We start from the raw sequence: 144179 nt of genomic DNA on the forward strand, positions 1-144179 counted from the left end.
CTATTATCTAGGTTAGGGGAACAAGGCTTTAGTGGCTTTAGTAGTAATTCTATAGACTATAGTCCTGCTCTCAGGAATTATTTGCTTTGAGAAGCAATGGTATGTATATGTTAACCATCCCCCCCAGTCAGAAGTTATGGTAAACAGCTGTCTTTCATTATCTCTGGCCAAGGCATACCATGCGCTTTGGGATAAATGTGGCGTTAACTGATACAGCTAGATTCAGTAGTCGACCAATAGAGATTATAGCATTATTTGATTAGACCATCCAAAGATAGGATCGTAATGCATTATGGGACCATCCCATTTTATATGTTAAGAACTTAGGCGGGAAGGTTGGGACAATCAGTCATTCTTTCTTCCTTCAGCCTTTCACATCCACACACATGCAAGCATACAAGCCAGAACAATAGGCCTTTATTAATATACATACAGATTACTCAGCAATCAATTTGTTTTTATATTTTGCAACTATTTTTGATGTAATTAAGAACTGTACCTTATTGAATTTTCGAATATTTATGGACATCAATAATGCTTAATTAAACAACCACATCCTTTTAAAATGATTTACTCTGGTCTCCAAAAGACTTTGTTTTTAAACAACAAATCCCATATTTAACATGCAGGGAAGATGGTCATTTGGGTTGTAGTAGACTGCTTTAGTAAAATGGTTCATTTTGTGCCCTTGAAGAAGCTCCCTTCTGCTCAAGAACTGGCAGATCTCTTTGTGGTCCACATTTTTCGCTTGCACGGGATCCCGGAAAATGTGGTATCTGACAGAGGTGTGCAATTTGTTTCAAAGTTTTGGCGAGCTTTCTGTCAGCACGTGGGTTAACCTTGTCCTTTTCTTCGGGTTATCACCCTCAGACTAATGGGCAAACAGAAAGAATGAACCATTCACTTGAGCAGGTCTTATGATGTTACGTTGCTGATGCTCAACATGAGTGGGTCAAATTCCTTCCATTGCGGAGTTTGCACATAACAACCTCAAAAATGCTTCTCCAGGATACATACAGATTACTCAGCAATCAATTTGTTTTTATATTTTGCAACTATTTTTGATGTAATTAAGAACTGTACCTTATTGAATTTTCGAATATTTATGGACATCAATAATGCTTAATTAAACAACCACATCCTTTTAAAATGATTTACTCTGGTCTCCAAAAGACTTTGTTTTTAAACAACAAATCCCATATTTAACATGCAGGGAAGATGGTCATTTGGGTTGTAGTAGACTGGTTTAGTAAAATGGTTCATTTTGTGCCCTTGAAGAAGCTCCCTTCTGCTCAAGAACTGGCAGATCTCTTTGTGGTCCACATTTTTCGCTTGCACGGGATCCCGGAAAATGTGGTATCTGACAGAGGTGTGCAATTTGTTTCAAAGTTTTGGCGAGCTTTCTGTCAGCACGTGGGGTTAACCTTGTCCTTTTCTTCGGGTTATCACCCTCAGACTAATGGGCAAACAGAAAGAATGAACCATTCACTTGAGCAGGTCTTATGATGTTACGTTGCTGATGCTCAACATGAGTGGGTCAAATTCCTTACATTGCGGAGTTTGCACATAACAACCTCAAAAATGCCTCTCCAGGATACATACAGATTACTCAGCAATCAATTTGTTTTTATATTTTGCAACTATTTTTGATGTAATTAAGAACTGTACCTTATTGAATTTTCGAATATTTATGGACATCAATAATGCTTAACCACTTCACCACTGAGGGGTTTTACCCCCTGAGCACCAGAGCAATTTTCACCTTTCAGCGCTCCTTCCATTCATTCGTCTATAACTTTATCATTACTTATCGCAATGAAATGAACTATATCTTGTTTTTTCCGCCACCAATTAGGCTTTCTTTAGGTGGGACATTATGCCAAGAATTATTTTTTTCTAAATGTGTTTTAATGGGAAAATAGGAAAAATGTGGGGAAAAAAATAATTATTTTTCAGTTTTCGGCCATTATAGTTTTTAAATAATGCATGCTACTGTAATTAAAACCCATGAAATGTATTTGCCCTTTTGTCCCGGTTATAAAACCATTTAAATTATGTCCCTATCACAATGTTTGGCGCCAATATTTTATTTGGAAATAAAGGTGCATTTTTTTTCATTTTTGCGTCCATCCCTAATTACAAGCCCATAGTTTATAAAGTAACAGTGTTATACCCTCTTGACATAAATATTTAAAAAGTTCAGTCCCTAAGGTAACTATTTATGTATTTTTTTTAATTGTAAATTTTTTAATTTTTTTTTAATTACAAAAAAAAAAAAAATGGGGAGTGTGGGAGGTAATGAGTTAATTTTATGTGTAAAAGTCATTTATTTGTATGTGAAAAATGTGTAGGGTGTAGTTTACTATTTGGCCACAAGATGGCCACAGTAACTTTTTGTTTTAATGCGACCTCCAAGCTTCCTTCCGGAAGCTTGGAGGAAGTATAATGAGGCTGGACACGTGAGTTTTTTCTCACAATGATCGCGCTGCCCATAGGAGAGCAGCGGATCATTGCGGGGCTTAGATCAACGAACGGGAATGGATTTTCCCGTTCATTGATCTCTGGGCGAGCGGGCGGCGGCGTGTTTACTAGCGTACGTACGTATACGTACGCGCGGGGGTAAAGTGGTTAATTAAACAACCACATCCTTTTAAAATGATTTACTCTGGTCTCCAAAAGACTTTGTTTTTAAACAACAAATCCCATAGTTAACATGCAGGGAAGATGGTCATTTGGGTTGTAGTAGACTGGTTTAGTAAAATGGTTCATTTTGTGCCCTTGAAGAAGCTCCCTTCTGCTCAAGAACTGGCAGATCTCTTTGTGGTCCACATTTTTCGCTTGCACGGGATCCCGGAAAATGTGGTATCTGACAGAGGTGTGCAATTTGTTTCAAAGTTTTGGCGAGCTTTCTGTCAGCACGTGGGGTTAACCTTGTCCTTTTCTTCGGGTTATCACCCTCAGACTAATGGGCAAACAGAAAGAATGAACCATTCACTTGAGCAGGTCTTATGATGTTACGTTGCTGATGCTCAACATGAGTGGGTCAAATTCCTTACATTGCGGAGTTTGCACATAACAACCTCAAAAATGCTTCTCCAGGATTCTCACCTTTCCAGGTGGTTACTGGGAGATCACCTAAATTCTTTCCTTTGCCAGTGGTCTTCTCCGTTTCCTGTATTGGAGAATTGGCAGGAGTCATTGAAAAGAATTTGGGCACTGATGAAAACCAATTTGGAGAGAGCCATCGAGTGTCAGAAAAAGCAGGCTGATAAAAAACGTTCTCCGGGGTGGGATTTTGCACCTGGAGATATGGTGTGGGTCTCCACTCGGCATATAGCCTTGAGACAGCCTTCGGCAAAATTGGGACCTAAATATATTGGGCCATATCCCATTGCTGAAAAGATCAACGATGTGGAGTTCAGGGTGACTCTTCCAGCTACTATGAGGGGTGTAAAATCTTTTCATGTTTCTTTGCTTAAGCCAGCTGTTTATAGTGATTCCTCTCCCCCCCCCCCCCCCCGGTGATAATTGAGGTTGAACTGGAATATGAAATTGAGAAAATCTTGGATTCCCACAGAGTGCAAATTTCTATGCAGTATTTAGTGCAGTGGAAAGGGTATGGTCTTGAGGAGAGATCATGGGTACCAGCTCAGCATCTTCATGCTCAGGAATTGAAGCGACAATTTCATTTATTACATCCTGAAAGACCATCTGGGGCGTGTACGGAGTCTACGCCTCAAGGGGGGGGGGGTAATGTCAGGATGGCAAGCGGCTCCTCTTCGGCGGTGAGCAGCGCGACCGCTGCTCCCGCATCTGACGTCATCACGGCCGCCGTCCCGGCATGTCAGGGTCCACGCGCGGTCCCTAACAGGACAGGGCTCTCAGCGCTTCACAGGGCAAGGGCGGCACGCACGTGCACGAAGCGCCAGCATCTTTATGATCTTAGGAGACAGGTCAGCTGACATGCCGGTCAGCTGACTCCAGACCCGCTGTATTCCTCTGCTGATTGGTTGGGGCATTCCTGGGTGGGCTGTTTGAGCTGCTTTTCCCTATATTAGGCTGGACTTGGCATTTGCTCTTTGTCTGTTGTTGCGAATACTTCGGTGTTAGCGCTCAGACATTAGTCATATCCGTGTGTGTTTAAACTGGCAGGACCCCGGGGATTCGCACTTAGCTAAGGAAAAAACATCATTGTGATTGTATTATTGACCTCTGCTTTGCCTCTTACTACTCTTCTGCCTTGCGATTCTGTACCTTTGCCTATCTGATCTGTTGCCAACCTCTGCCTGTCTTTTGACTCTGATTCTTGCCTCACGATTCTCTACCTTTGCCAATCTGATCTGCTGCTGACCTCTGCCTGTTTACCGACTCTGATCCTTGCCTCTCAATCCTGTACTTTTGCCAATCTGATCTGCTGCTGACCTTTGTCTGTCCGACCTTGATCCTGCCAGTGGGCCCTTGCCACTGGGGGGTAGCACCTATCTGGTGCCAGTGTATATTATCTGTGTAAAGTGTGCACCAATCACCTGTGTTACGCATCTAATAAAATACTGACGTCAGTAAAGTTCTGAGCTGAACACTGCCATTCTTTACACTAGCATAAATATTTCCCAAAGTGCCAGCGTATTATCTGTGAACCCTGCCACATTATGTATATTTTGTGGAGAAACGCTGCTGCATCATGTATATCAATGCAGCCGGATTAAGTGTATTTTGTGTGAACCCTGCGGCATTATGTATATTTTGTGGGGAAACATTGCCGCATCATGTGTACTTTGTGGGAATGCTGCGGCATCATGTGTATTTTGTGGTAATGCTGTGGCATCATGTTTATTTTGTGGAGAAACACTGTCACATGTCACATCATGTGTATTTTGTGGAGAAACACTTCCACATCATGTGTATTTTATGGAGAAACACTGCTGCATCATGTGTATTTTGTGGAGAAACATTTCCGCATCATGTTTATTTTATGGGGAAAACTGCCGCATTATGTGCATTTTGTGGCGACGCTGACACATTATGTGTATTTTGTGGGGAAACACTGTTGCATCATGTGCATTTTTAGTGGGATCGCTGCCGCATCATTGGCTTGATTCACAAAAGGGTGCTAACATAGTTTGCACGCCTAAAAGCTTTGGACATGCAAACTAGGGTGCTAAGTAGTTTGCACCTCCAAAGCTGTTACTGATCGCGCGTTAAGTTGGTGCGTCCGAAACATTGCACCGGTGCTAGCGAAACGTTGCACCGTGCGCGTGTAAAATAGCTTATCAGGCTATTTTGAACATAGACGGTGCGATGTTTCGTGCGCATTGGTGCGCACAAACTTAACGCACGCATCACTAAACTTTGCACGCGCAAAGTTTTTGCGCACATATTAGCACGTGCAAAGGCACTTTGCACGTGCTAAGGGGCTTTTCACTGGCGTGCTAACACTTAGCACCCTTTTGTGAATCAAGCCCCATTTATATTTTGTGGGAGCGCTGCCACATTTTGTGGGAACACTGCAGTATTATATGTATTTTGTGTGATTGCTGCTGCATTGTGTGTATTTTCTGGGGGAACACTGCTGCATCATATGTATATTGCGGGAATTCATGTGCATTTTGTAGGAACACTGCTACATTAGCCTCAATTCACGGAGCTTTATCAAACACTTAAGCAAACGTTTGATAATTTACTTCATGGGTAAAATCTAACTTTGAATTCACTAAGGTGTTATAGATTTATCGAGCGTTTTATTGGTAAAACATTCAGGACCGGGACAAGTTCTACCACCAACAGTGGCTGAGCTGCCCAAGTGCCCCCCCAGCGGCCTCATCTCAGTTATTGTGCCTCTTTACAGGGTGGTGTATATAGTGAGCTGCTCCACAGGACTGCATTTGGCACGCATACAGTACCCATCAGTAGTGGAGATCACTTGAAGTCACATTACTGCCACAAACATGAATCAATTTTATTGGAATTCCTCGTGAAAGACCAATACAAAGTGGTGTACACGTGAGAAGTGGATCGAAAATCATACATGATTCCAAACATTTTTTACAAATAAATAACTGCAAAGGGGGGTGTGCGTAATTATTCGCCCCCCTTTGGTCTGAGTGCAGTCTGTTGCCCATAGACATTGCCTGATGAGTGCTAATGACTAAATAGAGTGCACCTGTGTGTAATCTAATGTCAGTACAAATACAGCTGCTCTGTGAGGGCCTCAGAGGTTGTCTAAGAGAATATTGGGAGCAACAACACCGTGAAGTCCAAAGAACACACAAGACAGGTCACGGATAAAGTTATTGAGACATTTAAAGCAGGCTTAGGCTACAAAAAGATTTCCAAAGCCTTGAACATCTCACGGAGCACTGTTCAAGCGATCAATAAGAAATTGAAAGAGTATGGTACAACTGTAAACCTACCAAGACAAGGCCGTCCACCTAAACTCACAGGCCGAACAAGAAGAGCGCTGAAATGCAGTCAAGAGGCCCATGGTGACTCTGCACAAGCTGCAGAAATCTACAGCTCAGGTGGGGGAATCTTTCCATAGGACAACAATTAGTTGTGCACTGCACAAAGTTGGCCTTTATGGAAGAGTGGCAGGAAGAAAGCCATTGTTAACAGAAAAGCATAAGAAGTCCCGTTTGCAGTTTGCCACAAGCCATGTGGGGGACACAGCAAACATGTGGAAGTAGGTGCTTTGGTCAGATGAGACCAAAATGGAACTTTTTGGCCAACATGTAAAATGCTATGTGTGGTGGAAAACTAACACTGCACATCACTCTGAACACACCATCCCCACTGTCAAATATGGTGGTGGCAGCATCATGCTCTGGGGGTGCTTCTCTTCAGCAGGGACAGGGAAGCTGGTTAGAGTTGATGGGAAGATGTATGGAGCCAAATACAGGGCAATCTTGGAAGAAAACCTCTTGGAGTCTGCAAAAGACTTAAGACTGGGGTGGAGGTTCACCTTCCAGCAGGACAACGGCCCTAAACATAAAGCCAGTAGAGATGTAGCGAACTGTTCACCGGCGAACGGTTCCAGGCGAACTTTGGTAGTTCGTGTTCGCCTGCAGCAGGCGCACTTTTGCGGAAGTTCGATTCCCATAATGCTCTATTGAGCAAAACTTTGGCCCTCTACATCACGGCCAGCAGGCACATTATTGCCAAACACACTGCTCTCACTGCTGGAGGCCCGCCCCCCCTCCCTCCTCCAAGCAAGGTCCTTATACCATTTGACTCACTTGTCTGCCTACACTAATTAGTTAAGGGACAGCTGCTTCCCTCCTCCCCCCTCCCTCCTCCCTCCACCCTCCTCCCATCCTCCCTCCACCCTCCACCCTCCTCCCTCCTTCCACCTCCCTCCTCCCTCCACCCTCCTCCCTCCAGGTAGAAGGGTAGAAGGGAGGAGGGTGGAGGGTGGAGGGAGGAGGGAGGAGGGTGGAGGGAGGAGCGTGGAGGGTGGAGGGAGGAGGGTGGAGGGAGGAGGATGTAGGGAGGAGGGAGGAGGGTGGAGGGTGGAGGGAGGAGGGTGGAGGGTGGAGGGAGGAGGGTGGAGGGTGGAGGGAGGAGGGTGGATGGAGGAGGGTGGATGGAGGAGGGTGGATGGAGGAGGGTGGAGGGAGGAGGGTGGAGGGAGGATGGAGGAGGGTGGAGGGAGGAGGGTGGAGGGTGGTCCAGGTATTAGAACCCTTGAAACATGTTTTCTATCATTATTCCAGCCAGTAGAAATTTTTGTAAATTTTGAAGTTCGCATCCCTATTGAAGTCTATTGCGGTTCGCGAACTTTTTCGCGAACCGAACTTTCCGCGGAGGTTCGCGAACAGGGTTCGCGAACCGAAAATCGGAAGTTCGCGACATCTCTAAAAGCCAGGCCAACAATGGAATGGATTAAAACAAAACATATCCATGTGTTAGAATGGCCCAGTCAAAGTCCAGATCTAAATCCAATCGAGAATCTGTGGCAAGATCTGAAAACTGCTGTTCACAAATGCTGTCCATCTAACCTGACTGAGCTGGAGCTGTTTTGCAAAGAAGAATGGGCAAGGATTTCAGTCTCTAGATGTGCAAAGCTGGTAGAGACATACCCTAAAAGACTGGCAGCTGTAATTGCAGCAAAAGGTGGTTCTACAAAGCATTGACTCAGGGGGCTGAATAATTATGCACACCCCACTTTGCAGTTATCTATTTGTAAAAAATGTTTGGAATCATGTATGATTTTCGTTTCCACTTCTCATGTGTACACCACTTTGTATTGGTCTTTCACGTGGAATTCCAGTTGCATTGAATCATGTTTGTGGCAGTAATGTGACAAAATGTGGAAAACTTCAAGGGGGCCGAATACTTTTGCAAGCCACTGTATACTCCTTTGACATGCATATTTAAAAAGTTCAGACCCTTAGGTAACTATTTATGTTTTTTTTTATTATTGTAATTTTTTTTTAATTATAAATAAATGTATTTGGGTATTTTTTGATGTGGGAGGTAAACAGCTAATTTTAAATGATAAAAAAATGTATTTATTTCATAAAAAGTGGTTGTAGGTGTAGTTTTACTATTAGAAGTAAGAGACGTTTGTGCAATCGATATTAGGTTTATAACTAAGGATAATGTTAATGATATAAGGAGGGTATGTTATAATGTTATTATCCATCGGGTTTTAATAATGTTTGGTGTGTTTTAAAGAATTATGCCAATATGGCAATGGTTGGTTAACTATAACTATATACAAATGCACGGCAATGAGGAAGGGCTATAGGAGTGCTTAGCATGATCTATACTATCAGATTATGCTGCACCCATCAGTCTGAGCTGCTGCAAAATGGCCGCCGCAACTAGGAAGTAATTTGCATATGAGCAGGGCTAAAGCATCTCCATGCAGCTATGATGGCAAGCCTGTGATGAGTCATATGACGAAACCGGTAGGGCGTGGCCTCGTAGCGCTGAGTGGAGATGCGAGAATGGTGGCGGAGAGGACGTCCTGTTGATTTTATTACATGCGCATGACTTGTTACTAAAATGTGAGTGCACTACTTCATTTTAAAACTTTTATTAAACGTTATTACACTATAGTAGCTTTATTCTGAGTTTGTTAAGGGAGAAGGCTCCGCTTTTGGACAGAGGAGGAGAACTGATCTGTATATGCGCAAAAAGCTGGTCTGTCATACGGTCAGCAATCTTATCTGGTGAGCCTGCAGCTGAAACGTGTGTGCACACTGGGAGGGAGGTGTTAGCACATTGAGCACACTGGTGACCAGTCACATTGGTGGAGGCTCACAGTCATCTAATAAAAGGCAGTATTACGCTATGTACCTTTCTTTCTGTCTGAGTTACGTATAGGAAGAAGGCTAAAGGACCGTGAGTGTCATCTGTAAAACGCTGTATATGCTGATCATAATTAATCAGCCATTACATCTGTTGAGCCTGATACCTACTACTGTTGTGGAGGCCTTTAATTGTGGACTTTAAAGTGGACTTTTTTTTGCTGTGCAAAGGAACTGTGCTGTGTCTGGTTTTGGATTTTTAATTCTGGCTAATGTAGAGCGCTGTACTGAACCAATCTATAGTCATTCTTATAATGGCAAGGTTCTCAAACTTGACACAGTTGGTCACTGGGTGACTGGGATTAATATTCAGAAAAGTGGGTGTAATTTACAACAGCCAATCAAAATTGACCTATTGATTTTCAAGGGGAATATTGAAACTGTTTCCATTCTTACACTGTTAATCGCAGAGGCCTCAAACCTGCTACAGTCGGTCATTAAAGGAATACTATCGATTCACATATTTTTTTCAATTGACACAGGAATTGTTTGGGAAGTGCTGCTAAGTACTGGTGTATACATTTTAGTAGCAACTTCTTTGTTTACTGTTATCAAAATACTTTCAATCTTTACTGATGCCAAAACTGACGGCTGACTGAGCCATGAGGAGAGGGGAAATTCCCCTCACACTTGATCAGTTAACTCTATGTGTAACTCTGTGTGTGACAGAGAAGAGAGCTCCCAACAGCTGCAGATCCTGTGTCCTGTGTTTCTGACTGAAGTGTCTGAAGAGAGCAGAGTAAATGTAACAAATTGTCACAGCTTTTTCATACTGTGTTTGCTTTCAGAGTTTGATATGTTTGATATTTGCTTTCTGTAGTCTGATATGCAACTCTGGCTGTGCATTGAAGCAGACTCCCCTTCTGCAATTGATTTGTCCCAATATAGCTAAATTCTACCCTCAATAAATTACAGTTTTTGCCTCTGATATTTATCATGAAAAGTAGGAAAATGTTTACACAGCTACTTAGACATTATTCGCACACTGTCATTTTAGAACACTTGGGTATCGATAGTATTCCTTTAAGTGACTGGCATTTGAATTCACTAAAGAGGCAGAGCCACAAACAGCCAAACAGATTTCTTTGCTGCATAAACTGCTTCCATTCACACACTTTTGATGCCAGGAACCCGAAAGCTCACAAACTTGGTCATTGAGTGACTGTGTGTCAAGGTTACAAAAAATGGGTGGAGTCAAAACAGATTTCCCTGGGAAAATGAAAACTTCAGCCCTTCTTCACTGTTAATGGCAAGGTTCTCAAACTTTGCACAGTTGGTTACTGGGTGACTGGGACTAATATTCAGGAAAATGGATGGAGCCTAAAAAAGCCAATCGAAATTCGCCTGTTGATATTTTGAAGGGTAATATGAAAATTGCTCCCATTTTTGCATTTTTAATGGCACAAGCCTCAAGCCTGGTACAGTTGGTCATTGGGTCACTGGGGTTCAAATTCAGAAAAGGGGCAGAGCCACAAACAGCCAATCAGATTTGTTTCATCTCACTGGGAAAATACAAATTATTGATGCCAAGGACTCCAAAGCTCACAAACTTGGTCATTCAGTGTTTGTGTGTTAGGGTTAAACAAAGTGGGCAGAGCAAACAGTAGCCAAATATATATCTGGGCAACGCCGGGTCATCAGCTAGTATTTAATAATTTTGAGTAACCTTTCGAATAATTTACACAAAGTTTTGCTTAATTTTGTGCCGAATTTTGCAGTTAATAGCAAAGGCCCCATACATGCTACTAAAATTGCTACATATGTTAAGCAGAATAGTGGGTACAAGTCAAAGAAGTTTTTCAAAAAGACTTTGTAGTTTTTGAGAAAATTGATTTTAAAAATGCAAAGAAAAACGTTTTTTTTTTCTGAGTTTAAAAAACATTTTTTTTTTTTTGCATTTTTAATTTTTCTGTACACTGCCAAAGGCGGCATGAAATTATGCAAAAATTATGCAAAATTTTACACTAAATTACAAATGACTATACAAAATCAATTGAATGAACACATCATAATTACGTAAAGACGTAATTGAAAAAATGTAAACACTATTTAGCGTAATCGTAATTAGCTGATTACGATTATGACTACTCCAGAGAACGCTCCACAGCACTGAGCATTGCCGGCGACCTCTCACACCCTGATCACTTTCTTTAGTTGGCTCCCTTCAAGCCGTCAGTCTCGTGCCATCTCCACCAGAACTTTGAGGCACAGGAACTCCTTTTTCCTCTCTGCTGTCAACCTCCTGAACTCCACTCAGGCCATTCCACCACCAGTGCCCATCCCTTCACTTTACACCGCCCCAAAGCTGCAGTTGCTGCTCAGTTGATTTATCCAGTGTAACACTGCACACTGTACCTTGTTTATTTAATTTTAATTTTCTCTCCTGTTTATAACTATTAATTTACACTCCTGTTGGATCGGATTGACTTATCCGGCGTTACACCTGTTTACATAATTTAATTTTCTTTTGCACTTCTGTTATAATTAGTAATTTGCACTCCTGTTTATGCTTGTTCTGTTCTATGTACTTCCTATCTGTACTCTGAGCAATTGTACGCACCAAACCGAATTCTGGGCACAATTCTGGGACCTAGTTGTGCTTGGCAATTAAAATATTTCTGAATTATTGAAATATCAAATATGGAGCATGTTTGTATATAGCACTGGCAGTTTGTGTAGTTGGTAGCAAGGAAGTAGAACACCTATAGCAGTCAGGGATGAGCAGAAACTACGCCAGTGCGAATTTACGCGTCGTAGTTTGCATCTACGCATCATAGTTTGTAGGCGAAGTTGCTGAACTACGCTTACGAATTTACGCGTAGCGAAGTACCACTACGCGTAGCTTACGCTTGCTATGAGTAGTTAACATGTGTATTGCGTAGTGAACTACGTATGCATTACTCGCGTCTATTTTTCCACGTACAATTGTATGCTTACAAGTTTACGCATTGGAAAGGGGAATGTACGCATAGAAGAGTACAAGGGATATGCAGCTAAAGAGGAATTAATGCGTAAAATTTTCTGCATACGGGCATAAGCATCCGTATACACTACGCTTTGCACTACACGTAATTGCGTATTTTAACGCGTATTCTACGAAATGCATACGAAGCGAATATTTGATTTCGAAGCCGTAGTTTGGCGAAGCGTAATTGCGTAAAACTACGCGTAGTTCCAGCGTAGCGAAGTTGGCTGACTACGACCATCCCTGATAGCAGTTTCCTTGATCTTCGCAAATTCTTAGGAAGATTGCTTTTGCAAATTTGATTCAAATCACTGAATAAACAAGGCCAACTTTAGTGGTTTATAGCAAAGCTCACATACATGCTTCAATTCCCAAATTTGCTAGGTACGAGTTGGATGCACAAAATAACGGTAATATTGCTGTGCAGAGACTGGGCACAGCAATAGTACCCTTACTTCTGCAAGCCAATACCTGCAGTACTCGAGTATCATGACCGTTAATATGGTAACAAGTGTTACTGGTGGTAACGCTCATTAGTTACTTGTGTTCCCATCACAATACTCATGCTACTCGAGTAAAGCGGGCCACCCTAATAATGCAACTTGCAGTACTTACTGGCAGAAATGAGGATAATATTGCCATGCCCTATCTGTGCACGGCAATGTTATAACCATTTTGTGCATCTACTCCTAGGTTAGGTGCATTTATTGTTGGCCATCCACAGGCATTCCCTCCCACAAACACTTTTGGAGGAGAAAGGTGTATCTTATGTGTGTCTTATGTAATGAAAATAAGGTAATAATGGATGTGCTTGTTCTATCAATACATATTGTGTAAGAGGAATCAGGGCGCTCTCATAGCAGCAATGCTATGTTGGTGCCCCGTGCAACAGTAATTCGGGGACGTGGTGATCGCCAGACTCCAAATAACATTTCTTTATGAGAAGTGAAAACCCAGAGGGGGAATAGTATTTAATGCCACCAGGGAGTTTAGCGGCAGCAGGGAGAGCCGTCATTCGGCCCACCCTGCTCCCAGATCACCGCCGCCACACTAACACGTACGCTGTGTAAGATACTTATAAAAACCTTGTATATGGAGTCTCCACTCGACTATTCTCTAAATTATAAGCTTGCCAGGGCAGGGCTGCTCCCCTAATATATCTCAACTCTACAGTACATTTTCTATCACATGAACCTGCATTGCTGGATATTATCATACCATGCATCAGCCATCTATACATTTTTTTTTGTGTTGATGAATGTATTGTGTGTGAATTATATATGTATTTATCCTCCCAACCATTGTCTGTAATGTACTATGTACAAAGCCATGAAGATGTCTAAATAATAATAATCATAATTATTTGAATGTATTATTATTCCATCATAAAGAGTTGAGCAAAGTTAAAGTGTATCAGACACAATATAAAATAAAAGTTTTATTCATACCTGGGGCTTCCTACAGCCCTATGCGCACGGATTCTGTATCACCGGTACCAGGTCCCATAACTTTGGCCAGTCGCGGCCAGTCTGCGCAAGAGAAGTGCACCATCTATGTTAGAAGTTATGGGACCCTGTACCGGCGATACAGAAGGCTGAGGACGACGACGTGGGAGGCTGGGAGCGATCCGTGCGGATGGGGCTGGAGGAAGCCCCAGGTATGTATAAAACTTTTATTTTATATCGTCTCTGGTTTCCTTTAAATTGTGTGTGAATGTGTTTACTTAAACTTACCAGGAAGTTAATGCTTAGACTATTAGAGCTCAGTGTGATCCTTGTATCTGTTATCACAGACTTTCTTTACGATACTGTCCTTCAAGAAGACATGTTTGGTACTTTGAAGCTTGTGTCATTGTGTTATTTGCATAATGAGGAAGAGAAGTTATTTCAATGCGTAATGTAAAAAATGTAGGATACAACTGTAAGCATCATAATTATAAATCAGACACAAATTTAATTTCATGGCACAATGTTCCACTTCAGTTTAAAAAAAATCCCTATTAAAAAGAACAATTATATTTGTCCACTTGTTGTCATTTTGTAACTAATTGTGACAACCTCCAATTTTAAGCAATATGAAACAAAAATCTTTCATTTTGCAAAAACGCATACATCGTAATTAATGGACATTGTCACAAAGAAGCTGGTCAGTCACCACTTTCACAGCCTCACCCTGTGCATAGATTTTCCATCATTCAGAACCAATCTATGCACAATCTATAATATAAAAGAATAACCCTAAAATAAGCACTCCTCAAAGCTCACTAATCACAAATTACAGCAATATATGGCTTGCTGCATGTGGATAATGTCACATCAAACATCCCTATAAAATAATTCCATAAAATACATGCGCTTCCAACTCCACCATTAATGTAGTCCAGTATTTAACACAGTCCAATTGTATGCCTTCCAGGGCGTAACAATAGACCCTGCAAGGGATGCCTCCACAGGGGGGCCCAGAAGCCACAGGGAGCCCCGTGGGAGGAAAAGTTTGAGATAATGACAACTAAGGGCATGGAGATAAAACATATTCTGTTCTTGTACCATTGTTATATTGACTGCATGTGTCCACCACACAGCTAAGGAATCATACACACTTTGAAATTTGAAGTTTTAGACTGGCCCTTAATTCAGCAAATCCTCAGAATAGATTCCTAGATTCTTATCACACACAGGCACAGGTTATGGTGTCTGATTATGGACACAGTGGAGTGAGTAAGATTGATGTCTCACTGTCGCTGCCTCATTGAGAGCTTGTTGTCTCATACTGAGTCCAAGATCCTGTAATAACAGTATCAATCAGTGACATTCTGAATGTTTTGCCAAAGTTACAGTGAATACTATATCTTATGTTCAGCATGTCATTGTTGTTCCTCCATATTGCATGTACTTTCTCCTATACGATCCTCATACAATCAAACAAAAACATCTCATTGCACAGGCTGTTTGGTTAATAAATATCTCCTATACCAACACCAGGGGAGACTGTATGCCGGAGTGAGATTCAATAAGGACCACCACACCAAAGACCAAGCCCGCCACCAGCAGGGGCCAAGCTCACCTTCTTAAGTGGCTGTCACACATCCACAGACAGCATATAAAGCTTGTATTACAGGGAATCTCCACTGCTTTCCACATGAACCCACATACAATGTTGAATAAATCTGCACACTGAAGCAACCTCCAATGTGTAAAATCGTCAGATTTATTGGCTATTTAACCTCTTGAGGACCGCAGTGCTAAAGCCCACTAGTGACCAGGCCATTTTTAGTAAAATAGACCACTGCAGCTTTAAGGCCAAGCTGCAGGGCCAGACAACACAGCACAGAAGTGATCCCCCCCCTTTTCTCCCCACCAACAGAGCTCTCTGTTGGTGGGGTCTACTCACTCCCCCCATGTTTATTTTTGTTTATATAGATATTTTTATTATTGTTTTTTTAATAAAAATCCTTGTTTTTTTAAATATTTCCCCTCCCTCCCCACAGCCGGCCAATCATTGCGATCGACTGTCATAGGCTTCTGCCTATGAGAGCCGATCACTCTCCAGTGTCCCAGGGGGACAGCCGTGTCACATGGCTGTCCCCAGTACAGCGCTGCTGCTAATCGCTGCACTGTACAATGTAATTAGATGGTGGTTTCGCCGTCTAACAGTCTCCCGAGCGGCAATGGCCTGCGCGCGACCTCCTGCACTGCGAGCCCAAAGGACTTTACGTCATCGGCGTAACACGGTCGGCAAGCAGTTAAAAGAGTTATACTCACAAACGGAGCTAAAATGACAGCATAAAATGAGGATGTCTCCACGCACACCACAACGCGTTTCATCAAACTATTGATACAAATCTGTTGCTGCAGACTATGCTATGATTTTTGTTTTCGTTTTTATCTCATTTGCATTCTGAGGTACTTATTGATGGAAGCCATCCTAATGCGATTGGACTGTGACTGTTATGTGGTTCTAGGACCTGGTGATCAACAGAAGGCATACAATTGGACTGTGTTAAATACAGGACTACATTAATGGTAGGGTTGGAAGCGCATGTATTTTGTGGAATTATGCACCAATCTATGCTAACTATGGAGAAGCTTCTAGGCTAGGCTTGCTACCAACCAAGAGCCAAGATGGGTAGCCATGTTAGACTGCTGAGGCTTCACAGCTGGCAGGTCAGTGCCGCCCCACAGTAAGCACGGGCCAGTGCTGATCCCATGGTCCCCCGCAATGCCGCAGGCCAATGCTGACCCCTTGGCCCCATGCCAAGCCGCAGGCCAGTGCCGATTCCTTGGCCCCACACTAAGCTGCAGGCCAAGGACCATTTGGGGTGCCCTGAGGACTCGGGGGCCTATTATGTGTGTAGCATCTGATGGCTGCCATGCTCTGACCGCCACTCAGTTGAGGTCTGGCAGCTTGCCTCTGACCCCCAGCTGATTCCAAACACCACTTGATCACGTCACTGCCCTGGATCCCTGCAGCCCATCATGGTCTCTGCTCTGACCACAAAAAGAGTCCTGCCCAGGCCAAGTCCATCCTGCCTTCAGCGACTTACTGCTAAGATTTTCAGCATCCTGACCGACTGCACCAGCCCAGGATGCAACAACCCATGGACAAAAACACAAGCATAGCACAGCCAGTTTCACTAGTTTTCGCCAGCTACCAGTCTGCCGCAGAAGCTACAAGCCTCCCAGCTATCCTGCAGCCAATGTGCCTAGGACAGTTCACAGACTAGGCCAGTCAACCAAACCACTAGCCAGCCAGGTCATCACTACAACTCCAGGAGGACTTTCTGACTCTCTCTTCTTCCTTCTCTCTTCCCTTTCTCTTTGTTGTTCTTTTTTTTCTCTTCCTCTCTGTCTCTTCTCTTTTTCTCTTCGCTCTCCATCTAACCTTTTTTCTCTCTCTGCTCTCTCTCTCACACTACTTCTCTCTCTTTATTTCTTCTCTCTTTCTGTCCTAGGGACACACCACGGGCATCTGAAATTTCTGCAGATCAGTTGAATGCTGCAGGTTAATATGGCAGCTCTGCTCACATAGCGCTCAGACTAGTTCTCTGATCCTTCTTTCATGATGGTTTATGTACTGTAGATATGCCTTCTTTATGTATATTGTACTGTACCTGTAACGCTTACTGTACATGTAGCTGTAACACTTACTGTACCATCACCGACCCTGTATGTGCCAAAAACAATTCCTGTTGTACTTGGCAAAATAAATAGATTCTGATTCTGAAGTAAGTTGTGTCACCCAGCCTCTTTCTTTCCACCAACTTCCACTATACTTCTCACTGGGTAAAGGTTAATCCTGGAGAACTTCATTTTACTGTCTTTTCATTTTACTCTTCACTGAAACTTGCTCCTAGCTTATCTATAATAGCAGCCATAAATGTCCTTTCTCATTCAGTCTGCATTCAACAGTTTCAACATGAACATTGTCCAAGGGGAATTTTTACACTGAAGTACCTAAACAGTGCTTACAGAGTTCTAAGCCGATGGACATCTTGAATATCTGAAGATAATTGGAAGATTTAGGTAAGCTTGCATTGAAATAGCATGTAAGCATGTAATTTTAAGGATTGTACGAATGATATTATGTTAAGGAGATAGATCAGGTTATACATCTCATCTTCATACCGAATAGTAGAGATTAAGGCAACCTGTAAAGCTGTTGTTGCTTTCACAGCACTTTAAGTAAGTAAACATTTTCCTTAATTTGTTCATTGAATTGTTTTGTGAAGTTTTCATTAACTTATAACGTCACACAAGGTCTTCAGTGGATCAGACAATTATTAATTTTAGTGACTTAAGTGACTAAGCAAATATGGCTTGTTCTCTTGTGTACTGTATTCTAGTTATACATCCTAGGCGATGTTATTTATTTGGCTCATTTTTTGTGTTACTAAGCAAATATGGCAATCCAAGAGTTAAATAATATAATAATAATATATAAATAATATGCTTAAGGGCTTAATTTGCTTAAGTTTCCACTAGTACCAGCCATCCATCTCCAAGACAGACACATCTGAATCCCTGTAGCTGTGTTATGCTCAGCTGTGTGGATTCAAACAAGTTGTCCAGAATTGTAAACCAGTGCTTCAGAATTTTTTCATGCACACAAATTCGGAAGCAGCCTATTGATTTTAATAGGCTGAGATTCTGGATTCGTATTCGTGTGTGTGAAATTGGGCACATTCAGCCCTAGTGGAAACAGGTCCTAAGAAAGAGATAGATTTTTAGCCAAAACATTAGAGTATTTTACTGTAACTTATGCATATTTTCACATAAGATACCAGCTATGTTGAGGGTTTAATTATTAATGGACTTCTGTTTCTGAAAATGGCTTTTTGGCGTCAGCAGCTATGTAGCAGTAATGACCAAATGTGGAGATTTTAATATCACCAAACACTCTTTTTAAGAAGATGAAGATTGTTTAATGAATAAATAATGTAAATTTGCAATTATAGAATGTACTGAATTCAGTAAAGCAAGAGGAACATTGTTCACTGCACTGCTGGTGGGCTTTGAGGACAAGGTTGGGAAACATTGCCATCAGATCCTGTCCAGGTGTAGATAGGGTCATGATGTTCAGAGACCATGGACTCCCTCATCTGACAATTTATTGAAAGGACAAAAATCATTGTCAATTTGTGTTCATTCCGGCAGTCAACAATGATGTAAATCTTGGAGTACCTTTTTGCCACTTGCATCGCCTTTAGGCCACTGAGGAAGTGGTTCCAGGCCATGAAATGCGTTGTTGTTTGTATTTTCAACAAATTGTCCTAAATTATCAAACAGTTGTCCTCACTGAAGGTAAGCCAACACCTACTGTACCTACTTTTTCAACAGTTTTTAATTATTTTATATTTTTTGGTGCCTCCACTAACTAGTTACTACTGCTGACCCCTGTCCACTACTGAAAGCACATATAGTAGGCAGGTGGAATGGACTACTGATGCACTTTTTTCTCTGGTCTCCACCTTTTTTTCAGATCTTAGTCTGAAGATCAATCCATGGGAGCTCCACAATACAACATGGTCTCCATACATTAAAGTTGACAATAATCAAGCATTTGTTCACCATTGTTTCCTAAAAATTACTAAAAGGTCCTGGTGCATAAGTATATAATGCAAAGGTCCATATACACAGGTCCTAGGGGGAATAATATTGCTCAAGCCATCATAAACAACATTTTATACATAAGTCCTAAAATTACTAGTTGCAAAAATCCTAGTACACAAGCCCTAAAGTTACTAATTGCAAAGGACCTAATACACAAGCCTGTAATAATACTGTCTATTCCAAGTAAAATTCAAAATGTGCACATCATATAAAATCCACGTGGACCAGCATCTCCCTCTGTGGTTAGGCTCCGCCCAACTAGTTTTGTCACTAATGACTCATCAGGGGCTTGTGATGAAAGTAGTTGGGCAGAGCCTAACCACAGAGGGAGACGCTGGACCACGTGGATTTTATATGATGTGTCCCAGCAGTCATTGCTTCATTGTGATACGCAAGCCCCTTCACCGCGGCAAGGTAACAATCAGGGTTGAGGAAGTGTGGATGCCTGACGGCTGTTGCTTTGCCTACTGCTTACTGTCTATTGCTATGCAGGTGGACCCTTTGGCTGCCCCCCATGGGGTGCTTAGCTGCTGATGCCTATCCGCTCTTGGACTGTGGCCATTGATTGGTTGTGTGAAGGCGCCCTGACTGGATGGTTGTGCGGTTGTGTGTGTGCAGGCCGGCTTAGAATAGGGTTATTAAGCCTGAGCATATGCATGAGGTGATGCACAGTTCTCCAGCTAAGTTTTAATTTAGGTTTTTAAGAAATGTTGCTAATTTTTGCATGCAATTAAGCATAAATGTACAATTTTGATATTTAATAAAATACCTTGATCTATTTGGCAATCACATTGTGAACCCTGGCCTCCTGTATATATAGCAAGCGGAGACGCTGGACCACGTGGATTTTATATGATGTGTCCCAGCGGTCATTGCTTCATTGTGATACGCAAGCCCCTTCACCGCGGCAAGGTAACATCATGAAGGGGAATTGACACTTGTACATGCCTTTTGTGTTGTTGTTGCAGCCGCAGCACAGCCAGAAAAATTAAGCAGGCATGTACATGCACCAGAAAAATTAGTATAGCAGCTGCTGCTAGCAGCGGCCTTAAAAATTCAGGAATCCACCTGGAGTCCTGGACCCTGTCGGTGGTGGCTGAGAAGGCAGTGAAGCAGCCTGCAGGCAGAAATGCTGTGTGGGAACCGACTTAGTCTTGGGGCAGGCAGTCACACGGCGTGCAGGCAGAGATGCTGTGTGTGGGGACTGACTTTCTTTGGGCAGGCCTGACCATGCTTTGCAGACCACGTGGTCCGATGGACCCTTGACCCAACACTGTGTGCCAGAGATGACATCACTTGCCTTGTTTCAACATCACGGTACAGTTTGGGTATCGCCTTTTTTGAGAAATAATTGCGGCATGGTATCTTCCACTGTGGTGTGTGGCTTTGTTTTTGTGTACTGCTTTTCCTTAGTTGGTCATCCCATTGCAGTTTGTGCTTTGTCATCACGTGCCTTCGTAAGGAAGTTGTCCCTGCGAGGGTCTTAGACTTTCCAAGGCTCAATTTTTGGTGGCTACAGATGGCATTGCTCTCATCTAAGGCAGACACCCAAAAAAATGCCCACACTGAGTGTTAAGTGGGGTGCCAGAATAAGAGCAGGAGGAGGAAGTTATGTCACGGTTCCATGCGGAAGCTGAGGAAGATGAGGTGTTGTGTGTTAAATAGTTAACTACGTCCTGACAATCTTGGGGGTTGATGGCACGTGCCTTCTGAACACTGTACTTTGGTCCATGGCCGCACGAAATCACTACAGCACGACCTCGAACAGACCTGCCGGGTGGCCTGCCTCTGCCTGTTTTGTCCATATTGGGGGGGTGAAGAGAAAGGTATGCACTGACTTGACTAATACAATGTGCAGTCACACAGGTGCCGTGAACAGGTATGCAGTGACTAGTATTACAAATGTGCAGCTTTCACACACACAGGTACCGTGAACAGGTGCAGTGACTGGTGGTATATAACACTGTGTGCGCTCACGTAGGTAGGTGCACTGAGCAGGTAGGTATGCAGTGATTGGTATTACAGCTGTCACACACACAGGTAGTCACTGAATGTTCTGGGCCTGGCAGTGGCACAGTAGGAATTACCAAGGGGCCAAGGGCCAGCTGCGACTGACTGACAAGGCTGTATATGCAACAAGTGTCTGTGGGACACACACACAAAAAATAGATCACAAGAACCAGACTAACTCTCAAAAGAGCTGTTGAGGGTTGCTTTTTAGCAATAAGTATCAGCAAGGAGCAAGCTAACAAGCCTAACAAGATCCTAACTAAGCTTTCCCTATGTCTACAGCAGGTTCCTCTCACTTCTCTAATTACTGCAGCCACACAAGTGAGTGAAAAGGCTGATGCTGCCTGCCTTTTATAAGGACGGGGGGGGGGGCTCCAGTAGGGAGTGTAGCCTGATTGGCTACCCTGTGTCTGCTGACTGTGATGTAGAGGGTCAAAGTTGACCCTAATAATGTAGTATAGGGGACGGGTCGAACTTGCATATAGTTTGCGGTTCACTGCGAACGTGAACCACCGACGTTCACGCGAATAAGTTCGCGTGCAAACTGTTCGGGCCATCTCTAGTGATGATAAGCATAAATGGTCTGTTTTCATGAAAAAGCTCAGGATACAGCGTGCTCTGCAAAAGTAATGATTTTTGGGGATCAGATCCAGAGATAATACATTACAAATAAACAGTTGCTTATTCAAATAGCAATGTGTCTAAGGACTTTCTGAATATTTCAACACATTTACTCCATTTGTGTCTGACTGACTACATTCTCCACCACAGATTTAGAGATCAGGATGGAATCGCCAATCTGCCTGGTTGAACACACAGCAAAAGGAAAGTTTGAGGTGAACCCAGAGGCTTTAAACATCCTTTCCAAAATCCAGCAGCCAGTAGTGGTGGTGGCCATTGTTGGTAGTTATGGAACAGGGAAGTCCTACCTGATGAACAAGTTGGCTGGAACTCAGAGAGGTAAGTACTAAGCAGTCAGTTAGTAAAAAAAATAACTGATGCATTTTTACATGTTTAAATACACATTTCCTGTGTATCTAAAGGCTTCAAGCTGGGTTCCCCTATTCAGTCTATGACAAAGGGTATCTGGATGTGGTGTGTCCCTCACCCCATTAAGGAGAAACAGACATTGATACTCTTAGACACAGAAGGGCTGGGGGATGTAGAGAAGGTAAGAACGTGAAATTACTTAATCAAAGTAGTAAATTATTAGGACAATTTTGTGTGTTTGGCTTTGTATATCAGCATTATAGAATATTTCATTTTGTAAGCACTTTTTGAAAGGTAGCATCACTATAGTAGAAGACTATCCTTTTTAAAGGAAACCTGAGCCAAAGCTTGGGTCAAAATGGAAATACTTTGCTCTCTGGGTCCTCATTGCTCCTGTCACCATTCACCGGGACCCTCCAAAAGATCTGGGCCACGCTCCTCTTCAAGCATGAGCATGGCCATGCTGCACCCATGTAAGTATGACCATGCCTGCACAAGTAGCATGGACCTGCTCGTGCATGAAGGCTTCAGCTTGCTGCTCAGGCATGGTCGTACTCGCACAGGTGCAGTACAGCTGCTCTCATACTTGAATAGGAGCATGGCCCCAATCACATTTCTGACAAGCCCTTGTTGGAAATCTTTGGGGGTTCCGCGAGCCGCAATAGGAGACTGGAGTATGTAGTGGAAAGCCTCTACAGGATCCGGATGCTTCCCTCTTCTTAGGTAAGTACAGGTAAAACTCGAAAAATTAGAATATAATGCAAAGTCAATTTATTTCAGTTATTTCATTTAAAAGGTGAAACTAATACATGAAATAGACTGATTACATGCAAAACAAGATATTTCAAGCCTTTATTTGTTATAATTTTGATGATTATGGCTTACAGTTTATGAGAACCCCAAAATCAAAAACTCAGACCATTAGAATATTGTGAAAATGTTCAATATTCTCGGCTCAAAGTGTCTAATCAGTTAATTCATCCAAATCAACTGCAAAGGGCTCCTATTTCATATATTAGTTTCACCGTTTAAGTTGAATTACTGAAATAAATGGACCTTTGCAGAATATTCTAATTTTTCGAGTTTTACCTGTATTTCCGCTTTGACTTGAGCTGTTGCTAGATTACATTTTAAAATTTAAGCCACTTTGTAATCTTCATTAGAAAGACTGCATTTTATTTATTTTCTTGCTTACTTTTTTCTCTTTTTTGTCATGTTTCATCTTCTTTGGATATTACTGTATCCAAAGAAAATGAAACAGAACACAAAAGAGAAAAAAGAAAGCAAGAAAATGCAGTCTTTCTAATGAAGATCACAAAGTGACTTAAATTAATTTCAAAATGTTAAGCTGTCTGCATATCTACTAAATTTCTTAATCCACCAAATATCCTTATTTACACTATTTCTATTTCCACACCTGACCATGTTTTTAGTTACTCTTTTGAACACCTCTACCAAGACTTAAATATCTGGGAACCTCACCAATCCTGAGTGATCCTGAGGAAATAAGTAACATAAGTGACTAACTGCCATTAGACAACAGGCAGAGAGTAAATATACCTGTTACTGACACAATGGGTTTGCCCATGACTCGCAACCACTATGCTGCAGCAGGTGGAGTCAATTCTAATCCATTCCCTTTCATTTTCTTTTTGCTTGCCATTGCAAAATATGTTCTTCAGGCAGTGGTCACTGGCCAAGAAAGCTATCCAGTGCACTGTACATACTAGTGTGTTATGGTGGGGTAGAAGACCCTCTGAAGTGTATGTTAGGGAAGGTAATTGGAAGAAGAGTATGTGTAAAAAGGACACTTACACCCTATTTGAGACGTCTTCCTGTTTGGCACAAAAACACTTAACTGAGCACCACAAATATTAAATTGTGTGGGCCGCACCATCTTTAAGGAAACCAGAGAAGAAGGCTCTTTAAAGTTGTATACATGCCTGGGGCTTTCTCCAGCTCCATCTGCACTAATCGCTCCCATGCCGCCACCCTCAGTCTTCTCTGTCTTCTGTATGGGTCCCGTAAGTCCAGCCAGCTGCGGCAAGTCTGCGCAAGCGGAGTGTGCTCTCCTTGTCTCTTTCCAGTGGAGAATAGTAACAATAACAATAACAATAATATTTATATAGCGCTTTTCTCCCTGGGGACTCAAAGCGCTGTGACCCTGCATTATGCAGTCTCAAAGGCTAGGGAAAAGAGGTGAGTTTTTAGCCTTTTTTTAAAGCTGTCCAGAGAAGGAGCCTCTCGTACTGATTGTGGAAGTGAGTTCCATAGAGTAGGGGCTGCATAGGAAAAGGCCCGAGCACCAAATGTTAAGTGTATCCTGGGAATAACCAGCTTCATCTTGTTGGCAGAGCGGAGGGTGCGTGGAGGGGCATAAAGTTCCAATAGATCCGCTATGTATTTGGGTCCCATGTGGTGTAGAGCCTTGAATGTCAGCAGGCAGATCTTAAAATTGATTCTCCATTTTACTGGCAACCAGTGAAGAGTTTGCAGTACTGGGGTGATGTGTGAGCTGCGGGGGGCATTGACTAGGAGTCTGGCTGCAGCATTCTGTACTAGCTGTAAGGGGCGCAGAACCTTATCTGTAGATCCGATTAACAGGGCGTTGCAGTAGTCTAGGCGGGAGGATACAAATGCGTGAACCAGGGCAGGTAGGTCTTCAGCTGGGATAAGGTGTTTGATTTTCGCTATATTTCTTAGATGGAAGAAGGAAGACTTGACGACAGCTGATACCTGCTGTCTGAGTTTTAGATTTCCATCCAGGATCACCCCAAGGTTTCGCACAGAGTCTTTATACTGTACAGTATCTCCCCAAATTGCTAGTTTGAGGTGGTGAGCGTTTTGAACTTTATCCATCATGTGTGGACCACCTACCACCAACACCTCTGTTTTGTCAGAGTTCAGCCTCAGCCAGCTGGTGTTCATCCAATTTTGTAAATCCACTAGACACGCATTTATGGATGCTGATGGGTCTTGGGTTCCAGGCTTGAAGGACAGATACAGTTGTGTGTCATCTGCATAACAATGGTATCCGCAGGTGTTTTGACCCAAATCAGCAATGCTATTAGTGGGCACAGTTACAATTCTTCATGAAAATGGAATTATTTTTGGGCACTACTAAGAAAATCTTCAGGATGGTCAATGAGGTGCCAATAATTACAAGTTTTATTCAGCTTGGGAGGGGACTAATAAAATGCAGCAGTTATAGCATTTAATTGACCTATTTCTAAACTGCTTGAATCTGCATAAAAATGGAGCAAAATTTGCATCAAATTGGGAATATTAGCATCTCATTGACTTGACTTTGTAAATAATGTCTTATCTATTTGTTGGTGAAGAGGCCATTTTGTACATTGGTTAATATTGGTGGGGGTTTTTTTGGCCTGTTTTTCAAGAAAATAGCTTATAAATATCTTTTTATAAATATCTTTTGCCCACATAACTTTACTTCTTTTTAGAGGGATTACCAACACAACATAAGGATATTTACTCTGGCTGTCCTGTTGAGCAGCACCCTGGTCTACAACAGCAAAGTGTCCTGCGACCCGCATGCTTTGGACAAATTGAAGTATCCTTTTATTACAAGTTTCAAGATAATGCTATGGTTCCAATAAAACACCACTTTTGTTGAAAGTTCAGATCTGAACAGTGCAAGGACCAATGTGAAATTGTGTTTCACCTTGCTTTTATTTATTTATTTTTTTATTTTATTTTTTTGGGAAAGGCATACAAAATGCAATCATTGATTAACTTCACATGGTTCCCAACTGAGATTGTGATTTGGGTGTGTTAAAGTTTTCTGACAATCACTGAGATGAAACAAAACACAATTTCTGAACTTCAATATAGCCACACGAGCAACCCTATCAGGATAGCTAGAAATACAAAATATAACTTTTATTAGACTTCATTAAATACAGTTAATCTTTAACTGCAAGTTGACAGTGTACATATCAGGTAGGGTTCACAATAGAAAGTGGTCCCTTGTGATTGTTATTGAATGTATTAGGGACCACCCTCACTCCTGACTAGAGAGAGAGAATACTATTATCTACAACAGACCTCCCTCCAACCTAACTTGTTTCACCCCCTTAATTGGAGGCATTGGATTGATCCACATGTTGAAAAAAGGTGCATACCTACCGTATGTCCAATTGTGATTGGCCAGTGTTCACCTCCATGTGTTATGAGAACCAACAGATTTTGATTACTATGAACAGAAACCTCTCATACTACATGAAAGTGGCAAAATTGGGCAATCAAAACTGGATGTGTGTACCAGGCCATTATAATTAGCCAGTCACTGACCAATGTTAACACCTCCATGTAATATTTGAGCTATCCTACACCAGTTGCTCATAGTATACAATGTTTGTTAACCCTAACACTACATGGATGTGGTAAAATTGGTCAGTGATTGGCCAATCATAATTGATTGGCCAATCATAATTAAATGCAGCCAAATGGCAATGTTTGGTAACAACGCTCATGTCAGATTTGACATGTGGCGGCATTACTCAGCTGTGAGCAAACATCTCATGTTGGGTCTGAGCATGGCAAGATGCAACTTCATGGTGGGGCATTTGTCCACAGCCTGTGCTGAGCACTAGCAAGCACCCGGCTGGTGGACAGGAGCAGCTGACAGAGTGAAAGGCAGTGGATTTAACACCTTTGGCTGCTCGTGGAAAAGAAGCCTTATACAACTAGTTCCTGTGTCTGAGCTCACATCCGCTAAAGCAGTATGATTAGATTTTGTAGCCCTTCCTTGCACAAGACAGAAGGTTAAATTACTAAAAGAAATTAGTAACAGCATTTAGCTGCTTATATTTCACAGTAAAAAGCAATATGACACTCCATGTAACGTTATGGTACTGTATGCATTCCTGAGAGTGGAAGTGGTCTGATAATGAAGATTTTGCTGCCACAACTAAAACATTGCAACTTATGTTACCTAGGTAACGCACACGTTGCCACTTTAATGCAAGTTATTCAAGTAATTTACTGTATTTTTGTGAATATGGCCCAATATTTAAAGAATATCAGAGGTGAAATAAGCAAACTAGCTTTATTTAGCTGGGGCTTCTTCCAGCCCATAGTGGTCACTCCGGTACTTGCCAAAGCTCTGGTCTTCTCTCTGCTCCTGCAGGCAGGATAAGAAGCATCGGTGACCTCCGGCGGGTCGGCGTTATCTGCAAATACACAACCATGCACGCCCATGCCACTGGGAGCGTACTGCACTAGTGCAGAACTACTGCGCAGGTGCAGTAAGCTCCTGATGACGTGGGCACCCATGCATGTGCAGAAGACGCCGACCTGTTGAGGGTCAGCGATACTTCTGAGCTTGCCAATGCAAGCGGAGAGAAGACCAGAGTTGCGGCGAGGGGCAGAGTGACCACTATGTCAAAAATCTGTGTGGTTCTTGCCTTTTGCATGATCGATAACTCAGTAAAGGACTGGCCTTTAAAGCATTGCTATCATATAAATCTGGCATAGCGGGGTCTGAACCATCCATAACAGTAATTATACAGTAGATTGATGGTATACCTTGGAATGAATCAGAGCAGTCAGTATATGATTTTATATAAAAAAATTGTATTTGCTTATCATACAGCATATACAGTGGGATGTGAAAGTTTGGGCAACCTTGTTAATTGCCATGATTTTCCTGTATAAATTGTTGGTTATTACTTTAAAAAATGTCAGTTAAATATATCATATAGGAGACACACACAGTGATAATTAAGAATTTAAATTAAGTTTATTGGATTTACAGAAAGTGTGCAATAATTGTTTATACAAAATTAGTCATTTTACTGATTCCAAAACCTTTAGAACTAATTATTGGAACTCAAATTGGCTTGGTAAGCTCAGTGACCCCTGACCTACATACACAGGTAAATCCAATTATGAGAAAGACTATTTAAGGGGTTTAATTGCAAGTTTTCCTCCTCTTTTAATTTTCTCTGAAGAGTAGCAACATTAGGGGTCTTAAAACAACTCTCAAATGACCTGAAGACAAAGATTGTTCACCATTATGGTTTAGCAAAAGGATACAGAAAGCTGTCTCAGAGATTTCAGCTGTCTGTCTCCACAGTTAGGAACATATTGAGGAAATGGAAGACCACAGGCTCAGTTCAAGTTAAGGCTCAAAGTAGCAGACCAAGAAAAATCTCGGATAAACAAAAGCGATGAATGGTGAGAACAGTCAGAGTCAACTCACGGACCAGCACCAAAGACCTACAACATTATCTTGCTGCAGATGGAGTCACTGTGCATCATTCAATCATTCGACGCACTTTACAAAAGGAGATGCTGTATATGAGAGTGATGCAGAGGAAGCCTTTTCTCTACTCACAGCACAAACAGAGCCGCTTGAGGTATGCTAAAGCAGATTTGGACAAGCCAGCTTCATTTTGGAATAAGGTGCTGTGGACTGATTAAACTAAAATGGAGTTATCTGGGCATAACAAGGGGCATTATGCATGGAGGAAAAAGACCACAGCATTCCAAGAAAAACACCTGCTACCTACAGTAAAATATGGTGGTGGTTCCATCATGCTGTGGGGCTGTGTGGCCAGAGCAGGGACTGGGAATTTTGTCAAAGTTGAGGGATACATGGATTCTACTCAGTATCAGCAGATTCTGGAGACCAATGTCCAGGAATCAGTGACAATGCTGAAGCTGCGCCGGGGCTGGATCTTTCAACAAGCCAACTACACTAAACACCGCTCAAAATCAGGCATTCATGCAGAGGGAAAAAAAAACAATCTGGAATGGCCAGGTAAATCCCCAGGCCTGAATATAATTGAACATTTGTAGTGTGAGTTAAAGAGCTGTCCATGCTTGGAAGCCATCAAAACTGAATTAACTAGAGGTGTTTGTAAAGAGGAATGGTCCAAAATACCTTCAACCAGAATCCAGACTTTCATTGGAACCTACAGGAAGCATTTAGAGGCTGTAATTTCTGCAGAAGGAGGATCTACTAAATATGGATTTCCTTTCTCTTTTGTGGTGCCCAAATGTATGCACTTGCCTAATTTTATTAAAACGATTATTGCATACTTTCTGTAAATCCAATAAACTTAATTTCATTTCTCAAATATCACTCTGTGTGTCTCTTATATGATATATTTAAGTCACATTTTAAGTCACATTTGTTTTTGTTTTTTACACATAACTCTAGTTTTGTTTTCTTTTCTCCATTTTTTGAAGCACTCTTTTTAATTAGCTAATACATTTTTTTGCCTTCTGCATACAAACAAAATGATTGAAAGGTTAAACTGATAATGCTCATGATGATCATTTTAACCAGTGATGTTTGATGACCCCTTACAGAATGAGAATAAGTGATAGAGATGGTTTGGGAATAATAGAGATGGTTTGTTTTAACTCCTTATCAATTTTGATCAGGTTTTTAGCTGGAATCTCAGAAATGATAAAGGATAGAGAACTTTCCAAACATTTCCCTGACTTTTTCTGGGCAGTGAGAGACTGTGATGTAGAGCTGAAAGTTGAAGGAAGGTCGGTCTCAGAAGGCGAATACCTGAATAGTGTGTTAAGCCCTACAGAACGTATGTATTATGAATACACATAATTTTAACTTTTTAATTACTATACTTTTCATTGCACCTTAAACATTTCAATCTGGGCCAAGGCAACTTAGGACAAAAGTAGAATAATGGCCAAGGACAGATTTACACTTTTTCTGCCTATAGCTATAGGTCAAGTATGTTGTGGCTCCGCTTTCATGTGCAGCAGTGCCCCTCCCATTCCATGTGCAGCCCCCTCTTCCATGTGTATTATCCATGTACAGCAGCCCCTCCCATTCCATGTGCAGCCCCGTCTTCCATGTTCATCAACCATGTATAGCAGCCTCTTTGTTTCATGAAGCTCCCTTAAGCATTAGTTTCCCTTCTTTTATTGGTTGCTCCTAAATTTTCAGCCTCCTCTTTCATATGTAGCAACCTCTATTTCATGTCCAGATGCCCTATTAGGCTGCAGCCACCCAAGGCCCAGGCCGTTGTGGCCTTTCCAGAGATCCAGCCCTGGTAATGTCAGAAGCAATTTCAATGCGTCAGGTGTAAGGATGATTGAAGGATATATGGATGTATTACTTTGGTGATGGATTCCTACTGTATTCCTATAACTTAGAAAGCTTCATCCTGCAGCCCTCTGTAGAATTGGCTAACGTCTGATCCATTATATCCTTTTATGATGCAATCTCTTGTTTTCTACTGTTTGTGTTTTTCTTTTTCATGTGAAAATCCTATATAATACAACCCCTGTGTCTCTGTGTCCTCCTGTGTCCTTGTGTGTGTCCCTGCTTCCAGACTTGATAGTTTGCTGTCTGTGAACCTCATTGCATTGTGGGAAGTAACAGCTTTTTCCAACTGCCAAGCAAGCACTATCTCACCTGCGTGCATATACTTCAGACAGTGGTGGGAGACAGGCGAGCAGGTCGCGTTGGTACGAGCGTTGTAATTCATTATTATCATTTGATGAAAGAATAGCAAAAGGATATAGTTTATGACCTATTGAAGTCTAGACAGGTTTGTACAGAATCCTCATCAATGTGACCCAGCTAGTTTGATGTCCACCCCTCTCAAACTTTCTAAGCAAAGAATTTAAAGAGAACTCTGGGATAAAAAAAATATTAGATCTTTTAATCTGAGGTTGTGTGGTGCCGTTGCAGCAAATCCTTCATATTCTTTTTCCTGTTTCCTGCAAAACACCATACAATTTTTTAACCTTCTTTTCAATTAAAGAACTTCAATCAATGTTTCTGATTGATTGTATTATTTGAAAAAATCTGACCAATATACCACCCATGTGTATTTATTTTCCCCTAATTATGCAACAAAATGATTGCAAACGCTGAAAAACTTGCTTAGGTCTATAGATTAAGAAATTGACCCTACACTATTCAATTTTCATAGAAATGGTTTAGAAAAACCCACCATCTATTCACAAAAAAATGGGAAATTCGATCAGATCTCAAGAACAAATGAAAAAAAAAAAAAGGTTTCGATTTTTCGGTACAGACGATCTTTTTTATCAAATTGCTTTAAAATTGGGTCATTTTATTGTACTGTGTGTGGCCTCCAGATGCTTAAGAGACATCAAAGTGAAAATTCTGAATAAATTACAATTATTTAGCAATTTCATAATCCCACAATGCGAACTCAGAACCTACAAAACTCAGAATTCATTTGGAATTTTGTGCAAACACTAAATTCTTGACCCTCTCCTACATTTCTTGTCCCATTTACAATAGCTGAGAGGACCCCAGAGGATGTAGAGTATAATAATCTCAGGAAACGCCTCTGGAAGAATTTCAAAAGCTGGAAATGTTTCGTGTTTGGCTTGCCAGCTGCAAATGTAGAGCATCTTCATGGACTGGATGAAACGCCTGAGGGTAAACTCAATCCTACGTTTGTGGCACAGTGTCAGCGATTCCGTGATCACGTTGTACTGAATGCCAAGCCTAAACTGGTACAAAAAAAGGATGAAGTGTCTGGACAGAGTAAGTTTATATATTTCTTTATTTTATAACACTATGAGTGCAGCTGCATTTATTTTTAATGAGGGAGGGATACAAAATAAATTAAAACATTGTCTATTAACAAGTAAAGAACAATTCCTCAACCAAGGACTACATTTTTGCTAAATAACTCATGATGACCCACAACCTTATGGACAGGGATGCTCATCCAATATTCAGGTACCTGAACCACCCAGATAAGAGGTTTTGGATGCAATTTTAAAGGCCACTTCCAGTTTTCTATCTGGACATTCGAATCAATCGGATTTCCCGGATAATGGGTTTGGATATCCGATTCTATTCCCCGCCCCTCTTCCCCGGAGCCCCCGCAAACTATGGACCATGTGGGCTGGTATAGCTCAGGGTGCGAAGCCCCACCTGCCGGGGTTCCGCATTCTGTCTATCACATCCTGCATGGGAGTCAAGGGGTTAAAAATGCTCCGGAGGGGGGAACTCACGTAATTTTTTTTTATTTCCCACCCTCTGAACAGAAAAAAAAAGTTAAAAAAAATAGGAGAAGATCCCAAGGATCTTTATACAGCCATATTGCAGCTATACAGCGATCCCTGGCCAAAGCGCTGCGTACTGACCCCCTGGAAACCGTCAGGAAATTCATTGCTCTTTCTTTTGATATATGTAAATTTACACTACCGTTAAGTTTGCTACATGAACTGACATTTACCCTATTTAAATTTATACTTTTTTCCTTTGAAACTTTAAAATCGATTTTCTCAAAAACTAGAAAGTTTTTGAATTTTTTTTCCTCTTGTTCCCACTGTTCTTCTTAAAATATCCTGCACATTTTGTGTTTCTAGCATGTAAGGGGGCTTTGCTATTAACCACTTAACTTAGCGGGTTTTTAACCCCTTGAACACCAGAGCAATTTTCATCTTTCAGCGCTCCTTCCATTCATTCGTCTATAACTTTATCATTACTTATCACGATGAAATGAACTATATCTTGTTTTTTTCCGCCACCAATTAGGCTTTCTTTAGGTGGGACATTTTGCCAAGAATTTTTATTCTAAATATGTTTTAATGGGAAAATAGGAAAAATGTGGGAAAAAATTCATTATTTTTCAGTTTTCGCGCCATTATAGTTTTTAAATAATGCATGCTACTGTAATTAAAACCCATTAAATTTATTTGCCCATTTGTCCCGGTTATAAAACCGTTTAAATTATGTCCCTATAACAATGTTTGGCGGCAATATTTTATTTGGAAATAAAGGTGCATTTTTTCAGTTTTGCGTCCATCCCTAATTACAAGCCCATAGTTTATAAAGTAACAGTGTTGTACCCTCCTGACATAAATATTTAAAAAGTTCAGTCCCTAAGGTAACTATTTATGTATTTTTTTTTAATTGTAAATTTTTTAATTTTTTGTAATTACAAAAAAAAAAAAAATGGGGAGTGTGGGAGGTAATGAGTTAATTTTTTGTGTATAAGTGTATTTGTATGTGAAAAATGCTTTAGGGTGTAGTTTTACTATTTGGCCACAAGATGGCTACAGTAACATTTTGTTTATGCGACCTGCAAGCGTCCGGAAGGACGCTTGCAGGAAGTACAAAGAGGCTGGGAACTTCTTTTTTTTTTTCACAATGATCGCGCTGCTTATCGGAGAAGCAGCAGATCATTGCGGGGCTTAGATCAATGAACGGGAATGGATTTTCCCATTCATTGATCTCTGGGCGAGTGAGCGGCGGTGTGCATGCGAGCGGGAGTACGCGCATAAGCGAGCGGGAGCACAGGCAGCGGCGGGAGCACGGGAAGTACGGATTTCTCCGTCCCTGGTGGCAAAAGGATGGAAAAAGGGACGGAGAAATTCGTACGGGTGGGGGTAAAGTGGTTAATCGCGAGTATAGACTCTTGATCCCGATTGACCTGTGATCACCAGTCGGGTGACAAGTGCGATCATGAGTGTATTCGTAATCGAGAGCCAATCACAGATGCCAATCATGAGCTCATGAACTAAAAAAACAGCTCGTTCCCACTGTTCTTCTTAACATATCCTGCAAATTTGGTGTTTCTAGCATGTAAGGGGGCTTTGCTCTTAACCGCTAAATTCGGCAGGTTTTTAATCACGAATACCAACTCGTGATTTGTGATTACATGCGGTTATTCGACTCGAAACCACACTCGAGTCGGATATCCCTTTCTACTCATGATCACGAGTCAAATTGGAAGTGGGCGGAGTCATGCTTGTGATCACTTGTATTCGTGATCAGGGCTATCCCAGCAACCCTGAATGGGAGACCCTGATCTTCTGCTTTAACCTTCACTTAAGCTATGCACACCCTTTGGATCACTGCCATCTGATTTCTCCATGGAACAGTTTTGTAATGATCCCTGTAATGACACAATGTTTGCTCAATTTCCATTGAGATTAACTCATTCAGCCCCATGGAAAGCTTCTTGGGGGGGCCGTAGCTGAGCAAGAACATTAAGCCAGCTGCAATACATAAGAAGCAGTTCTGTGTCTTGACATTCTGCACAGAGCCATATGATCCACAAAGTAATGCTAGGCAGCTGCCTAGGGACTGGAGAGAGTCAAGTGGCCCGGTGGATGCAAGTCTCCACCAAATCTAACTAAAAAAGACAGGTGACTATCAGCCCTGGGCAAAAAGTTTTATTTTGCCTTGGGCCCAATTTCATTTCAATCCTTTTTTGAGTCTGCCTTGTACATAAGCAAGAGCTTACATTGATAGAGAGAATCAATACTGTTAATCTTGCAAATGTGAAATTGTTTTTCAATCGAACTATGATGGCTTGTTTAAATATCTGGTTGAGCCTCCCAAAATATTCTTGTTGTTTATTCAGGATTGGGCGAGTTGGCAAAAATGTACACTGAATCCATAAACTCTTCTAACTCTATCTGTGTGGAGGATGTAGTAATGTCCCTGTCTGAAAAAGAAAACAATATGGCCCTTCAAGAAGCGACCCAGTACTATGAGGAGAAGATGAAGGAGGCCATGTTGTCCATTGTAACATCTAATGACTTAAAGTACCACAACAGAGAGATCCACGACCAAGCTCAGCAAATATTTTATAGAAGATCCTTCATGGATGAAGATCAGGTGTTCCATGAACAATTTTTGGTGAGAGTTGGTATTGAAGGAGAACAGCAGGAGGTGTTACATAAAAGTATATTCCTATGTAAATCAGCTATTGGAAACCATATTTATTTTGCTTCAGCTATATAAACTTTCTAGATTTGCATCACCTGAAATGATTGTTCACGACCTACTGTAAGTACAGGTGACCCGTTTTGCAAAGGGATCTTGTAACCTAGGTACATACACATGCTCTACTAAACTCAGCCTAAATCCACTGAGTGTACAGGTGACCCACAATCTTGATTAAAGATTTGGAAAAATTGTTGGTTGTAGAGTAGCACCCATCCACTAGAAGAATCAATGACGTGCCTCAGCTCACAGCTCTCGACACCACTGGGGCTGAAATCTGCCGAAATCCACTCGAGCAGGCACCATCAGCATATAAGTAAGCTCTTTATTGATCACATGGATAAAAGCAGTCAAACAACTGCTGTATGACGGCCAAACTGCTGTATGACGGCTCGGCGATCGCAGTAAAGAACGCCATATGTGCAGGAATCCGCCTGCAACCAGGCGGATTCCGCATAAAGCCTCAAAAGTAAGGGAACAGCCCACAGGTACAATGCCCAATAGGCAGATATTTTAGGTAAAGTATACAGCGATGGGAGGGACTAAGCTTACTCTGCAAGTTCCCGAACAGGTCCTCCTATGTGATGGCGTTATCTGATTGGTTATTTTGAAACACTGCACTTTGATTGGTGGGCATTGGATATATATTTTGTGGGAATGGAGATTTTAATGTATTGCAGTTTCTTGACAACTTGATAAAGGGCTGAGAGCCCGAAACAGCGGTCTGTCGTTGTTTGACTGCTTTTATCCATGTGATCAATAAAGAGCTTATTTATATGCTGATGGTGCCTGCTCGAGTGGATTTCTGCTGATTAAAGATTTGGAATGCTGGCTCTTTAAAAGGCATTTTCCCTCAAGCATATCCCCCCTCCCCCATAAAGCTTGAAGCCACTATGTCATATGCCGCACTGTCATCCATCCTCCATTCAACAGACAGAATAGATGCGTTGGGCTGTTGTGTTTCCAGATTATAAACTAGTGGTGATAAGAACTTCATAAAACAAAAATGTTAATTTTTTTCTTTCTATTAGACAAATACATACAAGTTGAGAGATGAGTTTTTTACAAACCTTAAGAAGACTTTGGATGAACGGGAAGCTCCTCCTAAAAAGCATGGTAAGAAGTTAAAGAAGGGTTTAGATGAGGATGAGTATCTTACTCCTCGACAAACAACATACAAGACTGACCTGAAAGAGGAGGAAGAAAAATATATTTGGAAAGATGAAGAAAGTGTAACGGTTAGTGAACTTAGTATATTTTTCTATAAACAACGCATCTGCATTCTCTAAGGGCTCCTTCACATCTAGGGCATTTTTGCCGTTTTTAAGCGCCAACGTTTTTTAAAATCGTCCTAAAAACAATTGTGCAACGAATCCTTATGAAAGAGTTCACATCTGAGCGGTTCGTTTCTGATCCGCTGAACAAAGTGCTGCCTGCACCATTTTAGGGTGATTTTACCAGAATGGAAGGTATAGGAAAAGCGCAAAACACTCACAAAGTCACTTTATGTGGCGATTGCATTCGCGCTTTCATGAATAAATACATTGTATTTATTCATTTCTGACAAAGTGAAAAAAACAAATCGCTCTGCAAAAGCACTTTGAAAAGCGCTTTATACAAAATCACAGCGCGCAGGTAAGCGCCGGGAAGGGGGAAAAACCGTGCAAAAAATGTAAAATCGCTGGCATCAGCGATTTCGAATTTTAGATGTGAACAAAGCCTAAGAGTCACCAATCAAGCTTCATGTTCAGAAGTGTTATGTTAATACTGAATGTTGCTCCAAGCTGAAACATTTATTAGCAATTAGTTTTGCTGTTTAAATCTCGGTTCCCTATTTTGCAAACCCAGTTTAGGCCGGACAACACACTTCAGAATTTCAGGTAGTAGAGAGGGGCAGGAGGAGGTCACTGACATGTGGTCCACACCCTGCTTCACGATACTCTGTTGGTACCTCCTTCTGACTAGGATGGAGGAAGCATTGGAGTCATGTGAAGCACAGAGTAGACCACACCCTTGTGACCTCCCCCTGCCCCTCTCTACTACTTAAAGAGGAACTTCAGCCTAAACAAACATACTGTCATTAAGTTAATTAGTTATGTTAATTAAAATAGATAGGTAATATAATCTCTTACCCACCCTGTTTTAAAAGAACAGGCAAATGTTTGATTTCATGAGGGCAGCCATCTTTTTGGTTTAAAGGAGGTGACAGGGAGCATGAAATACAGTTCCAACTGTCCTGTGTGCTGATAACCCCTCCCAGTTGCTAGGCAACGTGAATAACAACATAGGAAATCCCATCATGCTTTGCACAGCATTAGGGAAAAAAAAGCCCAGGCAGTTTTCTTTGATGGGTGGAGCTTAGCTAAAAATGCAGCTAAAAATGATGCTTTGGTAAGAAAAACAAAGTTCTGATGCTGTGAAACTGTTAAAGAAACACCAAGCCTTTTCAGTTCTGCTGAGTAGATTTTTAGTCCGGAGGTTCACTTTAAGGTTCTGAAGTGTGTTGCACAACGTAAACTGGGTTTTTGAAGTAGGAATCTCAGATTTGAACAGCAAGACTTTTAGCAAATAGCAATAAAAAAACTAATCAAACCTTAGTTGGGTTGCTGTATTTAACCTCCTTGCCGGTCTAATTCCGGCAAGGAGGCAGCGCAGCACTTTTTTTTTTTTTTAAATCATGTAGCGAACCCAGGGCTCGCTACATGATAGCCGCTGAGTAGCTCCGCATCCACTCCGATCGCTTCCGGCGATCGGAGTAAGCAGGAAATCCCGTTGAGAACGGGATTTCCTGCTGGGCTTCCCCGGTCGCCATGGCGACGGGGCGGGATGACGTCACCGACGTCATCGACGTCGGGACGTCATAGGGAATCACGATCCACCCCTCAGCGCTGCCTGGCCCTGATTGACCAGGCTGTGCAGGGGTCTGGGGGGGGGAGGCGGCTCGGCGCGGTGGATTGCAGCGGATCGGGGGCGGCGGCGATCAGAAGTTACAAGCAGCTGGCAAAGTGCTAGCTGCTTGTAACAAAAAAAATGATGCAAATCGGCCCAGCGGGGCCTGAGAAATCCCCTTGCGCAGGTTACCCCGAACTGAGCTCGGGATAACCGGCAAGGAGGTTAAAGAAATATACAGTGAAAAACACTTAGGCCTGGGGCCCCCTAGAGTGCATTCAGCTGTGCTTTGGAATTGTCAATGATCGCCAGTAATTCCAAAAGCATTACTGTAACGATCGGTGTCAGCACACAGAGAGAATCTGATTATTGGTGATCTGCAGTATCACCAAGAATACAGATATATACCTGATTATTGATGATCTGCAGAATCACCAATAATACAAGTATAACTAACCTCTGGACACCTATACAGTGTGAGTGTTTGGTGCAACAGTAATAACTTTGAGTGGGACCACCCGAGGAGCAGGTGGTCCTTGGCAGTATGGGAAATACCTCCCTTTGGGAGTGCAGAGACCTTGCAACAGCCTGAGACATCAAAGGGGATGGAGCCCCAGGCTGAATAGCAAGAAGGCCCTGTGGCTAAGTGACACCTAGAAGGTGGGTGTCACAAGCAGGTCTGGAGACTAACCTCTCAATGGAGAGAGATAGCTCTCAAGGTCGGGCAAGCCAGGTCGGCAACACACGGCAGATAAGGTACAGAGACAGAAGGCTGATTCGGTGACCAGGGGCAGGCAGGGTTGGCAACAGGTAATCAGATATGCGTAGGTACCGAATCAGAAAGCAGAGGGATAGTCAGGAATGCAATAGGTCATACATTCCTGACTATCCCTCTGCTAGGTCTCTACACCCTGGAAATAGCCTGAGGGATAATACGATGGTAACACAGTATCCCTAGTCTTGGGTGTAAGGTCCGTGGTCTCAACACCCTTGAACTAGTCTGAAGTATAATACAATAATAACACAGTATCCCTAGTCTTGGGTGTGAGGTCCGTAGTCTCAACACCCTGGAACTAGTCTGGAGTACAACACAATGATAACACAGAATCCCTAGTCTTGGGTGTGAGGTCTGTGGTCTCAACACCCTGGAACTAGTCTGGAGTATAACACAATAGTAATACAGAAGTAATCTGGCTCAGTGGGAATTCCCAGGTCCTCCTGGTTCTAACACACTGTGGGATCTGACTGTGGTCTGAGTGCTTTCACGTAAGTGTTCGCAACGGCAGGCAACCTGAGACTGACCAGCAATAACTATATATAGAGCGGCGCTCCCCGGCGCCACCCATCGCTGATCAGCCAATAGCCACTTGTTCTGAGATCAGCTGACCAACCTGGTCAGCTGATCCCTCCTTGTTTGTCATAAAGGTTCTGCCTCTCAGCTCGCGCGCACGTATTCCTCAATCTGTATGCACTAACAGGCCCAGCCTCCTCAGATGCATGCTGCTGCGTGCAAACCGCCGCATTGGACGTGGAACCAGCCGCCTCGCTGTCAGTCTGCGCGGCGACTTTGCTGCAATCTATTACAATTACACAAATGAAAGTGGATTGAGGTGAACCCACAGGAGTGATTGCATTTAGGCCAACTTGAAATCACTGGACCCAAAGCATTTTTGAAGTGTTTGTGTCCCAATGCAAAGTATAGCAATGCTGCAGTGATTTTGTGAGTAGAGATCCTGTTTTAAATGAAGTTTTAACTGCCTTTCAGGTTTCTAATCATTCCCGTGCTCCGTGCAAGCCGGATTCTAGCACATAGCCCCTTCCCCTTAAAGAAAAGGTAATTAGTGCATCTCAATTTTGAGATAGAGATGGGACCTTTTCTGCAAGGGGTGGGGCTACGCACTAGAAGTTGATGAACAAGGAGCTCTGGGAGGGATTAGAGACCCAATAGGTAGTTAAAACTTTATTTAAACCCGGGGGTGACCAAGATGGCGGAGTGAGAAGACGTGCTTTCAGAGTCTCCGCTACTAGCCTACTGATATTTTCTCCTGAACAACTCTAATTGCTTTCCGATCACGCTTCTGGCAACGGGCAAGCCTCACACAACCCCTCCGTATGTCACGGGGGAAGAATAAGCAGGAAACCAGCAACTTAGCTGCAGCCAAAGCAGCCCAACGCGGCCTGGAGGCCCCGCCGACGCCTGCTCCTAAAAAACGCAGCAAGGCTATCCAGACAATGGCGGCGCAGGAGGAAGATGAACACCCCTCCTTGCTAGAAGCACTGGCCAAGCTGGATGAAAAGATATCCGCCAAGATCGACCAGGTGCACTCGGACACCGGACTGATCCGGCAGGACCTCACCCGGATACGTACCCGCCTATCTGAGGTAGAGGCGAGAACCACCGCCATCGAAAACACCTCCGCCACCCATTCCTCGGATATCCAATCCCTAAAGAAACAGGTCCGCACTCTTGTGGCCAGAGCGGAGGATGCGGAGAACCGCAACAGGCGAAACAATCTTCGGATTGTTGGTCTCCCGGAGGGCGCCGAGGGCGAAGACACAACGGCCTTCACGGAGGGCCTACTGCGTGAGCTGCTCCCTGACGCTGCTTTTTCACAGCAGTTCGTGGTAGAGCGGGCTCACAGGATCCCTGCTAAGAAGCCCGCACCCGGCGCACGGTCGAGACCCTTCATCTTCCGTCTCCTCAACTTTCGCGACCGAGACTTGGTGCTGCGGGAGGCCCGCCGGGTCGGCGACCTCCATTACGAGAACGGCCTTCTCCTCATCTTCCCGGATTTCACCGCCGAAACACAACGCCTCCGCAAATCCTTTGAGGCGGTGAGGAAATCGCTCCGAGACAAGGGGATAAAGTATGCTACCATCTTCCCGGCCAAACTACGCGTGGAGGATGGCGAGACGGTTCGCATCTTTGCTACTCCAGAGGAGGTTGCCTCGTGGCTGGAGGCCCAACCAGGATAAGTACTATACGCCTACATATTTTTTGTTTTGTTGCTCCTTTCTTTCTTTTTCCGGCCTGATAGATTTCAAGACCCAGGTCCCAGTCTAGCTTACCCGGGCAGGCTGGGCCTCCAGGCTTGACATATGGCCGAGCGCTGGCCGCCATTGTGGGAGATGCCTGCTTTCTTTTTACCTGCACCTACCTCCTAAAGGCTCTGAAATGGGGACTTCTACACCTATGTTACGATATTTTATTTTTTATTCTTGATATCTCCGCCGCCCAATTGGGGCTATGGGGACTGGAACACTCCTTATACGCCCAGTCGGGGCCTCATCTGGCTGCCCCACGCGGTCGCTCTAGGCTGCCAGAAAGAACACATCTATGTAGCTGCAATGTGTCCGATTGCTTGCATATCCTAACCTTATTACGGAACCAACCTATCAATCTGTGTTATGCCTGTAGCTTGTTGCACTATTAAGTATTAGAGCTGTTAGTAGTCAGTATGTGTTATACGGTATGCTATTGTTCGGAGTGAAGCCGAACTGACATCTTGACATGCAAGTTATTTTTGGGGGTTTTAGGGATAAAGTATTCTCATGTTGGGGGGGGGAATACAGGGAGGGTTTACTGGGGAACTATGAGTGCATTGCGTCGTACAGGAATAAATCTGCCAGGGGGTTCGCCCCGACTGTCTCAAATAATTTCTATGCACCTTAGGTATGTCTGATAACCAAAGGCTCTCTCTCCTTACGTGGAACGTGCGAGGTCTAAATGACAAAATAAAACGCTCACTTATCTTTAATTATCTAAAACAACACAAACCCCAGATCTGCTTACTGCAGGAAACACACCTCCAGGGTAGCCGTATCCTTACAGCTAAGAAACCTTGGATCGCGGCGCATTATCATGCTACCTACTCCTCCTATTCCAGGGGTGTATGTATTCTCATCAATAAAAATTTGACATACGAGACTCTTGAGGTTAAGACCGACCCACATGGCAGATTTGTTCTTCTACACGCTAACTTTAATAGAATTGAATATGTAATCGTAAGTGTGTACCTTCCTCCTCCGGCCGACTCTACTGTCCTTTACGAACTCATGCCACTTATAGCCAAATACCCTTCAGCCAAGGTGATAGTAGCTGGGGACTTCAATCTTACAATGCAGCCCTCTGACAGAACCTCCGCGGGGAGCAGATACTCCCCCGATCTCCGTAACTGGGCGGATGCTTTCTCGTTAACCGATGCCTGGAGGTGGAAACACCCCTCGGCACAAGGCTTCACCTGCCAATCCTCAACATATCACACTATGTCTAGACTGGATCACTTTTTTGTGTCTCAGGATGTGCTCCCGTTGCTGGGGGACATTGACCGCCTTCCCTGGGCCATATCAGATCACGCTCCTATTATGCTGTTCCTGGTCACGGGGAATGCGAGGTCCCTCACCACATGGAGGATATCTTCGTACTGGATCCAGGACGAGGAGGTGGGAAGGGAGGTACACACTGCCTGGTCAGAATACTGGCACACAAACAGGGACACATGCTCGAAAGATGTGGTTTGGGACGCCTCTAAGGCATATATCAGGGGGGCTTACAGGTCTTCTATAAAAAAGGTCAGGGACACTCGCAAAGCCGCACTCACACAAGCAATTGACCACGCCAAAACTAAGGAAGCTGTATTCACCAATCGCCCATCCCCAGACGGTTTCAAACAGTGGAAGTCGGCCCAAGGGAAGGTAAACCTAATGGAGGTGGATTTGACCAGGAAATTTCTTCTTAGACAAACGCACCGTATTTTTGAGCAAGGCAACCAATGTGGTAGCCTACTGGCATGGCTAGCTAGAGACCAAACACCCAAAACTAGCATACCACTTATTCTAGATAATACAGGTGTGGCTTATACCACCCCCCCTGATATCAACAAAGTATTCAGAGAATACTATATCAATCTTTACTCCTCCCGAGCCCACTATATGTACGACTCCCCGGTCGCTAGAATCAAAACCAATGATATAACTTCCGACCCATTCCGACCCATTCCCACTCCGCAGGGGAACCCGCCAGGGGTGCCCCCTGTCCCCTCTTTTATTCGCGCTTGCAATAGAGCCTGCAGCTATCCAAATCCGCCTAGCGGAGGAGGTGGTGGGGCTTCGGGTGGGGGGATTGGTCGAGAAGGTGGCACTCTACGCGGACGACATGCTTTTATTCCTAAATGACGCGGGCCCATCTTTAACAGCAGCATTGCAGATTCTCAATACGTTTGGAGTATACTCCGGAATCCGCATCAACTGGGATAAGTCCCTTCTCTTTCCCATAGACCAAGAAGTAATCTCCCAGCCCTCTCATCCCTTGCTTAGTTGGGTGTCTCGCTTTAAATACCTAGGCATCATAATAGACAGGAACTTTACAAACTACGTTGCACTCAATGTTCAACCAGTTTTGGACCACTATGCTCGTAAGGCCCAAGCCTGGAAATCACTTCCGCTTTCAGTCGTGGGACGGGTGAACCTCTTTAAGATGCTATTTCTGCCGAGATTTAACTATGTGCTCAGGCAATCCCCAGTTTGGATCCCACTGGCCTTCTTTCGCAAGGTAGACACCATCACATCCAGCTTTATTTGGGGGGGGGGGTGCTCCGCGTCTCTCGCTTTCCGCCCTGCAGCTTCCTCTAGATGGTGGAGGCTTAGCCCTCCCAAATCTTAGGAAATATTTTCTGGCCTCTCTCCTGGTGACCATTCACTGTTGGTTCTCCCAGGACGAACGCAATACAGCGGTGGTCCTGGAGGCTGCGGTTCTGGGGTCCTTTGAGGCCCTCACAAACCTCCCCTTTAGGGGGGTCAATAGGTACTCCTTAATTACAACCCCTATGAAAACCACTATCAAAGCCTGGGAGGTCAGTAGGGCCGGGCGGCGGGGTCCGTGTACCCTCTCCCCATATACTCCTATTTGGGGCAACCCAAACCTCCCCCACTTCACCAGCATCCCGGACCCTCAGGTCTGGGCGAGCAAAGGAATCAAGCAAGTATCACATCTTGCTCCTTCAGGCACCCTACTCTCATTTGTTCAATTACAATCTAAATATGGTCTACCAAATCATATGCTTTTCCGCTACCATCAAATCTGGCATGCCTGGCAAAAACAGTTCCCTGGTCGTTGGACCTGGGAGTCGGATCGCATAGAGGCCTCTCTTATGAGACAGCACCTAGGGAGACCTTTATCCGAAATATATTCTAGGTTAACTCCCCAGTCCACACCCAGGCTGGCTAAGGCGAGAGACAAGTGGGAGGTGGAGGTGGGGCCCCTGACGGATAGTGAGTGGGAAGGGGTCTTGTCCAGTATGGAGGGGGTTACAATATCAGCTACAGATAAATTCCTACATCTCAAACTGATATATAGAACCTACCGCACCCCTACTCAAATGCATGCATTCTTCCCAGAAAGGTCCGATCTATGTCCTAAGTGTCAGAGGATGGAGGGCGACTTTTTTCATATGGTATGGTCCTGTGACAAGATACAAGCATACTGGTGCATGGTTGCTAAAACTATAACGGAAGTCATGGGTGAAAGGATAGTGGTTGATCCCAAATCCCTTCTCCTGGGTCTCTACACGGATGCCACGCTTTCCAATCATCAGATTATACTGGTCAAGATCCTATGTTTGTATGCTCGGCGAGAACTCTTTTTTAAATGGTTTTCTGACCAACCTCCCTCTAAGAATCCCTGGTTCAAGAGAATCAATAAAGCCATGGTCTGGTACAAACTAACCTACCTTAACAGGAAATGTCCCCTGAAATTTGAAAAAATTTGGCTTCAATGGTCTGAATACATGTCCTCTCACACACCTGATAATGGTTAAATAACTCGAGATTACTGCACAGCAGTGGGTTGACCCCTTGTTCACCTGCAAAACTCCCTTGTCGACGTGATGCACTCAGGGTGGGGTGGGGGGGTGGGATGGGCTAGGGCGAGGGGGGGATGGCTAGGGTGGGGGGGATCAATGTTCTGGTGTCATTCACCAGTGTTGTACTTATTTTATGTTTAAAAACCAATAAAAATTGACTGTTAAAAAAAAAAAAACTTTATTTAAACCCAGATTTAAAAAAAAAATGCAAATTGGATGTACTTTACAATTCCCAACAGCAGATATTACAACGCTTCAAATCACCCAAAAATCACACTGGAAAATGCTGCCAAAATGCTACAGAAAGCACTAGTGCAATGGCAAATGCTCCCTAGTCCAGGGTTACTTTAACACTGGAGTATTGCATTGCATATCCTGCAAAAGTAGGAGTACCATGCATTTGAGGGGAAAAGTCAAATTTCGGGTTACACATGCTATGCAATGCTTTTTGCAACTGAAGTTCCAAAAAGCATTTTTTTGCTAGTTGCTTAAAACGTATGTTATTGAGAGTTGATATTTGATAGTGAAAATATCTACTTGGAGATAACTCTGGAGAAAAGTTAATTGAATATTTGTCAAGGAGAGATAATTTATAAGCTGAAAGCAGATTTGTAAAACTTTTCACAAAATTACCACATCTTTGAGATACTTCACAAACCTGTAGGTGAATACAAACTTAGTTAAAGATAAAAAACCGTTGTAAAAACAAATGGGAAATAATATAGCTTAACCCAACCCTACTCTCACACAGAACCTTCCCTTGGTGTTGTAATGATCTGCTCAGCTGTCTGCACAGACAGACAGCTTTTTGACCATTCTTTAGGTCTGAGTGTTGCAGGTCTCTGGAAAAGAGACCTGTCTCCACTCTGCAAGTTTCAGAGTGGCTCTTCAGGTGAGGAATTTGCATACACTTGTCATGCAAATTGCTTAGCTGCTTCCTTTGATGGCTTGCAGTATAAATGTCATTTCCTCCCAGAATTCCCTGCTGGTCATGATGGTTTGTTCCTGCTAACTTACCTGGAGTCTCAGCCCTCTGCTCATTGCAGGCTATTATTGTTAGCTTAGAGTAGTCTCCCTTTGGGAGTGCTCCTTGCATTCCTATTTAGTGCAGTCAGCTTGGTGTTAATTTGTACTGCCTATTCTGTCTTGTCTTGGCCTTGCGATTGCACTGTCGCCAGCGGTTGGCGGTAGTGAATCGTTCTGTCTGTTTGGATTGCACTCGCCTTAGCGTTACAGGCGGTGGATCTCTCTGTATTTAGTCTTGGAGTTAACCTCAGCTGCGGTTGCTGCTGGTTACTCCTTCTGTCTCTCTTGTTGTACGGATCGCACTCGCTCTTGCAGAAGAGTAGTGGATTCTTTCAGTCCTGTTTCTGTGTACGGATCGCACTCGCTCTTGCGGAAGAGCAGTGGATCCTATCTGACTTGTTCCTGTTGTCTCTTTGTCTGGAGTAAACGCTTGCTGTTGCCTGAGGTAAGGCAACCGATTAGCAAGCGTTTTTGTTATTTGTTTGTTTGTGTTTACTGAGTTCTTTTGTTAGTCAGGGTTAGCGCTTTGTCTCTGTTGCGCTTCTCGTGCAGAGACCGCGCCATTAACGTGTTTTGTCACTGTTGCGCTTTTCGTGCGGCGACCGCGTTTAGCGAGTGCATTTGTTATTTTCCTTGGCGTTCTGATTGTTATGGTTTGCTGTGTCTCTCTTACTACACCTATGCTCTGTCTTTACTCAGTCTTGTGTCGCTATTAGTAATCGCCATTCTGGCGATTGCTTTCCCACTTGGTTTTTGCTGTTGTGTGTTCACCGTCGCCAGGTGGTGACTAGATTGGTGGACATACATACATTCTATCGCTGTGCTTATTCAGTCTTGTGCCACTGTTGGCAATCGCCATCTCTTGTGATTGCTTTCCCACTTGGTCTTCGCTGTTGTGTGTTCACCGTCGCCAGGGGGCGACTAGATTGGTGGACATATATACATTCTGTCTCTGTGTTCACTCTCTTTCACTAGGGGCTATCTTGCCCTGTATTGCTTCCCCTCGTACAATTCCTATCTGGCATCTGTGGCAGTACAGAGGGTTTATTCCTCTGCACTCCACAGCTCCATCTGCCGGTGGGATTTCCCCTCTACAGGTGCATTGCACCGCAGCTGGGTTCTGTTATTCAGACGTTTGTGGAGGATTTCCGCAGTGTCCGCGCACATCTTGTGCTCTGACCACGGAGATATTCCACAATCGTTACAGGTGGTGCCTAAAACTAACCATTCCCCTGGTGACACCTAACCCTAACCACCCCACCGGTGGTGCCTAGCCCTAACCCCCCCCCCCCCCAATGGTGCCTAACCCTAATTCCCCCTATGGTGCCTAACCCTAACCACCCCCCTGATGGTGCCTAACTCTAACCACCCCTCGGGGTTGCCTAAAACTAACCGCCATCTGGGTGGTGCCTAACCCTAACCACTCCCCCTGCAGAAACACCCTTTTTACACATAGAAACAATAATATCTTTGATAACTTAAATCTGTACATACAAACAAAATATAAAACTATAATGTTACAAGCTTCTAAAATGATAAATGATAACATAATTAACTTTAATGTTCTAATGTTGTTAACGATATTCATCGCAGCGCCCTTTTTTCTGCTTTTTTCGCCATATTAACAATAATTGCATTAGAGCCTATGGCGGCGTTCTTTTTGTTCACCCTCAGCCGGCGCCCTTTTTTCCTGCTACCACACACGCATCCAGCATCATTTCAGTATGGAACAGCAGGGCAAGTACATTTCATTTATCTCTGAAACTCCTTCCAAGCTTGAAGGTTGGGTTCCCACTACAACTAATGCACAATGGTGCGTCTACAGTGTATCCTGAGTGGATACACTGTGCCCAGGCCCGGTCCTAGACCATTTGCCGCCTGAGGCAAACTTTATAGAAATCGCCGCCGCCGTCCCCCCCAAGCCGTGGGTGTGGGGGGGCCGCCCGAGCTGGGGTTGATAGCGGGCAGGAAGGGGGTATTGGGCCTAGTGGCGGGGAAGGGGGTCAGACCCCCCCTCCGTCGCCTGGGTCCCCCGTCCTCCGCTCCCCTCCAGCTTGTTACGTCGCTGGCTGGCTGCAGATATAAGAGGCAATGGGCGGGGATCACTCACCTCTGCCTCGTTCCAGCCTGCTCTCCACTGACGTCACTTCCAGCTACGCCACAGGAAGTGACGTCAGTGGAGCGCACGCTGGAACGAGGAAGAGGTGAGTGATCCCCGCCCGTTGCCTCTTATAGCTGCAGCCAGCGACGTAACAAGCTTGAGGGGAGCGGAGGACGGGGGACGCTAGGCCCAATATCCTCTTCCTGCCCACTATCCCCTCCAGCTCGGGCGGCCCTCCACACCCACAGACGGTCGGGTGCCGCCCTCCCAGAAGTGCCGCCTGAGGCAAACGTTTCACCCCGCCTCATGGGCGGGCCGGCCCTGGCTGTGCCCCACCCTGTTCCCACTCACCATTGTGCATTCGTTCTGCATGTGTTCTGCTTCCGCTGTCACTGCTGTTCAGTCCCCACCACTGCTTGGCTCCTGCGCTGCTGCTTCACCATTGCTCAGCTCCACTACTCGGGACACTTGGCCATTCTATAGACCGGAGTCTCGGCAGAAGCAGGCTCCCATTAAATTGCATTAATAATAATGCCTAGCAACAGGAAGGATTCTCATTAGTCCACCACTCAGTGAACCAATGAGAATTCTCCCTGTTGCCAAGTAGCATTCCTATTTTTTTTTTTTGGGGGGGGGGGGGGGGGGGGGGGTTGTAATCCATTGGGAGCCTGCTTCTGCCCTGGTTCCGATCTATATACCGGCCGAGTGTCCCGGCAATGAAACCAAGTCGTCTCAAAACAGAGCAGAGGACCCAAGATGACACAAGACAGGTGAGTAGAGCAGGAATGGCGATAAATATAGTGAGAATGGACACTGTTTGTTCTCCTAGGCTTGCATTGATTCTGGTAGCAACCGCTTCATCTTGCAATTCAGGAAAAATGGTGCAGGTTCCAATTTTGCATTTCTCTTACTGCAACTGATCAAATGGATCCATTGCAGACTGACAAGTGTGCACGGATCCTGTAAATAACATTGGATCCATGCACATGTCAGTTTCTCGAATACGAAAACGGTTAGTTTCTTGTCCTTGTGGGAACAGGGCCAAAATGATGACTTAATCATGAGTTAATACAGATCAGAAGAGAGCTACATAAGGAGAGGTAATTTGAGAGATAAGGTAAGATTAGTCATGTGCAGTGTTGTTGTTGTGTGTAGGATCCATCCGTGCTATGATTAAGGGCGTATAGCGCCCGAAACATGTCAGCATGTGGCGATGGTTTTAGCTTGTTATGTGATTGATTAAATAAACGATTTTGATTCCACCGACATTGTGCGGATTTCACCTTCTACAGTATAGGATCCATTTTGCTTTAAAAATGTTGTTTTGGATTTCAATAAAATATTTGCGAAAATACATTGTATTTGGAAAAATGAAAAAAAAATCTTTATTTTTACCGCAAAAAATCATGAAATCACAAAATCGTTTATTTTAGCATGAAAATTCTCCAACAATGAGAAACATCACAAACTTATTACAAAATGATTTTTAATGGCAATTTCGCTCAAAAGTCGAATTTTACATTATTTTGGCAAAAAATTAATGCAAAAACAATATTGGCATGTTCGCTCATCACTGGTCATGTGATCTGTATTGTGAAATGCGAATCAACAACGCTGAGACTTATTGAGGTAATGGGAATATACTGTAATTCATTTGTGTATTCTAATTCTGTATGTATCTTTTTTTAATTTTTGTTATTTTTTGTTTTAGAACAAGACAGAAGGGCATGTGCGTGAGCTTTCTTATCATTCCCTGCCACGTAAGCATCATTTTTACTTATTTAATAACAGTAAAAAGTTATCAATCCCCTGAACGGTGTTGTTGTGTAAATCACTTGAATTGTACTTTGCACTGGAACTTCACAAAAATAACACAAAAATAATGTTGTGCTATGCAACTTTTATCACCACAAAAATTATTCTTTTGGGTGTTTTCTTTTCTTTCTTTTGTTATGTAGTGCCTGATTCCATGGAACATAGGGGAATATAAAGCATGTTGAAGTGTAACACTCCCAAAATGTATAAATGTTTCTATTGGAATTCTTAGTTGCATTACATGTTAAATATAATATTAAATTTAATGTATAATTGTATGTAGGGTTCAAGCTTCTCAGAGACTTGGGTCTGTGCTCCTCCCCCTTGCAGTCTGTATTGCAGGATAATGGCATCCAAGCAGCAGCATCAGCAGCCCCACTCACCCACCGAGCATAAAAATAGCTGCCAGTTCTTAGCTGCTTCTGGTTGTGTGATCAACATCTCAAGTCAGAATTTTTACCTGCAGAAGCCTTATTTAATACAAAAAGGGTACATTAGAGCATTGCGACTACTATCAGGGGCGTAACTAGAAATCACTGGCCCTCCCTGCAAAACTTTGGATGGGGCCCCCTCCCCCTGCTTTCTGCACAGGTAAACTGAAAATCAATGGTATTCAGTTGGCTAGTGCACACTTGAATGTGTTTTCCCCAGGTAGTTAAAAACAGACAGCAGTGAATCCCTGCATGCATTTTTTCTATCAATTACATTGGCTTCTGTGATAAAAGGTGCGTGTTTTCACATATACAGACACACATGGTGTGCAGAAAACGCATACTGAAATCTGGCAGACGAGTTTGCTCCCAGCCTCAGCTCATTACACTCACTCTGTCCATCTGTGATGGAGAAAAAACTGGCTCTGCAGCCTTCTCCAGCATCACTACAGTACAGAGCACTTGGAAAGGGGTAGAGGTTGGGAGCTGGGCACTGTACACAAGAGCCTGCTGTAGACTAAATAGGGACTGTCTACTACAAATCTTTGCCTACAAAACTTTGTATGATTCCTTATCAGTGGCTAAGCAGATGTAGTCATTAGAACAAATGCGCAGAGAATAGAAAGCTTTTTTTCTCCGTGCCCAGACTCCTCCAGCATCACTACAGAACACAGCACTTGGGGAGGGGTAGAAAGGCTGCAGGTAGAAGCGCTGTACACAAGACCCTGTTGAACACTGAATAGGGACTGTCTACAAATCTTTGTCTGCAAAACTTTGTACGATTTCTTATCAGTGGCTGAGCCGATGCAGTCATTAGAACAATTGTGCAGAAAGTGTCTTTTTCTCCTTGCCCTTAGTTGTCAGTCTCCCAGGACAGGGCCCCCTTTGGCTTCTTGGTCCCCCTGCGGCTGCATCCCTTGCAGGGTCTATTGGTACGCCCCTGACTAGATGCTAGTGAAGGGCTTTTCTACAGGTAGATGTCACTTTCACTTGATTACTAAAGTACAGTAATAGGGCAGGGGTGTTTTACTAAAGCATCTTATATGCCTATTTTTTTTTTTTTAATTGACAGCATATGATGCTTCTCATCTACAAAAACAACCTGACAAGGTCAAGAAACAGAGACCATCACGACCTGCACCTTCCCCTCCTCCGTATCCACACAAAAGTAATGTTACTGGTAAGTCAGAGAGACAAATAAAAGTGTACAAAGGCTAAAGGGAATTTCTCAATGACAAAAGTTCCGTCAGTGTCCTCCTATGCTAAGCCTCCTATTTCTTTCACATGGAGTCTCAGCTACACCTCCTGAAATTGGTCCATGTATGGCAGCAGGGATGTTTCTACTATTTAGACCAAGCACCGTATCACCGTTCTTGAGAGTGCTAGGGGGCCAAACTAGCGACATTAAACACATGTATTGCTGATTGCTGTTAGGCACACTGTGCCTGGGACATTTTGTCAAATTAAACATTTCCATGGGGAATAATCCATATACCGTGTGCAGTTAGCACAGTGGCAGCTGCTAATCAGTGGCTGTTACTGCTGCTGGCATAGTGGCAGCTGCTAATCAGTGGCTGTTACTGCTGCTGGCATAGTGACGGCTGCTAATCAGTGGCTGTTACTGCTGCTGGCATAGTGGCATCTGCTAATCAGAAGCTTTTACTGCTGCTGGCATAGTGTTGGCGGCTAACCAGTGGCTGTTACTGCTGCTGGCATAGTGGCAGCTGCTAATCAGTGGCTGTTACTGCTGCTGGCACAGTGGCAGCTGCTAATCAGTGGCTGTTACTGCTGCTGGCATAGTGGCGGCTGCTATTCAGTGGCTGCTACTGCTACAGTGGTGGCTTATAACCTACAGGCAAGTAAAGGGGGAGTCAGAGTGGGAACACAAGGTGGCCCCTGCATGTGGCACTGTAGTTATAGCCGCATGGAATTAACAACTGCAAAGAGCGACGGGGGGCACCAGAAAAGGTTTGGCAGAAGGCATTTGGCCTTTGGGGTGTATGCAATAAGCTGTGTTAAGTAAAATTATGTGCATAAGGTTTTTACGCACAGTGAGTAGAGCGCAATACATTGCAAGCATTCTGCTCTACTTGTGGTGCAGTAAAGGTGAGTACCCACGCGACAATATTTGGGTCAATATTTACCAACATCGCGAAACATCGATTAACATTATTGTGTCATTCCCTGTGGCAATGGCACGTCGTTAAGTGACAGACGCGTCAGATCGGATGGTTAAGATTCCCAATAACTCCGCTCAAAGTACCGCGATCGCTTACTTTGCATTCGCACCCGTCGTGTAATCGCGTGACGTCGCGAGCAGGAAGACCGTCGTGAAGGGGATGTCGCAGGACCCGTCGGGCGGTGAGTACAAAGCTTAAGATTCAAAGGGGCACTATGGCGAAAAATTTTAAATGTGTGCAAACATATACAAATAAGAAGTACGTTTTGTCCAGATTAAAATGAGCCATAAATTACATTTCTCCTATGTTGCTGTCACTTACAGTAGGAAGTAGAAATCTGACAGAAGTGACAGGTTTTGGACTAGTCCATCTCTTCAAGGGGGAGTCTCAGGGATGTATTTATTTTCAAAAGCACTTAGTGAATGGCAGTTGCTCCGTCCAACTGCCAAAAAACTGTGTAGCAAGCAGGGAAGCTGGCCATCATCATTGTTTAAATCCTTTTTAGGTAATATCTTTATAAAGAATAAAAGCCTTCCTGAGAATCCCCTATGAAGAGATGGACTAGTCCAAAACCTGTCACTTCTGTCATATTTCTACTACCTACTGTAAGTGACAGCAATATAGGAGAAAAGTAATTTATGGCTGATTTTACTCTGGAAAAAAACGTACTTCTTATTTGTCTATGTTTGCACATATTTTAAAATTTTAAATTTTTTTGCCATAGCGCCCCTTTAATGCACATGATTCTGCTTAACACATTTTATTGCATACACCCTATTGTCATATGCAATGTGAGTAAAGAAGACTCAGATTGTCTGGGACTGAGAAGGCTGCTGTGGGTTACTGAAGAAGAGGCGATGATCTGTGAATTGGTGGAAAAGTATTATTTTCCTTTTGTCTTACTAAAAAAAAAAATGTTTCCTTTTGCAATCAAAAAGAAAAGAAAAATGACGCACAGTCAATTTTATTTTCAGCTCTATAAATGCAACACGGTTCCTGAAGTGAGTGTTGGCCACCACCAGGAACTTCTAGCAATGTGTCCATAAATTAATTTACATGGAGGAGATAACAAACACACCACAGTGTAATAAAGATAAGATGCACAATATTTGCAGGCAAAAGGCCAAGACAAGGAACCAGAGAAGGGAGGAACTCAGAGAACCTGCAGCTTCAGGGATGGAATCCTCCAAGGAGTGTCTCTGCCAGTTACAGTGTCTAGTGCTGCTGATATACACATTAATACTGTAGAGAGAAGAGGAAGAATATCCGGCCGGCTTCATAACACAAATCTTTAATGTTACTTCAAGTGCAACACTTCCCAGTCACTTTCACAGCTATGTGGCAAATGGTGGAAGATCAAGCTGTGACAAATTATTATTTAACTAGTAAAACGGCCCGCCTGTAAGAAAAAAATGGGCACTAGGGCATGGCCGCTACCCTCCTTCCCCGCACGTGCACAGAAAGGTCCCGACCACCCATCCCCCATCGCTGTCCAAAGTATTTGCACACAGGGAGAAGTTGCTTGCTTGGCAGTTGGAAAAAGCTGTTATTTCCCACAATGCAATGAGCTTCTCAGACAGCAAACTGTCAAGTCTGGAAGCACAGACACACACACACAGGGACAGGATGCAGAGACACAGGGGTTGTATTACAGTATACAGGATATTTATATAGCGCTGACATCTTCGGCAGCGCTGCACTGAGTATATTGTCTTGTCACTTTTGGCCCCAATTCACTAAGCAGTTTAGACTAGTCTACAGATGCTTTTTAGTCTACTGATGGTTTGGTGTAATGTTTTAGACCTATTTTTACACCTGGTCTAACATTCAGTATTTACACAATTCACAAAGGCAAACAAGAAGTAACCACGCCCACTTTTTCTGACAGAGATTAGACCAGCTGATTTCTTGTCAGTAAAGTAATTCTGTGAGGTATTTTAGATGTGAGGATGGAACCTTTTGAATTAATTATGCAGGACTTTAATTGTATGCAGAGGAGAGCTCAACAGAGGAGAAGGATGTCAGTCATATCTACTCGTTTGTGAATTGCATCTTTTGATCATTTCCCCTGCTTTACCCACCTAATTACCAAATGGTTTATACCAGGTCTAAAAACAGGTCTAAAACATTTGGTAATATTGAATTCCCCTTTGATGCACATGAGCAAACCATCAGTAGACTAAAAACCACCAGTAGACTAGTCTAAACTACTTAGTGAATTGAGGCCAAAGCGGAACTTCAGTGAAAATAATGTACTGAAAAAAGTGCTTATTTTTTACAAAAATTATTTATAAACTAGTTGACCTAAGCCCTTTTAAAAACGGAGTCTAGGTCTGTTTTTGCGCAGTGCGCGCACCTGCCGTTCACTCGCCGCCTGGCTCACTGGCCCCGTCCTGTCTGAACGGGGTCTGGGTCCGTGCTGCGCACATGCGCAGTAGCAAAAAGCACTGATCCAGCTACACAAAGACAGGTACACGCAGGGACACATGGGTTTTATTATAGAGGCTGATTTAGTAAGTGTTTGCCCATTGTAAAATCTTTCCTGTTCCCAATTTACATTCTGAAATGTATCACATGGCGACATTTTTACTGCTGGCAGGTGATGTCAGTGGAAAGAGATGCTGCTTTTTGTCAGTTGGAAACAGGTGTTATTTCCCACAATGCAACAAGGCTCCCACTATGTGATGTTAGCAACCTGAGGCTGACATCACACTGTGGGAGGGGTTTCACCACAATATCAGCCATACAGACCCCCCTGATGATCCGTTTGTGAAAAGGAAAAGATATCTCATGGGAAAGGAGGTATCAGTTACTGCTTGGGATGAAGTTCAATCCTTGGTTACGGTTTCTCTTTAACTGTCCCTCAGAGGGGCTCATATATTTTGTGCACTAAAAACATTAATAAACTGTGCTCAGGCATCTCTCTCTGCTGAAGGAGGCTCTGGGGAGGAAGTTTCAGGCGCAGAGGGTCTTCCTTGCGTAACATCTTCATAGGGGATTCTGGCTCGGAATCAGGAATCAGTTTATATGGCCAAATAAGTTTGCACTTACAAGGAACTTCACTTGGCCGTTGCTTAAAACAATACCGGACATTATTTAATTTCTTTACTTTGTTGTTTATTTACAGCACCGGAGGCGTCTCCATCACCAAAATCACCAGAGACCTATGGAAGACAGAAACCATCTCCATCTGTTCTGCAGAGACTTCCTGGTAGGCCAACATGCTTTTCCACACTCTCCAGAGCTCGAAACCTGAAACTACATACAAACATTCAACTTTTTTCAACTAAAATGTTTACTTGGAACCAATTCTGATGTCTGTAGTCTTCTATTGTCCACTGTAGCCAAACCTAACATGTACCTGAGATGCCATGTGACATGTTGAGATAGACATATATATAATCTATATACAGTGGCAAACATGCAGACACCTATGCTGTGCTCCTTTTCTTTTTTCCCTGCCTGAAATTGTTAATATTCAGCTATGGAAATGACAGTTTTTCTCCAGTCTGGACTCAGTCGGGTTCACTGATAATAAATTACAGCTATAAAACACTTTTCTAAGCAGGCAACTGGACTTCTGACTGAAAGGGAAAGATAGAAAGGCTAATAGTTCAGATGGGGATTACCGCGCATTTACACGATAATCCCCAGAAGCTGTTCTTTGCGGGTCTCTCCCGCACCGCCAATATGCAGTGTGAAACCTCATAGTACATTGGAGTGGTAAAATTAGTCTGTGATTGGCCAATCAAAGTTGAAGGTGTGTACCAGGCTCTGTCCCTCAGAGGGTCTTACAAACGAATCCGCCACTCAAAAATTAAACCAGTGTCTCAATCGTCTTAAAGTGAACCTAAACTGAGAAGGATATGGATTTTTCCTTTTTTAAAGAATACCACTTGCCTGACTCTCCTGCTGATCCTATGTCTCTAATACCTTTAGCCACCGCCCCTCAACAAGCATGCAGATCAGGTGCTCTGACTGATGTGAGACTGGATTAGCTGCATGCTTGTTTCAGGGGTGTGATTCAGACACTACTGCAGCCAAAGAGCGAAGCAGGACTGCCAGGAAACTGGTATTGTTTCAAAGGAAACAGCCATATACCCGTCAGTTTAGGTTCCCTTTAAGCTTGGTAGACACATCCAATGCTGATTGGTCAATGCCTGACCCATTTTACTACTTCCCTGTACAATTTGTTCATAGTATTCAAAATCTATACGCTCTCATACTACAGGGAGGTGGTAAAATTGGCCAGTGATTGACCAATGAAAATTGCATATGTACGCACCCTTAAGCCTGGTACACACTGCCAGTTTTGATCAGGAACAGTCAGTGAGAGAGTGTGACATGTAAATCAAGTTCACTTTACAGTAGTACAAAATCTTAGCAAAGTATCTCAAGCATTTCTCTGTTTATTTGCAGATTGGGGTGGTTCTGCTTCTGAACCCAGAAGAAGCCATGGGACACGTCCACCTCCTGTACCGAGGAAACCTACCCACGGTATGTTGTGGACAAAAATGTTGTAAATGGTAAAGGGACAAACGAGAAAAAACCTTAGCAGCACTGTTCAGTTGTGTACCAGCAGATTCCCCCTGTGCCTCTACGCCGAAACAATACACAACATAAAGATGGTAGTTGCTCTCATGGGGCATTTGCAGCATTATTATTTAGTATTTATATAGCGCCAACATCTTCAGCAGCACTCTACAGAGTATACTGTACTGTCACTTAAAGGGGCACTATGGTGAACATTTTTTAAATTCTAAATATGTGCAAACATATACAAAGAACAAAAAAAAAATTTCCAGAGTAAAATGAGCCATAAATTACTTTTCTCCTATCACTTTACTTTTCTGCTGTCACTTACAGTAGGTAGTAGAAATCTGAAAGAAGCGACAGGTTTTGGACTAGTCCATTTCTTCATGGGGGATTCTTAGGGATTTATTTATTTTCAGTCACACTTAGTGAATGGCAGTTGCTCCATCCAACTACTAAAGAACTGTGTAGGGAGCAGGGAAGCTGGCCAGCATCATTGTTTAAATCCTTTTTAGGCAATATCTTTAGAAAGAATAAAAGCCCTGCTGAGAATCCCCTATGGCGAGATGGACTAGTCCAAAACCTGTTGCATCTCTCAGATTTCTACTACCTATTGTATTTGTATATGTTTGCACATATATTAAATTTTATATTTTTTTGCTATAGTGCCCCTTTAACTATCCCTCAGAGGGCTCTCAATCTAATCCCTACTACCATAGTCATATGTCTATATATGTATTGTGTTGTTTATGCATGATAGTCTAGGGCCAATTTAGGGGGGGGGGGGGGGGGAGCCAATTTACTTATCTGTATGTTTCGGGATGTGCAAACTGTGAAATCCCCACAGACACAGGGAGAACACACAAACTCTATGCAGTTAGAGCCCAGGCTGGGATTCAAACTGGGGACCCAGTGCTGCAAGGCAAGTGTGCTAACCACTACACCACTGTGCTGAATGCAATTTGCAACTGGTAGGAAGATGAGGGGAGAGATGAGGCTTCATACCGCATGGGTGAATCAGAACAAAATCACATAGTACTGCATTTGCTATGAGATTTCCATAGACTTCTACCTAAACGGAATCACAGGGAAAAAAAAATCACATTGTAGGAAAGGGTGGACCTGCGGTTTCCGGAACACTGCAAAACTGCGTCCAATCCAATATTTGGAGCAACAAGCTTAGTAGAAAAGACCTCTTTATTATGTACACAAAACTAAAATGTTTTTGCTTGGCTTGTGTTCTGTATGACAGACAATCACTGAACTTTACAGTAAGTTCAAGAAAAGAGGGCACTTAACACAATAACATGATTTTACAAATCAATATGCGCAAATGTATCTTATACAAATTAAGTTCAATGAGCAGATTGCTGGGGAATGGTATGTACTGGTTAATGGGATGCAAATAATTCCAAACTGATGCTAATTTTATGATAAATTATGTAGCTTGGAACTGGACCAATGGCATGTATGTACTAAGCATTGTTGCATTTGATTGATCTACTTCCGAGCTGCATACATTTGCATACAATCTTCATACATTTACACTGAGGCTGGGTACACACATAGCAGAAACGCTAGCGTAGCGGGAAACGCTGCGTTTTATGAAACAATATTAGTCTATGGGACGCAGAAGAAGCTGTGTTTACCTGTGTTTGTACAGTAAGCGTTTCACAAACACTGGTAGTGTTGCATGATATGCAAACTGGCTGCCAAAACGCACATAATGAAAGTCTATTGTAACACATATACATTGCGTTTTTCATGCTTTTTTTAATGCGTTTTTAATTACAAAGTAAACATCTCTGATGTGTTCCTGTTGTCTTCCTAGTGATTTGCATATATTTAAAAAAAATCTCATACAAAACGCATATGCATTTTACATTAGCGAACCGCAAACGCATTAAGACGCACACTTTTTTTTTTAATTCTGACTAAAAACAAAAGGTTTGGTTTTATCTAATCAGGAACCAGGCTGGAGGGCCCTATCTGCCTGATTGAAAACAAGGAGGGTGAGAAATTTTCTGTGAACCCCGAGGCCGTGAACATTCTCTCCATGATCAGCCAACCAGTGGTGGTGGTGGCTATTGTTGGCATGTATCGAACTGGGAAGTCCTATTTGATGAACAAGTTGGCTGGAGCTCAAAAAGGTGAGTGGCAAGTTATTCGAGAACCATAAAAATACAACTGTCCATTTACTAATTTGGGTACTTAATATCCACAGGCTTTAGCTTGGGCTCTACTATAGAAGCTCAGACCAAAGGCATCTGGATGTGGTGTGTCCCTCATCCCACAAAAAGTAATCACACACTGGTCCTCTTGGATACAGAAGGCCTGGGAGATACAGGGAAGGTAAGTGCATAAAATGAGAGTCTTCCCTCATTTAAGATGAAATTAGTTCATATATACATAAAAATAACAAAAACAATGCTGATTCATAACTTGGAACTTTTGACATAAGAGTTCTGTTTAATGCTGCAGGACTAAATACTCAAGTTTCATTAGGTTCTGTTCTATTTCATTTTTTAATTGTTTTTATTTTGTAACACTGTTTTTATTGGTGTTTCAGTGTTTCCTTATGCAAATATGTACAAACTGTATATAAACAACAAAACATATACACGATTTAGAACATTAAATCATGAATCATGAAAAGAACATAAAACCATCAATTAAGAAAATAATCGTAATGCTGCAGCGTTTCACCAGAAAGTAATAGTAATGCAGCAGCGTTTCACCAGAAAATAATCATAATATGAGAGCTTTTTACCAGAAAATACACTTATTCGGCAGCGTTTCACCACAAAATACACTTATTGCGGCAGTGTTTCACCAGCAAATACATGTATTGCGGAAGCGTTTCACCAGAATATAATCATAACGCGGGAGCGTTTCACCAGAAAATACAGTTATTGTGTATTTTGTATCGTACATTGTGTATAAGCCTGTCTAATATGCATCTCATTGGCTCGCCAACTTGCCTTTGTTTAGTCAATTAATAATACAGTCTGGGCGAGTACCTTGCAAAATACAAAACATGTCCAGTCTTTAATGCTGAAAACACCAGTCCCCATTGGACCTTGCAGTGCATATAAAATATATATATATATATATATATATATATATATATATATATATATATATATATATATATATATATATATACTGTATATACATACATACATACATACATACACATATATATATATATATACATATATATATATATATATATATATATATATATATATATATATATATATATATATGAGAAAAAGAGGGGGATATCTGCAACACAAGCATATAAATAAATAATCCACCAAGTGTGCTAGGGCTCAGTATATAGCACAAAGGGAGAGAAAAAGAAAGCCCATATATACAGCACCACTGGTAAAGTTCAAAAAGTTTATTCCATGATTCAAAAAACATTAATAATTGACACAATGAGATTCAACACAATGTTAAAACCAATTAAAACATACGGCAAGAACAAATCACTGCTGCAAAGTATCAATCATATATTCATTGCTATTATGAAATAATAGCATCACAAAAAATACAATCATGTAATATCATAATATTAATACTGGTAGCACAGTGGGCATCTAACAAGAGCCCAAAGATGCCTATGAACCCGGGTTCAGTAATAAAGTGCAAGTAACAATGTATAGAACAATGTGTGAAAATGGTCTTGTGCAAATAAGCAAATAATTAGTGATACATAAATCCTAATAGTGCACAATGGCTGTAAACACACAACAAGAGCAGCCTATAGATAAAGTGCATGAGGAAGAAAGATGGAGGTGCAATCAAAGAAGATACTTATCCCTGGGTGTGATGCAGGCAGCAGGAATGGTAGGTATCCCTCAGGACAATCCCGCTAGCTCCGCAGGCGTCACCCCGCTTTGAAGGAGAGAGGACACGTTGATTTATTCCCTCAGATATAACATTATCAATGATGCAAATATATGACTGGCCCTACCAAATAATGAAGGGGAGAAAGCAGGGGCGTAACTAGGAGCCACCTGGCCCCCCTGAAGAGATTCTGATGGCCCCTCCCCCCCATGGGGCCCGCTCAGTGACGTTTTGGGGGGCTGGAGGGGACGCAGCATTAGGGGAAAGCCATGGCCACACTCGGCGGGGAGGGGGGACGCCCCCCCTCACCTCAGGCTCTCCCCTCTGCGCTCCCCTCCAGCTTAAATTAGTGTCTGGGCAGTGGCGGGCAGTGGGCAGATACATACCTTCCTTGCGTTCCACCACGTATACTCCTCGCTCTAGTGTCTGACGCTACTTCCTGTTTATACAGGAAGTGACGTCAGATGCTAGAAAGAGGAACATTCCCGGTGGATCGCAAGGAAGGTATGTATCTGCCCGCCACTGCCCAGACACTAATTTAAACTGAAGGGGAGAGCCCCGAGGTGAGGGAGGTGAGGACCGTCCCCCCTCCCTGCCGAGTGTGGCCATGGCTTTCCCCTCATGCTGCGTCCCTTCCAGCCCCCCAAAATGGCCCTGGGCGGGCCCCAGGGGGGAGGGGCCATCAGAATCTCTGCAGGGGAGCAGAGACTGCAGGCCCTATTGTTACGCCCATGGGAGAAGGGATGGGGAGAAGAGATCACATATTTTTATATCTTCTTGATGCTGGAATAGACAATTATGTTGCATTTAAAGATATATAGATCACAGGAATGAGACTTGACTAAAATAACACAATCAGTTTTATAAACTGGCTGATGAAAATGAGTTCATCTCTGTTTTTATTAGGTGGACACTAGAAATGATGCCTGGATCTTCACCCTGACGGTTCTGCTGAGCAGCGCCCTTGTGTATAACAGCAAGGAAACCATCGATCTTAATGCCCTCAACAAATTAAAGTATCCTTTTATAACAGTCTACTGGAAGATGTCACATTTGTCTGTGGTCTGGTGTGGTCTGGTCTCAGGAAGAAGAAGCAATTACTGAACTCATAGATGATATGTCGAGTACTTGATAGTTATCAATAAGATCATTTACATTAATTTCAGTTCTAGATCAATGTCGGGATTAATTTATTTTTCTTGCACATCATCATCCACCTCCTCATCCTCTTCCTCCATGCCCCCCCCCCCCTCCCCATTCACCTCCTCCTCTACACAGTTCATATCCTCCTTATCCTCCTACTCATCCTTCCTATTCTCCATATCCTCATCATCACCATCATCCTCTCCCTCATCCTTCTCTTAGTTCCCCTTCTCTACCCCATACGCCTCTTTATCTTCACTGTCACACTCCTTCTCATACTATCTCTACTCCTTCTTTTAGCAATAAAGTGGTACTAGTAAAAACATTAACAGCCATAGCAGCGGTCGGTGCTGGATTTCTGTGAAGGCCACAAAGGTCTGGGCCTTGGGTGGCTGCAGGCCAAGGGGCACCTGGAAATGAAAGAGGGGTTAATACATATGAAAGATGAGGCAGAAAATGGGGAGCAACACGTGAAAAAGGAAAACTGATGTCCAAGGGAGTTGTTCATGAAAGAGAGAGGCTGCTGTACATGGATGATACACACGGAAGAGGGGGCTGCACATGGAATGGGAGGGGGGCTGCTGCACATGGAAGGGGAACCGCAAAATACTTAGCCTAGGGGCAGAAAATGTATAAATCCAGCCTTGGCAGTAGTAATAGTAGTAGCATTGGAAGAGGAACTAGCAATAGGAGTAGTTGTGGTAATAGAGGTATTGGTAGTAGCATTGGAAATAATATATAAGTGATAGTATCTGTAGTAGTAGTAGTAGCAGGAAAAGTAGTAGTAGTAGTAGTAGTAGTAGTAGTAGTAGTAGTAGTAGTAGTAGTAGTAGTAGTAGTAGTAGTAGTAGTAGTAGCAGTAGTAGCAGTAGCAAAAATGATCTTTCATCCCCATAAGTGGAATTTCTAAATTAATTTGACTTATTACCAGTTTTTGTTGTTCTAAGTTTGATTCTCTGACTACTAAGGAACTGCTTAGGAACTTAAGGAAAAATGTTCTATCTCCTTAATAACCTTCCACAGATTTGTTGGGGAATTAGCTGAATTAATTAAAGTGAGATCAGAGGACAAACAGGATAACGATAAAGACTTTTCCAGACATTTTCCCATCTTTATCTGGGCAGTGAGGGACTTTCTTCTGGAACTGAAGATAGAAGGACAATTGATATCAGAAGATGAATATCTGCAGAATGCGCTACAGCTTAAAGATTGTATGTATTGCTCTATATTCTGCATTATCTATACTCTTAGCCATTGTACAGAAGCCATTAAAATCATGAGCCATGGAATTGATTCTACAACACAGTGGAATCCTATGTCTGACATGGAGAAAATTAAATATTTCTTTAAAGGACAACTGTAACAAGAGGGATATGGAGGCTGACATATTTATTTCCTTTTAAACAATACCAGTTGCCTGGTTGTCCTGCTGCTCCTCTGCCTCTAAGGGCTCATTCACACTTTGTGCTGCACTGTCAGTTTTGATGCAACACACATAGGCCTCAATTCACTAAGCTTTATAGAACAATTTATCCAATGTTTGATCATTTACCTCATGAGTAAAATCTAATTTTGAATTCACTAAGGTGTAATAGATTTATCGAATGTTTTAGCGATAAAATGTTCAATAAATCAATAACACCTCAGTGAATTCAAAATAAGATTTTACTCATGAGGAAAATTATCAAATGTTTGATAAAGTGTTCGATAAAGCTTAGTGAATTGAGGCCATTGTGTACGATCCCCATGGCAACATGAAAGTCCTTAGACTTTCATGTTACCATTCACAGCTGTGTGTTCCCATGCCTAATGATGTAACGTGTCTGGGAATATCTTATCGCACGATGCACACGTTTCCCGATGGGTTCTACTGTTTTGCCGCTGCCAAAGTCTGCGCTTTAACGCACCTGACATGCATTCCATGTAATAGGAACGCATGCGTGAAATTGCTTGCTTGCACCGCACGTGTTGCCTGGTGATGCAATGCATGCTGCACTTAATTCCATTGGAGATAGTCTCATTGCAAAAGTACCAGTATGAAAGCCCCATTAAAATATAACTGCATCGCATTGGGATGTGATTGTATTGCTCATTGCACCGCAACGCAACAGACGTAGTGTGAAAGATGCCTAGATGTAACAACATACACATGGCATCAGCATTACTGTAATAAATTACTGGTGCCCAAACATTACAGCTGGAACCAAATAGGAGGTTTTTGCCCCTATTTATCATTGTGCCAATGGCGTAAGTCTGCATTTAAAGGGGTTGCACCACACAGCAGGAGATAGATTTAGACATGAAAAACTTTAAAGGAAACCAGAGCTGGATTAAGTTAAAAGTTTTATACATACCTGGGGCTTCCTCCAGCCCCGTGCGTACGGATCTCTCCCACGCCGCCGTCCTCAGTCTTCTCCCTCTTCGGTAACGGGTCCCGTACCTTCACCTAGTCACGGCCAATCTGCGCAGGAGAAGTGCACCCTCTACATATCTCTCAAGTGGCTGCTGTAGAGATACGCAAAGAGTGCACATCTCTTATGTCCGACTGGCCGCGACTTGCTGAAGTAACGGGACCCAGAACCGAAGAGGGAGAAGACTGAGGACGGCGGTGTGGGAGCGATCCATGTGCATGGGGCCGGAGGAAGCCCCAAGTATATAAAACTTTTAATTTAATTCAGCTCTGGTACACTATCAGGCTAAGTTCACAGTGGGACATTAAAGTGGCACGTTAAAACAATATTTAGCACAGAATAGCACACTGCAATGAAAAATCAATGTGCCGTTCACAGTGCACACGTTGCGTTGGTATCTAACGCTGCACAGTAAGTGAAAGTACTGCATGCAGTGCGTTATACACGTTATCAGCTGTGTTAGACTGTTTGCACATGCTCAGTAATGACTTGGAAGGATACTTTTCTTTGCCCGTATGCTCTGCTGTATCTGCTGTATGCGATGGTAACGCAGTGTGAAGTTGCGTTGTGAATTTTTTGGCATTCATTACCTGATCCGGCTGATGCGAGTCCCCCAGTCACCGGTGTCTTCTCCTCCGCTCTGGACTCCGGCATGCTTCACTGTACTTCCTGTCCGGGGAAGTTTAAACAGTAGAGGGCGCTCTACTGTTTAAGCTTCCTGCCGGGACAGGAAGAAGTGAAGTCTGCCGGACTCAGAGCCCAGCGCGGAGAAGAAGCAGCAGTGACAGTGGGGATACACGCTGGCCGGATCAGGTAATGTATTGCCGCTGTATTGCGTCGGTCGTCGGGCATTCAAACGCTGCTATCTACGCACTCCCGACCCGCCGGCGATCAAGCAAAATCTTCTGCATGGACAGGAATGACAGGAATCGACGGGAACAATTGATTTTGGACGAACATCGATCGTTTGGTCACCGTTTGGGCATTGATTTCACAGGCGATCGAGTGATCGAATCAGCTGTATATCGGCGGGAAAATCGGTAAGTGTATGGGCCCCTTTAGACTACTTTGTGCTGGGTGAAAGGAATTTTTGGCAACAATGTTTACAGACTATTTCCTTTGTAAGAAGCTCCTGGAAGGCTACCCAAAAGGTTTGGCTCAACAATTGTCAATGTTAATTAATATTAACTAGCCGACCCGCGGCGTAGCATACGCCGCATAAGAGGGTAGAAGGCAGGAAGGGGGTATTGGGCACAGCGGCGGGGAGGGGGGTTGGACCCCCCCTCAACTGGGTCCCCCATGTGTGCTCTACCTCCTGCTTAAGCTCAGCAGGAACCCCTCCACCCCCCCCCCCTCACCTGGGTCCCCCATGTGCGCTCCCCCTCCTGCTTAAGCACAGTAGCAGCCGCCACTATTAGTAAGAGGCAGCAGGAGGGGATGACTCACCTCTTCCGTGTTCCATCGTGCGTTCCACTGTTGTCACTTCCTGCTATGCCGCACACTGTATTGGTGTAATTTGCCTTTTTAAAACAGAAGGAAATGTGCAATGCACTGCTACTAAATATGCAAATGACCCCTTTCCCCCTTGGTAAGCCAAGCAAGCATCCAGAGCCACTGGTGTATAGCAAGCATATAGCTTTAAATTGTACACAGTCATATCGAACCCACATGTAGACAGCCTGTTTCAGACTTTTGGTCATCATCAGTACATGGCAGGGATTGATACAGCTGTATGAGATAGGACTTGGACCAGTAAGTACAACAGAGTAACCAAGCAGCTCAGGGTGGCCCAAACCACTCGGAATGTATAGGGGGATAAAAGGGACCAAAAAGACCCCCTACTAAAAAAAAGCAAAGCTTGGTGTAATTTGCCAGCCTAAAACAGAAGGAAATATGCAATTATTCAGCTGTAAGTGAACATTTGTAGCTACCCACAATGCACTGCTACTAAATATGCAAATAATTCCTTTTCACCCTTAGCAAGCCAAACAAACATCCAGAATCACTGGTGTATTGCAAGCCTATAGCTTTAAACTTTACACAGCCATATCAAACCCACATATGACAGCCTGTTTCAGACTTTTGGTCCTCATCAGTACTTGGCAAGGATTGATATGGCTGTATGAGATAGGGCTTGGACCAGTATAACAGAGTAACCAAGCAGCTCAGGGTGACCCAAACCACTCGGAATGTATAGGTGGATAAAAGGGACCAAAAAGACCTTCTACTACAAAAATCAAAGCTTGGTGCAATTTGCCTTCTTAAAACAGAAGAAAATGTGCAATAATTCAGCTATAAGTAAACATTTGTGATTACCCACATGGCACCGCTACTAAATATGCAAATTATTCCTTTTCACCCTTGGTAAGTCAAGCAAGCCTATAGCTTTAAAATGAATGGTTACCGATTAAAAAAAAAAAAGTCAGATACTCACTTAATGACCCTTCCCTCTCATCCCCCGTTGCAGTATTCGACCAGTTTGGTCAAATACTGCCGATTCGGAAGTCTTCGGGAGCACTCAGGCTCCCGAAGATGGGCCGCTCCATACTGCGCATGCGCGAGTGCCCACTTTAAGTTTTAAACAGTCATATCAAACCCACATGTGACAGCCTATTTCAGACATTTGGTCCTCATCAGTACATAGCAGGAATTGATATGGCTGTATGAGATAGGGCTTGGACCAGTACAACAGAGTAACCAAGCACCTCAGGGTGACCCAAACTACTAATAATGTATAGGGGGATAAAAGAGACCAAAAAGATCTCCTACTAAAAAAAAAAAACAAAGCTTGGTGTAATTTGCCTTCTTAAAACAGAAGCAAATCTGCAATAATTCAGCTATAAGTGAACATTTGTGGTTACCCACAATGCACTGCTACTGAATATGCAAATTATCCCTCTTTGCCCTTGGTTTGATATGGCACTACTTCTTCTTCTTGCTTGGACCAGCCCCTTCTTCTTGCTTGGACCGGCCCTGGGGGCAGGGCGCTACTTCTTCTTCTTGCTTGAAGGTTGAGGCACTTACTCTATTATATATATAGATAGAGTGTATATAGACATGTTATATAGTCTATAAAAACTGAAATAATTTTATTTGTAAACATTGATGTAAAAAATACTACTTTATCGCACAGAATATAATTTCAGATATATCGTTTGTGGCTTTTTAAAAAGATCTCACGTGTATAAATACGTGTACAAATCAACTGTATCATGGACAGCAATAAATCTGAATATTTAAAAAAACTTTTCCACTTTACCAATGAAAGTGAAAACTAAAATAACCATCATTTCTACAATTCCTAATCCATGTACCACAGCTGGAAACACAAGTAAGGACGCCGAGTTTAATAATGTCAGGAAATCCATCCGGATGTTTTTTGGAAACCGGAAATGTTTTGTCTTTGATTTGCCGACTACCAATGGAGAACATCTTCAGAGACTCGATGAAGTATCGGAGGACCAACTCAGTGCCAGGTTCATGTCTCAGTGCCAGACGTTCTGCGACTACATCTTCAAGAATGCTGAAGTCAAGAGAGTGCAAGACACAGTCATGATCACTGGGCAGCGTAAGTGCAGCAAAAATGGGATTCTTTCTTAAATTAAAAGAATGAGCACAACTGTGACTACATTTTAGCCTAGCAATATTACTACCATTAATTTGTTACAATTAAAGTGTACCTGAAGCAATAAAAAAATAGTTTGAAACTTACCTAGGTAGAAGGAAGCCTCTGGATACTCCAGAGGTTTCCCTTATTTCTCACCCCCACCAATGCCAGGAGCAGAACCCTGGATCATTGGATCATATCAGAGAAGAGCTAGTAGGTTATGCTCATGTGGCCGCGCTCCCCATTGTGTACGGCCATACTGAGCCTGCATGAGTACAGCTGGGCCTATGCAGTTAACCAAAGCCACTTGCCCATAAGCAGCTTGGTGCTACTCTGAAAGCATGGCCATACTCAATGGCAAAATATATAAAGTAATTGCAAGGAATACTTACACTTCACTGAAGCTAACTGATACCATTTACCATGTGCTGGACAAATTTTCAGATTGTCTTGTAATTAATTGTTGTGCAAACAAAGCATAGAAAGTTCTCCGCTCCTCCGGCCTACACCTAGGCCCATATGCAATAAACTTTTTCACCTGAGTTATCTCCTAGGAGATAATTTTCATCTTCTCTTTAAACCAGGCATTCTCAACCAGGGTTCCCTGGAACCCCAGGGTTCCTTGAGTGCTTTGCAGGGGTTCCTTGGAATTTTCCCCCATTGGGGGGAAGTAGAAGTGTGTGGTGGAGCACTCCTCTATCTGAGAAACGTTCTTGATGTGCCAGGTCAGTCTATCAGCACCATAGACTATCTTCAAAATAGTAGAAAACGACCAGCACCATCTGTAGTATTATGCTCTTTTATTGTATCATCAGCGTCAAAGTGCAGCCTACAAAGATGGCGACGTTTCGGAGCGCAGCTCCTTTTTCAAGCCAAGCATACACCAACAAATTTCATATCACATTACATCCATTTATATACTCAACATGGTTGGACTATTAACCAATCCCGAAGGCCTATCTCATCAGCCAATCGGTCATGTCCGCGTCATATGTAGCGACCAATGGGCTACATGGAGATATAGTTCCCCATCAGGTCCGCTTATGACGCGGACATGACCGATTGGCTGATGAGATAGGCCAACCGGATTGGTTAATAGTCCAACCATGTTGAGCACTTTGACGCTGATGATACAATAAAAGAGCATAATACTACAGATGGTGCCGGTCGTTTTCTACTACCCCATTGTGGAGAAGTGTAATAGAGCATACAATAATATGTGGTACTGTAACAAAAAGCACAAAATTGGGGGCTCAGGAGACAGTATAATGAGTGGCAGGGTAATTTGGGGTAGTGAAATAAGCAACTACACTACTTTTAAAGACTATGCCTCTTGCAAAATAAATGTAGGGGTTCCTCGAGATCAAAAAATAGTTTGCAGGGGTTCCTTGAGATCCAAAAGTTATTTACAGGGTTCCTCCAGGGTAGAAAGGTTGAGAAAGGCTGCTTTAAACTAACTTTTTAGCATTTCAATATTGAAAAGGTACCCAAAAGTTGGTGAAAAAGTGCTATCAAATGTATTCTTAGTATTTTCTTGCTTGCTGGTGACTTAAAATGCATTTTATGACAATTTCTGAAAATATCACCTAGGAGAAAACTCAGGTGAAAAAGTGAATTGCATATGGGCCATAGATTTACACTTGCTATTTTATGCTGGGAATACACAATGAGATTTTTCAGCAGATTTAGTGTCCCATCATTTTTCCGATTGTTTTTCTGATTGATTTCCATTCACTTATGTGAGAAATCGATCATAAAAACTATAGAAAATATGATCGGACATGTCGGAAATTATCTATAGAACCATCTATCTGCCACAAAATCTCTTGGTGTATTCCCAGCATAAGACCTTATCCAATTAACTTTTCTCCTAAGGTTTCTCCGAACAGACATTTTTTTTTTCATCTTATCTAAAAAAAAATAACATTATTGTGCTTAGCAATTATTATAAAAAAAATAAAATAAAAATAAAAAAAAGTACTAAAAAGAAGGTAAAAAAGGAATATAAAACTTATTTTGAATAATGTCTTGCTTGGAGGGATCTTCAAAGGTATTTTATTGGAAAGGTTTTATAGATATTTATTTGGCCAAAACGTAGGCGAAACACTGATAGGAAATTGACTGTAAATCTTGCTGCTCAAATCTTCATGTCCATTTACCATACATTGGCTATCATTCATGAAAGTGCTGTCGGTATGGAGAATCAGTGCGGGAAAACACCGCTGTCGGTGTTTTAGACTTCTGGCTGCTGATTCATAAAAAAGTATTCAGGTGCGGTAGCAGTGCGGAGATTCCCCGAACTACGCTGGCGGTAGGCAGGCAGTAGGCTTGCGGAGACACGGAAGCTGCCGAGTTGATACATTTCTCCGTGTTCCGCTCTACTGCAGCTGCCTGGGAGGTCTTTGTGTCTCCATTCACTTACATTGTTATCGCCACATCAGTGTGAGCGGAACTTCCCGACCTCACACCGCTTGCGGTGATCTTTATGAGTTAACATTTTGCTACATTTTTTACACTAATCACCGCACAAGGCGGTGATTTATCGCTCTGCTCGGTAAGGTCAGCTTTTCATGCGGAAGGAGCCTTTATGAATGCTGAATTTGCTACGTGGGCGGTAAAGTCAGCTGTTTTAAGCATTTCCGCATGCGGAAATGCTTTATGAATGATAGCCAATGCATAAAATGATGAGCAGATAATGCAATAGCATACACAAATAATGTACCTGTTATTAGGGATGGTTGGAATTGCCAAATTCTGAATCCAACAGAATTGTGTGTAGGTAATCTGAGTTCCAAAATTCTGCAGAGATTTTGCGGAATATTTATACTGAAGTCAATGCTGCCAATAGTAGTTAAGCAAAAACCCCACACAAGCTTTTGTCATCAAATTTGCAAGGTATGTTAGGGGGGAATAATGGAGACAAGTTAACATGTTTTAACAAAAAGTCCTTGTAGTGTTTGAGAAAATCAATTCTAAAAAGTTCAAAGAAAAAAATGTTTTGGCATTTTTCTGCAGTACACTTTAATACTGTATATACTGAGCTCTGCGTTCTGTATGCATACATCTGGTGCTTGACAGCTGTGGCATAAATGTGTGGGTACCTGAGAAGATGTTACCCGCTACAGATAATATTGGACACCTGCTTTCATAAAGGTCTACATCCTGTAATGATGTTGTAAAAAACTGTCCAAGGACAGCTCACTAAGATAAATGAGAACCATCACCATTTTTATTATTTCTTTAGGACTTGCAGAGCTGGCAGAAATATACACCCACGCCATAAACTTTTCTAAGGTTGCCTGCATGGAGGAGGCGGTGCTTTCCTTGTCTGATAAAGAAAACAAAAGGGCTGTCCAAGAAGCCACCCAGTACTATAAGAAGAGGATGGATGCGATCGCGTTGCCCACTGAAACACTCGATGACTTCCTTGATCTGAGTAGACAGCATAAGGATGCAGCACGGGAGATATTTATGAGAAGGTCATTCAGGGACAAAGATCAACGCTTCCTAAAGGAATTTATGGTGAGATTGATCCTGTCTTGAAATCAGCTAATACAACAAGATAACACTTGGGTACATTTATGAAGAACCTTTGGCCTACCTAATGGTGCCATTATTTTGTTTAATACATTTTTGCTGAAGATCAGCATGGGTCATTTACCCATCTAACATTTGTATCCAATAAGAAATGAATCCATTAACTTACAAGCTTAAATCTTGGCACAGGGTCATCATCCTCACATATTGGGTTTAAGGTCCTACAGAGAGATGTTAAAGCCAAGGAACTTTATGTATGTAGGGCAATATGTTAGTCACTAAGTGGACCTTTTATATCTTTATAGGTCCTGTCTGGGTAAATGTGTGATGCACTAGTTTATAGTAAAGTGTGAAAGCATGGGGCAAGAAAGTATATTACAACTAATAATCTCTCAAGGGTTCAAACATATAATTACTCATGCCATACAACATAAATCCCCACAAATTCTGCTTATTAAAGTCATTTGAAACTTGTTCATAAATGAAATAGAACAAAAATAAGTAAAATATCGAATACATTCATACTACATATATTGCATATCATTACTGCCACTTAGAATTCCTAGTTATTTTCAGTGTAGGGCAATGCCGTGCGCGTGTATATACGCGTCGCTGGTGAGTTGGACACAGGGCAAGCTGAATGACAGCTCTCCCTGCTGCCGCAAAACTGCTGCTCATCCGGATTCCAGGTACCCGAACTACCCAGATTTCCTCAACTTTTTCAGCTATCAGACCTCGGTTTTGGAATTCGGATAGCTGGCTAAATCCGGAATCCGGATCTGGGTGAATCTGGATTCCCATGCGATATCTGGAAAGAAATCCGGATATCTAGTTTGGATATCTGAATCCGGGTAGCATAACACACTGAGTGTAAGGAAATGCGGAAAGGCCGCCGTCTCTCGAGGTGAGGCGGCTGTTTCCGCGTCCAGCATGGCGTCACAACGCGGAAAAAACACCGCATGCCGCATAGGCAGTGCGGCAGAATCCGCATTGGTAACGGCGGAATCCGCATCGGAGGTGGCCCCCGCACTAGATACATTGCATGACAGTACTGGTGTGGCTGGGACTGATAGTCCACCAGGATTCAGACTTACACGCGCGAGAGCACAAAGGCAGAGTTTAAATAGCAGTTAGAAGGGTGTCGGCTGACCAGCTGGGTCAGCTGACAAATTCCACTGCTCTCATTGGACCAGCAATTAGGGAGGTCCTGGAAAGGTCCTAGAGTATATATACTGCTGGTTGTTCACTTGCTCTTTGTCTGGCGTGCGATCACATATGTGGGAGCACCCAGATCCGTAGTCAGATCCGCAAGTGTGCCGGGACCAGCTGGAGCTGTAATCCTACACTTAGCTAGATTCTGTTGATAGCTAAAGTACTAGTTTGATTGTGATTATATGTTATGACTTTTGCCTGCTTTGACTATCCTCCTGAACTCTGATCTTGTACCTCGATATTTCTGATACTCTGTTGCCGAACCTCGGCTCGTTCCTTGACTCTGTTTCTGCCTCCTGATTTTGTACCCCGATATATCTGATACCCCGTTGCTGAACCTTGCCTGTACTTTGACTCCACCTTTGCCTCCTGATCTTGTACTTTATCTGTCCGTGTGTGTACGACCTGGCTTGTCCGACCTCGAGAACCGACCTTACTGTTAGAGGCGGTTCCTCGTTCTGTTAAGTGACCCTTCCGCCAGAGGGTTACTTTCAGTATATCCTTCCCGCTGGCAGCCTGACTCCTCCCGCCTTGGAGAGCTCAGGTTTGCGGAAGGAATCTGTACAGTACGCCTTACTGTACTGAGGCCCTGTCCTCTAAGTGTTACTGTTACACCAAAACACTACACTCTACTCAGGTGAACAGAGGTTAGCTAGTATATCGGATTATCAGTGATACTGCAGATCACGTATAATCTGGTATACATCTGTATTCCCATTGATTCTGCAGATCACTGGAAATCAGATCCTCTCTGTGCTTCACCGATCGTTACAGAACGCCAGACCAAAAATGCAAATGGACGCACACACTGACCGTCTGGGCGCACTTGCCACTTCGGTGGAAAACATCAACCAAGTGCTGGGTAGCCACAAGACTATGATTGATGTCCTATCAGGCTCTGTGCAAACCCTCCAGACGTGAGTTGATTCAGTGCGATCCTCTCCTAGTGCTGACATACGTATGCCAGTACCTGATAAATTTTCCGGCCACAAGTCTGACTTCCGGAATTTTAGGAGCAGAGTGTTGTCATACTTCGAGCTGAGACCCCGATCCTCGGAGACTGAGACCCAACGGGTCATATTTATTAAAACTTTGTTAACCGGTGATTCCCAGACCTGGGCATACAATCTGTCTCCCACTGATACTGCTCTAACTTCGGTGGAGGAATTTTTTAAGGCCATGGCCGTAATATACGACGACCCTGACCTTGCGGCTACCTCTGAGCGCAAGCTCAAACTTTTGCGTCAAGGTAGAGGCTCAGTCGAGGATTACGCGGCAGAATTCCGCAGATGGTCGGTCACTGCCAGATTTGATAATTTTGCCCTGATGGATTACTTCTTGTCTGGGTTGTCGGAGGAGGTCTCCGATTTAATGTTAACTTTGCCCGAACCCAGGACAGTCGATGAGGCCATCACATCAGCCATCCGAGTCGACCGTCGATTACGCCATCAGAGGCAAATTCGAGGCAGTCACCGTGTAAGGGCGACATCCTATGCGGCACCTTCTGCTGCACCCTTAGTAACACCGTCTCCCTCTGTCTCATCCCCTCCGGCCTTGCCTCCACCCGAACCAATGCAGATTGGTCGATCGAAATTGACCCAGGTGGAGCGAAGGCGTAGGATGACGGAACAGCTGTGCCTATATTGTGCAACAGCAGGGCATAGAGTGCGAAACTGCCCTAACAGGTCGGGAAACGAGTTTGCCTAGGAGTAGTGGGGGGTGACACCCTGGGCACACAAATTTCACCCCGTAAAGAGAAAAAATTACTTCTCCCTTGTACAGTTACATGGGAGGATAAATCTGTATCCACTGAAGCTTTTATTGACTCTTGCTCAGCGGCTAATTTTATGAATTTCGAATTTGCTCAGGAGTTGGGTCTTCCGCTCACTCCTGTGAGACCCCCCATTCAGGTCACAGCAGTGGACGATTCCCCTCTGCAACGGAATCGTGCTCTGTCGCAGACTCCGGTGGTGAAGTTCACCATAGGGGTATTGCATGGGGAACAGTTACAATTTTTTGTATTACACATGTCAACCTCCACTATTATCCTAGGCATGCCGTGGTTGCAGATCCATTCACCACAAATAGATTGGGCCACGGGCCAGTTAACCTCCTGGTCTCCCCATTGTTTTCAGCAGTGTTTGGGGAAGTTAACATTGGGGCAAACCAGAGTTCAGGTGGAAGGTGTACCAGACCAGTATGCTGAATATTCGGATGTATTCTGCCCCAAAGCAGCCGATAAATTACCTCCACATCGCCCTTTCGATTGTCCCATTGATCTCCGTTCTGGTTGTGTACCCCCCCGGGGTCATTTGTACAATTTATCGGGACCCGAAAAAGTGGCTATGCAAGAGTACATCAGGGAGAATCTGGCCAAAGGTTTCATTCGCCCGTCCCGGTCGCCTGCTGGGGCAGGCTTCTTTTTCGTAAAAAAGAAAGACGGAGGCCTGCGGCCTTGCATCGATTACCGCGGTCTCAACAAAATTACAGTAAAGAATCGCTATCCGCTACCCCTGATAGACGATTTATTCACTCAGATCACGGGCGCCCAGATCTTTTCTAAGCTGGATTTACGGGGTGCGTACAACCTGGTACGCATAAGAAAGGGCGATGAGTGGAAAACGGCCTTTAATACACCGGATGGGCATTACGAGTACCTGGTGATGCCCTTCGGGTTATGTAATGCCCCGGCCGTTTTCCAAGAACTCATCAACGAGGTCTTCAGAGAGGTGTTGGGGAGATTTGTTCTAGTCTACCTAGACGATATTCTTATTTTCTCCAACAATCTCTCTGAACATAGGACCCATGTGAGGTTCGTTTTGAACAAGCTAAGGCAGAACCTATTGTACGCAAAAATAGAAAAGTGTATCTTCGAAGTAACATCTGTCGCTTTTCTGGGGTACATAATATCCACCACAGGCCTGTCTATGGATCCTGCCAAGGTCTCCGCTGTTCTGGAATGGCCTCAGCCGGTAGGCTTGAAATCTCTTCAGCGGTTTCTTGGCTTCGCCAACTATTATAGGAGGTTCATAAAGGGTTACTCTACGGTCATTTCGCCACTTACCAGTCTCACCAAAAAAGGGGCAGATACCACTCACTGGTCTCCTGAGGCGTTACAGGCTTTTGCCACCCTGAAGGGCCTATTTTGTTCTGCACCCATCCTCAGACATGTAGATACATCTTTTCCATTTATTGTTGAGGTGGATGCCTCGGAGGTCGGGGTGGGGGCTGTGCTGTCTCAGCGATCTGGCTTGCAGGGTAGAATGCACCTCTGTGCTTACTTCTCCCGTAGGTTCTCCCCTGCGGAAAGGAACTACGATATTGGCAACAGAGAGCTTTTAGCCATTAAGTTAGCTTTCGAGGAATAGCGACATTGGTTAGAGGGAGCGGAGCATACGGTCACGGTCTACACTGACCACAAGAACCTAGAGTACATTGAGGGGGCTAAGAGGTTGAGCCCTCGTCAGGCTCGTTGGTCATTATTTTTCTCTAGGTTCTCTTTCATTATTACGTACACCCCAGGTAGCAAAAATGTCAAGGCGGATGCTTTATCCCGGTGCTTCGAGTCAGAGACAGCACAGCCCTCCATTCCAGAGACTATTATTCCCCAGAGGTTGGTACTAGCCGCAACTGAGACTTGGGAGGATTGGAAGGGGACGTTAATTCCCTTTCAACAAGACATCCCAGAAGGGAAGCCCGCAGGGGTGCTGTTCATTCCGCTACCGTTCCGTCTCCAGGTTCTAGAGATGTTCCATGCACATAAAAATGCTGGGCATCCTGGGGCATCTAGAACACAGGATCTGGTAGCCAGATGCGCCTGGTGGCCGTCCTTGGCAGCAGATTGCAAGGAATACGTGAGGGAATATGCGATTTGTGCCAAGAGTAAACCCTCCCGGCTGGCACCTGTGGGTACCTTGCAGCCTTTACCCACCCCGAGTGAGCCATGGACTCATTTGTCCATGGATTTTGTGGGTGAACTTCCTAAATCAGAAGGTATGTCGGTCATTTGGGTGGTAGTCGACCGCTTCAGCAAAATGGCCCATTTCGTGCCCTTGAAAGGACTCCCCTCGGCCCAGGAGTTGGCTGACCTGTTTATTACACATGTGTTCCGGCTGCACGGCATTCTGGAAAACATAGTGTCGGATCGGGGAGTCCAGTTCATTTCTAGATTCTGGAGGGCATTCTGCCAACAAATGGGCATGAAGCTGTCATTCTCATCGGGCTACCACCCACAGACCAATGGGCAGACGGAGAGAATCAACCAGTCATTGGAGCAATTTTTGAGGTGCTATGTTGCGGAGACGCAGAGCGACTGGGTCAAGTTTCTGCCCTTCGCGGAGTTCGCACAAAACAATTTGAAAAGCTCCTCCACCGGATTCTCTCCATTCCAGGTTGTGTCTGGTAGATTGCCCAAGTTCTCACCATTGCCAGTGGCCTCCACCCCGTTTCCAGCTCTGGAGGCCTGGCAGAGGTCTTTAAAGGACATTTGGCGTACGGTGAGAAATAGTTTACAAAAGGCGTTTCTTACTCAGAAGGGTCAAGCTGACAAGAAACGTTCAGTAGAGTGGAGCTTCCAGCCAGGAGACTTGGTTTGGGTGTCCACACGTCATTTGGCCCTGAAACAGCCCTCAGATAAATTGGGCCCCAGGTTTGTCGGTCCATTTCCGGTAGTAAAAAAGATTAATAATGTTACGTATACCGTCGACCTTCCCACCAGCATGCGGGGGGTAAGGTCCTTCCATGTGTCCCTTCTTAAACCAGCAGTCCAGGTGGGTCCCACTCCTCCTCCTCTCGTGTTGGTAGATGCCCAACCTGAGTATGAAGTGGAAAAAATATTAGATTCTCGCAAGGTACAAAACTCGGTACAGTACCTCGTACATTGGAAAGGGTATGGCATCGAGGAGAGGCGATGGGTACCTGGGAACCGTATGCATGCGGATGAGTTGGTGAGGGAGTTTCATGCCTTACACCCCGAGAAACCTGGTAGGAGTTGTCCGGAGTCCACTCCTCGGGGGGGGGGGGGGTACTGTAAGGAAACGCGGAAAGGCCGCCGTCTCTCGAGGTGAGGCGGCTGTTTCCGCGTCCAGCATGGCGTCACAACGCGGAAAAAACACCGCATGCCGCATAGGCAGTGCGGCGGAATCCGCATTGGTAACGGCGGAATCCGCATCGGAGGCGGCCCCCGCACTAGATACATTGCATGACAGTACTGGTGTGGCTGGGACTGATAGTCCACCAGGATTCAGACTTACACGCGCACGAGCACAGAGGCAGAGTTTAAATAGCAGTTAGAAGGGTGTCGGCTGACCAGCTGGGTCAGCTGACAAATTCCACTGCTCTCATTGGACCAGCAATTAGGGAGGTCCTGGAAAGGTCCTAGAGTATATATACTGCTGGTTGTTCACTTGCTCTTTGTCTGGCGTGCGATCACATATGTGGGAGCACCCAGATTCGTAGTCAGATCCGCAAGTGTGCCGGGACCAGCTGGAGCTGTAATCCTACACTTAGCTAGATTCTGTTGATAGCTAAAGTACTAGTTTGATTGTGATTATATGTTATGACTTTTGCCTGCTTTGACTATCCTCCTGAACTCTGATCTTGTACCTCGATATTTCTGATACTCTGTTGCCGAACCCCGGCTCGTTCCTTGACTCTGTTTCTGCCTCCTGATTTTGTACCCCGATATATCTGATACCCCGTTGCTGAACCTTGCCTGTACTTTGACTCCGCCTTTGCCTCCTGATCTTGTACTTTATCTGTCCGTGTGTGTACGACCTGGCTTGTCCGACCTCGAGATCCGACCTTACTGTTAGAGGCGGTTCCTCGTTCTGTTAAGTGACCCTTCCGCCAGAGGGTTACTTTCAGTATATCCTTCCCGCTGGCAGCCTGACTCCTCCCGCCTTGGAGAGCTCAGGTTTGCGGAAGGAATCTGTACAGTACGTCTTACTGTACTGAGGCCCTGTCCTCTAAGTGTTACTGTTACACCAAAACACTACACTCTACTCAGGTGAACAGAGGTTAGCTAGTATATCGGATTATCAGTGATACTGCAGATCACGTATAATCTGGTATACATCTGTATTCCCATTGATTCTGCAGATCACTGGAAATCAGATCCTCTCTGTGCTTCACCGATCGTTACACTGAGTCAGAGGGCTCCATGACGTCATTGAGCCAATCAGAGGGCTCCCAGCCAAAACCCTAGCAACCAATCACAGAGGGGAACCCTGGCCAGCCCCTCCTGTATATAAGGCAGGAGCCATAATGAGAAAATCGTCCTAGCTGTGACTGCTCACTGAGAGACATCTCCAGTGGTGTTGGCTAAGCAAGTGCTGTATTACAGTGAAAAACCTAGCGTTTTGTGTGCTAAACACCTGTACTACAATGTTGTTTTATTGTTTTTTAGTTAGCTAGCTTGTGTTATTTTTTTATATCAGTGTGACAGTCAGAATTCTGTGCTGCAGCAGCTGCTAGTCAGGTGACTGTGTGTGCGCAGGCCAGGCCTGCTGCTGGCCTGCTATTAGCCTTAGCTACAGTATAGGTTAGGGAATAGGATTACTGTGTTATTGTGTACTTAGTACTGCAGTGCAAGTTAGTTGTTAGAGTAGTACTGTGTTAGCTTACTACAGATTACTGCAGTGCTGCTGTGCTGAGCAGCAGCGTCAGTGTGACAGATAGACAGTTAGTGTGCACTGTCTTCTACTCTGCTGTCTGTCACTCCGTGCTGATTTTCATTAAAGTCCAACCCCGATTTTAATAAAGTACAAGTACCCCACATCATCTGGTGACATCATCCCATATAAGTTGTACTATGTCTGCTGGCACTGGCAGCCGGGGGAGGGGCAGCAAGGCCAAGAGGAGACGGAGCAACATTGCTGCCACCGTCAGCAGTTCTGCCGCGTCAGTGTCCCTTCCGCTGCTAGCCACTGGCCGTCCAGCTGCTAGGGGTAGTCACGCTGCAGAGGCGCAGCAGCGCGTAGCGGCCATTTTCCAGCTGATGGTGGATGAGCAGGCCACCACCAGCTCTACAACTGAGACCTCCACCCCCACCAGCACTCCTGTTCGCAGGAGCAGCTGCCCAGCAGTTCCTGGGGACTCGGTCATCACGTCGACCCCAGCGTGCAGCCTACCCTCAGTGAGTGCGCTTTTCGCTCCAGGCACCACGATCACAATCAGTAGGGCTGTTATCAGCAGAGAGTTTGAGGAGAATATTCTGGGTGCATTGGGCTATGTGGAGGAGTCACAGATGCAGACGATGGTTGTTGGGGGGGTCCTTGATCAGCATTGCAGACAGTGGCAGGAGCAGCAGTGGGCATGGAATGCTTCATCTTCGCCACTAACACCAGCCGCACCACTCAACCCCCAACCGCCACAGGGAGAAAAGCAGCAGCATCCCATTCAGGCCGCAGGGGAATCTTCACGTCCCCAATCTGGCGGTTTTTCACTCTGCCCTCATTGGACAGCAAGTTTGCCATATGCAATGTGTGCAAACTAAAGCTGAGCAGAGGTTGTGACCCCTCCAAATATGGCACCTCCAGCTTCATCACCCATCTGTCCAAAAAACATTTTGTTGAGCATGGGGCGTTCAAGAGGCTGAAGCGAACTGGCGCTGGCAGTGGTCAGACTCAGAGCAGCACCAGATCCCCCTCTGCCACTCCTGCCGACACTGAGGCCTGTTCAGGCAGCCAGTCCTCAGTGGCCTCCTCTGCTCCCTCCTTCGCTTCCCGTGCAAGGAAAAAATGCCGCCAGACCCTGTTGGGCGAGTCTTTCCCTGCTGCTGGCAAGAGGGGGACATGAAGTGGCTGGGAATCACTATGCCGGCCTTACCACCCTTTACCGCCACAACCTCCCTCCTGGCTCCTCCTGATTGTTAACTATTACTAACTAAGCCTGGTTCACAATTTTTTTTTACAGCCGTGGTACCAACGCTACGTGCCATGGTACAATCTCCTAAAATCGATAAAGGCATCCGCACACAGACTTCAGGAACAATTTGTATTTATTGTTCTTTATGCACACACAGAAGACATCAAAAGGTCGTCTAAGCCGACGATTTTTTCGGGGTCAGAGCGATCCCCTTTGTCAAGGCATAAACAGACTTACAATTACAACAATCTGTTTGGCACCCCCAAAGTGCTGAACAATTTTAATCAGTGTAAATGTGCACATTAACGGTACAATTTCCGCTTCAAATTGCATCGAAAGATCGAATCTGAAGGAAAAATTGTTAATGGGATCCTTAAAAAGATGAGGGTTTACCTCAAATGAGGAACAACATCTAAAGCAATTGTTAATTGGACACTTAAAAGCCAACACATTTTGCAGGTGTTCCCCGCTTCCTCAGGTCAAAGACAGAAGCAGTGTTTAGAAATAAATGATATAAAAGGCTCATACTGGAGTGCTTAAAATATTGCCATCTACAGTACATTAAACATTATAAGTAGCAAACTAGCAATTGATTAACCAACACATCATCCTCACAGATTAATTGATTAAATAAATAATCATGACAATTAGGATGTACAATATATATATATATTATAGTGACACATGGTCGGGGCAATTACTTAGATGGCTACATAAATGGGTAATTAAATACATCTACTCATGGATAACATAAATGTCACAAACACTATATAGTGTTTGTGACATTTATGTTATCCATGAGTAGATGTATTTAATAACCCATTTATGTAGCCATCTAAGTAATTGCCCCTAACCATGTGTCACTATAATAGTCAGGTTAAATAATACATGTGTATGGAGCTCATATTAGCTACATGAATTCAGTAAATAATATATTAGTTAAATATTTTATATGTGTGTGTTTAATGTAATTTCCATATAAGACAAAGAATCGTGAACCTTGTGTCCAATTATACCGTAATAGAATATTCTAAGATGCACTTTTTCTCCCCAAATAGTGGGGGGGGGGAGTCTTATAGTCTAAATAGTAAATTTTTGACTGTGCCAGTTCCAGGCGCGGAGCTAGGGGGGGTCGGGGTAGGACAAGTGCCCCGGGGCGCCGGGTCCCCAAGGGCGCCCAGCTGAGCTTCGGGTTTTTTGTTTTTTTGCGGGGCTGAGGGGAGCACAGAGAAGAGAGAGAGCTGTGCGGACGGTGGGGAAAGGGGGCCATCTCCCCCCTCCTTCCCTCACCTTAGGTGCTCTCTCTCTCCCTCACTGTCCCCTCCAATGTCTGTCCGGTGGCTGGCAGCGGCGGGCGGAACTCACCTCCGTCTCGCTCCAGCGCCGGCCGGAAGTTCGGGTGTGCAGCCGCTGCTCTGGTCTGAACCAGACCGGAGTAGCGGCAGATCCATCCAGCGCTGCGACGAGACGGAGGGGACAGCGAGGGAGAGAGAGCAGCTCTTCCTCTTCTCTGCGCTGCTCCCCTCCTGCTGGGGAGGGGGACACCTGGCTACCTACTCTGGGCACCTATACCTCTGGCTACCTACTCTGGGCACATATACCCCTGGCTACTGGCTACCTACTCTGGGCACATATACCCCTGGCGACCTACTCTGGGCACATATACCCCTGGCTACCTACTCTGGGCACATATACCCCTGCCTACATATATTGGGCACATATACCCCTAACTACATATACTGGGCATATACCCCTGGCTACCTACTCTGGCCACATATAACCCTGGCTACCTACTCTGGGCACATATACCCCTGCCTACATATAATGGGCACATATACCCCTAACTACATATACTGGGCATATACCCCTGGCTACCTACTCTGGGCACATATACCCCTGGCTACCTACTCTGGGCACATATACCCCTGCCTACATATACTGGGCATATATACCCCCTGGCTACGTGGACTGGGCATATATACCCCCTGGCTACATATACTGGGCATATATACCCCTGGCTACATATACTGGGCATATATACCCCCTGGCTACGTGGACTGGGCATATATACCCCCTGGCTACATATACTGGGCATATATACCCCTGGCTACATATACTGGGCATATATACCCCTGGCTACATATACTGGGCATATATACCCCTGGCTACATATACTTGGCATATATACCCCCTGGCTACATATACTTGGCATATATACCCCTGGCTACATATACTGGGCATATATACCCCTGCCTATATATACTGGGCATATATACCCCCTGCCTACATATATTGGGCATATATACCCCTGGCTACATATACTGGGCATATATACCCCTGGCTACATATACTTGGCATATATACCCCCTGGCTACATATACTTGGCATATATACCCCTGGCTACATATACTGGGCATATATACCCCTGCCTATATATACTGGGCATATATACCCCCTGCCTACATATATTGGGCATATATACCCCTGGCTACATATACTGGGCATATATACCCCCTGGCTACGTGGACTGGGCATATATACCCCCTGGCTACATATACTGGGCATATATACCCCTGGCTACATATACTGGGCATATATACCCCTGGCTACATATACTGGGCACATATACGCCTGACTATATATACTGGGCACATATTATTCTCCTGGCTACATATACTGGGCATATATACCACTGGCTACATATACTGGGCACATATACCTCTGGCTACATATACTGGGCACACATACCCCTGCCTACATATACTGGGCACATATACCCCTGGCTAACTGTTCTGTGGACATCTCTACCCCTGGCTACCTGTTCTGGGGACATCTATACCGCTGGCCACCTATTCTGGGGACATCTATACTGCTGGCCACCTATTCTGGGGACAACTATAGACCTGGGGCTACCTATTTTTGGGGAACCACGTCAGATTGAGTGTATTTTGGAGAACTGCTGCCAGGTGAGAGGTGTCTACCATATTAAGGGGGCATTCTACCTATTTATGTGAAATGCTGTCTATTTATGTGACTCATGACTGCTGAATTTGTCTTTTTGGGGGCCTCATGGTTACTGAATTTGACTTGTTGGGGGCCTCATGATTTGTTGGGGGCCTCAAGATCGCTGAATTTATCTTGTTGGGGGCCTCATGATTGCTGAATTTGTCTTGTTGGGGGCCTCATGATTGCTAAATTTGTCTTGTTGGGGGCCTCATGATTGCTGAGTTGGTTATGTTGGGGGCCTCATGATTGCGGAATTTGTCTTGATGGGGGGGGGGGGGCTCATGATTGCTGAATTTGTCTTGGAACATACTGAGGGAGGGTGGGTGAGCGTGATCCTGCTAACCTCCATATACATTTGGCTCCACCCATAACCACGCCCACATTTATTATGTGACCACGCCCCTTTTTGGCGCGGCGCGCCGTGCGCGCCGCAACCTTGACTTTGGAGGGGCGCATTAATAGTCTTTGTCCCCGGGCGCTGAAAATCCTAGCTACGCCTCTGGCCAGTTCCCCCTCCCCCCCCCCCCCTTTCAACCCACACACACAGCGTGATGATCACAGCAGCCCCCGCCAAGTCTCCTGTCACTCTGGCAACAATTACAAAAAATCCTTTTACATCATGGCCGCTCTCCCGCCAAACATCCTGCATGCCCCCGGGCACCTACACAACTACCCAAGGCTTTCCCACAGTGGCCCCAATGCTGCTAAGCCGCTTGTATCCCCCTGGGCTTTTTCAGAGTTAAGCGCTACAGCGGTAGCCTTACCTTACCTTACGATCCTTCATCTCGTGCCCTCTCATGCATGTAACCTCACTGGCGCCCTCTCACTGTCTGACATCAAGTCACACAGTTAGAGGGCGCCAGCCAGGTTACAGGCATGAGAGGACACACGAGATGAAGGATCGTGCCTGCTGGATCAGGTAAGGCTTCCGCTGTACCGCTTCACTCTGCAAAAGCCCAGGGAGATACAAGCGGTTAAGCAGCATTGGAGCTGCTGTGGGAAAGCCTTTTGTAGTTGTGTAGGTGCTCGGGGGAATACAGGATGCTTAGTGGGAGAGAGGCCACAAGGATAAAGTTTTTTTAAAAAATTATAATTCTGCAGTTGCCACAGTGACAGGAGCTTTGGCGGGGGAGGGGCGGCCTTGGAAAAATGTTTTTGCAATCTTTAGATGTCAGAAGAGATGGGGTGGGTGGGACCATCAGCTATTTTTTTATTTCATACAGGGGATACTGGAGCCTGGGGGGGGAAGGGTGGGGGAGAGGTGCCGCAGGGATGTTGTTTTATTTTTTTTGTAACCCATGGGGCAGTGGCTTGATTGTAGCTGGCGGGACAGCAGGGGTTACTTTAGCTGGAGATTAAAGCTTGGGTAGAGACAGCTTTGGGGGAAAAGCTCCACAAGATGCCCCTGCACCATGGATTTATCAGGTTTAGTATATATTTTTTTCCTGGTTTCTGCACTTGGTCTAGACTGAATGCAAAACAGAGAGTCATGTGAAGGATGAAACAGGATACGTTGTTAACGCATCATTTTCTGTTTGGCATATTGTGGACCAAGCCTTCCCCTACGCAAAACATGCTTCACCTGTACAAACATGACTACTGTTTTCCTTTCTATCAGGGCAATATACAAAAGAAAAAAAGTGAGTTGTACTTAAGGAATAAGGAGAAGTCTCAGCAGAGGTGTAGAGATATTATTCAGGAGTATTCTGTGGACTTGGACAAAGCTTTGGCTAAGGGATTGTACCTCACTCCTGGAGGACATGCAAAGTTCAAGCAAGATCTAAAAGCCATCGAAGATCGATATAATAAGGAATGTGGAAACCGTGTGAAGGTTGGTGTTGTGCCCTAATTAAAAATATGCTGAAACCAGAAATGTATGTATTTTGCACATGTTCTTTGGAAAGACAAGATTTCTGATTGCTTTAAGAACAGAGAAGAAATAATAACAGCAGTCAAAGAACTCGGAGGCACCAAGTCAAGGACAATGATTTTGAAAGTGAAACAAATGTTATGTTTTGCAAAATGTTCAGCTTTAGTTTTTTTTTTTGTGTTGCCAATCCATTTTTTTAATTGTGCAGTGTGATAAGATGTACATTAATTCATTGCAAATAGCTTTATAATGTACAAAAAAAAACTTTGTAAGAAAAAAAATCACTGTATTTTAACCTCTGGCAGAAAAGATAAGATAACTTAACCCATTAGCAGCTTCAAAATGAAATATTTCATTTGAAAACGTTGGTATTCCACAAAGGACCGGCACCACACAAAGTATCTGTAGCTCTTTTAAGATTTAATGACAGCAGACATGATAACAACAACAGACATGCTGTTTCGGCCTCTTCTGGCCTTTGTCAAGTTGCTCAATGATCACGTATACCTTGCTGTATAAAACACATACATTTAAATAGAAAAAACCCACCCACATGGTGAACCCATGACCAATCACAGGAAGCGCAAACTGGAGGACCTGATGGGAGACTTATATCGTCCAAAATGGACCAATAAACGCTGCTCAGTTTGAAATAACACTCACCAATCAGGTGCGCAAGAGGGTTCCCCGCTGCAAGCAATCCTATTAGAGACGTATGGGCGCATCATGGTTCCATAACCACCGCCTCCATCCACGGAAGCGAGCGGTATGACGGCAGCGTCATGTGACTCAATCACATGACTCAGTCAGCTGAGAATTTTTTCTCCAATCATATGCGCCCTGTTCGTCACCTAGTGCACACGCAGCCCACGTATCATAGCGGAGGGCGGTGCTATGGCGGCCGGCAACGTTCCCATAACAACCAGGACGCACCACCATACCCACAGACCGCAGCACTCACCACACCATAGCGGGGTTAAAGGGGAACACCTCTCGCACTCCATCCACTTTCTGTGTAGGTCTGAAACATAAAAATAAAAACATATTAAAACATCAAAGTGCCACAAATACTATAATATTATCACAACAGAGATGCACAAATGAGTCACCCAAAGATTAAATACAGAAACCCAAATCTAGCTCACGATTGAGCCCTGCCCTCCCCATGGAATCCAGTCGCCTGATCCAACCCGCCTCCCTCCGTAAAAGTTCCCTAAGTCTATCCCCTCCTCTCCAGGTCAATGGAACCCCATCAATGGCCATTACCCTAAGCTGAGAAACGTTATGCCCACAGGTCTTGAAATGCTCCGCCACTGCCTGCCCCGCCGTGCCATTCCTAATGGCCGATTTATGTGCAGAGATCCTGACCTTGAGGCACTGTGTAGTCATACCTATGTAAATGAAGCTACATGGACACTTTAATAGATAAACAACGTGACTAGAGTCACATGTGTAGTGTCCCCTAATATGGTACACAGTGCCCAAGGTGGGATGCAAGAAAGTATTGCCACGTATGACACTATTGCACATATGGCAGGACAGGCAGGGGAACATCCCAGTTCTAGCAGTATGAGACTGAGCCTGAGGTGCTGATTTTACTCGCAGTTTATCGCGTAATGTAGGAGCGCGGCGAAACGACATCATAGGTGGGAACCTAAACTCAGGCACTGTGGGGAAACCATGCCTGAACAAGTGCCAATGTCGACGCACCGTCCTTGCAACCACGTCACTACAGACATTAAAGGTCGAAACAAAAGGGATACGAGGTACACCTCTCAGTCGACGACCCCGAAAACGTTTCTTTTCACTCAGAACTTCCATGGGGTATCCCCTAGAGCGGAATCTCCCACAGAGCTCATTCTTGCGATCAGCACATCTCTCAGGCTCACTCACAATCCTATCCACCCTCGAGAACTGACTTCCAGGAATCCCATCCTTGACACCACCCGGGTGGAAACTCCCGTAGTGGAGGGTGGAATTCCTGTCCGTCGGCTTCGTGTATAAGTCGGTGGATATCATCCCATTATTACAACAGACCAGGACATCCAAAAAGGGCAATTGTCCCGTGTCCCAATTTGCTGTCAGTTTGATTGCCGGACACTGCTGGTGCACTGTCTCCAAAAATGCGTCCAATGTGTCACGTGGCCCCCTCCATATGCAAAATACATCATCTATATATCTCCACCAGCATAAAGCATGCTGGCGGAACACGGGGTTGAGATAAACGAAAGTCTCTTCATATAACCCCATGAAAAGATTTGCATAGGAGGGGGCCACATTAGAACCCATAGCAGTGCCTTGTAGTTGACCATAGAACCGCCCCTCAAATGCAAAATAATTTTCTTTAAGAACAATTTCAAGCAATTGTGTCAAGAACTTGCGTTGGGGGGTGGTGCAGTCAGACTGCATCATAAGATACCAGTCTGTAGCCTCTACACCTCCATCATGTGGGATGGAGGTGTAGAGGCTCTCAACATCCAAAGTTACCAATGCAACATCCCCCTCAAGTAATGGCAGACTTCTCAACTTATTCAAGAACATGCCTGTATCACGCAAGTAAGAATCCAGAGACTGCACAATGGGTTGAAGGAGTTTGTCTAAATACTGAGCCAGAGGGACAAAGACTGATCCCACTCCCGCCACAATGGGACGTCCAGGAGGACGTTGTAAGGTTTTGTGAATTTTAGGAAGTACATATATATGTGGCGTAGTGGGATTAGTCTGCTGAAGAAATTTGAACAAAGGTTCATCAATAATGTCCCTGGCTAAAGCCTCTCTCAACACTCCCAGTATACGTCTCTGGATCCTAGGCAAGGGATCACACTGTAGTTCAACATAAATAGTGGTGTCAGACAGCTGTCTAACAATTTCCCCAATATATTGATCACGATCTAACACAACAACAGCACCTCCCTTGTCCGCAGGACACACAACAATTTCATGATTATTCTGCAAATCTTTGAGTGCGGCACTCTCTGCTTTAGTCAGATTGTGTGCAACACGGAACTTCCCACTTTTGTAGTCACGTTCAATAGCTAGCAAATCCTCCATAACTTTAGAAGTATAAACATCAATAATGGCATGACTAGGAGGCTTGAAAGTACTTAAATTGCGTAGGCCAGAGTCCTTCAAACGCAATGAATCACAGCCTATGCTCCCACAGTCTCTAGAAATAGAGGCCTGTGGAACGGTGCCAAAAAAATGTTTGAGCTTAATTGAACGGAAAAAGCGGAAAAGGTCCTGTTCTAACTTGAAAAAATCGGGCAAAAAAGTGGGACTATAGGATAGACCATAATTGAGCACACGTTCCTCAACCTCAGATAACGTATGGGAGGAGATATTTACCACCAAGTTAGAGTCGATTATCTGCCCCTCCTGGGCCTGAGATTCATCGGGTTCCTGGGGGGTTAGTTCTTTAGTCCTCCGTTTATATTTCCTGCCCCCTCTCCGCCTCCTGCGCCTTGGGGGTGAACCGGGGAGTGATCCCTAGATGTACCCACATCATCGGACCCTGAAGTGCCGGCTCCAGAGCCGCTTCCTCCCAGATGTCCTTTACCAGGTGTCCTCCTATATCGACGTGGTGGTCTGTTGGGAGATGGTGTCACTTGCTTCTGCCAGGGATAAACGTAACCTGATACGTAATCCTGTTTATCCCGATTAAACTTGGACCGCTTGGCCTCCTCCTGAGCTTTTGAATACTCAAGCATCTTTTTATCAACAGCTTCAAGGAATTTGTTATGATCCTCGCTCGTCATATGATCTTTAATCTGTTGTAACAGGGATCCCATCTTCTCGTCCAAAACAGGTAGTTCCTTCTGTATTCTTACAATAGTATGCAACATCGCATCATATGATGCTTTATTCCATATGCGGACCCATACATCACAAAATTCCGGATCTTTAGGAAAGATCAAGGGTGCCACATGAGATCGAATGGCACGAGGTATTCTATGAGCTCTGCAGTATTCTGCTAGTGTTTTACCATGCAGTTCCAGATTAATCCTGGTTTTCCTCACAGTCTCATACTCAGTCTGCAAAGGTTTGACATCCGGCTTAAGGAGAAAAGCTGTATCAGACTCCATGGATGCCAGGATTGAAGCAGCTTGGGTCCCGGAATAAGAAAAGGTGTCCTCAACTGACATCCCTTGATCAGCCATGGTGCTCTACTGGTAGTGGTACAATGTAGTATTACACAAGCGTCCAGGAGCTCCACAGTAAGGCTCAAAATAAAAAGATTGGTGTGCCGCTGTCCTCACCCCGGTACCTGGGGGTCACAACAATACGTATTCCACAAAGGACCGGCACCACACAAAGTATCTGTAGCTCTTTTAAGATTTAATGACAGCAGACATGATAACAACAACAGACATGCTGTTTCGGCCTCTTCTGGCCTTTGTCAAGTTGCTCAATGATCACGTATACCTTGCTGTATAAAACACATACATTTAAATAGAAAAAACCCACCCACATGGTGAACCCATGACCAATCACAGGAAGCGCAAACTGGAGGACCTGATGGGAGACTTATATCGTCCAAAATGGACCAATAAACGCTGCTCAGTTTGAAATAACACTCACCAATCAGGTGCGCAAGAGGGTTCCCCGCTGCAAGCAATCCTATTAGAGACGTATGGGCGCATCATGGTTCCATAAACACCGCCTCCATCCACGGAAGCGAGCGGTATGACGGCAGCGTCATGTGACTCAATCACATGACTCAGTCAGCTGAGAATTTTTTTCTCCAATCATATGCGCCCTGTTCGTCACCTAGTGCACACGCAGCCCACGTATCATAGCGGAGGGCGGTGCTATGGCGGCCGGCAACGTTCCCATAACAACCAGGACGCACCACCATACCCACAGACCGCAGCACTCACCACACCATAGCGGGGTTAAAGGGGAACACCTCTCGCACTCCATCCACTTTCTGTGTAGGTCTGAAACATAAAAATACAGCAAGGTATACGTGATCATTGAGCAACTTGACAAAGGCCAGAAGAGGCCGAAACAGCATGTCTGTTGTTGTTATCATGTCTGCTGTCATTAAATCTTAAAAGAGCTACAGATACTTTGTGTGGTGCCGGTCCTTTGTGGAATACGTATTGTTGTGACCCCCAGATACCGGGGTGAGGACAGCGGCACACCAATCTTTTTATTTTGAGCCTTACTGTGGAGCTCCTGGACGCTTGTGTAATACTACATTGTACCACTACCAGTAGAGCACCATGGCTGATCAAGAGATGTCAGTTGAGGACACCTTTTCTTATTCCGGGACCCAAGCTGCTTCAATCCTGGCATCCATGGAGTCTGATACAGCTTTTCTCCTTAAGCCGGATGTCAAACCTTTGCAGACTGAGTATGAGACTGTGAGGAAAACCAGGATTAATCTGGAACTGCATGGTAAAACACTAGCAGAATACTGCAGAGCTCATAGAATACCTCGTGCCATTCGATCTCATGTGGCACCCTTGATCTTTCCTAAAGATCCGGAATTTTGTGATGTATGGGTCCGCATATGGAATAAAGCATCATATGATGCGATGTTGCATACTATTGTAAGAATACAGAAGGAACTACCTGTTTTGGACGAGAAGATGGGATCCCTGTTACAACAGATTAAAGATCATATGACGAGCGAGGATCATAACAAATTCCTTGAAGCTGTTGATAAAAAGATGCTTGAGTATTCAAAAGCTCAGGAGGAGGCCAAGCGGTCCAAGTTTAATCGGGATAAACAGGATTACGTATCAGGTTACGTTTATCCCTGGCAGAAGCAAGTGACACCATCTCCCAACAGACCACCACGTCGATATAGGAGGACACCTGGTAAAGGACATCTGGGAGGAAGCGGCTCTGGAGCCGGCACTTCAGGGTCCGATGATGTGGGTACATCTAGGGATCACTCCCCGGTTCACCCCCAAGGCGCAGGAGGCGGAGAGGGGGCAGGAAATATAAACGGAGGACTAAAGAACAAACCCCCCAGGAACCCGATGAATCTCAGGCCCAGGAGGGGCAGATAATCGACTCTAACTTGGTGGTAAATATCTCCTCCCATACGTTATCTGAGGTTGAGGAACGTGTGCTCAATTATGGTCTATCCTATAGTCCCACTTTTTTGCCCGATTTTTTCAAGTTAGAACAGGACCTTTTCCGCTTTTTCCGTTCAATTAAGCTCAAACATTTTTTTGGCACCGTTCCACAGGCCTCTATTTCTAGAGACTGTGGGAGCATAGGCTGTGATTTATTGCGTTTGAAGGACTCTGGCCTACGCAATTTAAGTACTTTCAAGCCTCCTAGTCATGCCATTATTGATGTTTATACTTCTAAAGTTATGGAGGATTTGCTAGCTATTGAACGTGACTACAAAAGTGGGAAGTTCCGTGTTGCACACAATCTGACTAAAGCAGAGAGTGCCGCACTCAAAGATTTGCAGAATAATCATGAAATTGTTGTGTGTCCTGCGGACAAGGGAGGTGCTGTTGTTGTGTTAGATCGTGATCAATATATTGGGGAAATTGTTAGACAGCTGTCTGACACCACTATTTATGTTGAACTACAGTGTGATCCCTTGCCTAGGATCCAGAGACGTATACTGGGAGTGTTGAGAGAGGCTTTAGCCAGGGACATTATTGATGAACCTTTGTTCAAATTTCTTCAGCAGACTAATCCCACTACGCCACATATATATGTACTTCCTAAAATTCACAAAACCTTACAACGTCCTCCTGGACGTCCCATTGTGGCGGGAGTGGGATCAGTCTTTGTCCCTCTGGCTCAGTATTTAGACAAACTCCTTCAACCCATTGTGCAGTCTCTGGATTCTTACTTGCGTGATACAGGCATGTTCTTGAATAAGTTGAGAAGTCTGCCATTACTTGAGGGGGATGTTGCATTGGTAACTTTGGATGTTGAGAGCCTCTACACCTCCATCCCACATGATGGAGGTGTAGAGGCTACAGACTGGTATCTTATGATGCAGTCTGACTGCACCACCCCCCAACGCAAGTTCTTGACACAATTGCTTGAAATTGTTCTTAAAGAAAATTATTTTGCATTTGAGGGGCGGTTCTATGGTCAACTACAAGGCACTGCTATGGGTTCTAATGTGGCCCCCTCCTATGCAAATCTTTTCATGGGGTTATATGAAGAGACTTTCGTTTATCTCAACCCCGTGTTCCGCCAGCATGCTTTATGCTGGTGGAGATATATAGATGATGTATTTTGCATATGGAGGGGGCCACGTGACACATTGGACGCATTTTTGGAGACAGTGCACCAGCAGTGTCCGGCAATCAAACTGACAGCAAATTGGGACACGGGACAATTGCCCTTTTTGGATGTCCTGGTCTGTTGTAATAATGGGATGATATCCACCGACTTATACACGAAGCCGACGGACAGGAATTCCACCCTCCACTACGGGAGTTTCCACCCGGGTGGTGTCAAGGATGGGATTCCTGGAAGTCAGTTCTCGAGGGTGGATAGGATTGTGAGTGAGCCTGAGAGATGTGCTGATCGCAAGAATGAGCTCTGTGGGAGATTCCGCTCTAGGGGATACCCCATGGAAGTTCTGAGTGAAAAGAAACGTTTTCGGGGTCGTCGACTGAGAGGTGTACCTCGTATCCCTTTTGTTTCGACCTTTAATGTCTGTAGTGACGTGGTTGCAAGGACGGTGCGTCGACATTGGCACTTGTTCAGGCATGGTTTCCCCACAGTGCCTGAGTTTAGGTTCCCACCTATGATGTCGTTTCGCCGCGCTCCTACATTACGCGATAAACTGCGAGTAAAATCAGCACCTCAGGCTCAGTCTCATACTGCTAGAACTGGGATGTTCCCCTGCCTGTCCTGCCATATGTGCAATAGTGTCATACGTGGCAATACTTTCTTGCATCCCACCTTGGGCACTGTGTACCATATTAGGGGACACTACACATGTGACTCTAGTCACGTTGTTTATCTATTAAAGTGTCCATGTAGCTTCATTTACATAGGTATGACTACACAGTGCCTCAAGGTCAGGATCTCTGCACATAAATCGGCCATTAGGAATGGCACGGCGGGGCAGGCAGTGGCGGAGCATTTCAAGACCTGTGGGCATAACGTTTCTCAGCTTAGGGTAATGGCCATTGATGGGGTTCCATTGACCTGGAGAGGAGGGGATAGACTTAAGGAACTTTTACGGAGGGAGGCGGGTTGGATCAGGCGACTGGATGCCATGGGGAGGGCAGGGCTCAATCGTGAGCTAGATTTGGGTTTCTGTATTTAATCTTTGGGTGACTCATTTGTGCATCTCTGTTGTGATAATATTATAGTATTTGTGGCACTTTGATGTTTTAATATGTTTTTATTTTTATGTTTCAGACCTACACAGAAAGTGGATGGAGTGCGAGAGGTGTTCCCCTTTAACCCCGCTATGGTGTGGTGAGTGCTGCGGTCTGTGGGTATGGTGGTGCGTCCTGGTTGTTATGGGAACGTTGCCGGCCGCCATAGCACCGCCCTCCGCTATGATACGTGGGCTGCGTGTGCACTAGGTGACGAACAGGGCGCATATGATTGGAGAAAAAATTCTCAGCTGACTGAGTCATGTGATTGAGTCACATGACGCTGCCATCATACCGCTCGCTTCCGTGGATGGAGGCGGTGGTTATGGAACCATGATGCGCCCATACGTCTCTAATAGGATTGCTTGCAGCGGGGAACCCTCTTGCGCACCTGATTGGTGAGTGTTATTTCAAACTGAGCAGCGTTTATTGGTCCATTTTGGACGATATAAGTCTCCCATCAGGTCCTCCAGTTTGCGCTTCCTGTGATTGGTCATGGGTTCACCATGTGGGTGGGTTTTTTCTATTTAAATGTATGTGTTTTATACAGCAAGGTATACGTGATCATTGAGCAACTTGACAAAGGCCAGAAGAGGCCGAAACAGCATGTCTGTTGTTGTTATCATGTCTGCTGTCATTAAATCTTAAAAGAGCTACAGATACTTTGTGTGGTGCCGGTCCTTTGTGGAATACGTATTGTTGTGACCCCCAGGTACCGGGGTGAGGACAGCGGCACACCAATCTTTTTATTTTGAGCCTTACTGTGGAGCTCCTGGACGCTTGTGTAATATTTGAAAACTTTGGTGCACTCTAAATCTCTGCTGGTCAATCTCGTTTGGCTGCCTAGTGTAGCCAAACAAGCGGGCAGCAGGGAGCAGTTTTAGCTACCTGTTCTGGAAGGTTTCTTCTCTTCCTCCTCCCGCGACTCCTCCGACCCAAGCGGATGTGCTTGGGTACCTCCGACCCAAGCACATCCGATCACATGATATGATGTGGTCCGGATCCAGGAGACCATGTCAGCGTTACAGTGCCACCCAGTAGTGAAAGATGGGTGATGGAAGATATGGAAGAGACTCTTCCATCACCCCTCTCCTAGCACCGGACGGTGCTGTAATGCTGATACTGTCTCCTGGATCCTGATCACATGTCATATCATATCAGGTCAGACTTTATTTCTTTATCCCTTTAACCCTTTTCCTATTTCTTGATATTTTCCCTACAATTAACTTTTCCATTCACACTGCACAGGCTGAAGAGGTGCTACAGGAATACCTAAGGTCCAAACAAGAAATTGGAGACACAATTCTAGAAGCAGATAATACTTTACATCAGAGAGAGAAAGAAGAAGAAAGTGAGTGGTATTTGTATTGCTAATCTTTGCTAGAGTCCAAGGGGCATGAACTTTTCTCCTGAGTTTTCTCCAAGTAGAGACAGTATTTTCAAACTTTATCAACACAATACTCAAACCAAGCAAAAACATTTTTCAAAATGAGTTTTATATGACCCTTTTACCTTCTTTTTAGTACTTTTGAAGAAGAGAGAACCGAGAGCCCGATATGGTGTAGTATGTCAAGGTAATTGGATAATTAGAAAGAGTATGAATTGTATACTCACAAACCAGGGTTACCTCCAGGCAACCACTGTGTAGGCAGGTGAGGAGATTAGCCTGTCCTCACTCAGGAATAAGAAGTCGCTCTCTGTAGGCTTGAAAAACAAGAAGGGGTATCCCCCTCCACCAAAGGTGGATACAATCAGTATTATGGTAGAGAACAGAGGCGCCAAAAGGATAAAAACAATATTTAAAAGTTTTAAAATTATTGCTTAGGAGGCAGTGGTGGACTCACCTCCCACAAGCAGACACAACAACTGTGTATTCACAAAAGGGACATTTATTGGTATACTCCAAATAAGGTTGCAACGCGTTTCGCAGGTCAAACCCGCTTCATCAGGCAATTACAGGAAGGAGCACACAACTGGGGGTAAGAGGCAACACATTTGTACAAATCCTGAACAGACTGCATATCAATAAACATAAATATTTGTATGATGGAATTCACTGGTGTGATTTAAATTAACTTAATTTAATTAATTTAAATCACACCAGTGAATTCCATCATACAAATATTTATGTTTATTGATATGCAGTCTGTTCAGGATTTGTACAAATGTGTTGCCTCTTACCCCCAGTTGTGTGCTCCTTCCTGTAATTGCCTGATGAAGCGGGTTTGACCTGCGAAACGCGTTGCAACCTTATTTGGAGTATACCAATAAATGTCCCTTTTGTGAATACACAGTTGTTGTGTCTGCTTGTGGGAGGTGAGTCCACCACTGCCTCCTAAGCAATAATTTTAAAACTTTTAAATATTGTTTTTATCCTTTTGGCGCCTCTGTTCTCTACCATAATACTTTTTAGTACTTTTGCAATTGCTAAGTGCCAACATTTTTTTTTTTTTTGCATAAAATGAAAACGTATCTACTTGGTGAAAATTAGGAGAAACATTAATAGGATATGGCCCACAGAACCTTATCCAATTAACTTTTTCTCTCTAGTTTTCTCCCAGGTATTTTATTGGTAAGGTTTGAAAATACCCCTAGTGATACGCACAAATTGTAATTTTACATCATAATTTGCAATTACAATGCAAAATCGTAATGCAATATTTCAAGAAAAATGTTAAATAATTTTGTTTGTTAACGTAATCAGGAACCATAATTTTGTAATTTTCTTATAGTTTTGTGATGACTTTAGCAGTTAAAAGCAAAGCCCCAATACATGCTGTCATCAGCAAAATTGCTTTGTATGTGGGAACAAGACAAAAAAAAATAATTTTTCAAAAACACCTTGTAGTTTTTGAGAAAATTGACTTAGAAAAAAGTGGTTTTTAAAATGGTTTTTAAACTGTCATTTGTTTGACTTGTTCACTATTCTTCTTACCTTCCTAGAAATTTTGGTGACAATAGCATGTACAGGAGCTTTGCTATTAACCGATAAAGTTGGCAAAAAATTATGTGAAAGTTATGCAAAAATTATGCAAAATTAGGAATGGATAATACAAAATTGAATGTCCAAATTGTAATTACGTATGGCCGTAATTGTGAAAATGTATGTGAAATTTTGGGTAATCTTAATTAGCTTATTACGATCATCACTAAATATCACCTTGGAAAAAACTCAGGAGAAAAGTTATGGAATATGGGGCTTATTATGTAAAGATCACTGCATACTTAGCTACCATCCATGTTTAGATTGGTTGTGTTAGGTGTGATAGAGACTACCCAAAAGCCAAAAGATCAACAGGACACCAGGTCAACTGACTAACTAAAGAAAACAAAACAACTGACTAACTAAAGAAAACAACAAGATATAAGATGGCAGCTTTTATATTTTTCTCACTACAGATCTCCATTAATAGTTTACCTGAGACACTGCTTTGCACCCTGGCCTGCAATGACCATTAATCAGTTTGTGAATAAAACCAAATTATTTACTTGCTTTTTTGATAGATTAAAGTGACTTGATCAACCAAAGAGGAGTCCACTGGGGTAGAATGATGTGACATGATTACCTAGGATAAACATCACTCGGAGAGCGGTGTTAAATATCAATATATGGTTGTGTGTGTGTGAATATATATATATATATATATATATATATATATATATATATATATATATATATATATATATATATATATATATATATATATACAGTGGAGGAAATAATTATTTGACCCCTCACTGATTTTGTAAGTTTGTCCAATGACAAAGAAATGAAAAGTCTCAGAACAGTATAATTTCAATGGTAGGTTTATTTTAACAGTGGCAGATAGCACATCAAAAGGAAAATCGAAAAAATAACCTTAAATAAAAGACAGCAACTGATTTGCATTTCATTGAGTGAAATAAGTTTTTGAACCCCTACCAACCATTAAGAGTTCTGGCTCCCACAGAGTGGTTAGACACTTCTACTCAATTAGTCACCCTCATTAAGGACACCTGTCTTAACTAGTCACCTGTATAAAAGACACCTGTCCACAGAATCAATCAATCAAGCAGACTCCAAACTCTCCAACATGGGAAAGACCAAAGAGCTGTCCAAGGATGTCAGAGACAAAATTGTAGACCTGCACAAGGCTGGAATGGGCTACAAAACCATTAGCAAGAAGCTGGGAGAGAAGGTGACAACTGTTGGTGCGATTGTTCGAAAATGGAAGGAGCACAAAATGACCATCAATCGACCTCGCTCTGGGGCTCCACGCAAGATCTCACCTCGTGGGGTGTCAATGGTTCTGAGAAAGGTGAAAAAGCATCCTAGAACTACACAGGAGGAGTTAGTGAATGACCTCAAATTAGCAGGGACCACAGTCACCAAGAAAACCATTGGAAACACATTACACCGCAATGGATTAAAATCCTGCAGGGCTCGCAAGGTCCCCCTGCTCAAGAAGGCACATGTGCAGGCCCGTCTGAAGTTTGCCAATGAACACCTGAATGATTCTGTGAGTGACTGGGAGAAGGTGCTGTGGTCTGATGAGACCAAAATAGAGCTCTTTGGCATTAACTCAACTCGCTGTGTTTGGAGGAAGAAAAATGCTGCCTATGACCCCCAAAACACCGTCCCCACCGTCAAGCATGGGGGTGGAAACATTTTGCTTTGGGGGTGTTTTTCTGCTAAGGGCACAGGACAACTTAATCGCATTGACGGGAAAATGGACGGAGCCATGTATCGTGAAATCCTGAACGACAACCTCCTTCCCTCTGCCAGGAAACTGAAAATGGGTCGTGGATGGGTGTTCCAGCACGACAATGACCCAAAACATACAGCAAAGGCAACAAAGGAGTGGCTCAAGAAGAAGCACATTGGGGGCGTGGCTTGACGCTGATCTAAGATGGCCGCTTAACTCCGAGCTCCGACACGCCGTCCGCCTAAAGCTTAGTTTCCTACCCTACCCAGCTGGTCTTAAGTGGCTATGAGGAGTGCCCGAAAGCAACAAACCATCGTACCTCAGGATAAAGCTACTCCGGTTCAATTCGGCAGAACGGTCCCTGATCTGTTCCGCTCGCACAGCCTCAGATCACAGACTCCTAAGATGGCGCCAGGGAAAGAATCGGCCGCTCCCGCAGCCTCACCGGAGCCTTCCCCACCAGCCTCCTCGATCAATAAGGTGGGTGACAAACTAAAAAAGGCAGCCACACTTGCGGACATGAAGGCCATGGCTGAGGATATTAAAACCTCCCTTCATTCAGCAATTGCGGAGGTGCGTCAGGAGGTGGTGTCCATTGGATCACGAATCTGCACGCTAGAGGAGGCAGGCCGGAAGAGAGACTCACAGATAATCTCTCTACGGAAAACATCTACGATGCACACGGACAGACTCTCTGAGCATGCTAGAAGGTTGGAGGATCTGGACAATAGGGGACGCAGAGCCAACATTCGGGTAAGGGGGGTCCAAGAGAATATTGCTACTTCAGACATCACTAAGGCCTTAACAGCTATTTTTAACGACCTACTTGATAGGCCAGCCGACACGCAGATAAGCTTTGTTAGAGCCCACCGCGCACTGAAACCAAGGGCCCTAGATGGGGAGAAGCCACGCGATATCATTTGCTGCCTAGACTCTTTTCCCCTGAAAGAGGAGATCATGCGCGCAGCTAGGGAGCAGGAAGAAATCCTTTTTAACGGAAGCTTGATCCAACTATACCAGGATCTATCACCCCTAACGCTAGCCAAACGAAGAGCGCTCAAACCCTTGCTAACTGCCTTGAAAAACAAAGGCCTAAGCTACAAATGGCGCTTCCCCTTCGCGCTGACGATCCAACAAGGTAACAAGGCCTTTACCATCAGACATGCCTCAGAAGTAACAGACTTATGTAAAGACCTTGGTTTGCAACGAGTCTCGGTACCTGACTGGGACGCAGACCCCGCTACCCTAGAACCCGACACCAACAAGCGCTCTAAGGTCGATCACACGCCGGAATCCCCAAAGGCTTCAGATCAGGGCACCATAGAGGAACCAGAGGCCCAAACTGAGGAACAGCACTTCAGTCCAGAACACGCTCTTTCTGATGAGGATTAGCCCCTGTTGATACATGGAACTCTCCGGGGTGCCCCTGCACCTTTGTTGTCGTCCTCTGTGGTTAATTCCCCCGGGACTGAGTGTAGCGGCTTCGCTGAATAACACGGGAGCCTGCCCCGTATACAGGCGGAATGTTTGGATGAGAGGCCCCCCCTCACGCTCTCTGTGCCGAGAGGATTGTCAGCACTTGAACCCGCACCTACATACGTATTGTTACTGAATGCCAGAGCCGGGCCAGCTGACTCTGTTAACTGCAGACACACATATAATACTCAGCAGACGGATAATGTAAATTGTGGGGTTTTTGGTAGGGGTGGGTTGCGCGGTGCCGTCCCTGTGGAGAGGGCCCCCCCGCTTTGGGGGGGCCCTCCCCGCTGGGACGGGGCGGCGGGGAGACTTTCTGAGGGGCGGGGGGGGGATGTATGCTTGTTCGTTTTGGTTGAGGGTTTGATGGGGGAGGGGTGGGGGGATACCGGAGAAACAGGTTGTTATCCAATGCTCAATATAGATTCAACTGAAGATATTTGTATGATAAAATGTTAATTCTAGATGTTGACTTATAGTGAATTAATAGATATGTTCCTCTCCTGAGCGAAATTTAAAACTCTGCTAGACCCCTGTTAATAAGACTGTTGAATTGTTTATTTCTAAAAAGGGCATGTTTTCCTCTTAGCAACGGCTGGGTTCAATTATTCAAGCATTCAGTGAACTGGCGGATGGCGTGGATGGATGTCACTTCTGGTGTACTAGATCCCTCTTTTTGACCCTTCACAGGCACATATTAGTGCACGTGCAGGCGTATACTATACGCTGACCCGGACTATACCTAGAGGTGGGAACCATCTTCACGCCACACACACCCCCAAAACGGTGTATCTGGTACACTGACTGCTTATCCCACACTGGTTGCGGGCACACCCCTCCTCGGTGTGTCTGCGTGGGCTAGTTTTTGCTTCTTAAGTAAGGAGCACACTGTTACCTTAATGGGTCCCCCCCTTATAGGTTACTTCTTACTCTACTCACTTCTTCTTCTCTCTACTACTCTACCAATATCTGCTCCAGTGCCCCAACAGCAAAACAATAATCCTGTGTCTTTTTGCATACTCCCCGAGTCTGTAATGCCTCCCAAAATAAGAAAAACCACTTCCCCAGAGGGCAATATAGGGAATAGGACGGTCCCCCTTACATGGAAACTGGTTAGTTTAAATGTCAATGGACTCAACACACCAGAGAAACGATCCACAGTATTTAACTTTTTACACAAAGAACGTGTTCAGATAGCTTTCCTACAAGAGACACATTTCCGTACCAACCATGTCCCTACCAGATGTGACTACAGATTTCCTCAGTCCTTCCACTCCACATCCCCCACATCCAAGACCAAAGGGGTATCGATCTTTATACACAAGGAATTTCCTCTTGTGGTAAATGAAGTGGAATCAGATTCTGAGGGACGCTTTCTATTTATCAGAGGGACCATCTTCTCCCAAGCTATAACAATTGCCACCCTGTATGCCCCCAATAAAAACCAGCCGTCTTTTATTGCCTCCACACTAAATAAACTTGCTGACTTTTGCCAGGGTATTGTGGTTCTGGGTGGAGACTTTAATGTACCTCTACAACCTCTGCTGGATTGCTCTAATGGCTCAACGGCTCTTTCTTACAGAGCACTTAAATTTATCAGACAAAAACTACAACAGATGACTTTAACAGACCATTGGCGCATTTCCCATCCAGCAGAGAAAGACTATACATTCTTCTCCCCACTACACAACAAATACTCTAGGATAGACTATTTTTTTATTGCACAGCGAGATTTGTCGCTTATATTGGACTCAAAGATTGGTTGCAAGTCTATATCAGACCATGCTCCAATTTTCCTTACCATTAAGACTGCCCACACCAAAACTACAACATGGTGCTGGAAACTAAATCCTAATATTCTGGCAGATAAGTCCAGAATACAAGAGATCTCCTCTGCTCTATCTACTTATATTGAACAAAACGACACCTCAGAGGTCTCTAAACTGACGGTGTGGGAGGCACACAAGACGGTTGTCAGGGGTCGATTTATACAGATAGGATCCAAATTAAAAAAAGAACGTAACGAAGGTATTGAGAAACTATTGGCGAACATCGCCAAACTGGAAAAAATACATAAACAGTCCTTAGCGGTAAACACACTAACTGAATTAACAGAGTGTCGTACCCAATTACACAAACTACTCTTCTCTGATGCTAAAAGGAAGATTATGATGGGGAAACGTATCTTCTACGAGAGTGGCAACAAAAGTGGCAAATACCTGGCCAAGGCTTTAAGAAAACAGTCACTTCAATCCAATATCCCAGGCCTGATTAGCTCCAGAACACAAGCGAAGTTGGTTAAATCAGAAGAAATAGTAGAAGAGTTTAGATTATACTACAACTCGCTCTATAATCTGGATTCAGGTGAAGCAAACGCTGATTCAGATATGAGAAAGGTTAAAATCTCCAACTTTCTTAAAAAATTTACTAAACCCCTTGTGCTTTCTGAGGAGGACAGGGAGGATCTGGATGCACCCATAACAATAGATGAATTTTTTATGGCAGTAAAAGCAATGAAATCAGGGAAAGCCCCAGGACCTGATGGTCTGACGGCACAATACTACAAAACCTATAAGCAAATACTTGGCCCACTTTTCGTGGATGCCTTTAATGGAATCTCATCCTCCACTGTCCCCTCCAGACAATTCCTTGAAGCATATATCTCTGTTATCCCCAAGCCAGACAAGGATACCCAATACTGCACGAACTATAGGCCAATCTCCCTGCTTAATCTGGACGCGAAACTGCTAGCTAAAATCCTTGCAAACAGAATCTTACCTTTTATACCAAACCACATCAATCTAGATCAGTCAGGCTTTGTGCCGGGCAGAGAAGCTAAGGACAACGTGATGCGCACGATAGGTGTAATGGCATATGTGAAAGCAAACAAAGTTGATTCCTTTCTCCTGTCAACCGACGCGGAAAAGGCTTTCGACAGGGTGGCATGGGACTATATGCATGCCACCCTGTCAAGCCTGGGTTTGGGTCCCCCCATGTTGCAATGGATTAAATTATTGTATTCCAATCCTTCGGCCAGGGTGAAGGCGAATGGTCTTTTATCTGATATGTTGCTTATCACAAACGGAACAAGGCAGGGATGCCCCCTATCACCCCTTATCTACATTCTTACACTAGAACCATTTCTTAATGCGGTGAGGGCGGATCAAGATATTAAGGGGATACTGGCCGGAGATACCACACACGTAGTATCAGCTTTTGCTGACGACCTCCTGTTTTACCTCCGTGATCCCTTGACGTCCCTGCCGGCCCTGGTTGACAAATTCAAGGAATTTGGCCTGATTTCGAACCTAAAAATAAATCTTCACAAATCACAGGCCCTCAACCTCTCTCTTGATAGTTCCCTTTTGCTCCACTGTAAGCGGACCTTCGCCTTCGCCTGGGCCGGGGAATGCCTTAGGTACCTGGGAATTAATATCCCCGCCAACCTAGATAACCTCTTCTCCCTTAACTTTGCAAAACTGAGCATTGCTCTGAAGGAAGATTTGTTAAGATGGGGTCAGCAAAAGAACCTCTCCTGGTTTGGCCGTATGGCCTCTATTAAAATGAACTTACTCCCACGTTTTCTATACGTGAGCCAATGCATCCCAATCTCCTTACCCCCTAAATATATCAAAGAGCTTCAAAGTCAAATCTCGAGATTTATTTGGGGCCAAAAACCTCCTCGCCTAAAAAGATCCATTTTGATAAAACAAAAAAGTGACGGTGGTATGGCACTTCCAGACTTACATACATACCACATTTCCGCCCAAATCTGCCGGGTGGTGGAATGGTCCAATACCGAATCCCCTAAAAACTGGGTAAAAATAGAACAAGCCTCAGCTAATTGCAAGATCCAGTCCCTTGGCTGGTCAAATTACCCAGCAAAGGTTCAATCCCAATGGGGTAATCCCCTGATGAAGGCATCTATCAGGTCCCTGAGGAAAAACCTTCCCCCACTGAAACAGGCCTCATTTCCCAGTAGACTTGAACCCCTCACTGATAACCCAGAATTTCAAGTAGCCTCAGAAATTCCATTTTTGAAGAACTGTCCAGGTACAGGTTGCCCTAGAATCAAAGATTTTCTTGACAGGGATGCGATTCTCTCATTTTCGCAAATGACAACTCTGAGGAGAGACGTGAAACTTACACAATGGCAATATTTCCAGATCAGACACTTTCTCAATACCAAACGTAGATCCTCTGACTGGGCGAAGGCACCCACAGAATTTGAGACTCTTATTTCCAAAGAAGTCACCCCCACCCATCTGATATCTCTAATTTACAAAATGATAACATCTAACTCAAAGTCAGACAAACTTAAATTTCAAATTCAGTGGGAATCGGACTTAGGCATCTAGATGGATAATGATCAATGGAGGAAAATTTTCACATTGAATCATAAGGGATCCCTGAATACTAACACCCAAGAACTAGGATATAAAATCTTAACTAGGTGGTACAAAACTCCTTACCTGATACAAAAAATCTATCCTTCTGCCTCAGATTTGTGCTGGCGATGTGGCACAGAGATAGGCACTATTTTCCACACCTTCTGGTCATGTCCTCAGATTATCCCATACTGGGAGAAAATACACAAACTCATCGAGCATATACTGGGCGAGAGTATTGTCTTTTCGCCAAGCCTTTTCTTACTTCATGACACAATTGAGCCTGTGAAAACCTATAAGAAATCCCTTCTGATTCACTTTGTGAACGCTGCCAGAGCTCTGATACCATTGAATTGGAAACTGACCGACCCTCCCACATCTAAAATGTGGGTGAAAAGGGTTGAATCTATTGAAGCCATGGAGCACATTATTTTATTGGCACAAGACCGCAATGAGCAATACACCATTACCTGGTCACTTTGGAATGAATTCCAATGCTCACAGGACTACAAGGATATTATGCTATCTTGAGGCACTTACGCTCTAAAAGCTTTACCTTTTCTTCTTCCTTTTCTTCCTTCTTTCCTCTACCTACTCCTATGACTTGAGGGGGGGTCCCCCAGAACAGTAGCTTAATACTGATATAGTGGCTCTTAAGCTTTAGTATTGTTTCGATTTGAAGAGTTTAATAATAGATAATTTCCTATCAAAAGAACTTCCTAGACACGCTTTTTGATCATTGATACCATGCAGGCCTGTTATTAGCGATTAAAACTATTCCTGAATGTCAATTTGCCTGTATAGAGTTGAAAAATCTGCTATGATCAAGGCCTCTTCTGTCTAGTCTACCACTAAAATGTTCTAAAATGTTCATGTATGTTCAATTTCTTTGAATTTGCAAATAAAAATTTTTGATTGTGAAAAAAAAAAAAGAAGAAGCACATTAAGGTCATGGAGTGGCCTAGTCAGTCTCCGGACCTTTATCTAATAGAAAACCTATGGAGGGAGCTTAAGCTCAGAGTTGCACAGAGACAGCCTCGAAACATTAGGGATTTAGAGATGATCTGCAAAGAGGAGTGGACCAACATTCCTCCTAAAATGTGTGCAAACTTGGTCATCAATTACAAGAAACGTTTGACCCCTGTGCTTGCAAACAAGGGTTTTTCCACTAAGTATTAAGTCTTTTATTGTTAGAGGGTTCAAAAACTTATTTCACTCAATGAAATGCAAATCAGTTGCTATCTTTTATTTAGGGTTATTTTTTCGATTTTCCTTTTGATGCGCTATCTGCCACTGTTAAAATAAACCTACCATTGAAATGATACTGTTCTGAGACTTTTCATTTCTTTGTCATTGGACAAACTTACAAAATCAGTGAGGGGTCAAATAATTATTTCCTCCACTGTATATATATATATACTATAGCATTTCTGATGCTGAAACTTGGGTAAATAATGTAAAATTGGGTATTCTAAATAAGTTATTATGTCATTACAGTGCCTTTTTAAAGCAGACCCAAACTTTAGCCCATCACACTATGAAGTGTGTTAAATTCAGATATGGTTGCTAGATAAATTCACTGTACTGTGCTTGTTTAGCTAGATCAGGGTGTCTTTTCAGCAGCTGTGAATCATAAGTGTGAGCTGTACCCTGGCAGTTTCCCGCCCTTCAATAAATACAGGCTCAACCATTTCAGTACTTCTAGTGAAGTGAATCCAAATAAAACTTCAGGTTCTTTAATCTTTTAGAGCAGAGAGTAAGGGTAGATAATTAAATATATTAACTTACAGTGAACTAATTTGCTGATCTTTGTCTTGCTTTCCATTCTTTCTAAGTGATACACAAAAGAAAAATGTCTAATGAAAGGAAAGTAAAACTACGACAGTTAGAAGATGCCGAAGAAAAGCAGAAATTGGAAGACGAGAAAGCCTTTCATTTGGAGGTCTATAAGCAGCTGATGGATAATATGGAAGCTGACAGAAGAATAATGAATGAGAAATTTGAAAGAGCCATCACAGAGAAGAAAAGGGTAATAACAATACTTTCTGCTAAGTTTCTTAAAGTAGCCATTTTTTTTGTTTTGTTTTAGGCAACATGGGGAAAGTTTGGAACCTCTGTCAGATTTTAATTGCTGTCTGTGAGATTTCTCCTAATTTCCTAACAGAAAATAAAGAGTTTCTACATCACACATAAATGTTTAGGCCTCTTCTCTAGTTCACTGATATGGCTAAAAAAAAGCTGGGAATGCAGGGATACAAATAATATCCAGCTAAACTCCCCTGCTACGTATCCAGTGCCTCCCTGTCTAGGTCGATCATTTATGTATTATCTATACTTGCAGAACAAATGTATAACTGTATAATTAATTTTCTGTTTCATATGGGTGTGTTTATTACTGATGATGTATCAGCTGTATCAGTGATAACTTTGCTGTATAACTTCCCTAAGTACATGTTGTACTTGTTTGTACTTGTTTTGTTTGAAAACCAATAAAATTGATTTGTTAAAAAAAAGAAAGAAAAGAAAGTAAAGAGTTCTCAAACATAAATAACAGAAGAGTGATAAAGACCACCCCTAATGCTGAAATATAGCTATCAGAACAAATCCCCCCCAAAAAGTGTAGGGTTTTGAGGCCTAGTACATTTTCTTATAGGTACATTTAAAATGTAATTTTTAATATAGCAGACAGGCCAGTTCCTACGGCTGGGTAAGGCGGGTGACCGCAAGGGGTGCAGGGCTGGAGAGGGGCGCAGCATGGCAGACCTTTACCCTAAATTCAGGGAGTACTAATTGCCTTCACATGTCCGCAGTAGTCTGCCCCTCTATTGACCCATATCTGCGTCTATCGCTGCATGTAGGAGCTTCCCCCTCCACGGTGCGCGCCGCTGGGTTTAATGGGGTTGCAGATCAGAGGCCTGCAGACAGAGATGCGTACTGTCTGTGTGTGCAGGAGAAGGACAGTCCATGGGCGTAAAGGCAAGAAAGCACTGTCTGGCCAGGTGAGGAAAAGAGATTTAGCTGCAGCCAGAGGTCAGGACATTTGAAGAAAGTGAGAAGAAATGTAGCATCAGTCCTATCTATGCCCATCCAACCTGCTCTCTCTCTCTCTCTCTCTCTCTCTTTCTCTCTGTCTCTCTGTGTTGTGTGAATGATATCTGTGTGTTTTTATGTGTGTGAATATATTTTGCTTCAGTCCATGACCCTGCTTGCGTGCGCACGTGTGTGTGTGCCTGTCAATGAGCGTGTTCAGTGTGTGTGTCAGTGAGTGTGTGTGTCAGTGAGTGTGTGTGTGTGTTTTTATGTGTGAATGTTTTTGCTTCAGTCCGTGTTCCTGCTTGCTTGTGTGTGTGTGTGTGTGTGTGTGTGTGCACGCTTGCGTGCAGTGTGTGTGTCAGTGAGTGTGTGTACAGTGTGTGTGTTATTTTGCTTCAGTCCATGCCTGTGTGTGTGTGTGTCTGTGTGTCTGTGTGTGTGTGTGTTACTTTGCGTAATATGCGTAATATGTTGGCGGTTTATAAATACAATAAATAAATAATAAATAAATAAAATGTGATTATGTGACTGTGAGCAATTCCCCAAATGCACTGTAAGCTGCATTTTTAGTGTGACTGTCCGTTTTAGTATAATTGAATACAGGGGCGTAACTAGAACTCACGGGGCCCCCCTGTGAAAACCTTGGATAGGGCCCCCTCCCAACTGCCCTACACACTCACTCACTGTACACATACACACACATACTCTCTCTTTCTCTCTCTCTCTCTCTCTCTCTCTCTCTCTCTCTCTCTCTCTCTCTCTCCCTCTCCCCCCCCCCCCCACACCATCTTTACATTCAGCCATCTCCCTGTCACCTCTCTGAACCCTCTCTGTCCCAACTCTAGTAGAGTAGACCCCTGCCTCACAACTGGTCCCTCCCCTCCATCATCTACTACAGTGCTTAAAAGCAAAGAGAGAAATCTCTTTTTTCACACATCTACTTTACCCCTCCGTTCTCCCCCCATCCCTAAAGACAGTCAGCAGTGTGAAAGGCTCAGCAGGCTACATACAAAAAAAAAAACAAATAAAAACATATTTACACATAGCAGGAGTCCATCTACATGACTCCATGCAGCATTCTCTCTCTCTGTCTCCCTCTCTGTCTCCTGCCTCAGCAGCTCAGGCAATCTGTCACAACAGCGCTGCCTGCATCCTCTCTCTTCTCCCGGGAGTGGGTCCACCACATGTGTGAGGGGGTCAGACAGTAAACATGACTGCAAAGTCTGATGGGATTGGAGGCAGCAGCACCAAGCATGCTGCTCTGCCTCTGCGTGTCGTCGCTGTGCGTCTCGACAAGGCACAGGAAAGTGATCTACGTACACAGGGAGGCGCTAGGCCCCTGAGTCCCCCAGGCCCCACTGCACTCGTAGAGGCTGAAGGGGCAATAATTATGCCACTGATTGAATGGGAATAGGCAAGCACAGCAAAAATTGCATAGTAAGTGTACCGTAAAGCTGTCATCTTGTGTCTATAGGTACCTCTCCTCTTATGATGATGTTACAGATTTTACCATGATGCACAGACTCAAATCACTAGTAGTTAGTACTCTCACCTCGCAGTGCTGGGTGCCCGGTTTGAATCCCAGCCAGGGCACTATCGGCACAGAATTTGTATGTTCTCCCTGTGTCTGCATGGGTTTCCTCCCACACCCTGCCCACACCCCAAAAACATACAGATAAGTTAATTGGCTTCCCCCTAAATTGGTCATAGACTGATGTTGATCCAGGGATGTTATCTGATTGCCATCTGGAGTCGGGAAGGAATTTTTTTCCCTTTTGGGGCTAATTGGACCATGCCTGGTAAGGGTTTTTTCGCCTTCCTCTGGATCAACAGGGACATGTGAGGGAGCAGGCTGGAGTTGTACTTTGTACTGGTTGAACTCGATGGACGTATGTCTTTTTTCAACCAAGATAACTATGTAACTATGTAACTATGTAACTGCAATGGGTAATAATATTTCTACTAGTACTAATCCTACTAGTACTATGAAAGGGATTAGATTTTGAGCTCCTCTGAGGGACTGTCAGTGACAAGACAATTGTCATACTCACGCGCCTGCAGCTCGGTGTTGGCGTCTGTCTCGTGTGCACGTGCGGCACATGCCGCAGCATGAAGCCTGTGGTGGGGGGGGCGTGTGTACGATTGCGTCACGATGAATGTGGCTTTGTGCACGCATGCATGGAGTATTGTGTTCGTGTGTGCGAATGCGTGGCGTACGTACGTGGCAATCGGCCGTCTTGCCAGTATAACAGACCAGTCTCTCCATCAGTCAGGTGCTGTTCGTTATGACAGCTAGTGTGGGTTCCTTTGTTCCCTGCTGCGACCTTATCTTGCTTGCTTGCTGATATTCCTGTTGTGACCCAGCCTGCCTGACTATTCTGAATCTCTCCGCTGATCTGACTCCTGCCTGTGACCTTGACTACTCTTGTCTGACTCAACCCTAGCCTGAATACTGACAACTCTTGCCTGCTGCCTGCCTCGACCCTATCCTGAATACTGACAACTCTTGCCTGCTGCCTGCCTCGACCCTAGCCTTAGTACTGACTACTCTTGCCTGCTGCCTGCCTCGACTCTAGCCTGAATACTGACTACTCTTGCCTGCCGCCTGCCTCAACCGTAGCCTGAATACTGACTACTCTTGCCTGCCGCCTGCCTCAACCCTAGCCTGGATACTGACTACTCTTGCCTGTTGCCTGCCTTGATCTTAGCCTGGATACAGATTCCTCCTGCTGCTCTCAGTTTCTACACCAATCTCTGATATCACGACCTTTATCCCTCCGCTGGAATTGGACTTCCACATTTAGGTATCTTGTACCTTCCGAACCCATCTGGGATTCCAATTCTCCGCAAAGGGGTGTGGTCTGTTCTCTGTCTCACTGTTAGGGTCTCTCCTTGAGTGTAACCTGGTGAAGAATAGGCAGCTGAAAGTCCATCGTTACTTGCAGGGCGTTCTGGTGAACACCCGTGGGCACTTAGATTCTACACTCTTGGAGGACTCTCACCTCAGTGGGAAGGTCAACAGATTTACCGCCATAACAACAATATACTCTGTACTATTGCAAAAAACTACATTTCCCCTATGTTTCTGTCACTTACAGTAGTAAGTAGAAAGCTGACAGAACTGACAGGATTTTGACTAGTCCATCTCTTCATTCTCAGTATTTTATGTATTCTTTACAAAAGCAGTCCCTGGAAAGGATCTATACAAAATGCCAGCTGCCCCCCTACCTGTTTGTACACAATTCTGGCAGTTGAGCTGAGCAACTGTCATTCATTAAGTGTTTATGAAAATAAAGAAAACCCTGAAAATTCCCAATTAGGAGATGGGCTACTCCAAAACCTGTCAGCAGGCCTGGATGTACATCACAGGAGCCTACAAGCACAGATGTCCTGTCCCTGCATGAGCCTACAAACACCTGCCCAACTGCACCGCAAGTGTGTTGCCTGGTCCAGCGGTCACTTCTTCCTTTCTTCCTGTCATAGGTAGCTACAGGTGTCCCTTACTATTAGGTAGCCAGAGCTATCCTCAGTATTAAGTAGCTAGAGTTGCCCCCCACTGAAGGGAGATCTAGTCAGTGGAATGCAGAGAGCAGGGTGAGTAACCTCTCATTTACACTGAGAGGAGAGAGGCACTGTGGGAGGGAAGTGAGCCGTCTTTTCATCATTAGGCGCCTGTAGACACGTGCCTACAGTGCCTTATGGTAAATCCGCCCCTGCCTGTCAGTTCTGTCTGATTTTTACTACTTTCTCTAAGTGACAGCAACATAGGAGAAAAGTCATTTATGGCACATTTTACTCTGGGAGAAATGTATTTTTTTATTTACTGTATGGGTTTTCATGTATTTTAAATTTTACAATTTTTTGTGATAGTGGTCATTTAGGGCTCTTTTCCACTATGAAATGCGATCGCGATTCCAATCGCGTTTCAATTTCCACCATGCGATTGCGATTGCGATTGAGCTACTATACTCATTATAGTCCAGCTCAATCGCATACAAAACGCGGCAGGACGACGATTGCGCTTTGACCAAAATCGCATCGCAATCGGATCGCACTAATGGAAATTGCTGCTGCAGTTTCCATTATTTTAATGTACCTTGCGATTTGCGATCAGAAGCAAATCGCAAATCGCAGGCTAGTGGAAAAAGGCCCTTAATGTGATTGTAGCTATAAGCATTCAGTTTTGTTGGAGAAATAGATCTGTCCTGGAGTGCAATGCACTCCAAGAGCTGTTAGATTCACTAACTGGAACAAGAGAAAGTGTTTTGAATGTTGACTAGAAAGAAAGACAAGCTCTGACCTCTGCAATGCTTCAAAGACTTCGGGCTCAGACTATTAGCACTTTTCTGAGCGCTTTTTGGCCATCAGAGCTTTCTCCCCCATTGACTCACATTAAAATTGCAGTAAAATTCATTTTAGCGCAATCGCGATTTTCCCGCAATTTTAACCACTTAAGCTTACACCCCCCAGTGACCAGGCTATTTTTCACAATTTAGGCCACTGCAGCTTTAAAGGTTTGCTGCAGGGCCATAGAACTCAGCACACAAGTGATTCCCCCCCCCCCTTTTCTGCCCACCAACAGCTTTCTGTTGGTGGGCTGTGATCGCTGCTGAGATGTTTGTTTAGTTTTTTTATAATTTTTTTTTCTTAATAAATATAGCCTTTTATTATTATTTTTATTTCCCTCCCTCCCCCGGCCAGCCAATCACAGCGATCATCTGTCATAGACATCAGCCTATGAGAGCCAATCGCTCTCATGCCTCCCAGGGGGACAGCTGTGTCACACGGCTGTCCCCAGTACAGTGCTGCTGTAGATCGCAGCGCTGTACAATGTAAATAGACAGCAGTTTCACTAACAGTCTCCTAGCGACGATCGCTGCTGGGAGACTGATGCAGAGCTCCGTCATTTAAACGGGGATGCCAGCGCATTGGCGCGCACAATCCCCTTCAATCTCCACTCCAGGACTTCACGCCAATTGGTGTTGAGTTGTCCTGGGGCTGCCCAAGCATTGAGCGGTCATTAAGTAGTTAATGTAAGTCAATAGGAGCATTTTTAAAAAGTGCTCAGAAAGGTCAAAGAGGCCAAAGAGTGTTCAGAAAACCACTTAGTGTGTTTGAGCCCTAAAGCACGGCACACGCCTTAAATTTTTGCCAGTTTCATCATCTCCATGAGAGTTTAACTACACAACCTTCTCATAGAATTCAATATCTGTTGATCCTCATAATACATGGCAGTGGTTAAACTGGCCAATCATAAGCCAATCAAAATGACTAAATATATTACATCTGAGGTGGGTTTGCCTACTCTTCCACTATGAGGAAGTGCATGAGCATAGTGTGTCCTGCTGTGTGACTATGTAAGAAGAGTTTTTCAAAAGAAGTGCTAGGAAATGTCAGGCAAGGCTGCAGGAAATGCTTTCTTGAATGAATGTTAAACACAAACAGAGATCTGTGGCAACGATATATCATTTGTACCGCTGTAGCACAGTTGTTGCTAATGCTTTCCAATGGAGTTGCTGCTAGCCAAGTCAAACCAGGGGCCAGTACTTGAAGCTCATGTACAGTATCTTTGAGTATTTATGCATTCTGTGTTGCTTTATTCACAGGAAATGAACATATGCTTGCAGCAAGGAGAAAGTAGCTATGCCATGATGTGCCAAAAACAAATTCAAGACTTAAAGAAGGAGAAACAACAGCTAAACTTAAGTCTTCAGAAGGAATTGTGTGACAAACCTATGGATTGTTTTCTGATAGATCTAATGACTGAATCCCTTATTTGATGTTGAATTTTGTCTTAGTTTAGATTGTGACTTACACTTCTGCTACTTGTAACCTGGAAAATATAACCACCATCTGGAAGTGCTGTAACTCTCAGGCAGAACTCTGACTTTCTTAATCTTGTGTTTGTTTATTCGGTATTCAGTCGCATCAGACTTTGTGCATCCCACGGAGCACATGACGCCAGGAACCTCTATCCATCTTAACCCCCAGAGACCCAAATATAGAAAAAAACTTCAAAACATTTTTTCAACCTTTCACATGTTGTTATAGGAGGCTTGTGATGCATAAATAGGTGTTTTTTTATTTTGACATTTTAGTAACTTTTTGGGAGGATGTTGTAAAATTGCAACACTGGGCTTGTAGAGTAGCAGAATTTCAATAGTATCACTCACACTCTGAACACATGTAAGGAACAATTAAAAGTTTTTTTGTACTTTACAGCTTATAAAGATCCACATAAGTTTATGTATATACACAATAACAATAGTATAATAAAAAAGTAATTTTTATTATCAATTTAATACAAAAAATGAGTATCATATAAAAAACCCACTGGATCCAGACTATGGCCTCTATTCATCAAGTGTTACCGAACGCTTACCGAATGCTTTATCGAGCGTTCGGTAATTTAACTAAAGCATGTAGCGGAAGTTAGTATTCATGAATGACATCGCATGTCAATATCGTGCGTGCGGTAATTGTGCAGTAAATTTTCCAAAACTAGTATTCAAGAAGCAGAAAGGGGACATGTCAGGGCGGTAAATTCCGAGTGCAATATCGCCTGCACTGCCCTGTCATTATTTATGTTGCTGCTATTGGTGTATTTAACAGGATCCTGAACTGAGTAAAATTATTTAAAATAAACATATGATGTAGCTGCAAATGAATATTACATAGTTACTTCGCTGTCAGTTCTTCTCAGAAGCTCACCATTTACTTCTTAGGGCCGGTTCACCGGATGTCCGGACCGCACCGGAGCCGGATCGGACCTGAACCGTACGGTTCCTGTCCGGATCCGGTCCGGTTGCATACGGTTTCCGTGCGGTATGAACACGGTTGCGGTCCGGATCCGGATTCTTAAAGAGTAACAACCTGTATAAAAACAAAAAAAAATGTTGGGGTCTGGGAGGTCAGCAGAAGGGGGACCTGTGGAATCAGGCCCTCTGCTGTTTAGCACTCACCTCCACCTCCGACATGCTGCCAACATCTCCGGATCCGGATCCAGCTGTGCTGCTCCACTCCAAAATGCTTGCCCATGTGTCCCCAGCCAATATCGCCGCAAAAATCCGCATAGGAAGTGGGGTAGAACATCCGGATTTTTTGCCAGTGTGTTGTGCGCTCTCCGGTTCTCATTGGTTTCCATTGGCCGGATGGTGCAGTCCGGCTCCGCCCCGGATACGGCTGCCGGAGGAGCCGGACCAAAAAATAGCGCATGTTGGAACGGACACCGGAGTCCGGATCCGGTCCGGCTCCGGTCCGGACGAAACGGACACATGTGAACCCTGGCATAGATTTACATTGCTATGCCGTGCGTCCGTTTCGTCCGGCCAGCATGCGGTGCGGCTCCGGCACGGCTATTCCGGATAGCCACCGCTAATGTGAACCGGGCCTTACAGTGATCCCTTCCAGTTCTGACAAGATTTTGTCAGATCTGAAATATACCAGTTGCTGTCAGTTATATATCAGCTGCTGTCAGTTACAACTGAATATGCAAGGTAATGTCCATGTTTCCCTATGGTTCACGTAGGCGATATTACAGTTTAACCGTGTGCTGACCAGGAAGCTGTTATGGGGTAATGGCCATTTTGTTTATGACATGTTTATGTTTATTTTCCCTTTTCATTTTCAGTTCAGGTTCTCTTTAACCACTTAAGGACCACAGTCTTTTCGCCCCTTAAGGACCAGAGCCTTTTTCTCCATTCAGACCACTGCAGCTTTTACGGTTTATTGCTCGGTCATACAACCTACTATTTAAGTGAATTTTACCTCCTTTTCTTGTCACTAATACAGCTTTCTTTTGGTGATATTTGATTGCTGTTGCAAGTTTTAGTTTTTATTATATTCATCAAAAAAGACATACATTTTGTCAAAAAAATTATTTTTTTTACTTTCTGTGCTGACATTTTTCAAATAAAGTAAAATTTCTGTATACATTTTTGTCCAAATTTATTGTGCTACATGTCTGATTGAGAGTGTGTGTGTGTGTGTGTGTGTGGGGGGGTGATCAGGAGTCCCCAGGGGGGCAGTTTAGGCACCAATCTAAAAAATAGTGTTGACAGATAGTGACAGGGAGTGATTAATGGGTGATTAGGGGGTGATTGGGTGCAAATAGGAGTCTGAGAGGTGGGTGGGGTCTGAGGGGTGCTGTGGGCGATCAGAGGGAAGGGGGGGCAGATCAGTGTGCTTGAGTGCTTACCTGGGGGGCTGCAGCCTGCTCTGGTGGTCCCTCGATCACTGGGACCACCAGGGCAGGAAGCAGCCTGTATAATACGCTTTGTATACATTACAAAGCATATTATACGCTTTGCATGCGGCGATCTGAAGGCTAGTAACCTGCCGGCGCTTCCAAAAGGCCGTCGGGTTACTGCGCAAGGGGGGCAGAGCCTGTCGCCGGTGCCTGATCGTGTCACGCGTAACGCGATCGGCGCATAACCACGCCCGCCGCCACCGACGGCCGTATTGCGGTCATTTGGGCCCAGCCCATCGGCCGTGGGCGGTCGGCAAGTGGTTAAATTGCACACAATGCACCTTCCTTACCCACAATGCACTTTGAAAACTGCTTGTATTCACTAAAAGATCGCCAGTGTCGATATTTACCACATGCTTACCGCATCATTACCGAACACTAGCAATCTTTTAACAAATAACTGCCGACAACTAAAAAAAATTGCTGAATACTGCTAAGCATTCTGTAATTATCGCGTGTGGTAAATTAACGAACAGCAAATTTTTACCGCAAACTGATGAACCGAGGCCTATATGTGCAAATCATGCTTGTTGTATTTGTTGATTTATTCAATTATGGTAGTTCCAAAAGCAGTTATTTTTGTAAGGATCCGCTCAGCTGGCTGCACAGGCAGACAGCTGTTTGACCATTCCTCTAGTCTGAAGGTTACAGGTCTCTGGAAGAGAGACCTGTCTTTCCTTTGAAAGTTTCTGGTCTGTTCTGCTGTTGAGGAATTTGCACACATTCGTTATGCAAATCCCCTACCTGCCTCCTGTGTGTTAGGCGGTGAGGTACAGATGCTGTTGACCGCCCCACTGCGATACGGACCACCCAAGACCCCTTGAGGGGGAAGCAGGACCACAATCCCTTGCGGGGAGAGTGGTTACTTCGCTGCCTAGTGCCCACCTGGTTGCGCTTGAAATTATCCCACAGAGGGTTGGAGAACAGTTGACGTCTTGTTGAGGAGAGTCAGTAACAGATGCTCAGGGTCGTGGACAGGCCGAGTGTCAGGATTGGCAGAGATCTGGAAGGTCGAGGACAAGCCAAGATCAGGGCAGGCTGCGATCAGACGTAATCAGGAAACAAGCCAAAGGTCAGGACGGGCAGCGATCAGGAGTAGTCAGGAACAAGCCAAGGTCAATACCGGAATAACAATCAGAATAAACTCAGGATACAAGGCACAACGCTGTAAGAACTAACAGCACTGCTCCAAGGGCAGAGCTGTTTAAATAGAGGATTTTGGCGCCAATAATTACGCCTGCGCATGCGCGCAGTGCACCGTGCGGTGCGCGCATGAGCGCGCACCGCTATGCGCACGCGTGCAACTTTTTGCGTGCACTGCGCCTGCGCGTGACCTTGCGCGCTGCGCGCGCAACGCCGTGCGCGCCAGACCACCAGAGGCAACAATAAAACTCAATGCACCCGCGCGCGCGCGCGTAACAACACGCCCACGGGAACACCGGACAGAGCCAGGACGGTAAGTATGACATTGCCCCCCCCCCCTACAGGCAACCTCCGGAGTGCCTCTTGGAGCTGGCTTTTCAGGAAACCTGGAATGGAACATCCTAATTAATCTAGGTGCGTGCACATTACTGGAGGGTTCCCACGAATTTTCTTCTACTCCAAACCCCTTCCACTTTACCAAGTACTGAAGAGAACCACCCCTTCGCCTACAGTCCAGAATTCTCTCAACCTCAAATTCTTCATGGCCATCTAGTAGTACAGGAGGCGGGGGGGAAACAGATCGGCTAAACTCATCAAACTTCTTGAGGCAAGAGATATGGAACACAGGATGGACCTTCATGGAACTTGGGAGGGTCAGTCTAAAAGTCACAGGATTAACCACTTTCTCGATGATGAATGGCCCGATGAACTTAGGTCCCAGCTTCTTTGAAGGACAATGGAGATGAAGATTGTTAGTAGAAAGCCAGACTGAGTCCCCTGGAGAAAAGTCAGGACTTTCCCTGCGTTTTTTATCCGCCCAGAACTTTGCCTTTTCTTGCGACTTTAACAGGATAGACTGTAATTTCTTGAAATTTTCCGTGAGCAGTGTGAGTCTATCTTGTACAGTAGGAACAGAGGAATCGACATAGGAGTTAGGTAGGTAAGCAGGGTGAAAGGCATAATTGGCAAAAAACGGAGAAGTCCTTGTAGCTGAATGGATAGAATTATTGTAGGCAACCTCTGCGGTAGGAAGAAGTGTGGACCAATTATCTTGAGACACAGAGGAGAAGCAACGCAAGTACTGTTCAAGAGTCTGATTAGTCCTCTCGGTCTGGCCGTTGGTCTGAGGATGATGACCAGACGAGAGGCAGGAATTAATTCCTAGCAGTCTGCAAAGTTCCTTCCAGAATTTAGAAGTGAATTGTGTTCCTCTGTCAGAGATGATTTCAGAGGGAAGGCCATGAAGACGAACAATCTCCTTTAATTAAAAACAATGGTGCATGAGCCAGCCTGGGGCCCTGGGAACTCTCACTGCCCGGGGCCCCAGAACCAGCATCTAACACCATATGTGAGCGCAGCCAAAACCTTGGAGCTGCCACCTCCAAGGCCTGTCTCCTACTGCTCTAAAACTTACCAAACACACAATTGGAGAACCTCACTCCCAAACAGTTCTCTGCTGCTTTATAAAGCCTGCAGGCTGCTTATAAGCCAATGAGAAGTGCACACATAATACACCTAGCTTGCAGTGATAATCAAGCAAAAGCTGAGCAAGTCAGCCAATTAGTAGGAGAGGGCTTCAGTTGCATATAGACAATGGCTATATGACCAGCAGGGGGCACCAGCGTGCAGGATATTCCCTCTCATCTGCCCCCCTCCTAACTAAACTGCATGGGATACTACAATAATTAAAAACAATGGTGCATGAGCCAGCCTGGGGCCCCGGGAACAATCTCCTTTAAGAATACTTGAGCCGTAGTTGCTGCGGAAGGAGTGCCTTTCATGGGCAGGAAGTGGGCCATCTTTGTAAAACGATCTATGACCACAAAAATAGTAGTAAACCCTTCAGAGGGAGGAAGTTCAACAATAAAGTCCATAGAAATCTTGTCCCAAGGTCGTTCAGGCACCGGTAAAGGGTTCAGAAGACCCCAAGGTTTAGATCTAGAACTTTTTGATCTGGCACATACTGCACAAGATAGGACAAATTGATTACAGTCTTTAGACATCTCCGGCCACCAGAAGTTCCTCTGAAGGAGCGCCAATGTCTTGGTGGTACCAAAGTGGCCAGCCAATTTGCTCTCATGGCCGTTTGCTAGAACTGTCAAACGAAGATCGGGGGAACAAAGACTTTATCTTGAAAAAGAAGAAGACCGTCACACCAGACAAAGTTAGCTGGAACTTCCTGTGCAGGGATTACAGCGGTGGCTTGTTTAATTTGAATCAACATATCAGATTGCAGCAGCAGAAAATGATTCTTCGAAAGGATGGTATCAGGTTCCGCATGGGGTACGGAATCTTCGTGAAACATGCGGGATAATGCATCCGCCTTAGAATTCTTAGACCCAGGACGGAAGGTGAGATGGAAATTAAATCTTGAGAAGAACAGGGCCCAGCGAGCTTGACGAGGCTTCAGTCTTTGAGCAGAACGTAAGTACTCAAGGTTCTTGTGGTCATTGAAAATAATAATTGGATGCATAGCCCCTTCCAACAGGTAGCGCCATTCTTCAAGAGCTGCCTTTATGGCCAGAAGTTCTCTGTCTGCTACGTTGTCGTTTCTTTCAGCAGAACTCAGCTTTCTGGAAAAAAAAGCTACTGGATGTAGAAGGGCTTTGGGACCAAAGCGTTGGGAAAGAATGGCCCCTACAGCAGTCTCCGAAGCATCCACTTCCACCACGAAGGCTTGTGATGGGTCGGCGTGTTTGAGAATGGAAGCTGAAGTAAACTGAACCTTGAGTTTTTCAAAGGCAGACTGGGCTTCAGGAGTCCATTTAAACGGGGAATTGGTCTTGGTCAGCTGTGTGATGGGTGCAACAATCTTGGAGAAGTTCTTAATGAATCTTCGGTAAAAGTTAGCAAATCCGATGAAACGTTGGACCGCTTTCCGATCAGAAGGCACTGGCCAGTCTAGGATGGTAGACACCTTCTTAGGATCCATTTCTATCCCTTCAGATGAGATACGGAAACCCAGGAACTGGATATTGTCTAATTCAAATTCGCACTTTTCAGGCTTAGCGTATAGTTCGTGGGTGCGTAAACGGGACAGGACTTTTCTAACATGAGTCCGGTGTTCCTCCAGAGAGGCAGAAAAGATCAGGATGTCGTCCAGATAAACAACTAGAAAGTCATCAATAAAATCACGGAGCACATCATTGATGAAGCGTTGGAAGGTGGCTGGGGCATTGCAGAGGCCGAAAGGCATCACTGTATATTCAAAGTGCCCAAACCGAGACCTGAATGCAGTTTTCCATTCATCGCCTTCACGGATCCTGATCAAGTTGTAAGCTCCCCGTAGATCCAATTTAGTGAAGACTTTAGCGGTACGGAGTCTCTGAAATAGATCGGACATCAAGGGTAGAGGATAGCGGTCTTTAATGGTGATTTGATTGAGTGCTCTAAAGTCAATACAAGGCCTGAGGGAGCCATCCTTCTTCTCCACGAAGAATATTCCTGCACCTGCGGAAGAGTTAGAAGGTCTGATTAAGCCCTTTTCTAGATTTTCCTGGATGTAGTCCTTGAGTGTCTGAGTTTCTGGTTCTGAGAGAGGATAGACTCGACCATAAGGAATAGCGGCTCCAGGCTGAAGATCGATAGGGCAATCGTATATACGATGTGGAGGAAGAGTATCCGCCTTCTTTTTATCGAAAACGTCCAGGAAATTGTGATAAACAGCTGGAATGATGGAGGCTTTTTCAAGGCTGGTGCAAAGAAGGCGGCCAGAATTACTGAGGCAGAAACGGTGGCAGTAAGACGAGTTCAAAGCCACCTTTCCAGTAGTCCAGTTGATTTCTGGATTGTGACTCTTGAGCCAGGGCATTCCGAGGATTGCAGGATACAGTGGAGAAGGAATTAAGTCAAAGACAAGATACTCTTGATGATTGTCTTCAATAGTGATCAGAAGAGGAAAAGTCTCTAAAGTAATAGGTCCAGAATGGATGGAGGACCCATCAGCAAGTTGCAAGAAGAGTGGTCTTCTCTTTCTACGGGTAGGCAACTGGAGATCATGAGCAAGCTGGAAGTCAAGGAAGCAGGAACAGGCTCCCGAATCAACGATGGCCTCAATCCTTAGGTTCTCTCCTCTGGACCCCTGTAAGGAGAGAGACAAGGGTACATAAGAGGTGGACGCAGCGGATCTGGGATTCTCAACAGGACACAAAGAATCAGGCATACTCAGAGGACGGACTGGGCAATTCTGTCGAAAGTGTCCAGAGGCTCCGCAGTAGAGGCAAAGGTTGGCGGTTCTCCGGCGCCGTCTTTCTTCAGGCGTTAGAGGAGCCCGAGCAAGGCCCAGTTGCATGGGCTCAGGATCGTCCATGACGGGAGAGCTAGGAACTGGAGCAGAGGCAGTAGGAACTATAGGAGCCGGAGGAAACCAGGAACCGTGAGTCATGCCAGCTCTTTCCTGACGTCTCTCCCTCAGCCGTCTGTCAATCTGAATGGAGAGCTGGATCAGATCTTTTAAGGTATCGGGGACTCCTACGCGGGCGAGCTCATCCTTGATTGCTTCGGATAGACCTAGGCGAAACTGGGACTTGAGCACAGAGTCATTCCAGTCAAGATCTCCAGACCAGCGGCGGAACTCCAGAACATAATCCTCCACCGACCTTCGACCTTGGCGGAGAGCGCGTATAGCTGCGTCTGCCGAGGCGCTCTTACTAGGGTCGTCATAAAGCTCGGCCATTGCTTGGAAGAAGGCAGCAGAGTCTTGTAGGCAGTCGTGACTCTGTTCGACCAGTCTGAGGGCCCAAGCTTGGGGTTCCCCTTGCAGGAGGGAGATGATTGCACCCACACGTACATTCTCACTGGCGTAGGTCCTGGGTAATAGGGAGAAGTGCAGATAACACGCACTCCTAAACAGTCTAAACTTGCTCCTCTCCCCGGTGAAGCGTTCAGGAAGAGGTAGCTTGGGCTCAGGAGCAGGTGAGCCGGACTCTACAGGTACTGCGGCAGGCAAAGGTGCAGGTACAGGAGCCGGAACTGGAGCAGGCGCCACTGGAGCTGCCACAGGAGCGGGTGCAGTGTCGAGTTGACCACGAATCATAGCACAGTCTCTTTGAACCTCTTGAACAGATACGGTTTACTGATGAACCAGGTCACAGAGGGCATCAAAAGGTGAGCGCTCTCTAGAGCCGTCCATAGTGGCTGTTAGTTACTGTTAGGCGGTGAGGTACAGATGCTGTTGACCGCCCCACTGCGATACGGACCACCCAAGCGCAGAGTCTAAGTGACCATGTGTCTTCACCCACGACCCCTTGAGGGGGAAGCAGGACCACAATCCATTGTGGGGAGAGTGGTTACTTCACTGCCTAGTGCCCACCAGGTTGCGCTTGAAATGATCCCACAGAGGGTTGGAGAACAGTTGACGTCTCGTTGAGGAGAGCCAGTAACAGATGCTCAGGGTCGAGTGTCAGGATTGGCAGAGATCTGGAAGGTCGAGGACAAGCCGAGATCTGGGCAGACTGCGATCAGACGTAATCAGGAAACAAGCCAAAGGTCAGGACGGGCAGCGATCAGGAGTAGTCAGGAACAAGCCAAGGTCAATACCGGAATAACAATCAGAATAAACTCAGGATACAAGGCACAACGCTGTAAGAACTAACAGCACTGCTCCAAGGGCAGAGCTGTTTAAATAGAGGATTTTGGCGCCAATAATTATGCCTGCGCATGCGCGCAGCGCACCGTGCGGTGCGCGCATGCGCGCGCACCGCTACGCGCACGCGCGCAACCTTTTGCATGCACTGCGCCTGCGCGTGACCTTGCGCGCTGCGCGCGCAACGCCGTGTGCGCCAGCCCACCAGAGGCAACAATAAACTCAATGCACCCGCGCGCGTAACAACACGCCCGCGGGAACACCGGACAGAGCCAGGACGGTAAGTATGACACTGTGATGACTGGCACTATAAAAAGCTATCTTTCCCAGAGTCCTTTGCTGGTCATTTCTTCAGGGTTTGTTGTAAACACTCCTAGAGTGTCAGCCATGCCATTTCTTCTTAAAGTTATCTTAGAGTAATTCTCGGAACTGTACTAGGCAGTTCCTAGTGCAGTTAGATTGCATATCTGTTTTGTCTGTCTGTTGCGATTGTCCTGTCCCAGCGGTGGTCGACAGGAAATCGTTCTGTTTGTCTGGGTGCTAACCGGGGCAGCGGTTGCTACCGGTAGCCCCTTCTGATCTGTCTTGCTTGGATCGCACTAGTCTTGCGCTAACGCTGTGGATCCTTATGTTCTGTTTTCCTGGATCGCACTAGCCGCTAGCGGTAGTGCTGTGGATCCTTCTGATCTGTCTTGCTTGGATCGCACTAGTCTTGTGCTAGCGCTGTGGATCCTTCTGTTCTGTTTTCCTGGATCAAACTAGCCTCTAGCGGTAGTGCTGTGGATCCTTCTGATCTGTCTTGCCTGGATCGCACTAGCCTTGTGCTAGTGCTGTGGATCCTTCTGTTCTGTTTTCCTGGATCGCACTAGCCTCTAGCAGTAGTGCTGTGGATCCTTCTGATCTGTCTTGCCTGGATCGCACTAGCCCCTAGCGGTAGCGGCTGTGGATCCTTCCTAGCTTATTCCTGTTTTCCGTTTGTCTTGTCTGATACGAACGCTTGCTGTAGGCTCGGTGAGGTAACCGTTAAGCAAGCGCTTGTGTTCTCTGTTTCGTGTTTGTCTGTCGGTGGTTAGTTAGGTGTGCTTGTCTCTGTTGTGCTTAACACGCGGAGACCGCGCTGTAAATGCGTTCGCTGTTGCGAATGAGTGCGGTGTTCACGTTTAGTTAGCGTTTGTTATTTTCGTTACTTCTCATTGTCGTTTGCTGTGCCTTTGCTCCTCTCGTGTTCTGTTCTGATCTGTCTTGTGTCACTTCTGGCGATCGCCCTTCTCGCGATCGCGTTCCTACTTTTGTTTCTGCTGATGTGTGTTCACCGTCGCAGGGTCGCGACTAGATTGGTGAACACACATTCATCCTGTACCTGTGCTCTTTCTCTTTAAGGGCTGTTCAGCCCCGCATTGTCTTGATCTGTACAATCCCCATCTGGCATCTGTGGCAGTGCAGCGATTGTACTCAACTGTACCTCTTGGCCCCAGACCTTAACTCCCTCCTCACACGGGTTCCCGACTGCCTGTCCGCTATTTCCTCTTTCATGTCCTCTCGCTTCTTAAAACTTAATATGAATAAAACTGAACTAATAGTCAGTGGTGCTCAGCAGAGCTCGAATATTCGAGTAGCTCGAATATTCGAGCTCTTTTTCAGCTATTCGAGCTCGGTATTCGAGCTCCGAATAGCTGGAGCTATTCGAATGGGCTATCCGAGTACACTCGAATAGCCCATTCACTATTCGAGCTATTCGAGCAACCCGGCGCTATTCGAGCTCGGTACCGAGCTCGAATAGCGTCATAGCCCAGATTGATGTCCTTAGAGCCAATCAGAGGGCTCCCAGGCCCTCTGACGGCAGCCAATCACAGAGGGGGACCCTGGCCAGCCCCTACCCTATAAATAGCGGCCGCCATGTTACGTTTCTCCGTGCTTGCCTGAGACTTGTACAGAGAGAGAGTTGCTCCTTTGTGCTTTGGCTTAGCAAGAGCTCTATTGTGGTCATTTACCTAGCGTTTTTGCTCACATACACCTCCTATACACACCTATATTGTTGTTAGTTAGTTAGACATTGTATTTTAGTTAGTAGCTTGTGTGTTACATTAGAGACAGGCAGCTGCTGCAAGCTTACAGGTTTAGGCCTCAGGGGGGCCTTGCCTCTGTGGGCAGCTGTCCTCTGTTTATTTCTCTCATCTATACCAGTATTTCTGCTGTCCTTTACTAATAGTATTGTAGTTATACTGTACTAGGAGTAGGACACTCACTGACTGTCACTGTTTATAGGCTACTAGCTAGCTCCTGCGTGTGTGCACTCACTCACTGTCTGTGTGTACACACACTCTATTTCCTTCTGATTACTGATAGATTATTGTTAGTTGTACTTACTTACTACTTACTCTTACTGTACCCGTAGGGACACTCACTGTCACTGTTCATATAGGCTACTAGCTCCTGCGTGTGCGCACTGCACTCACTGTCTGAGTGTACACACACAACACACACTCTATTTCCTTCTGATCGCTGATTGATTATCGTAATTAGTTAGTTCTACTTACTGTTACTACTTACTCTTACTGTACTAGGAGTCTAGGACACTCAGTCACTGTCCATAGGCTACTAGCTCCTGCGTGCGTGCACTCACTGTCTGAGTGTACACACACAACACACACTCTATTTCCTTCTGATCGCTGATTGATTATCGTAATTAGTTAGTTCTACTTACTTACTGTTACTACTTACTCTTACTGTACTAGGAGTCTAGGACACTCAGTCACTGTGTTCATAGGCTACTAGCTCCTGCGTGCGTGCACTGCACTCACTGTCTGAGTGTACACACACAACACACACTCTATTTCCTTCTGATCGCTGATTGATTATCGTAATTAGTTAGTTGTACTTACTGTTACTACTTACTCTTACTGTACTAGGAGTCTAGGACACTCAGTCACTGTCCATAGGCTACTAGCTCCTGCGTGCGTGCACTCACTATCTGAGTGTACACACACCACCCACACTCTATTTCCTTCTGATCGCTGATTGATTATTGTAATTAGTTAGTTCTACTTACTGTTACTACTTACTCTTACTGTACTAGGAGTCTAGGACACTCAGTCACTGTGTTCATAGGCTACTAGCTCCTGCGTGCGTGCACTCACTGTCTGAGTGTACACACACCACCCACACTCTATTTCCTTCTGATCGCTGATTGATTATTGTAATTAGTTAGTTCTACTTACTGTTACTACTTACTCTTACTGTACTAGGAGTCTAGGACACTCAGTCACTGTGTTCATAGGCTACTAGCTCCTGCGTGCGTGCACTCACTGTCTGAGTGTACACACACCCACACTCCATTTCCTTCTGATCGCTGATTGATTATTGTAATTAGTTAGTTCTACTTACTGTTACTACTTACTCTTACTGTACTAGGAGTCTAGGACACTCAGTCACTGTCCATAGGCTACTAGCTCCTGCGTGCGTGCACTCACTGTCTGAGTGTACACACACCACCCACACTCTATTTCCTTCTGATCGCTGATTGATTATTGTAATTAGTTAGTTCTACTTACTGTTACTACTTACTCTTACTGTACTAGGAGTCTAGGACACTCAGTCACTGTGTTCATAGGCTACTAGCTCCTGCGTGCGTGCACTCACTGTCTGAGTGTACACACACCCACACTCCATTTCCTTCTGATCGCTGATTGATTATTGTAATTAGTTAGTTCTACTTACTGTTACTACTTACTCTTACTGTACTAGGAGTCTAGGACACTCAGTCACTGTGTTCATAGGCTACTAGCTCCTGCGTGCGTGCACTCACTGTCTGAGTGTACACACACCCACACTCCATTTCCTTCTGATCGCTGATTGATTATCGTAATTAGTTAGTTGTACTTACTGTTACTACTTACTCTTACTGTACTAGGAGTCTAGGACACTCAGTCACTGTCCATAGGCTACTAGCTCCTGCGTGCGTGCACTCACTGTCTGAGTGTACACACACCCACACTCCATTTCCTTCTGATCGCTGATTGATTATTGTAATTAGTTAGTTCTACTTACTGTTACTACTTACTCTTACTGTACTAGGAGTCTAGGACACTCAGTCACTGTGTTCATAGGCTACTAGCTCCTGCGTGCGTGCACTCACTGTCTGAGTGTACACACACCCACACTCCATTTCCTTCTGATCGCTGATTGATTATTGTAATTAGTTAGTTCTACTTACTGTTACTACTTACTCTTACTGTACTAGGAGTCTAGGACACTCAGTCACTGTGTTCATAGGCTACTAGCTCCTGCGTGCGTGCACTCACTGTCTGAGTGTACACACACCCACACTCCATTTCCTTCTGATCGCTGATTGATTATCGTAATTAGTTAGTTGTACTTACTGTTACTACTTACTCTTACTGTACTAGGAGTCTAGGACACTCAGTCACTGTCCATAGGCTACTAGCTCCTGCGTGCGTGCACTCACTGTCTGAGTGTACACACACCACCCACACTCTATTTCCTTCTGATCGCTGATTGATTATTGTAATTAGTTAGTTCTACTTACTGTTACTACTTACTCTTACTGTACTAGGAGTCTAGGACACTCAGTCACTGTGTTCATAGGCTACTAGCTCCTGCGTGCGTGCACTCACTGTCTGAGTGTACACACACTAAATTTACTTGTGATTACTACTGATTATTGTAACTGCTAGTTGTACTTCCTGACTGTTACTACTTACTTACTGTACTAGGGGACACTCACTCAGTCACCTCACCAACCAACCCACTCCATTAAAGTACCCCACTTTTCACCCGCCCTTTTAAAAAACTTTTGTCTATACGCCCAAAACATTGAAGATGTCTGGAAGTGGCAGCCAGCGCGGTTTGGGCAAGGGCAAGGGCAGCAAGGGAATCAGGAGGAGAGGGAGCAGCATTGTGGCAAGCCGCGGCCGCGGGCGCGCCACCATGCACAGTTCCGCAGCAGCAGCAGCAGCGTCAGTGGCTAACATTCCTCCCATAGCCACTGGCCGTGGACGCCTTGGGCGCCGCCCAGCAGGAGCATCTGCAACTCACGCTGCAGAGACACAGCAGCAGCAGCGTGTAGCACCTGCTCCCATTTTCCTCCAGCCGGGTCGGAAACGTCCCATTGAGGAAAAGGATGCAGACACTGTGGTGCAACTCATGACGGAGGATGAGCAGCCCGCCATCAGCTCTGCATCCGAGGCCTCCACCCTCACCACCACCACCACCACCACCACCACCCCTGTTCGCAGCAGCCGCCCAGCAGGGCCTGGGGAGGAGGCCAGTTCACCGTCAGTTGGCGACCTGTCATTCAGCAGTCTTTTGACCCCAGGCATCATGAGTCAATTGTCTGCTGTTGTTGGCGATTTTGAGGAGGAGATGCTGATGGGCACTTTGGGGGATGAGGGATTGGACAGCAAGACTGTGGCGACAGTCAAGCAGCCCATCCATGCATCAGGAGAGGAGTTTGGGGGGTCCTCATCCCAGCAGGACATGTTTCAGGAGGGGGAGGATGATGATGACCCGGTGACAGACAGAGACTGGGTGCCACCACCTCCAGGGGATGTCGTCCTCAGCAGCTCTGAGGAGGAGGAGGAGGATGCTCTTGTGGGCCTTGCAAGGAGGCGCATCATTGCAAGCATTGGCAGCAGCAGTAGGCAGGTCCCACAGCCTGCTGGTGTCTCAGGCTCAGCAGCAGCAGCAGCAGCATCTGCCAGTACCACCACCAGCCGCACCCAAGCCCCCCCCCCAACCACCACAGGGAGACAGGCAGCAGCGCTTCCATGCCGTAGGGGGATGTTTAAGTCACCAATCTGGCGATATTTCACCATGCCCACTGTGTACAGCAAGTACGCCACTTGCAACCACTGTCAGCGGAAGTTGAGCAGAGGTGCAGACCCCTTAAAGTTCTGCACCAGCTCGCTCATCAACCACCTTGCGGCTAAACATTTCCACCAGCATGAGGAGTTCCAGAGGCTGAAGGCATCTGGTGCTGGCAGTGGCACCACACCCATCACTGCACAGCCTTCAGCAGCAGCAGCAGCAACAGCAGCCACCCGCCCTCCTGCTCCTCCAGCAGCACCAGCAGGAGTGCGGAAACGCACTGCTCCTCCCCCCTCTGCAACTCCTGCCGCCGACACTGAGGCCTGTTCTGGCAGCCAGTCCTCAGTGGCCTCCTCTGCTGTGTCTGCTGATTCCCGTGTCAGCAAAAGGCCACGCCAGAGCCTTTTGAGCGAGTCCTTCCAGGGGGTGGTTAGGGCTCTGCCTCCCAGCAGCCGTCGCGTGCGGCAGCTGAACGGCTTGCTGGCACGGGCCATGTGCTCCCAACTCCTGCCGTACACGCTCGTGCAGGAGGGGAGCGACATTCGTGCGCTGCTTGCTTGCGCAGCCCCAGACTGGCAGCTCCCCAGCAGACACTTCTTTGCCCGCAAGGCCATTCCTGCACTGCACCGCTTTGTGATGGCCAATGTGGAGCGAGGGCTGGAGCACGCGGTTGGTGAAAGGGTCCACGTCACCATGGACTCCTGGAGCAGCCGCTTCGGGACAGGCCGCTACCTGTCCTTCACTGTCCACTGGGTCAGCTTGGTGGAAGGGGGTGAGGATGGGAGAGCAGCAGCGGGCACAGCAGCAGCAGCAACACAGTGGGTGGTGCCACCCCGCAGGGTCAGGGGAACTGCAGCAGGTTCCTCCGATCCTCTGCCATCCTCCGGCACACCTGGCCAAACCCCCCGCCTCAGCAGCAGCGTGAAGGCCCGCCACTGCCAAGCGCTGCTGCACTTGGTCAGCCTTGGGAAGACCAAGCTGACGGCAACCCATGTGTTGGCCAAACTCCAGGAGCAGGAGAGGATTTGGCTGACCCCCAGAGGCCTCAGAGTCGGAGAGGTGGTGGCCGACAATGGGGCCAATCTGGTTGCCGCAATAGACAGGGGAAACCTGACCCACATCCCCTGTCTTGCCCACGTGCTGAACCTGGTGGTGCAGAAGTTCCTGCGCACCTACCAGGGGATGGGCGAACTGCTGGAAACGGCAAGGAATGTTGTGCGTCACTTCCGGCGCTCGGCTGCAGCCTGTGCGAGCCTGGAAGACGTGCAAAAGGAGCTGGATCTGCCACGCCATCGGCTGATCCTTGACGTTCCGACTCGCTGGAACTCCACCCTGGCGATGTTGGAGCGTCTAGTTGAACAGAGGCGCGCTGTCAAACAGTACCTTGCCCTGGCCACTGTTTCCGCCGCTCAGAGAAGGGACAAGACCAGCAACATCCCGTCCATCGTCCCCGATGATGACTGGAGGCACATGCAGCAGGTGTGCTTTGTGCTGGCTCCCTTCCTGCAGGCCACAAACATGGTGAGCAGGGACCATGCTATGGTCTGCGAGTGGGTGCCCCTGGTTTCTCTGCTGAACAGGGCCCTCGATGCTTTGCTGGAACAGGGAGCGGCAGCCTTGGACCAGCAGGAGCGGCAACCAGCTGCGCAGTCCACCTCTGAGGGGGAGGAGGAGGAGGACTTGGTGGAGGTCCCTGACCTGGCTGCTGATGAGGGGGATCAGCACAGCGCAGCTGAGTTGGTGCGGGGGTGGAGAGAGGATGAGGCGGCAGAGGAGGAGGATGAGGACAGCACTGACGTCGATGTGCCAGCAGACGTGGCCCGCCTCTTCCCAATGGCAGCGCACATGCTGACGTGCCTGCGCAGGGACCCCAGGGTGATCCAGATGAAGCAGAGGGAGGACATCTGGATCAGCATGATGTTGGACCCACGCCTCAAGGGGAAATTGAGCCAGTTCCTGCCGCCTGCAGGAGGAGACCCAGCGCAACAAATAAGGAGCTTGCAGCAGGCCCTTGTTGAGCGCTTGGAGGAAGCCTTCCCCCAGCCTTCCACCCCCACTGTCCAGCAGCCAGCACAGAGGCAGCAGCAGGTGCCTGCATCCAGCAGCAGCAAGCGCCCCACAGACCTGCTGTCTCTCAGCCACGAGCTCTACAGGACTGTAGAGGCTCCGGCAGCAGTGACTAGAGAGGAGATGCATGCAGCAGCATCCTCCTCCGGTCACAGCCAGCGCCTGACCCGCATGGTGGCTGACTACATGGGGTCGTACAGCGGGCTTGACAGCGATGCCCCTGTTGATCCCATGGAGTATTGGGTCAAGCGCATGGAGATCTGGAGCGAGCTGGCGCAGTACGCCCTGGAAGTGCTGTCCAGCGGGGGTTCCAGCGTGCTGTCCGAGCGCTGCTTCAGTGCAGCTGGTGGCGTGGTCACCGAGAAACGCTCACGTCTGTCTCACAAGTCTGTGGACAGACTGACGTTTCTCAAGATGAACCAGGCGTGGGTGGAAGGCGAGTTCCTGGCCCCTGTTGTCGGCGAGAGGGGGACATGAACTGGCTGCCGGAACCATCGTTAATGTGCCTTACCACCCTTTACCACCTCCTGGCTCCTGCTCACTAAGCCAGCCTGGTTCACTTTGACTATTACGTCGCCTGCAGCCACACATTTTACACCTACAGTGGGCTGCTGTGTACTGCCCTTCTGCTGTCTGTCTGTGTTTCCCACTGCCAGGGTACACAGAATTACCTTCTTCTGCTGCCACTCTGCCACCAGCTATTACGTCAAACAATAGCTATATTGGTTGTAAAACCAAAAACCAAAAAACCATAAAAAAAAAAAAGGTTTAATTTTTCTGAGGTGCCCGGGTTGAAAACTGTGTTGTCCCAGTTGTGTATTGGACACAATGTGGGCTGCACGACCGCTGTCTGGGACCTCCTGTTGTGTTTATTTACAGCCCTGGTATCACCGCTAGGTACCAGGGCTATTATGTCACGCTGCCTACCTGCTGCCACACTCACACTGCTCCTCCATACCTCCTCCTGCTGCTGCTGCTGCTGCTGTCTGTCTGTGTTTCCCACTGCCAGGGTACACAGATGATTTACCTTCTGCTGCCACTCTGCCACCAGCTATTACGTCAAACAATAGCTGCTCGCCTACTCCTCCATTCCTCCTCCTGCTGCTGCTGTCTGTCTGTGTTTCCCACTGCCAGGGTACACAGAATTACCTTCTTCTGCTGCCACTCTGCCACCAGCTATTACGTCAAACAATAGCTATATTGGTTGCAAAACCAAAACCAAACAAACCATTAAAAAAAAAAAGGTTTAATTTTTCTGAGGTGCCCGGGTTGAAAACTGTGTTGTCCCAGTTGTGTATTGGACACAATGTGGGCTGCACGACCGCTGTCTGGGACCTCCTGTTGTGTTTATTTACAGCCCTGGTATCACCGCTAGGTACCAGGGCTATTATGTCACGCTGCCTACCTGCTGCCACACTCACACTGCTCCTCCATACCTCCTCCTGCTGCTGCTGCTGCTGCTGTCTGTCTGTGTTTCCCACTGCCAGGGTACACAGATGATTTACCTTCTGCTGCCACTCTGCCACCAGCTATTACGTCAAACAATAGCTGCTCGCCTACTCCTCCATTCCTCCTCCTGCTGCTGCTGTCTGTCTGTGTTTCCCACTGCCAGGGTACACAGAATTACCTTCTTCTGCTGCCACTCTGCCACCAGCTATTACGTCAAACAATAGCTATATTGGTTGCAAAACCAAAACCAAACAAACCATTAAAAAAAAAAAAGGTTTAATTTTTCTGAGGTGCCCGGGTTGAAAACTGTGTTGTCCCAGTTGTGTATTGGACACAATGTGGGCTGCACGACCGCTGTCTGGGACCTCCTGTTGTGTTTATTTACAGCCCTGGTATCACCGCTAGGTACCAGGGCTATTATGTCACGCTGCCTACCTGCTGCCACACTCACACTGCTCCTCCATACCTCCTCCTGCTGCTGCTGCTGCTGTCTGTCTGTGTTTCCCACTGCCAGGGTACACAGATGATTTACCTTCTGCTGCCACTCTGCCACCAGCTATTACGTCAAACAATAGCTGCTCGCCTACTCCTCCATTCCTCCTCCTGCTGCTGCTGTCTGTCTGTGTTTCCCACTGCCAGGGTACACAGAATTACCTTCTTCTGCTGCCACTCTGCCACCAGCTATTACGTCAAACAATAGCTATATTGGTTGCAAAACCAAAACCAAACAAACCATTAAAAAAAAAAAAAAGGTTTAATTTTTCTGAGGTGCCCGGGTTGAAAACTGTGTTGTCCCAGTTGTGTATTGGACACAATGTGGGCTGCACGACCGCTGTCTGGGACCTCCTGTTGTGTTTATTTACAGCCCTGGTATCACCGCTAGGTACCAGGGCTATTATGTCACGCTGCCTACCTGCTGCCACACTCACACTACTCCTCCATACCTCCTCCTGCTGCTGCTGCTGCTGTCTGTCTGTGTTTCCCACTGCCAGGGTACACTACACAGATGATTTACCTTCTGCTGCCACTCTGCCACCAGCTATTACGTCAAACAATAGCTGCTCACATTACTCCTCCATTCCTCCTGCTGCTGTTGCTGTCTGTCTGTGTTTCCCACTGCCAGGGTACACAGAATTACCTTCTGCTGCCACTCTGCCACCAGCTATTACGTCAAACAATAGCTATATTGGTTGCAAAACCAAAACCAAACAAACCATTAAAAAAAAAAAAAAGGTTTAATTTTTCTGAGGTGCCCGGGTTGAAAACTGTGTTGTCCCAGTTGTGTATTGGACACAATGTGGGCTGCACGACCGCTGTCTGGGACCTCCTGTTGTGTTTATTTACAGCCCTGGTATCACCGCTAGGTACCAGGGCTATTATGTCACGGCGAGCTGCCTGCCTCATTGACTGCCTGCTGCCACACACTCATCCTCCTCCTCCTGCTGCTGAATTTACCTCCTGCTGTCTTTGTGTTTCCACTGCCAGGGAGCACATACAATGGCGCTTCCAACATGCGTGCGCCCACCAGCTATTTGTTACGCTCAAAAATAGCTGCATTTCTTTAAAAAAAAAATTGAAAAGAGAAATACGTGAAGAAGAAGAAGACGATATTGAAAAAGAAGGAGAAGGAGAAGATGAAGATGAAGAAGAAGATGAAGAAGAAGATGAAGAAGATGATGAAGAAGAAGATGAAAAAGAAGAAGAAGATGAAGAAGATGAAGAAGATGAAGAAGAAGAAGATGAAGAAGAAGAAGATGAAGAAGAAGAAGATGAAGAAGAAGAAGATGAAGAAGATGATGAAGAAGATGAAGAAGATGATGAAGAAGATGAAGAAGAAGAAGAAGAAGAAGAAGAAGAAGAAGAAGAAGAAGAAGAAGAAGATGAAGAAGAAGAAGAAGAAGAAGAAGATGAAGAAGAAGAAGAAGAAGAAGAAGAAGAAGAAGAAGAAGAAGAAGAAGAAGAAGAAGAAGAAGAAGAAGAAGAAGAAGAAGATGAAGAAGAAGAAGAAGAAGAAGAAGATGAAGAAGAAGAAGAAGATGAAGAAGAAGAAGATGAAGAAGATGAAGATGAAGAAGAAGAAGAAGATGAAGAAGATGAAGATGAAGAAGAAGATGATGAAGAAGAAGAAGAAGATGATGAAGAAGAAGAAGATGAAGAAGATGAAGAAGAAGAAGAAGATGAAGAAGAAGAAGAAGAAGAAGAAGACAATATAGAAGAAGAAGAAGATGATATAGAAGAAGAAGATCTAGAAGAAGAAGAAGAAAGATAAAGAAGAAGAAGAACAAGTATATACAGTAACACTACTGAACAAAATTAAGGACAAAACTTATCTTTCCACATTTCTTTTTAAAGGAACATCCCCACATAATCACTTGCTGTTGTTACTTGGAAAAAAAGATGTTTCTTGCATCATTCACCCTCAAAACAAGTGTTGGAAGCTATTTAAGGCCAATTCGAATAGTCAGCTCGAATAGTGAGCTCGAATACCGACTCGAATAGTGAGCTCGAAGTCCGAGGTCGAATCGAATAGTAAAAATTATTCGACTCGAATATTCGACTGACCTCGAATAATTTACTATTCGAATTCGACCTAACTCGAATTTTGAAAAGGGGTATTTGAGCATCACTACTAATAGTCTTTCCACCATCCCTGTCCACCCCTTTGCCTGATATTACAATAAATGTTAACAACACGTCTATAACATCAGTTCCCAAAGCACGGTGCTTGGGGGTAATATTTGATTCTTCTCTCTCATTTACTCCTCACATTAACTCCCTAACCAGCTCCTGCCATTTCCAACTGAAAAACATAGCACGTATCCGATCTTTTCTCTCCCATGACACAACCAAAATGTTAGTACATGCTCTTATTATATCTCGATTGGACTATTGCAATATATTGCTTGGTGGACTTCCAACTAACCGACTAACACCGCTCAATTCTGTACTGAACTCTGCTGCTCGACTCATTCATCTCTCCTCTCGCTCTTCCTCTGCTGACCCTCTCTGTCAAGCTCTTCACTGGCTACCAATTAATGAGAGGATTCAGTTCAAACTCTTAACCATAACCTACAAAGCTCTCCACAATCTCTCTCCCCTGTACATCTCCTCACTAGTCTCCAGATACCAACCCAACCGCAATCTAAGGTCTGCACACGAGCTTCTTCTATCCTCTTCTACAATTACCTCCTCACATTCATGTGTACAAGACTTCTCACGTGCCTCACCCCTCCTCTGGAATGCCCTTCCACAACACATCCGCCACTCTCCCACCTTTGAAATCTTTAAACGCTCCCTCAAAACCCACCTTTTCCGACAAGCATATTCTCTAGCTTAGGCCATGCACCCACTAAATAACCTAATTACGCACTGCCTGTACATATACTGTATACTTCCCCCACCTCTTGTTTCCACCCCATTCCTTTAGATTGTAAGCTCGCAAGGGCAGGGCTCTCACCCTTTTGTGTCATGGAATGTTATTAATTAAATTGCTTGCACACTGTTAGACATTTATACATTTTAGTCATCATGTTAAATCAAGTTGTAATCAGCAGTGCTGTATCTTGTATCAGTGTTCATATTTGATGTATATCATTGTCTGTATCATTATGTATCCCTTGTTTGTTTTCTTACATTGTACAGCGCCACGGAATATGTTGGCGCTTTATAAATAAATAAATAATAATAATAATAATAATCTGCACCCCACAGCGCCATCTGCCGGTGGGAATTGCCCTCTACTGGTGCTTGCACCAAAGCTGGGTTCCCCCCTTCATACGCTTGTGGAGGATTTTCGCCGTGTCAGCGCACGCCTTGTGCACTGAACACGGAGATATCCCACAAACGTTACAATTTTGCTCTGAAAAGCAGAGGCAAACATTGCACTTCCTGCAAAGTGTGTTGGTGTAGCCTTTAGCACAGTGTCGGCACCATCCTCTATTGGCATTGATGAGAAAATGTCCAATCATGTCCTTGCAAACTTCCTTTGGAGGGTGTGCATTTGACTTCTTGGCAGCTGAAGAACCTCCATCATCTGTATACTGCCTCTTTTGGGAAGTCAAGGTGCCCCCCCTGGATGAAACTGGGCATGCAGATGGTCGTCCTCGCTTTGACACTGACCCAGCCATTCTGTTCAGGATAAGAGGAGGTGCCAACTGGGCCTGAAACATTGGGATATCCAAAACTTTGCAGTCCCTTTTGTATAGGAGCCAAGCATTGATCACAGCTAGAGATGGGCCGAACCTCCGATTTTAGGTTCGCGAACCGGGTTCGCGAACTTTCGCGTAACGTTCGGTTCGCGTTAAAGTTCGCGAACCGCAATAGACTTCAATGGGGATGCGAACTTTGAAAAAAAAAATAAATTATGCTGGCCACAAAACTGATGGAAAAGATGTTTCAAGGGGTCTAACACCTGGAGGGGGGCATGGCGGAGTGGGATACATGCCAAAAGTCCCGGGTAAAAATCTGGATTTGACGCAAAGCAGCGTTTTAAGGGCAGAAATCACATTGAATGCTAAATAACAGGCCTAAAGTGCTTTAAAACATCTTGCATGTGTATACATCAATCAATCTTCCTGCTTCCGGTTCGCGTGCGGTGGACGTGGTGGCCGCCGGGAGCTGACGCATTTCCGCCGCCTCGGCGGCGTTCTTCAAAAGGCTCGTGCTATTGCATGGGGCCATTCACCACGCTCCCTTTGAAAAAGCTGGTCGCTTACCAGCGAAACATGTCAGGTGGACCTGGCGTGGACCTTTAGCTGGATTTCTGTGCCCCCGCCGGCCTGCCGAGCCACACTGCACATTGCGGGATTCCGAGCGGCTTCTGCATCCAGCCACATGACCTCCTGCAGCTGGAGAGGTTCCCCTCTGGAGGATTCTGTGGCTACCTACTTCAAGCCCCTTTACATGACAGCTACAGTGGCCATTAATGCCTCAACCAGGACAGAGGAGTTCAGCACCATCACGGCTTCGTTTGCATCATCTGAAACAGTAAGGTCATACAGACATACATGAAACGGTACCCGGATGGTAAGATAACGCTGACGCCCTGCATGGCAAACTGGCTTCTTGCTGTATATTGCTGTCTACATGTTCTGATGCGATACTGGCTTGCACTGCTGCTCACATGCTTCTGCTGACTATGTTGCTTGCTCATGTGCTTTACTCTCGAACTCCATCCAGCCTGTTTGACTGATTGGTCTAGTGCCTTACCGGCCACCAACCCTTGGTTATACTGCTGATCACTTTGACCTAATACAGCCGGTATTTGGAAGCACCTGTGTACTGAACTTTTGTGCATTCCTAGTTGGTCCTTTTGAAGCAAATTGGAATCTTGCTCTTAATTTTTTGCCTTTGGATCCAGCAATTCAGAACTTTTTGTGATAGTGTGAATGTGAAGGTACCGGCATGGTCGCAGGGTGGCCACCCAGCTAATTTTTATAGTTGTTTGTATGTGTGTTTGTTTTTGTCCCTTCTCTTTTGATATAATAAAGTAATATTACAATTTTTACACATTTAAACGCTGGTTGTGTTAGCTTCATTCTCCACTTTTCCCTCTATCCTGTTGTTTATTACTTTATCACAGAGGAGAGGTTGCTAACACGGAGTATAACTATTATTATTTGATAAGAGGTCCTGCATCCGCCCCGTCAAGGATATATACCCAGTTGTTGTGGGTTCATTGGAATTTTCTGTAATCTAGTGGGTTGATTGCTTGGTCCTATTCTGTGGCTTTCCAGGCATGTTGCAGTGGGATGCCTTGGTATCGCAGGTTGCGGTGGAGTGCTCCCAGACACAGGGCCATAGGGATAGTCAACAGTTGATCAATGGCGGTTTCCGTAAATTATCAAAATTATATGAGAGGAAATCGCGGTTGTGGTGGAATATCAGATATAATAAAACTTACATAGACGACAACTTTTCACCTCTTTGGCTTAGATTTCAGGTCTTTCCCCATAGAACCAATCTCAGTGAAGACTTTAAGACTAGGTGGCAAGCTAACTTTGAAACCTGTGCAAAAGTTTGTTTAACACTAATGAATGAGCTTGATGAGGCAGATCTAACTAATATTGAGACTGAAATAGTAAGGGTTACTGATTCTCTTAAAAACTGGACCGAGGACCCCTTATATAAGAAACGCAACAGTGAATTAGAAGCGCATATTAGCAAATTTAACAAAAATTTGGTTATCTCAAGGGACCAAAAAGTCCTTAGAGATAGAACTGCCTATAGAATAGGGGCAGCATACAGGTGGGGTATTAAACGATCAAACCCACGTAAACCAAGGCCCAAACAAAGTCCACCCGATCCCACAGTACCGATTATAGTGGAATCGGACTCTTCGGTAAGCAGTATTGCCCCAACTGAGTCACAAAGTTCAAGTCCAATCAGTAATAACACAAGACTGAAAAAAGCAGGACAACAACATAAACCTAAAAAAATTACAAAGGATAGAAAGGATAATAAGAATTCAGAACCATGTGGGAATCAACCAATGACAAAATATACCAAGGAGGACGACTCAGATGGCTACTCAGCATCTGGGGGCTCATCGAGCTCTTCATCTGCACAGAGTGCTTTTTTAGAACAGGCCACGAACTTAGGCGCGACATCAAGAAGATAGAACCTATGGGTGACACTTTACAAGTGATAAATTTGACGAATTCTGAGCTACCACCACCAGTGATTTCTTTACTCTCAAAAGGCTTAGGTTTTTGCCCTTTTCATAGGGCAAACACCTTTGACTTAATCACGGATTTGCACCTGTTTGGTAGGCGGGTCCTCCTTCAGTCACTTGCCAGCAAAAAGAAAAAATCTACTTGCACCTCATTGGGTGATTTTGATGGGGAACGGTGGACAGAGGAGGACTTGAGAGCATTGGAGGCTCTGGAGAGCCTCCATATGGAATCAAATGACTTACAACCATCAGTATGTGAACCATCTAAGGTGGGGGCCCCTATGGTTAGGTACCGCCCACCTTCTTTACATGAACTTGGTTTACGCAATAGGTCGACCTTCTTTCCACCTTTCTCCATGAACCCCAGTTTAAAGACGTTTATATCGGTGGTTGAGGGGGAATTCGCCTCCATGGGAGCAAAGTGCCAACAATCCTCTGTTGTATCAAATTTGACTGTTGAGGAATCTTCGGCCCTCGAGTTTTTGAAAAATCAAAGCTCCTGGATTATCAAATCATCGGACAAGGGGGGCAATGTCGTAGTGATGACAGTGTCAGCGTATAGAGACATGTGTATGGATATCCTTGGAAAGCGGGAGTGCTATGTGCGGGCCTCTCCATCGAGGGCCTTACGTTGCCAATCAATTCTTTTCCAGATAATAGATGGCGCAGTTGAACGTGGGGTTATAGATGCACAGACAGCGATTTATCTTAAGGTCAAAGATCCGGTGTTACCGACCTTTTATGCGTTGCCTAAGGTCCATAAGAGATTAGAGAAACCACCGGGACGTCCTATTGTCTCGGGTTGTGGTTCCCTGACTGAACGTATCAGTATTTATTTGGACAGACATCTCCAGCCCCACGTTCAAGCACTGCCATCCTATGTAAGAGATACATCGCATCTTCTACAAACCTTGAATGATTTACAAGTACCAGTGGGTACAATTTTGGTGGCCCTCGATGTAGAGGCCCTCTACTCTAGCATCCCGCATGACAAGGGTGTACGGGCTGTTGAAATCTTTTTGAGTGAACTCGGTGTACAACACATACCTCACAGTATGTTCTTGTCTTCAATCTTGGAGTTTCTGTTAACGAATAATTATTTTGTTTTTGAGGGCAACCACTACCTCCAGGTGCAGGGTGCAGCGATGGGCACTACATGTGCCCCTTCGTATGCCAACCTGTACCTGGGGGAGTGGGAAAGGAGTATTTTCTCCAATGAGGCCCTCTCTTTGTACCTGTGCCATATATTGTCATGGCACAGGTACATAGATGACATCCTCATTTTATGGTCGGGTACCATGCCCCACCTTAGGAGATTTATTCAGATCCTCAACATCAATGACCGTAACCTCCGTTTTACCTCTGAATTTTCAGGAGCGAGTATTCCCTTTCTAGATTTATTGATTTCTGTGGATGATTCTGGTAAAATAATAACTTCCCTTTATAGGAAGGCTACGGCTACAAACTCTCTGCTTAGGGCAGACAGTTTTCACCCCCGCCATACAGTCAGGGGCATCCCCACGGGTCAGTATCTCCGCATTAGACGGAACTGCTCACATGATGAGACCTTCCAGCGGGAGGCCAAGGAACTACGCTCCAGATTCAGAGCAAGGGGTTATGGAGATAGATGTTTGAGAAAAGCCTATGAACGTGCACGTTGTAGTGGCAGAGACTCCTTGATTAATAAATTTTCCGTTCGGGCCCAGCCAACGGACTCTCCGCGTTTCGTCACTCGTTTTTGTGATGAGCATCTAAAGATCACACATGCCCTGCAACGACACTGGTACATCCTGCGGAATGACCCCCTTATTGGCCCCCTAATGCCACCCAGACCTGCCTTGTCTTTTCGGAGGGCTCCTTCCTTGGGGGATCTCCTGGTGAGGAGCCACTTTCAGGGATCAGGCACAGGTTCTGGGCATTGCCGTGTTACAGGCACATACACTTGTGGAGGCTGCTCTGTCTGCCGCTATGTGAGGGTGGGTAGAGATATGGAGCTACCGGATGGCAGACAATGGTCTTTGGCACATTTCGTAAACTGTGAGACCATTTTGGTCGTTTACTTGCTGATCTGTCCCTGTGGAGCTTTCTATGTAGGAAAGACCAAACGGGAGTTCCGGTCTAGGATCGGTGAACATATTACTAGTATCCGAGGAAAAAGAAAAATAAGGACAATGGCCAGACCGACCTGTCTGCTTTGACTCCGGTGGCTCGCCATTTCAGGACCATGCATGGTGGCAGGCATGACCAGATCCGTTTTGTTGGCCTAGACCGTATACACGGCTCAATACGCGGTGGCAACCTAGATCGCCTTCTGTTACAGAGGGAGACCAGGTGGATTTATGAGTTGGCGGCGACTGAGCCCCCTGGACTCAATGAGTCTTTCGGCTTCTCGCCGTTTCTACCAGTTTAATAGTCCCTGTCGACGGGGGCGCTCCCTATGCCTGCATACATTCGTGGGCACCCCATTGCTCTTTTTCATGCATTCTCCCCAATAATTGGCTGTATTCTTGCTTGTACAGCCTAGTTTATGATTAATGTTTAGGCTGGGAGTGTCCTGTACATTTAGGCCTCCCACCCTCCTTTGATCTTTACGGGCATTACACTGTATATTCAGATTGCCCGTATATATGGCCACCAATAATGGTGGCTATACTTTATTGTTACATTTATCCTTGGGTTTAGGGGATTTATAGGCCAGAGACTTTTTCTGCTCTCATTTCATATACTGGAATTTTTCATATTGATTTTGAATGAATGAGCGTGATTACCTTTGGCGTTGTTCCTTTGTGTTTTTTCTGATTGGTGCTCCTGTTGCCCTCCCTCCTCCCCCCCGCGGTGGACGCAGTGTAATTTTGGTGTCCTGCGTTCCACTCGCGGCGGTCTGGGGGTGGGGCATGGTGTCTGCCCGTCTCCTTGTGCGTCAGCTGGAACGCAGGTGCTCTGTCTTCCTGCTTCCGGTTCGCGTGCGGTGGACGTGGTGGCCGCCGGGAGCTGACGCATTTCCGCCGCCTTGGCGGCGTTCTTCAAAAGGCTCGTGCTATTGCATGGGGCCATTCACCACGCTCCCTTTGAAAAAGCTGGTCGCTTACCAGCGAAACATGTCAGGTGGACCTGGCGTGGACCTTTAGCTGGATTTCTGTGCCCCCGCCGGCCTGCCGAGCCACACTGCACATTGCGGGATTCCGAGCGGCTTCTGCATCCAGCCACATGACCTCCTGCAGCTGGAGAGGTTCCCCTCTGGAGGATTCTGTGGCTACCTACTTCAAGCCCCTTTACATGACAGCTACAGTGGCCATTAATGCCTCAACCAGGACAGAGGAGTTCAGCACCATCACGGCTTCGTTTGCATCATCTGAAACAGTAAGGTCATACAGACATACATGAAACGGTACCCGGATGGTAAGATAACGCTGACGCCCTGCATGGCAAACTGGCTTCTTGCTGTATATTGCTGTCTACATGTTCTGATGCGATACTGGCTTGCACTGCTGCTCACATGCTTCTGCTGACTATGTTGCTTGCTCATGTGCTTTACTCTCGAACTCCATCCAGCCTGTTTGACTGATTGGTCTAGTGCCTTACCGGCCACCAACCCTTGGTTATACTGCTGATCACTTTGACCTAATACAGCCGGTATTTGGAAGCACCTGTGTACTGAACTTTTGTGCATTCCTAGTTGGTCCTTTTGAAGCAAATTGGAATCTTGCTCTTAATTTTTTGCCTTTGGATCCAGCAATTCAGAACTTTTTGTGATAGTGTGAATGTGAAGGTACCGGCATGGTCGCAGGGTGGCCACCCAGCTAATTTTTATAGTTGTTTGTATGTGTGTTTGTTTTTGTCCCTTCTCTTTTGATATAATAAAGTAATATTACAATTTTTACACATTTAAACGCTGGTTGTGTTAGCTTCATTCTCCACTTCTCCCTCTATCCTGTTGTTTATTACTATACATCAATCAGGTAGTGTAATTAAGGTACTGCTTCACACTGACACACCAAACTCACCGTGTAACGCACCGCAAACAGCTGTTTGTGTAGTGATGGCCGTGCTGGACTGGTGCGCACCATGGCGAGAGTGCAGGTTTTGGTGGCTTTACAGCCCATATGGTCGCCTGGCTGATGTAGCTGAATGACAGAACAGTGACTGTCCAGCTGATCAAATTTGGTCTGACCACAATGAAGCAACGACCTTATTATCTTTTGTGTGCCCCCCGAGACACTCATCTAGGCGCCGGTCATTGCTTCATTGTGATACGCAAGCCCCTTCACCACGGCAAGGTAATGATCACGAAGGGGAATGGGCGCATGTACATGCCTTTTCTTTTGTTGTTGCAGCTGCCCGCAGTGCAGCCAGAAAAATTAGGCAGTCATGTACACGCACCAGAAAAATTATTACAGCGGCCGCTGCTAGCAGCGGCCTAAAAAATTCAGCAATCCGCCTGGAGTCCCGGACCCTGTTGGTGGTGGCGGAGAAGGTAGTCAAGCGGCCTGCAGGCAGACATGCTGTGTGGAGGGACTGGGAGCGACTTAGTCTTCTTGGGGCAGCCCAGGCAGCCAGTCAAACGGCGTGCAGGCAGAGATGCTGTGTGTGCGGGGACTGACTTAGTCTTGGGGCGGGCAGCAGCCCTCCGGGATCCATGCCTCATTCATTTTGATAAAGGTGAGGTATTTAACACTTTTGTAATTTAGGCGACTTCTCTTCTCTGTGACAATGCCTCCAGCTGCGCTGAAGGTCCTTTCTGACAGAACGCTTGCGGCAGGGCAGGAGAAAAGTTGGATGGCAAATTGGGACAGCTCTGGCCACAGGTCAAGCCTGCGCACCCAGTAGTCAAGGGTTCCTCATCGCTGTTCACAGCAGTGTCTACATCCACACTTAAGGCCAGGTAGTCGGCTACCTGCCATTCCAGGCGTTGGTGGAGGGTGGATCCGGAAGGGCTACGGCAAGGCGTTGGACTAAAGAACGTCCGCATGTCCGACATCACCATAAGATCGCTGGAGCGTCCTGTCTTTGACTGCGTGGACACGGGAGGAGGATTAGTGGCAGTGGTACCTTGCTGGAGTTGTGCTGTCACATCACCCTTAAAGGCATTGTAAAGCATAGTTGACAGCTGGTTCTGCATGTGCTGCATCCTTTCCACCTTCCGGTGAGTTGGTAACAGGTCCGCCACTTTGTGCCTGTACCGAGGGTCTAGTAGTGTGGCCACCCAGTACAGCTCATTCCCCTTGAGGTTTTTTATACGGGGGTCCCTCAACAGGCAGGACAGCATAAAAGACGACATCTGCACAAAGTCGGATCCAGTACCCTCCATCTCCTCTTGCTCTTCCTCAGTGACGTCACGTAAGTCAACCTCCTCCCCCCAGCCGCGAACAATACCACGGGAAGGTTGAGCAGCACAAGCCCCCTGCGACGCCTGCTGCGGGTGTTCTCCTGCCGCCGTCCCCTCCTCCTCCTCCTCCCCCAAAGAAACACCTTGCTCATCATCCTCTGAGTCTGACTCATTTTCTGCACACGACTTCTCTTCTTCCTCCTCCTCCCCCCTCTGTGCTGCCGCAGGTGTTGAGGAAACAGCTGGGTCTGATGAAAATTGGTCCCATGCCTGTTCCTGCCGTAACGGTTCCTGGTCACGCTCATTTACAGCTTCATCCGCCACTCTACGCACAGCACGCTCCAAGAAGTAAGCGTAGGGAATTAAGTTGCTGATGGTGCCCTCACTGTGGCTCACCAGGTTGGTCACCTCCTCAAACGGCCGCATGAGCCTGCATGCATTTTTCATCAGTGTCCAGTTGTCGGGCCAGAACATCCCCATCTTCCCAGACTGTTTCATTCTACTGT

The 144179-nt window shown here is 45.0% G+C and overlaps 1 protein-coding gene and 1 long non-coding RNA gene across 3 annotated transcripts; both read left to right on the forward strand.

The window, feature by feature from the left end:
• Positions 1-17714: 17714 nt before the first annotated feature.
• LOC137525492 (uncharacterized) lies at positions 17715-22523 on the forward strand. The gene is made up of 3 exons (XR_011022925.1): positions 17715-17798; positions 22167-22355; positions 22439-22523. It is a non-coding gene; the product is annotated as an uncharacterized lncRNA (long non-coding RNA).
• Positions 22524-29824: 7301 nt separating this feature from the next.
• Positions 29825-113490, forward strand: LOC137525491 (guanylate-binding protein 1-like). Of its 2 annotated transcripts, none has more exons than XM_068246611.1 (18): positions 29825-29959; positions 31663-31911; positions 34748-35025; positions 36144-36350; positions 49700-49748; positions 51307-51414; positions 55542-55625; positions 56834-56911; positions 58915-59097; positions 59172-59299; positions 61709-61818; positions 62969-63156; positions 67676-67924; positions 71208-71485; positions 85203-85415; positions 95024-95126; positions 106160-106353; positions 112964-113490. In XM_068246611.1, exons 3-18 carry the CDS (start codon positions 34768-34770, stop codon positions 113135-113137), a joined length of 2604 nt encoding a protein of 867 aa, XP_068102712.1. In that variant the 5' UTR covers positions 29825-29959; positions 31663-31911; positions 34748-34767; the 3' UTR covers positions 113138-113490. The 2 variants fall into 2 exon arrangements, with proteins under 2 accessions (XP_068102712.1, XP_068102711.1); XM_068246610.1 differs by lacking the exon at positions 29825-29959 and adding an exon at positions 30790-30854.
• The last annotated feature ends 30689 nt before the right edge of the window (positions 113491-144179 follow it).

The sequence above is a fragment of the Hyperolius riggenbachi genome, chromosome 7, assembly GCF_040937935.1.
Source record: "Hyperolius riggenbachi isolate aHypRig1 chromosome 7, aHypRig1.pri, whole genome shotgun sequence".
Taxonomy (NCBI): domain Eukaryota; kingdom Metazoa; phylum Chordata; class Amphibia; order Anura; family Hyperoliidae; genus Hyperolius; species Hyperolius riggenbachi.

What these genes read in the sequence shown, in the direction of transcription:
- LOC137525491 (XM_068246611.1), top strand. Translation starts at nt 34,768, where the DNA reads ATGTACACTGAATCCATAAACTCTTCTAACTCTATCTGTGTGGAGGAT. An exon ending in ACCGAGGAAACCTACCCACG is followed by an intron (nt 56,912 to 58,914) that starts GTATGTTGTGGA and finishes TTATCTAATCAG; the next exon opens with GAACCAGGCTGGAGGGCCCT. An exon ending in GTTGGCTGGAGCTCAAAAAG is followed by an intron (nt 59,098 to 59,171) that starts GTGAGTGGCAAG and finishes TAATATCCACAG; the next exon opens with GCTTTAGCTTGGGCTCTACT.